The sequence below is a fragment of the Bos indicus genome, chromosome 9 (genome assembly GCF_029378745.1).
Source record: "Bos indicus isolate NIAB-ARS_2022 breed Sahiwal x Tharparkar chromosome 9, NIAB-ARS_B.indTharparkar_mat_pri_1.0, whole genome shotgun sequence".
NCBI lineage: Eukaryota > Metazoa > Chordata > Mammalia > Artiodactyla > Bovidae > Bos > Bos indicus.
In genome coordinates, this window is record NC_091768.1 from 102,880,966 (window position 1) to 103,019,509 (window position 138,544).

General features: G+C 58.1%; 2 protein-coding genes and 3 long non-coding RNA genes across 11 annotated transcripts; 4 read left to right on the forward strand and 1 right to left on the reverse strand.

The window, feature by feature from the left end:
• Positions 1-718: 718 nt before the first annotated feature.
• KIF25 (kinesin family member 25) lies at positions 719-45,385 on the forward strand. 3 transcript variants are annotated; one of them, XM_070796543.1, is made up of 15 exons: positions 719-849; positions 8,628-8,693; positions 12,985-13,101; positions 15,713-15,851; positions 16,356-16,462; positions 19,102-19,190; positions 20,825-20,861; positions 27,853-27,920; positions 33,887-33,961; positions 36,265-36,414; positions 40,974-41,150; positions 42,333-42,505; positions 43,594-43,788; positions 44,170-44,325; positions 45,138-45,385. In XM_070796543.1, the coding sequence occupies exons 1-15, from the start codon at positions 778-780 to the stop codon at positions 45,275-45,277; spliced, it is 1,761 nt and encodes a 586-aa protein (XP_070652644.1). In that variant the 5' UTR covers positions 719-777; the 3' UTR covers positions 45,278-45,385. The 3 variants fall into 3 exon arrangements, with proteins under 3 accessions (XP_070652644.1, XP_070652645.1, XP_070652646.1); XM_070796544.1 differs by having other exon boundaries at positions 16,359-16,462; XM_070796545.1 differs by lacking the exon at positions 8,628-8,693.
• A 4,942-nt stretch (positions 45,386-50,327) lies between these two features.
• FRMD1 (FERM domain containing 1) lies at positions 50,328-76,129 on the reverse strand. 5 transcript variants are annotated; one of them, XR_011568583.1, is made up of 15 exons: positions 64,177-65,253; positions 63,216-63,318; positions 62,966-63,081; positions 58,093-58,183; positions 57,551-57,630; positions 57,197-57,279; positions 56,233-56,419; positions 55,619-55,774; positions 55,309-55,374; positions 55,144-55,212; positions 54,376-54,550; positions 53,778-54,083; positions 52,538-52,620; positions 50,972-52,275; positions 50,328-50,526 (listed from the first exon to the last, which is right to left on the reverse strand). XR_011568583.1 is itself a non-coding variant. In XM_070796547.1 (14 exons), the coding sequence occupies exons 3-14, from the start codon at positions 63,032-63,034 to the stop codon at positions 52,072-52,074; spliced, it is 1,569 nt and encodes a 522-aa protein (XP_070652648.1). In that variant the 5' UTR covers positions 63,035-63,081; positions 63,216-63,318; positions 75,857-76,129; the 3' UTR covers positions 50,328-52,071. The 5 variants fall into 5 exon arrangements, 3 of the variants coding, with proteins under 3 accessions (XP_070652648.1, XP_070652647.1, XP_070652649.1); XM_070796547.1 differs by lacking the exon at positions 64,177-65,253 and adding an exon at positions 75,857-76,129 and having other exon boundaries at positions 50,328-52,275; XM_070796546.1 differs by having other exon boundaries at positions 50,328-52,275.
• Positions 63,310-64,494, forward strand: LOC139184995 (uncharacterized). The gene is made up of 2 exons (XR_011568586.1): positions 63,310-63,720; positions 64,042-64,494. It is a non-coding gene; the product is annotated as an uncharacterized lncRNA (long non-coding RNA).
• Positions 73,546-75,523, forward strand: LOC109563685 (uncharacterized). The gene is made up of 3 exons (XR_002181372.2): positions 73,546-73,931; positions 74,411-74,694; positions 75,039-75,523. It is a non-coding gene; the product is annotated as an uncharacterized lncRNA (long non-coding RNA).
• An 18-nt stretch (positions 76,130-76,147) lies between the features above and the next one.
• Positions 76,148-78,356, forward strand: LOC139184994 (uncharacterized). The gene is made up of 2 exons (XR_011568585.1): positions 76,148-76,363; positions 76,880-78,356. It is a non-coding gene; the product is annotated as an uncharacterized lncRNA (long non-coding RNA).
• The last annotated feature ends 60,188 nt before the right edge of the window (positions 78,357-138,544 follow it).

Here is a 138,544-nt window from a genome sequence, read left to right on the forward strand (position 1 = left end):
ATTAGATACTTGAAAAATCCCGCTGCTGCAGTTTCATCTTCTCCATCCCGGTCTCCTCTCAGGAAGGAGCCCTGTCTCCTGCGGCAGCCAAAGGAACCATGGACCCCCTTCCCCACCGATCAGAGCAGGGAGAGGGGCCTGTGGGTGGGGCCAGGGTCTGGCGGCCCTGGGCGGGGCCTCACCTGGGATCCCAGCTGAGCCCGGCCTCCGGAGGGCCTCCGTCTCGCAGTCACCCTCCCGGGGGCACCCAGCATGGAGGGCCCAGAGTCCAGCGGTGGCCAGCTCATCTCCGCTGTGTGTGGAGACGCCCTTCGGGCTGGGACGCCCCCAAGCCACGGGGGCAGCAGTTTGCTCAGGAGCTGCCGCAGCTGCAGTGCTCAGGACGCAGGGCTGGAGGCAGGTCACCGCGCAGAAGGTGAGGGGCAGGGGTCCTTGTCCCCACCGACCCGGCCCGGCCCAGAGCCTTCCGAGCCCTGTCCGCCGGGCCCTGGGGCCAGAAGACACATCTCCGCGCTCCATCCACGCGGCCCTGCGCCCGACGGTCACTGCGCGTCATCCTTCCGGGCAGGTGTGGGCCACAGAGCCCGGGCCCCTCCTGCCCCCGGGGCCCCTCCTGCCAGGACCCCTGCCCCCCTGGACGCCCCCCCCCCAAACTGCCCCCCCTCCCCCCGGTACCCCTACACGTCCACCCGCGCGCCCCCCTCCCACCCCACTCACTCCGCCCCGCCCCGCACCCGCATCGCCTTGGCAACCACCCACGGCCCACAGGCCAAGACGATGCCAGTGCGGAGCAGCCGTTGGGGGTGCTTCTGGGAGCTGCGGGCGAGGCAGCTGCAGCGTCAACTGCAGGTGAGGGACCCGGGACCCCAGGCCACCTGCACCCCACCGCCCCTCAACTCAAGGCACCACTTATCCCCAGCGGGTTTTGGCTGATCGCTGAGCCCCGCCCCGCCACCGAAGCTCCACCCCCGCCTGGGGCCAGCGGTGGGCATCCCCGCCTCCCCGCTCACTGCCTTCCCCATCCCCACCCCCGAAGGGTCTCAGTGTCCCCCCTCCAGGGACGTCTCTCCCTCCACGCCCCACCCCCACTTTACTGACTGTCTTCTGAGCCCTGGGCTAAATGTCAGAGATCAGGCAAGAGGAGTAGGCTGTCTCCCCGGCCCTCGGGGGACACGCAATTGAGGAAGAGGAATATTGTTGCTGTTCAGTCGCTCAGTCATGTCTGACTCTTTGCGACCCCATGGACTGCAGCACACGGGGCCTCCCTGTCCATCACCAACTCCCAGAGCTTGCTCAAACTCATGTCCGTCGAGACGGTGCTGCCATCCAACCATCTCATCCTCAGTTCAGTTCAGTTTAGTTCAGTCACTCAGTTGTGTCTGACTCTTTGCGACCCCATGAACCGCAGCACGCCAGGCGTCCCTGTCCATCACCAGCTCCCTGAGTTCACTCAGACTCACGTCCATCGAGTCAGTGATGCCATCCAGCCATCTCAGCCTCTGTCGTCCCCTCCTCCTCCTGCCCCCAATCCCCTCCCAGCATCAGAGTCTTTTCCAATGAGTCAACTCTTCGCATGAGGTGACCAAAGTACTGGAGTTTCAGCTTTAGCATCATTCCTTCCAAAGAAATCCCAGGGCTGATCTCCTTGCAGTCCAAGGGACTCTCAAGAGTCTTCTCCAACACCACAGTTCAAAAGCATCAGTTCTTCAGCACTCAGCTTTCTTTACAGTCCAACTCTCACAGCCATACATGACCACGGGAAAAACTACAGCCTTGACTAGACAGACCTTTGTTGGCAAAGTAATGTCTCTGCTTTTCAATATGCTATCTAGGTTGGTCACAACTTTTCTTCCAAGGAGTAAGCGTCTTTTAATTTCATGGCTGCAGTCACCATCTGCAGTGATTTTGGAGCCCCCAAAAAATAAAGTCTGACACTGTTTCCCCATCTATTTCCCATGAAGTGATGGGACCAGATGTCATGATCTTAGTTTTCTGAATGTTGAGCTTTAAGCCAACTTTTTCACTCTCCACTTTCACTTTCATCGAGACTTTTTAGTTCCTCTTCACTTTCTGCCATAGGAATCAGCAAACTAAAATGGACTGGAATGGGTGAATTTAACTCAGATGACCATTATATCTACTACTGCAGGCAGGAATCCCTCAGAAGAAATGGAGTAGCCATCATGGTCAACAAAAGAGTCTGAAAGGCAGTACTTTGATGCAATCTCAAAAATGACAGAATGATCTCTGTTCGTTTCCAAGGCAAACCATTCAATATCACAGTAATCCAAGTCTATGCCCCAACCAGTAACGCTGAAGAAGCTGAAGCTGAATGGTTCTAAGGACCTACAAGACCTTTTAGAACTAACACCCAAAAAAGATGTCCTTTTCATTATAGGGGACTGGAATGCAAAAGTAGGAAGTAAAGAAACACCTGGAGTAACAGGCAAATTTGGCCTTGGGATACAGAATGAAGCAGGGCAAAGACTAATAGAGTTTTGCCAAGAGAACGTACTGGTCATAGCAAACACCCTCTTCCAACAACACAAGAGAAGACTCTACACATGGACATCACCAGATGGTCAACACCGAAATCTCATCCTCAGTCACCCCCTTCTCCTCCTGCCTTCAATCTTTCCCAGCATGAGAGTATTTTCCAATGAGTCAGTTCTTCACATCAGGTGGACCAAGTATTGGAGTTTCAGCTTCAGCATTAGTCCTTCCAGTGAATACTCAGGACTGATTTCCTTTAGGATGGACTGGTTGGACCTCCTTGCAGTCCAAGGGACTCTCAAGTGTCTTCTCCAACGCCACAATTCACAAGCATCAATTCTTCCATGCTCAGCTTTCTTTATACTCCAACTCACATCCATCCATGATTACTGGAAAACAATAGCTTTGACTAGATGGACCTCTGTTGACAAAGTAACGTCTCTGCTTTTTAATATGCTGTCCCTTTTCTAAATCCAGCTTGAACATGTGGAAGTTCATGGTTCATGTACTGCTGAAGCCTGGCTTGGAGAATTTTGAGCATTACTTTGCTAGCGTGTGAGACGAGTGCAATTGTGCGGTAGTTTGAGCGTTCTTTGGCATTGCCTTTCTTTGGGATTGGAATGAAAACTGACCTTTTCCAGTCCTGTGGCCACTGCTGAGTTTTCCAAATTTGCTGGCATATTGAGTGCAGCACTTTCACAGCATCATCTTTTAGGGTTTGAAATAGCTCAACTGGAATTCCATCACCTCTACTAGCTTTGTTTGTAGTGATGCTTTCTAAGGCCGACTTGACTTCACATTCCAGGATGTCTGGTTCTAGGTGAGTGATCACACCATCATGGTTATCTGGGTCACTGAGATCTTTTTTGTAGAGCTCTTCTGTGTATTCTTGCCATCTCTTCTTAATGTCTTCTGCTTCTGTTAGGTCCATACCATTTCTGTCCTTTATTGAGCCCATCTTTGCATGAAATGTTCCCTTGGTATGTCTAATTTTCTTGAAGAGATCTCTAGTCTTTCCCATTCTATTGTTTTCCTTTATTTCTTTGCATTGTTCACTTAGGAAGGCTTTCTTATCTCTCCTTACTATTCTTTGGAACTCTGCATTCAGATGGGTATATCTTTTCTTTTCTCCCTTGCCTTTCACTTCTCTTCTTTTCTCAGCTATTTGTAAGGCCTCCTCAGACAACCATTTTGCCTTTTTGCATTTCTTTTTCTTGGGGATGGTCTTGATCACTGCCTCCTCTGCAATGTCATGAACCTCCGTCCATATTTCTTCAGGCATTCTGCCTATCAGATCTAATCCCTTGAATCTGTTTGTCACTTCCACTGTATAATCATAAGGGATTTGATTTAGGTCACACCTGAATGGCCTAGTGGTTTTCCCTACTTTCTTCAAGTCTAAATTTTGAACTCCTTACTGAGTTCATGATCTGAGCCACAGTCAGCTCTTGGTCTTATTTTTGCTGACTGTATAGGGCTTCTCCATCTTTGACTACAAAGAATATAATCAATCTGCTTTCAGTATTGGCCATCTGGTGATGTCCATGTGTAGAGTCGTCTCTTGTGTTGTTGGAAGAGGGTGTTCGTTATGACCAGTGTGTTTTCTTGGCAAAACTCTTTTCGCCTTTGCCCTGCTTCGTTTTGTCCTCCAAGGCCAAACTTGCCTGTTACTCCAGGTGTCTCTCGACTCCCTACTTTTGCATCCAGTCCCCTATAATGAAAAGGACATCTTTTTTGGATGTTAGTTCTAGAAGGTCTTGTTGGTCTTCATAGAACCGTTCAGCTTCAGCTTCTTCAGCATCAGTGGTCGGGGCATAGACTTGGATATTGAATGGTTTCCCTTGGAAACAAACAGAGATCATTCTCTCGTTTTTGAGATTACACCCAAGTACTGCATTTCGGACTCATTTTGACTGTGAGGGTTACTCCATTTCTTCTAAGGGATTCCTGCCCATAGTGGTAGATATAATGGTCATCTGAGTTAAATTCATACTCACAAAGTAAATGTCAGCTCGGAAAGGAACTGATGGGGCTCCAGGGTGTGGTCGGCCATTCTGGTCCAGCCACCGTGGGCCTCACCTGGGTCCAGAGTGTCTCCTCGGAGCAGGTGGAACCAAGTCCTGGGGAGGTGCGAGTGGGGTCAGGGGTTCAGGAATGACCTGCCCCGGGGGTGACCTTAGCGGGGCTGTGTGGTGGGCAGGGTGGGCCCCGGACTGGCAGCATGCAAGGCCGTGAAACAAGCCTCAGTAAATTGAAACGGGCAGAAATCAGATGCAGTATGTTATCATATTGCAATAGAGGGAAGCCAGGAATTAATGACAGAGAGGACTTTGATAAATTCACAAATATGTAAAAATTAAAAACACCTTCTAAATAACCAACAATTTAAAGAAGAAATCCAAAAAGAGATTAGGAAATATTTTGAGATGAATGAAAATTAAGGTTCCACACACTAAAATTTATGGGATGCAGCCAAAGCAGAGCTTAAAAGGAAATTTATTTAAGCACCTATATTTTAAAAAGAAGGTAGATCTCGTGCCAATGACCTAACCTCACCTCAGGACACACTGGATAAGGAAAATGAGACCCAACCTAGAAGAAGGATGGAAACACTAAAGATTAGAACAGAAATAAGAGGAATAGACAAAAGGAAAGCTATGGGGAGAATCATCAAAAGCAGAAGCTGGCTCCTGGAAAAGATGCACAACATTGACAAGGCTTTAGGTTGATGGAGAGAAGACTCACGTTAATAAAATCAAGAATAAAAGAGAGCTTGACTGCCAACCTTGCAGAGATAAAAAGGATTATACGAAAATACTGTGAGCAGCACTGCGGACTGATTAGATACCTGGGGGGAAATGGTCAAATGCTTTAAAGACAAAACTGCCAAAGCTGATTCAGGAAGAACTAGAAAATGTCAACAGAGCTGGAAGAAGTAAAGAGATTAATAAATGAAAAAAACCCTCACAGAGTAAAGCCCAGGCCCAGATGGCTCCAATGGCAATTTTTACCAAATGTTTACAGAGGAGCTAACTCCAGTCTTTCATAAACTTCCAGAAAATAAAAGAGGAAGGGACGCTTCCTGCTCCGTGAGGACAGGATCACGCTGACAGCACAGCCACACATAAGTACCTCAGGGAATCTACAGATCAGAGTCTCTTACGAATCTAGATTCAAACTTTAACAAACATTGGCAAACGGAACCCAGCAGTGTACATAAAGGGTAAGGGTTATACATCATCACTAAACTGCAATTGGGTTTATCCCCAAATGCAGAGTTGGTCTAGCAACAAAAATCAGTTAATGTAATAAACCACATCACTAGAATAAAGGCCAAAACCTCCACCCTTATTTCAATCAACCCAGAAATCAGCATTTGACAATATTCAGCTCCTCTTCGTGAAAAAGCACTCAGCCATCTAGGAACAGAGAGGAATCCATCAACCTGATAAAGGGCACCCGTGCAAACCCACAGCGACCATCAGGCCTTGTCCTTAATGATGAATGAGAGGAAGGTGCTCGTCGTCCCCGCTTGTGTCCAGTCTCATCCTGGCAGCGTTAGTCAGGATGATTAGATAAGATAATGGGGGGGTGGCATGTGGATCAGGAAAGAAGACTGTTTGTACATGACATGATCTCATACACAGAAAACCCTAAGGAATTCACACGTCCCCCCACCAAAAAAACACCTAAAAAACTATTAGCACTAAAAAGTGAGGTCAGCTATGGTTTTGCCAGTAGTCATTTAGGGATGTGAGAGTTGGACCATAAAGAAAGCCGAGCACTGAAGGATTGATGCTTTTGAACTGTGGTGTTGGAGAAGACTCTTGAGAGTCCCTTGGACTGCAAGGAGATCCAACCAGTCCATCCTAGAGGAAATCAGTCCTGAATATTCATTGGAAGGACTGATGCTGAAGCTGAAACTCCAGTACTTTGGCCACCTGATGTGAAGAGCTGATTCATTGGAAAAGTCCCTGATGCTGGGAAAGATTGAAGGCAGGAGGAGAAGGAGACAACAGAGGGTGAGATGGTTGGATGGCATCACCGACTCAATACACATGAGTTTAAGCAAGCTCTAGGGGATAGTGAAGGACAGGAAAGCCTGGCGTGCTGCAGACCATGGGGTCACAAAGAGTCGGACATGACTTTGCAACTGAACAAGACGAGCTCAGCAAGGTGGTGGGATACACGGTCAATACACAGAAGTCCGTGGTGTTTCTACTCCATAGCAGTGAGCGGTAACAGCAAAGATGACCAGATGTTTTGGAGGGAATTTGCCCCCTGAGGGTGGGTAAGGCTTGCCCTCTGAAACAGTGCTCGGGGCCACCAGCCACCAGGCACATCCAGGCCAGACCCCAGCAAGGTGCTGCTGCGCACTCCCTGGAGGACTGTCATCAGAAAAACAGAGGGCAGCTGGGCGGGCCAGAGGAGCCGGAGTTCACGCACGCTGCGGGTGGGGGTGTGAAATGAATGCAGCCCGGCGTTTCCTCCACCGGCTGCAGACGGGCCCTGCGTGCAGTGCCAGTCCTAGGGCACGCGCAAGCTTGAGGAGAGCGTCCTCAGCAAAGGGAGGGACTCTCAGAGCAGCCCCCTTCATCACAGCCAAAGAGGGGAGGCCGCCCCGCTGGCCCTCAGCTGGTGAATGACAGGTGTGGCCCCTCCGAACAATGGGATAGTATCAGGCAATAAAGGAACGAGATGCTGAAACATGCCGCGATGCAGTTACGCCTTAAAAATGTGTGCTGAGGGGAGGAAGCCTGTCACAGAGGACCCCACTTCGTATGACTCTATTTACAGTGTCCAGAACTGGCAGAAATGCAGGAACTGGAAGTGAGTGAGTGGTTTCCCAGCGCTGGGTGTGGCGAGTCAGGGGTGATGATGTGGGTTTCTTTTGGGGGTGGTGAACAGATTCTGAAGTTAGTTTTGGCGACTGTCGCACAGCTATGAATGTACTTAAGAGTCTCTGAATCGTCCACTCAGCTGGGCGAGTGGTGTGTGAGCTGTCGCTTAGGACAGCTGCAGTTGGGGGTGGGTGTTGACCATTGCACCTGTCGAGGTAAGAGCTGGTGGGATCTTAGGATTAAGCGAACTCTCAGGGAAATATTTGAGGCGTTGTTTTTTAAGAGGTAAAATTGACTGCGTTGGATAACAGAAATCTAGATGGCTCCAGGTTTCGGGTTTTCTCAGCAGTCACATAGAGTTCACATGTCCACAAAGTTCACATGTCCTGAACTGACCGGGTTCCTTGTGAGCTGCTCGTCAAAGCCTGGGGGAAGGAAGGCTCCCCAGCGGGAGGGCCCCGCCTGAACCCGCCTTCCCGGGAGCTGGCACTGTCCTCTCCCCCAGACCCCCAAGGAGCTGGTGCTCTCAGCATCCGTGCGTGGCTAATACTGAGACTCCTCCGCCCTGAGCTCTGCAGCTCCTTCCTGCCTGCTCACGCCTCCCTCCAGGGGTCAGGGAACCCTCGCTGCCGTGCCCCAGGCTGACTGGCCTTCCCTCTGTGCCTGCGCTTGCTAAGCTCACTCCTGCCACATGGCCTTTGCACGGGCTCCCCCCTTCACCCGCCCCCCTCCAGGGAGTGGCCTGTCCGAGCTCACATTGCCTGTTTCAGTTCTAGCGGAGCTGCTACTCTCTCCGCTCACCGGCTCCATCCACGGGTGTGTGAGTTACCCCACAAGGGTGCTGACTCCACAGCCCCTGGAAGGTCCCTGGCACACAGTCGGTTTCTAACAAGTGTATTCTGAGTAAGTGAACAAAAGGAAAGAAGCAGTGGGTTTTGATGAGCAACGTCTGTGGAGCCCCGCCTTTCCAGCTTGCGTGTGCCCACCGTGACCTGGAGAACGTACTGAAATGCAGACTTGGGTCCATTTGGGATGGGAGGGTCCCAGATTCTGGGCTTCTAGCAAGCCCCTAGCTGCTGGTCTGGGGCTCTCACCTGGGCCCCGGGGTCGCAGACAAGGGCCGGGGGTCCACCAGGGTCCCGGGTGGCCCTCCAGCCCCCGCCACCGCCTGCTCCCCTCCTTGCCGGCCAAGAGCTTGCAGCCTTGTGTGTGAGCCATCGTTCTGGGGGTGGAGGCAGCTGCTGGTGACTGTCACTGACGCTGGTCGTTTGCTTTCTGGATCCTTGGTTGTAGGCCAAAGAGGAGAGAATAGTTGAGCTGGAAACGGAGAACGCTCTTCTTCACCTGAAACTGGCGGAGGTAATACTCTTACCTGTCTCGCGGTTGGGATGGATTATGTCCGGTGTGTGGTGACTCAGCGTCCAGATTTGTTTCAGGCTCTGCAGAAGAAAGTGTTGAGATGCTCTTCTTCCCCCAGCAAGGACCCTTTAAAGTATCTTATGCTGAACCATCTGTAGGTCTGACTTTCTATTATCTCTGTGCTCATGAGTATTTAGGAAGTAATAAATTAACAAGCTGCCTGTGCTTTTAAAGCCAGCTTTATTGAGGACTTACGCAGGTACCAGACATTCACTCGGGTGAAATGTATGGGCCGGTGTTCAGTAAGCTCACGGCTACAATCCCAGCACCGCAGTCAGCTGTCGACCTCTCCCTTCCGCCCCGAAGATGAACCTGTGTGTGATTCTACCCGCGTCATCTGCCTCCCTCACCACAGCCAGAGAAAAAGGAGGCAGCGCTCAAAGCAGTGCTGCCCAACTTCTCTTGCAGATTTGTCCTTCGCTTTGACACATGGGGAATGCTGGCGGATCCTGCTTTGCTTATTCCTACGTGACTGGCTGTGGCCACCTTTGGTCAGCTGGAAAGTGGCCCCCAGAGATGTCCATTCCCTCCTAATTCTGGATGCTGTGGACGTGACCTTGACCAGGGATAAGACCTCTGCAGACGGGATTGGATTTGGGGTGGGGCCTTGTAGGACGGAGGCAGCGGTGACAGAGGACAAAGGAGGGAAATGCGGAAGACTCAAGAAGAGGGGCCTGACGACATCAGGACCAGTGGAGGGGAGGGCCCCCCGGGCCTCGCAGGGCACGCAGCTCTGCCCTGGGTCTTGGAAGGCTGGCCTCAGGACGGGAGGAAAACGTTGGCGCAGTCCAGCCTCCCAGCTTGGGGTGCGTTGTTACAGCGGCGACAGAAAACCCACCCACCCCCATTGAATCACTCCCGCTCCCTGGAGGGCCCCCGACCATCCCCGGGGGAAGCAAGCTTCAGGCTCCCGGCGCCCTGCAGATAACCCTGTTGTTTCACTGAAAAAATGTAGTCACACTAAAACTGCCTGTTAATTTAGGGCTAGTCACACTAGCTTTAAACAAAGCGCATATTAATTTATTAGCTCCCCTTCAAGTCTGTGATTTTCTGAAGCTTCTGAGCACACTTATTGTATGGCTTCTCTCGGCCTCCAGCTGGCCTGAACTGATGGAAGGTGACACCCTGAACTCATTCTGCGGCATTTCCCCGGCCTCATCGTCCTGGACTCAGGCTGCCCCGGCAGGTCACTGCCTGGAACCCCTTGTGGCCGGGGCTGCTCACACCTGAGAATAAACTCCCGGCGCGTGTTTGGGGTTTCCACATGTGTCTGCACCATCAGCCTCAGTGGTTGTTCTGCAGCCGCTCAGGCGCGTCCGACTCTTTGCAACCCCATGGACTGCAGCACGCCAGGCCTCCCTGTCTGTCACCAGCTCCCGGGGCTTGCTCAAACTCAGGTCCATCGAGTCAGTGATGCCATCCAGCCATCTCATCCTCAGTCGCCTCTTCTCCCACCTTCAGTCTTTCCCAGCATCAGGGTCTTTTCCAATGAGTCAGTTCTTCGCATCAGGTGGCCGAAGTATTGGAGCTTCAACTTCAGCATCAATCCTTGCAGTGAATATTCAGGACTGATTTCCTTTAGGATGGACTGGTTGGATCTCCTTGCAGTCCAAAGGACTCTCAAGTGTCTTCTCCAGGACCACAGCTCGTTCCACCAGTGGGGGAGCTTCGGAATGCCAACCATTTTTCCAGCTTGTCATTGAGACAATTTTTTTTGCTTGTTTTACATGTAAGATCATTAGATATAGAATGTCAGATACAGCCTGTAAAATTTCGAGCATTTATGAGTCCCTGTATTCTTGTCTGAAAATTGACAGAAAAATCTCAGTCTCTGTGGCCCACATCCCCCATTCTGTCACGGCATCCGACACCATTGGCTCAGCCCCCGGCCTCGGTGGGAGCAGACTCTGTGTCTGCGCCGGTGTGTCCAGCACTCAAGGACCTGCCACGAAACGGTGGTCTCATTTTCACCCCCTGCTGTGCAGGCCGAGACAGCTGTCGTCCCGATGGTGGGACTGCGGCCCTCCCAGGATTCACACTCACTCCCGTGTTCGTTTCGCAGTCGCCTGGACGAGCCCCGTGTCCTTTGCCCGAGGGGCCCTGTGTTCGTGTTGGTCTTCATCCAGCCTGACTCCTGGTTCTCTCCCTCTCCCTGGGGGTCGCCCTCCCTGAGAAACATCTGAAACCTCCTCCCTCTTCCCCAGCCTCTGCTCCTCCAGCCCTGCCACCTGGCCCCTCGTCCTGGCAGGGGCGCTGGCCTCTGGTGTCAGTGGGGGCCTCCTCCCCTCCGGGGTCTGACACTGTGTCGGCTGCGTCCCCTGGCGCTCCGGGCAGGGCTGCCCTTCCCGCGAGACCGGCTGCTCAGGTGCCGAGCCCCATCCCCTGGGCGGTTGGCCTCTGCCCAGAGCTCAGCGTCTGGTCCCGCCCTCGCTCGGTCCTGCCCGGCCTCCGGGGTCCATGTGCCCTCTTCCAAGCACACGCCTCGGGGCCTCTGTCCTGGTGCCCCCTGCAAATGGCATTACCTCCAGTGTCCCCTGTGCCCCTGCCCAGAGGCTGGAGTCCCACCAGCCGGGTGTGGGCCCCCAGCACACTCTCCGGACAGGACGGGCCTGTGTCCTCACCGGGATGCCCCACCGGACCCCCGGCCATCTCCTCTGCCCTCTGCCCGGCCCCAGAAGACAAGCAGCGGTTTCCGCTGATGGAATGGAGTGCGCGCCCACCTCTCATGTGGCTTCTGAGCTGTGTGTCTGTCTCCCAGGCAGGTGGTAAGGCAGGGTCGTGGGTGGTTTAACCACGCGTTCTCACTGCGTGGGGACGTGAGCTTGCTGTTCTGCGGAGAAACTTTGCAGCGTCCGCTGGCTCGTGAGGACGTAGTGCGAGAGTGCGAACACCTAGAGAAGCCCGTGGGAGTCAAACAGAACGAAGGGAAGCCCAAGCTGGCTGGCTGTGCCCAGGGCCTCCCTGCCCTCCCCGCCAGCGGCTCAGGCCGGAGCCCGTGTTTCCGTCCCATCCTGAGAGTTTGACCCATCGCTGTTCACACGGTGATGCTCTGACGTCCAGACCACGAGGGCCCGCCGTCCGCAGTCTGAGCGCCTTGTCCCCTTCCCCCCGTCCTCCCCGCAGGCACCAGCGTGAGCTTTCAGAACATGCGCCTGGGCTGCAAGTCCTCCTCGACGTCCACCACCTGTGGCTCCTCCAGGGAGTCGCCCGCAGGCCCCGCCCCCGCTGGAGATGGTGGGGGCCTCTGGGCTCCCCCGCTGGGCCCCCGGCCGTGGGCTGCTCCCCTCACCCCGGGGCCTCCTAATTGCTGCTCCCCGCTGCGCCCTCCCTGCCCCTGAAGCAGCACTGACCTGGGCCCTGCTCGCCCAGCCTGGTCCTTGCAGGCTTGTTTCGGTGGCCGGTGCCCTGCAGTCCCACCACTCATGGCAAATCCATGGGGAACAATGGAAACGGTGACAGACTTTGTTTTCTTGGGCTCCAGAATCACTGCTGGCAGTTCTGGGGAGAACTGCAAACAGAGACCACAGCCATAAAATTAAAAGACGCTTCTCCTCGAAGAAAAGCAATGACAAGCCTCAACAGCGTATTAAAAAGCAGAGACGTTACTTTGCCTACAAAGGTCTGTACAGTTGAAGCTGTGGTTTTCCCAGTCGTCATGTATGGATGTGAGAGTTGGACCATGAAGAAAGCTGAGCACTGAAGAATTGATTTCTTCGAACTGTGATGTTGGAGAAGACTCTTGAGAGTCCCTTGGACTGCAAGGAGATCCAACCAGTCCATCCTAAAGGAGATCAGTCTTGGGTGTTCATTGGAAGGACTGATGCTGAAGCTGAAGCTCTAATACTTTGGCCACCTCATGCGAAGAGCTGACTCATTTGAAAAGACTCTGATGCTGGGAAAGATTGAGGGCAGGAGGAGAAGGGGACGACAGAGGATGAGATGGTTCGATGGCATCACCGACTCAATGGACATGAGTTTGAATAAACTCTGGGAGTTAGTGATGGACAGGGAAGCCTGGCGTGCTGCAGTCCATGGGATCACAAAGAGTCGGACACGACTGAGCGACTAAACTGATGCCCTGTGGCCCCTGAGCTTGCCTGTGGCCTGGGCAGTGGCTCCTGGTGGGCAGATTGGCATCCTGCGGACAATCAGGAAGTGTTTCCGTCAGAGAAAAGGCCCCTGTGTCTGTCCCAATGCTCTAAGTTGTCTTTTCCTCTCTTCTGGGCCACAGTCCTGGAAAGTGACCGGAAGGGACCGCAGGGCAGAGACACACGCACTTCTCAGGGAGCAGATGCCCTGGCGAGGACACTCTCTCTCCGCCCTGACCCGGCTCTGCCTCGCTGCCCAGGTGAGGACTCCCTGGGGTCCGTCTTCACTCGCGGGAGGAGCGTTTGTGTTCAGTCGAGAGAGTGGTTATTTTCTGGGGAATTGTGTGAGTCGTGCGGGTCAAGATAGATGTGCTCTGCTTTCACTTTCACTTTTCACTTTCATGCACTGGAGGAGGAAATGGCAGCCCACTCCAGCGTTCTTGGCTGGAGAATCCCAGGGACGGGGAAGCCTGCTGGGCTGCCGTCTATGGGGTCACACAGAGTCGGACGCGACTGAAGCGACGCAGCAGCAGCAGCTGGGGCGGCGTTTGTGTTATGGGAGTTTAGTTGACTGACAATGTCGCGTTAGTCTCTGCTGTACAGAGAAGTGATTCACTCACATTCGCACGTTCGGGTTTCTAAATATTCTTTTCCATTGTGGATTATCACGGTGGATCTGCTCTTTTAAAATAACTTCCTTGTTTATTTTTGTCTGTGCTGGGTCTTTGTTGCTGTTCGGCCTTTTCTCCAGTTGTGGCAAGTGGGCCCTGCCCCACCAGAGACCATGGGAGCCTCTGGCCTCCCCACCAGCAGCTCAGGCCGGAGTCCGTGTTGCAGTGCTCGGGCTCCTCGTTGCAGCAGCTTCTCCTGCTGTGGACACATGCTCCAGGGCGCACCAGCCCCAGGAGCTGGGCTCAGGGGCTCAGCGGTAGCAGTTCCCAGACTCCAGAGCACAGCCTCAGCAGTTGTGGCTCACGGACATTGCTGCCCTGCGGCATGTGGGATCCTCCCCGGGCAGGCATCGAACCCTTGTCTCCTGCACTGGCAGGTGGAGTCTCCACCACTGAGCCACCAGGGAAGCCTGACGATCCACTCTCATGGAATCACAAGCAGCCTTCGTTTCAGGAAGCAAAGCCCCACAGGGTGTTACGTGTGGACTTTCCATCACAGGCGACTGCGTGGTCTTGTTTATTAAACGACAAAATGATTCCCATTTTTATAATCAGTAGTAGACGCAGTTCACCGTGGGCATTCTGCTTTCCGAAACTAAAGAGAAGGCTAAACCTCAGAGTCCGATTGAGGCCTCGTGCAGAGACAGGAAGGAAACGCGTCTTGGCCGCAAGGCGGAGTGCTGCATGCTCCTGGTTGTGGAATTTCATACGTCACAGTTGCTCTCACCCACGCTTCGCGTCAAATGTCAGAAAACTGGCTCGTACACATCTCATTAAATGGTGTTTGTACAGCAATGGCACCCCACTCCAGTCCTCTTGCCTGGAAAATCCCATGGATGGAGGAGCCTGGTAGGCTGCAGTCCATGGGGTCGCTAAGAGTCGGACACGACTGAGCGACTTCACTTTCAGTTTTCACTTTCATGCATTGGAGAAGAAATGGCAACCCACTCCAGTGTTCTTGCCTGGAGAATCCCAGGGACAGGGAAGCCTGGTGGGCTGCCGTCTATGGGGTTGCACAGAGTCGGACACGACTGAAGCAAGTTAGCAGCAGCACAGCAGATTATCCAAGAGAGCACCTCCTTTAAAGCACTGCGGCTCCTGGCAGGAGCGGGGGGCGAGGCACACAGTCCGCCGGCGATTCTCCAGGGTGGGTGCCTTTCGAGCGCTGTTCCCCTTTTGTTACAAACAGTGTGACCTGGGTAAAGATTAGAAGGAAAAAAGATCATCATTGCAGCAATAGAAGCACCATCTGTTAATAGGGTTAGTTTGCCCTGGGGTGGTTCCCCGCCCCGCCCCCAGCATGAGCTGCATTAGTTTATTTAGAATGGGTTTGTATGGAATTAATTCTTCATTCTCTTCCAACTGGGTAAAATTAATCCATCCTTTAGTGAAGTATATAACTTTATCTGCATTCCACAAAGTGAAAATAATTTAATTCAATTTAGTTTTGATGTTTTATGAAAATGTTTCCTAAACACACTGAAACGGTCCCCACTTTATAGCCAGAAAGACTTAGGAAAGGGACCAAGAACGTGTGTTTCAGCCCAGTTAGGGCTCCATGAGTTAAGCGTTTGGTATTAAAGGGCAGCACCTCCATCCTTTCACTTCATGGACCGGTCTTCGCGCCAGCATACCTCCAAGTTATTTCAGTGCTGTTCAGCTGGGCTGTCGCATTGTTCCCGGGGCTCTGGAATCCAGTGTTTGCGTGCCTGGAATTCCGCTGTGCACGTTTATAACCCAGGCGGGCATTGTTCTCACGCCTGGGGAGTAGATTAGAGCTTTGTTCCCGGGAGGGGAGCCCCCTGTCGCAGGAAGTAAACAGCAGGCGGAAAATCGTTACAGGCGAACTCTCCACTGGGCCATGGGCTGCGCTTCCTACGGAAGCTGGTGAAAGACCTGATTTTCTTAAGCACTTCAGCTGCACAAGTGTGTAAAGCCACCCAGGCTACTTTGTGAAGTGCAGACCCCAGGTCTGGGCTCAGTGCTGGGAGGGAGCCGGGGCGTGTCTGTGTGCCTGGCGAGCGTGCCTGGGTCTGGGTTGAGGACAACGGCCTGACCAGATCTGGGTCTGATCGACCGTGTGTGGTTGTGCCTTGTGCCGGGGCGGGCTGTGTCCTCACCCTGTGGAAGTCCGGTGAGTGCGCTGTGATGAGCAGCAGCCATGCCCATCATGTTAGTCGTGTGGGTCCTTGTTTTGCAGAAGCTGAAACGAGAGATGGAGGCGCTTCGGTCCTCTTCTCGGGGGCTTCTCCAGAGTTACCGGGAGGAGTATCGGGACTGTCTTTCTGAGATAGTTCAGGCCGTCCAGACGGCCCAGCTCCACTGCGAGGCTCTGCTGGGTAAGACAGACCCCGACCGAGATGCCGCGAGCAGCCCGCCTGGGGCCTGGGCATCCAGCCCCCTCAGTGCTGGGGGCCTGACAGCTCACGGGCAGGACTGAGTCCCTGCTCTCTGGGTGACCGCTTGACCTCTTGACCTTAACCTGTGGCTGAACAGGGCCCTCTGTGTAAGGGCCCCCACCATGGTGCCCAGGAACCCACCTTGTGGCCCCCTGCCCCACCATGGCACCCCAGGAACCCACATAGTGCCCCCTGCCCCACCATGGCACCCCAGGAACCCACCCTGTGCCCCCCACCCCTGTCCAGACCATGGTGTAGGCCATCAGGATGGAGATGAGCATCCATGGCCGCTGTCCTGAGACCCAGGGCCTTCCCTGAGGCTGGCACAGGCTGTATTTTGGTGCCCTGGCTGCCAAGGGCCCAGCCTGCAGCGCACTGGACCCAGGGCTGGTGGAAGGGGCCGGGCCCTCGGGAGCCGCTCCGACGGGGTGACCTTGCCTGCAGCAGCCTGTTCGGCGGAGGCGGGGCGTCTGGAGCAGTCCCTGAGGGATGTGACAGAGCGCTGGCAGCGGGAGCTGCGGGAGCGGCGGCGGCTGCAGGACGCCCTGGCGGTGGGTGACCCTCCGCCCGACCCTGACAACGGGGGCAGTGTGGGTGGGGGTCCTTGTCCCCCCGCGGGGGCCGCCGCCTCCCCGGTCCTCTGGCTGCTCTGTCGGGGACAGGGCTGGGCCCCTAGGCCAGGCTGGGCGATGCGGTGGCGGGAGGTGACCACCCAGCACCTGGGGGGCCTTCGGGCGGGCCGGCGGGCGTGGGTGGGGAAGCAGTTTGCAGAGGCGGAGACCCCCAAGCAGGACAGGAGCCCAGTAAAGCCTGAGCCGCCTCTGAGACGCTCGCGGGCACAGGGGGCAGGCCCTGCCTCCTCGCCAGCTCTTGTCCACCCAGCCAGTGTCTGTGCAGAGGTGACAGCTGGGCAAGGCCTGGGGATGTGCTCCGGCCTCCGTCCAGACCCGGACTCTTTGGGCCCTAATTTCATGTGACGATAGAAATAAGCAGGCAGGCTGATGACTTTGAAGATACCAGTTTGGAAGGAATTGATCGCAGACAGGTTGAACAGCAAAATATTTCAGCAGGTTGCACCTGGCCTGTCCCCAGAACACCGGGCACTTGTGTGGGGACCGGGTGTGGCCCCGCCAGCGCCAGCACCACCTGGCTGGGCCGAGGTCCGTTTCTAGGCAGACCAGCAGTTAGAGCCGGTGTCCCCCCACCCTCTGAGCCGCCGTTACTGTGGCTACTCGTGGGCCCTCTGGCCGACCTGCAGCCCAAGCTCGGGTGACAAGTCCCCCGGGGTCGCTGTCCCTTGGCCTCCAGGCTCCTCTGACCTGCCTCTGGCTGCCCACCTGTCCTGGGAGGTCGCTCCTGTCACTCGCAGCTGTGATAACCCCCGGATGACTGGTGGTCTCCCTTCAGCCGCCACCTCCGGGCATCCCCCACCTCGTCCAGCGGCCACCTCTCCCCAGGCCTCTTGGGTCCCAAGGGTCCGCACGGCTCCCTGAGAAGCCGCGGCTTCTTCCCCGCATCCGGATTTCTGGCCTGGGATGTTTGTGGGCATCTGGCAAGCCTGCAGCTATTTCTCCTGCTTTCTGGGACTGTCTCCAAAGGCTGAGGAGCTGAGGAGGAGGAGCTGATGGCTCCAGAGTCCCCTGGGCACCAAGGCACAAGGTGTCCGTGGAGTCCTGGTGGGGGCTGGCCATTCGTGTCCATGGCTGCCAAGGAAGCTATTGGTTTACCCAGTGGTGTAGACAGAAGCCCCCTCCGAGAAGGAGGGGGCTCCCTCTGCCTAGAGACGTGCTTCTTGTCCCCGACATGACGCTTCAGGAAGGACGCGGAAGGGCTGGGTTGATCTCAGCCGTGTCAGGAGGACGGTGGACATGCCCTGGAGAAGCGAGGGCTGGCAGGGTGAGCAGGCAGGAAGGTTTCCGGGGGATGCAGGAGCAGGGCTTCCAACAAGCTGGGAGAGGAAGGGCCCTTCAGTGTGGCCCCAAAGGCGTCAAAGGGCCTCGGGTCAGAGGCTCCAGGAAGGGCCCCCTCAGTGTGGCCCCAAAGCTGTCAGAGGGCCGCGGGTCAGAGGCTCCAGGAAGGGCCCCTTCAGTGTGGCCCCAAAGCTGTCAAAGGGCCTCGGGTCAGAGGCTCCAGGAAGGGCCCCTCAGTGTGGCCCCAAAGCTGTCAGAGGGCCGCGGGTCAGAGGCTCCAGGAAGGGCCCCTTCAGTGTGGCCCCAAAGCTGTCAGAGGGCCGCGGGTCAGAGGCTCCAGGAAGGGCCCCTTCAGTGTGGCCCCAAAGCTGTCAAAGGGCCTCGGGTCAGAGGCTCCAGGAAGGGCCCCTCAGTGTGGCCCCAAAGCTGTCAGAGGGCCTCGGGTCAGAGGCTCCAGGAAGGGCCCCTTCAGTGTGGCCCCAAAGCTGTCAGAGGGCCGAGGGTCAGAGGCTCCAGGAAGGGCCCCTTCAGTGTGGCCCCAAAGCTGTCAGAGGGCCGCGGGTCAGAGGCTCCAGGAAGGGCCCCTTCAGTGTGGCCCCAAAGGCGTCAGAGGGCCGCGGGTCAGAGGCTCCAGGAAGGGCCCCCTCAGTGTGGCCCCAAAGGCGTCAAAGGGCCGCGGGTCAGAGGCTCCAGTAAGGAGCGTGTAGTGGTGACTCAGCTCACCCAGGAGACAGGAGCTCCCTGTTGGAGGGACCCAGGCACAGCCCTGTGGAAACGTGGCCATGTCCACGGGGCTACACTCAACACGCTCCTGCTGTGAATTCCTAAGATAGCGGGTGCCTCAGCTCTGTGAGTCCCGGTGCAGGCAGCTGTGGCTCCCGGGCTGTGCTGGTGGAGGTTCAGGGCCTTATTCTTCGTCTCTGTTTCTGCATCGTCTCCTCACATCTACCCCTGGGAGGGTCTGGGTGACAAGCCGCTCAGAAGCCTTCTCGAATCCCTGAGAGATTAGCCCGGGGCGCGGTTACACGGCAGCCTCTCGATGTGCACAGCCCCATGGTAATCATCTGCCACGTGAGCAAATGTAAGAGTGAATTTTTAAAAACATCTGTGTCATTTGAGGTGACACAGACACTCCCTGCTCCGAGGGGTTTTCTCACTCGTTGAGGCTTGTGGGAAAGTCCAGCGCTCACGTCTCGGGAAAGTCCTTAGCAGACGCTCTTCGAGGAAATGGTCCCTGGGTTCCACGCGCTCCCAGGCTCACAGGAAACCTGCTGCTTCAGGAGCTGAAGGGCAACATCAGAGTCCACTGTCGGATCCGCCCTCTGCTGCCCTTCGATGACGAGGCTCAGGAGCCGGTCTCACCAGACAGGTAACCTGCTTCCTCACTCTGTGCGCGTACATGTGCACACATGTGTGTTTACGTGTGTGAACACACATGTGGTGTGTATGTTGTGTGTGTGTTGTATGCACACGTGTGTGGTGTGTGTTATGGACACACATGTGTTGTGTGTTGTCTGCATATGTGTGTTGTGTGCACACGCGTGTGTGTGTTTAGGGACAGAGCACAGAAGCGGCACCTGCCTCCTATGTTCTGGTCTCTGGATGAGGCCCTTTTCTGGATGGAGCTGACTTGCTAAGTGAGTGAGTGGCTGCCAGTCTCTCTGGAATGTGCCTGAACGCGGCCAAAACATCTGAGCAAGAAAGAGAGGGGTCGTAGGGGCCCTGCTGCCCAGGCGCTCGGGCAGCCTTTAGTGGTGCAGGCCGCTCTTGCTGGTCCCTGCCCTCTGATTGCCCCCAGAGCCCCTCAGAGATCAGGGGTGGTCACTACTCAGCTCCCGACTGAGAGAAAGTGTCCGTGGTGACGGGTGACATCAAGTTACCTGAAGTTCGTTTCCTTGAAAATCATAACCCTGACTTTCCCTTCTTTCTCCGATGAAACACATGCCCGGTGGCCGTCTCCACGGGGCGGCCCGTCGGAGCAGCTCCTGACTCTGGGCCTCCCCGGCCCGCGTCCCGCTCAGCCCACAGCGTCCTCTGCCCCGCCGGGTCGGGCCAGGCCCGCCCGAGGGCTCGCGGTGGCCGCTCACACCCGCCCCTGTGACTGCGCTCACCGAGGCCCTCCCCGTGCCCCGCCCGCACGTCCTTCTTCTGTGAAGGCCCGTCCGCTCTGCTCTCCGCACGAGCTACAGTGCAGCGCTTGGCCTTGCAGGGCCTTTAGGAAGCCCTCGGTCAGTCCTGCGCGTGAAACAAGTGGTGGAGTGTCTAGCTCTGCAGTGCGGTCCAGCAGCCAGCGGTCCCGAAACGTGGCGTCTCCGTGAACGTGCTCTGGGTGCTGTTTGCAGATGGCCCCGTCGCATTACTAATCTGCTTCTGTGCTGCCTGACGGGGTCACTTCCTGCCTCAGGTGGTCTGTGACTAAATGAATTAAAGTTAAGTAATCTGGACGCGTAGCTTCTCAGCTGCTCCGGCCACGTCTCAGGTGCGCCGCTGGACGGCTCATCATCACAGAAGTCTGTCAGACAGCACCGCCCTGGGCTGTTCAGCGTGGTGAAGCTTCCCGAGAGGCGTCGTGAACTGGGTTTCACGTTCTCCTGTCATTTGCGGTTACTCACTTCCAGCGCTGGCGCGTGTCGCCTCTCTCTGGGTTTGCAGTTGCGAACTGGGGCTCCTGCAGGCAGAGACCTCGGCAGGCCTTTCTTTGTGTCGGTCATCCCAAGCTCCCCACTCAGGCTGTCTGTGTAGGAGGCGTTTACATGTAGACGTACGTGTCCCACAGCACAGCTAGAGAATGCAAAAGTACCCAACAGAGCGGAGGTGTGTGGGGAAAATGCGCCAAGATAAGGGGAGGGGAGCGGGAGCGGAAGAAAGGACAGAGAAGTCGAGACCCAGACGCAGGACGCCAGGGACCGAGAGGGGGGAGCCGGAAGCGAGCCCGAAGTCTGGGATATGGGGGCGGCAGGAGCTCCATCGTAACGCGTGTCTTCCATGCTGTTTATCCCTCAGCTCCGTGTCCGGAGGAGTGGTCCACGCAGTCGATGACGTGAGTGAATTTTCCTTACACTTTGTATCTGGGAGCGTTCCGTCTGACGGTTCAAATATGCCACCGCTGAGTGATTTGGAGGCTGAGTGAATAGGAAGCACCTCTTCCTTTATTGATGCTTTCTTAGTTAATGTTTCTGTTTCTTGATTTCTATCAGACGTGGAATTCGTGAGGCGTTGGGTGCCTGTCCCATGTGAGCCCATAAGGCTGTTCGCCTGTAGCTCTAAGGGAGGGAAGCCACACCCCTTTCATTAATTCTCCAGCCCCCACGTCAATCCATGCACATGAGTGAGTCCTAACGTTTGCAGGAAAGAAGTGCAAGTATAAAACGAATAGACTTAAGAATGAACTTAGTCGTGTAAATTTGAAACAGACACTTCTGTTATGAACTCATAATTGTCTTTTCCCTTTAAAGCCCAATTTTCCTCATATTTGAGCTTCCCTGGTGGCTCAGCTGATAAATAATCCGCCTGCAATGCGGGAGACCTGGGTTTGATCCCTGGTTTGGGAAGATCCCCTGCAGAAGGGAAAGGCTACCCACTCCAGTATCCTGGCCTGGAGAATTCCATGGATGATGTAGGCCATGGGGTCGCAAAGAGTGGGACGTGACTGAGCGACTCTCACTTCACTTTCTTTGCTCACATTTATCCGTTGAAAAGGCCAGAAGCAGCAGTGGGTGCAGGGCGGTGGGGTTCCTTAAGGGGTCATGGGTCACAGGTCCTGACGAGCCTGGGACAGGGGAAGGGGAAGGGTCAGGGCTTCCTGCTGGAGGACTCAGAGCCTATTTAACAGAGCGCCCACGGGTGTCAGACGGAACAGTGGAGCTTAGGGGGTGAATGACACAGACCAAAATAACATGCTCTTACGAAAACCTTCAGTTCACAGCTATTACTATTTTTAGATCTCGTTGACCAGCTTGGGAGAGCGCTGGCATGTGGGTCCTTTACTCTGAGACGTGATAAAGAAAGAAGGAGACCTTCTGTGGCCCTTCCTGATGAACTTGTTTCAGGGCAAACGCATCACTGAGGAGGGAAGGTTCTTCACTGGAGATTCTAGTGAACGCATCCTGGAGGTGAAAAATATCAGTCGTGTCTGACTCTTTTGCGACCCCGTGGACTGTAGCCTGTCCATGGAACTTTCCAGGCGAGAGTACAGGAGTGGGTAGCCATTCCCTTCTCCAGGGGATCTTCCTGACCAGGGGTTGGACCCGGTCTCCTGCATTGCAGGCGGGTTCTTTACTGTCTGAGCCACAGGGAAGCCCAAAGATACTGGGTGAGGGTCCTCTGTCCTGCCCTATCCAATTTTGTGTCTGTCTGAAAGTCTCCATAAATTAAAGTTTTAAAAGATGTCCTAGCTGTATTATGACCATCACAAAATGAATTGCTACAGTTTTAGCTCCTTTATTGACCACTGTCACTGAACATGAAAGTCCAGGCCCTTTAGAGTACAGCGGCCTCTTGGAAGGCGACCAGTCCTGGGCTGCATCGACTGCCCTCAGGCTCGGTGCTCGTCTGCCAGGCCCGTTGTCTGAATCAGTCTTATTGTGATAACATATTATAAACTTGAGCAACTCTTTTTGTTTTCATTTTATTTTATTGTTTTAAAATATACTCTTTTTGCTGGCCTCACAGTCAGGCATTCGGGATCTTAGTTCCCTGAGCAGGGGTCGAACCCTGCCCCCGGGACTGACAAGGAAGTCTCAGCAACTCTTTTTAAAGTAGTTTCAGTTAATGGATCAATAGCTTAATTTTTTAAAATAAAGAAACCATGAAAATTGTTGCAGCTGATTATGAAATTCCGTATAAAATAAGCATTTTAAACTCCTTGTTTTCAGTACTTTTCCTTCTGCTGTTCGGTGCCTTGTAGGCTGCTTTCAGTACGAGTGTCGTGGGGTTGAGCAGAAGACCAGCTAATCCTCATCATTAGGAGTTTGAGTCAAGGGAGTCCTCGGGACGACCGTACGGCCCCCACCTCCGTTTCTAAGTGGTTAAGCTACTGCCTTTCCTACGTCTCCCGAGCTCTGAGGGCATCTGGTCCCTGCGGGGAGCTTCCTGTGGGGGCACATCCGCCCCCCAGCCCCGCCCCCAGTGATGGGGCTCCCTCTGTGGTTTGGTTACATCTTCATCCTCCTCGTGGTCCCCGCCCATCCTGGCAGACTCCACTGAGTCTTCACACTCGGAACTTGGAGGGTTTAGGAAAATGTTTTACCCATCAAGATGAGATAAAGTTTCTTTCCACTGGGGCCTTTCGGATTGTGCTTTAGGAAACCCGCAGAATCCAAGTCACGCTTCACCTTCACTTGACCCGTCTGTTAAAGGCCTTCCTGCCACTGAACGTGCTGAGGACGCAAGTGGTCTGCCCGTGACCCTGGCCCTCTGGGCTCCCGCGTTGTGCTTTTATTCCCAAGAGTCCGGCGCGAGTTTGCATTTGTCCTGGGCGTGTAGCGCAGCTCTGCGTTTCTTGTTTTTGGCTGAGCTGGGTGTTTTGTGGCGGCTCGTGGGTTAGTCGCCCTGCAGCAGGTGGGATCTTAGTCCCCGGACCAGGGACCGAGCCCGTGCCCCTGAATTGGAAGGCGGACTGCTCACTGCTGGATCACCAGGGAAGTCCTTTAGCGCTTGATTTTGATTTGCGATCCGATTCCACATTGCAGGGTTCTGGATTCAGCCTACAAATAAAGCCCGTCCCAGACGGAGTCGGCCTCTGTGCCGGCTCTGGGTCGCCAGGGCTGCCCATTGTGTCTCTTGCTTGGTTTGCTTGTTTGATGTGGAGGAAGAGATTCTGGCTTGGCCGGGAGAGCGTGAGATGGCCCATTTGCGTCTCAAACACAAATGCTCCAGAGAGGGTTCTCATTGTCCCTCCGATGGCCGTCAACCCCACCCCGCACCGCCTCAGGGCCTGGCACATGCCGTCCCATCCTGATGCCCACCCCCACCTGGCTCCCATACGCATCCTCAGCACACAGTGTGAGCATCACGGCCTCAGGAAGGCCCTTCCTGCTGTCCGGCCTCACGAGGACGCTCTCCCTTGCAGTCTCACCGCATCTGTATTTCTCTTCGAGGTTCTTTGTGGTATTTCAGGCAGTTCTGTGGTGAAGCCTGTCTGTGTTGCCAGACAGGCAGGCGCACGTCCCTTCTGTTCCCTGGAGGCTCCGTTCAGCTTCCGGCTCGGGCAGCTCTCCAAACATACTTGTCGTGAGGGAATAAAAAGGTGGAAGCACGTTTCTAGCTTGATTTGTTTCTGGGCAGATTGTATTCAGAGACTGAGACAGTTTTTTGCCAATAACTGACTTAACCCAGCTTCACCTTCGCATACAGGATAATGTCTCTTAAAAAGCCAATTAAGCAGTAACACACTGCAAGGGCTGGAGGCTCAGTGGTAAAGAACTTGCTTGCCAACACCGGAGACACGGGTTTCATCCCTGGCCTGGGAGCATCTCACGTGTCTCGGACCAAATAAGAAAGATTAAAAACAAAGCAACATAACAAGAACATGATGGCCTGATTGTGCATTGCTCCAGGCAAGGGGACGAAAGAAAGGAAGTGCTGGCGGAGCTGAGGCGAGCCTCGCTGGAAGCTGGCTCCGGCAGGGCAGCCTCCCCAGCTGCGTGCGGGTCCAGCTCCTACAAACCCGCCTGCCGGGCCGCCTGGTTCCGGGTCCCTGTGCTCTGCTGCCCAAGGTACCTCCCTTAACCCCACGGCTCAGTCTCGCCCGCGTTCAGGCCGAGTCCTCGAGCCGCCTGGCCTTTGAGTCTCCTCCCTCGTCTCCCCCTCTCCCTGACCGGTGGTCTGTCCAGCAGTCTCGGCCCAGGGCCTGGGCTTCTCCCACCGTCCACGTGACAGTGTGCCCTTGCCGCCCAGCGCACCGCTGTATCTTCTGCACGTCCGAGGAGTGGACGTCAGGACCTCAGGCTTGGCTGGGCAGCTCGATCCCAGGAGACGGGGGCTCTGGTGGGGCGGCAGCGTGGGGATGAAGAAGGCGGTGGTTGGGGCTGTGGGCTCTCGCTCGAGCCTCTGACCGAGCCACTGTCCCCACTCCTGGCCGGCCGGCGGTGCCCTCCACCAGGGACGCTGGATGACGCACTGCTCCTTCCCTGTAACTGATCGGCTCTCAAGCCGAGAGGCAGCTCCCAGCGTCCTGCGGAGGCCATCGGTGAAGTTCCTGCTGAGGTCGTGAGCGTGTGGAGGGAAGCGTGTCATTGGGTTTTCATGCGCTGCTGGCCTCCTGGAACCCGAACGGTCCATCTCTGTCCACCAGGAGCTGCTTCAGGTCCCGCTCGTCCAGTCTCAGGGAGGACCCTGTTGCTGCTGTGGATTTATCCCGGGCTCACGTCCAGCTGACCCCTCTCCACCCCCTCGGGGCCTGCAGGTTGGAGGGAAGCCTGTCTCTCACTTTTATAGTGAGTTTTGTGGGTCTTTGGTTTTGCTATCTGGTTGCTCTGTTTTTGAACGTGGAGATTTAAGGTGATTCAGCATCTGTGCCTGCGTATTTATTTCACTAATTCCCGAGCTTCTCTGAGTCTATCACCTGGTACGAACCAGCCTGTATTTGCTCCCAGGAAGTCGCTGCTTGGCTTCAGCTGTATTTTAGCCTCGTGGGTTTGCTGAGACTTGGCCACATGAGTGCTGGAACCGTTGGTGCGGGGGGCCCGGCACGGGCGAGGTGACAGAGGCCGTCTTTTGGGGGTCAAGGTACCCTGTGTCCCCTCCTGGGAGAGGTTGTCACTCCAGCTCTGCAGACTCATGGCCTGTCACAGGGGAAGGAGCAGCACCCCCAAACACGAGGCCGTGTGCTGCGCAGTGGGGATCCCCAATATCTGCCGTGACGTCCCAGAAAGTGTGGGCTCACTCTTCCTGCTGCAGGGGGGCCAGGGCGTGACTGAAGACCCCTGACCTTGGAGAGAAAGGTGTCCAAGGCTTAGAAACCGCCCACACAGCCCGACAGCGGCCAGGGTCGGGGGGAAGCGGCGAGGGAACCAGAGGCTTGGCTTCCCTCCTGAATGTGCCTGGAGACCCTTCTCAGCCCCAGATTTCTTTCTGTAAAACGTGGGAGCACAATTAAAATTTGCTGTTAGCTCTACGACTACAGGACTGAGTTGATGAGTAAGAATTTTACGCCCTATATGCTTTGAAAGTTTCCTAGGGAATTGCATCCAAGTGAAATAGATGATGAAGCAGCTGAATGTAAGGGAGATAGCATTACTGATGGCTGACGCTGAGCATGCTGTTCCTTCGGAGCCTTGTGATTGCACAAGGCAGGGACTGTGAAGTGAGCTCTGGGGATGAACCCTGGTGTCTGGACCCGAGAGGATGTCTAAGGCTCAAGGGCATGAGGATTTGGATACGAGGGGTTACTCTGGATGCTTCTTTGTGAGAAGGCGGGGTGTGCGGTGTCGTGAGGGGACAACGTAGGACAGGCCGGGGAGAACTCGGACGCGGCGACTGCGAAAATGAAGCCCTGCCCTAGGCGGCCTCTCGGATGCTGGTTAAATCCAGCGATCACGCCCAGGGATGGCATCCTGAGGGGTCATGGGACCTCCTGGGGAAGGGCTGGTCTTCATGGCTTTGTATGGTCCTCAGATGGTGACCTGGAGCTTTGGGGTGAGACTGTACACCTTAGCAATTCTCACACAATTCTATGTGGTTAAGCCCGAGGCATTTGTAGACTTCAGCCTGTCTTCAGACGGGGGGCGTGCCTGCACCGTACCTCCTGGGGCACCGGGATTCATTCTGGCTGGTGCTAAAGGAGCAGCCCCACAGTCGGGGAGCAGGAACATGAAGGCTTGCCGCAGGGCGGGGGCTCGGGGCCCAGGCTGCTGGGCAGACTCCAGGTCCAGTGGCCGGGGTGACAGGCAAACCATTTTGGCCTGCAAAAAAACCCAAATAGGCCACATTTTGGATGTGTATTGAGAAGGCGATGGCACCCACTCCAGCACTCTTGCCTGGACACACACACGTATATAGGTGTGACACCAGCGTTACTAAAATAAATATTAATGTGTGTGTATACTTCCCTGGCGGCTCAGTTGGTAAAGAATCCACTTGCCAAGCATAAGATTTGGGTTTGATCTTTGGGTCAGGGAAGACCCCCTGGAGAAGGGAATGGCAGCCCACTCCAGTACTCTTGCCGGGAGAATCCCATGGACGGAGGAGCCTGGCGGGCTGCAGTCCACGGGGTCACAAAGAGTCGGACCCGACTGCGTGAGTCGGCCGCCACGCACACTGATGTTAGTTGGTGATACTGGTAAGACGATGTCAGTAAGACTTGGAGCGCGCCCCCCTCTAGCGTCTCTGACTGCTGTCACGGAAACCTCAGGTGCCCCCGGGCCTCGCATCCCTGCAGCTCTGGGGCTTTCATTCTTCCCTTTTCTATGTTGTGATCGCATGATTCACGTTTTGTTTTAGAAGTGGAACCGGCTCCAGTGGCTTGTCCTTCCTTTGCTCGAGAGAAACTCAGGTTCCTTTCTTGCTCACAGATCGCCTTGGCTTCTCTCCGTACAGGATGTTGTGTAAGAAAATAGTTTAGCCAGATCAAAAGTTGATGTGTTTGAACAACAATCCACCGGTCGTAACTGAATTATAACAATATCTGAGAAAGATTCCTTTGGCCCCGGGAAGTCTGACGCCGCCTCACTTGAAAGAGCCGCCGGGGCCGGCTGCCCAGGGCCGGGGCAGAGGAGGAGTGGTGTGCGAGTCTCTCTGTAGACTTGACTCGCTTCTATCAAGAGCCTGGCAGGCTTTCCCTCTAAAAAACCAGAGTGAACCTCACCGTCCTTGGGACCATTTGGCCTGTGTCTCAGTTACTCATTCTATGGAGGAAAACTGAGCCACAGACCGTCTGCAGACAGGGCGGGCTGTGTCCCTGCAGAACCTGTTTACAGCAGCGGCCATCGGCCCGATTGGCCCAGGGGCCGCGCTCTGCCCCCTCTGCTCAGCACTATTAATGCAGCCCTTCGGGGACGACAGCCTGATTTTTTTTAACTCTTTTCTACTAGGAGACTGTCCTGGTGGAGTGCAACCGGCCTGGCCACGCTTTGATTAATAAGACATACACGTTTGAAAGGTAAGTGCTTTTCAAGAGGACAGGTAGAGCAAAGTTACACAAATGGAAACCTTGCACCAGGGTTTGGTTAACAAAAGGCACAATTCATCCTGTCATTTTGACTGGTTGCAAAGGGGCAAAGGCAGTTCAGTGGAGAAAGGTCAGTCTTTTCCACAGGTGATGCTGGGACCACTGGACGTCCACGGGCAGAAATGAGAGGGTCTTTGTGCAGATGTCACAGCTTTGGCAAAAATGAAGTAAAGTGGAAGCTGAGTGTCAAGCCTGAAACCACCAGCTTTAGAAGGTGCATAGAGGAAGACTTTGTGACCTTGGGTGAAGATGGGGTTCTCAGAAACGTGCCCAAAGCATGATCCATGAGAGAGTCAGAAGTTAAACTTTCTATTTTGTTTATGATACTGTTAAGAGGATGAGGGGATAAGCCACACACTGGAGAAAATATTTGGAAATCACATAGCTTACAAAGGACCGGATCCAGAATACACACAGAACCCTGGAAAATCAGAGAACAGACAGCCCAGTGAACAAGCCGGCAAAACACCCAAACAGACATCACTCCAAGGACGGAGGCTCAAGGTCCAGTTACGTGGGAAATGCGCTGACAGCCCAAGGCGATGGCAGGCGGAGCAGTAAACCCCTGACCACTGGACCCAGCAGCCTCTCCCGGGCATTCACCCAAGACTCACGGAAATGTTTACACTCATGTTTGCACAAACCGTGACAGTGGGTGTTGACAGCTGCTTCACTCACGACCGACAAAACCGGGGACAAGCCAGCTGTCCTCAGCCGGTGGGAGGTGGAGCCTGAGGGCCCCGGGGATGGACTGCAGCCCAAAGGGAGGACAGACCACCGTCGTGGGCAGCGGAGGCCAGACCCAGAGGTTCACTGGGACTCGTTCCTTTACAGACGTTCTGGACAAGACTGAACTCTAGTGGCTGCTGGGAGGTGATGGGGGAGAAAATGTCAGTCGCTCCATCATGTGCGACTCTTTGTGACCCCACGGACTGTAGCCGCCAGGCTCCTCTGTCCATGGGGTTCTCCAGGCAAGGATACTGAAGTGAGTTGCCATTTCCTTCTCTAGGGGATTTTCCCAACGCAGGGATTGAACCCGGGTCTCCTGCATTTCGGGCAGACGCTTTACCGCCAGGGCAGCACTTGGTGGGGGCGGGGCTAGTGTGTCTGCTGGGGCTGCTGGGGCATTTCCCAGTGAGGGCTCGCCCTCCCGGGCATGCGGCAACGCAGTGCGCTGGTCGGCGGGCACAGGGCTGCGGCCCCAGAAAGTAGACTGCACTGTTGGAGGACTTTTAAAATACCAGACATTTTTTCAGAGAGACTTTAACACACCTATCTGTCACTTGTGATAGGGGGATCCTGATTTAATCAAATAAACAAACCATTTAAAACAAATCATGCTGGAGTGACTCTATTCATATCAAAGTTGTTGCTGCTCAGTTGCTGAGTCGTGTCTGACTCTTTGTGACCCCACGGACTGCAGCCGCCAGGCTCCTCTGTCCTTCACTGTCTGCCGGAGCTTGCTCAGACTCGTGTGCACTGAGTCGGTGGTGCCGTCCAACCCTCTCATCCTCCTCCTCCTCCTGCCCTCAGTCTTTCCCAGCATCAGGGTCTTTTCCAAGGAGTCAGTTCTTCACATGAGGTGGCCAATGTATTGGCGCTTCAGCTTCAGCATCAGTCCTTCCAGTGAGTGTTCAGGACTGATTTCCTTCAGGATTAACTGGTTTGGTCTCCTAGCAGTCCAAGGGACTCTTGGGAGTCTTCTCCAGCACCACAGCTTGAAAGCATCAATTCTTCAGCATTCAGCCTTCTTTATGGTCCAACTCTCACATCTGTACGTGACGGCTGGAAAAACCATGGCTTTAACTATAGGAACCTTTATCGGCAAAGTGATGCCTCTGCTTTTTAATATGCTGTCTAGGTTGGTCACAGCTTTTCTTCCAAAGAGCGAGCATCTTTGACATCATGGCTGCAGTCACCGTCCACAGTGATTTTGGACCCAAGAGAATAAAGTCTCTCACTGTTTCCATTGTCTCTCCATCTATTTGCCATAAAGGATGGGACTGGATGCCATGATCTCAGCCTGTTGAATGTTGAGTTTTAAGCCAGCTTTCCCATTCTCCTCTTTCGCCCTCATCAGCAGGCTGTCTGTTTCCTCTTGGCTTGATTTCAGATAAATAATAATATTACCCGGGAGCAAGAGGGTCATTTCCTAATAACAAAGGAGTCCACGCTGAGAGGACTCACAGCCCTGAAAGTGACAGAGCTTCAGAATAAGAGACGAATGTGAAAGAACCTGAAGGAGAGTCAAAAAGATCTGTCACTGTAAGCAGAGATGCTAGCACATCTCTGTCACCATTGGACGGGCGAGGACACGGGGCTCAGTGCAAATGTCTGCCCTCACGACGTGGGAGGGGAGCATCTCCCCGTCTCCCTCGGGTGGGGTGAGCGGCCCTCAGGGTGGTCCCCATGCTGTCTGCTCAGGGGTGAGGGGCCCTCAGGGTGGTGGTCTCCCTGCTGTCTGGTCGGGGGTGAGGGGCCCTCAGGGTGGGCGTCCCCGTGCTGTCTGCTCAGGGCTCCTCGGGTGTTTAGACCCCGGGAGCACGCAGGCACGGTGCTGCCCTGGGGATCAGCCACCGGGAGGCGCACAGCCCCGCCCGGCTCTGACCCAGGACACTGCGAGGGCACCGACGCAGCTGCTTTTGGCTCCAGGGTCACGTCCAGTTATTTATTTGGCTGTGCTGGGCTTTAGTCAGCACGTGGGATCCGTGGTCTTCACTGAGGCACGCAGCACGTGAGAGTTAGTTCCCTGAGCCGGGATGGAACCCGCACTGGGAATGCAGGGTCTTGGCCACGGGACCAGGGAAGCCCCACTCAACTCCTTGCCTTTCAGGAAAGTGTCAGTGGACCCAGGGTCAGGAGAAAGTGGTCTCTCCAGAGTACAGAAAATAGTATTATTTTTAAAGTGACAGGAACTGACCCAAAATGCAGTGGGAAAAATCGGTCACTTTTATTGTTTGAGGATAATTTGTGCAGCAGGCAGCTGAGGCCTCCTGGCTGTGCTTGTCTGTTGTGTGTCTCTTTATGCTGTGATGTATCTGCCAACATATTTGCAGTAGTTTCTAGGTGTAGCCGCTCCAGCGTCGACTGAGCCCATTACGAGCAAGACGCTATTTGGGGCCCACAGAACGGACGAGGCTAGGCCGTCCCTTCGGCCAGCGTCCAGCTCAGGGGAGGGCGGGGCGGGCAGAGGCACAGGCCCTGGGCCTCCACAGCCAGCTGACCGGGAGGAGCCGGGAGCAGAGAAGGGTCCCCTCACCCCGGCCTGCGTTCCGCCCCCCGCTCCACCCCCGTCCTGACCTTCCGTGTCCCCAGCCCGTGTGGGCCCCAGGTTGGCTGCTGGCCGTGGGGAGAAACGGCATCTCTCTGTGCCCCTGGAGGTCAGGTCCAACGTCCTTCCTGTGACTCTGACGTGTTTCTACAAAGTCTTCCTATCTCTAGCTGTTTTTCCATGAAAGTATAGAAAGGATTTCTAATGTAAGGAATTGATTAGAAGTTTAAGGAATGCTCTATTATATTCTAAATTTGCTCTTCTCTATTTTTAGGGGCACTTTATATATTAGGGAAATCAACCTTTTGTCTGTGATTGAGTTGCCTCTATTTCCCTCACAGTCACTTGTATCTTTTTCCTTGCGCCTGATAGCGTCCAGCCACCTAAAAGGTCTTTTCCTCCCTTTATCGTAATCATAGTTGGGAGCCTCCTGGGTCACACAGGAACACGCCCACAGGCTCTGGTACTTGCACGGTCCGATTTCTTACGTGGATCGGATCTCACGACCCACTTGGGACGGGACCCAGTGAACTGGGTGAGGTGGGGACATCTCCATGGTGAGACTTCATAGCCAAGAACACAGTGCCGAATGCCTGCTCGCTCATTCACGTGGAATTACGTGTCTTTCAGGGGTGGTTCATGTTTTCTTCATAAAGGGTTTAGACATTTCTTTTCAAATTCCTGCCTAGGGTTTTTAAATTTTCGTTTTCCTATCTCGTGTACCATCTTTCTCCCGTTATACCTGGGAGCTCGTTTAGTTAGTAAGCCTGAATGCTGTTGGTTTTTGCTCACGAATTGCACCACTTGCTACTTTACTAAACCCTCTTGTTGATTTGGTAACTGTCTCATCATTCAGCTTCAGATTGCTGGGATGTCTGGCCGAATCGGCTCTGAGCAGAGCCAGCGTGTCCTTCTGCTCAGCGATCCGAGGGTCCCTGAGTTAGCTGACAGGGCTCAGTACTATGTTGAGTAGCGGAGCAGGCAGCAGGCCTGTGAGAGGCCTTTCCTCCTTCGTGAGAAGGACTCCAGTGTCTCTTTAAATAAAATGTGCATGAAGCCTAAAATGTTTCCCATTCAGAAAGACTTTGCCACCCATGAACATCTGTGAAGACATTCGGCCAGCTGCTGCTGCTGCTGCTGCTGCTGCTAAGTCGGTTCAGTCGTGTCCGACTCTGTGCGACCAGCTGCAATGACACTTAAAAACCGATGGGAAAAACAAACCGTCAGAACACTGGAGCAATGTGTATACTGCCCTCCTCTTGGATGACATTAAGGAGTTAGTGTTAGGTTTTACAAGTGTGATGGTGGTAACACTGTGATGACTTACTGAAGAGTCATCATCCCTCGGAGGTAGGCAGGGAGCGCTTATGGACGAGCTGGACCTGAGTCAGCTGCAGAGGGCTCCAGGCGGGGTTCAGATGAGGTCAGGAGGCGGGTGACTGTCGGAGCTGGCGATGCACAGACTGAACGCATTCACCGTTCTTCCTGCTTTTGCTATTTGGTGGGATTTTGGGGTGACAAGTAAGAGCTCAGATGGTCCACTGCTCTAAACGTCCTCACGCTCAGCGAGCAGCGTTTTATGAGGAAGGCCCCTGAAGTGGAAAACCAGCCCTGCTTCTAGAGATAAACTGGCTCCACTGGGCATTAGGACACAGTTTGAAAGCGAAAGAAGAGAAAGCTTTGGTTCCAGCGAAATAAAAACCCGTGTTTCAGAAAACGAAGCTTAAAAGCCAAGCACGTTTGGTTCACGCACGACCCACCATGGCTTCGTCAGCTCTGGGCGCCGGCCCTGCCTCTCCCAGCCCGCGCTGTTCCCATCGTGTTCAATGCTGTGCAGTGAACCACGGTTTCTGGAAGTCACTTCCTACTTTGGTTTATTCGTACATGTTTATAAATACATAACCGCACCGGATTGCCTTGTCATAGCCAGCATTCCAGTCCCATTTTGTGTATTAACGTTCAGCTGATCCAACCTGAGGCCTAGGAAAACATTTTTAAGAGCGTGAACGTAAAAATTAAGTTTTACATATCAAATGTTTCCACAGTATGATTTTTACATCCTTACTGTTGGACCCACTTAAGTGGAACTCATTTAGTTATGGGATAATTATATGATATCCTTTTTTTCTTGCTTGCTTTTCTTTCTGCTTTGCAAGCATTTATAACTTTGCTTATGCTTATTACGTTTTTATAACAGAGGAAGCAATTCTCATTCTTCTTTAACCTCTGTTAGCTTGAAAAGTAATAAAATTAATCTTTTATTGCTGAAAAAAAAAAGAATATTGACTGTGTTGGGATTCCTATGAGAAGTACGCAAGGATGTTTTTCTCAGGTTTCTGTATTTGGATAATAAAGCTAAGCTCAGGGCTTCCCTGATGGCTCAGCTGGTAAAGAATCCGCCTGCAATGCAGGAGACCCAGGTTCGATCCCTGGGTTGGGAAGATCCCTGGAGAAGGAAATGGCAACTGACTCCAGTATTCTTGCCTGGAGAATCCCATGGACAGAGGAGCCTGGTGGGCTATAGTCCATAGGGTCGTAAAGAGTTACGCGTGACTGACTGACTCACACTTGCTTTACTTACTTACATTTTCTTCCAATAATGCACCATGTTCCCTTTGCCTCTCAGAGTTTACGGCCCAGCGGAGTCTCAGAGAGCGGTGTTTGAGGACGTGTGCCCCCTTCTCACGTCCTTCTTGGATGGGTGAGTGCAAACGTTTCCAAGGCCGATTATCGCAGTGGGAGGTCAACGGCAGCAGATTTCACCCCTGCTACAGATGAGGGTCTGGCATTAGTGTCGGAGTATCTTGTGCGCGTGTAGACCAGACCCACGGCCTGGCACCCACGGCCCTTTCCTGGGAGGAGGTGGAGACATGATTGGAGGAGTAACTGTTAAAGGAACACGGTGCTTTAGGTCCAGATGATCATCCCGTTACGTCGCATGCAGAGCGCACACTCTCAGTCGGGTCCCACTCTGAGACCCTGTGCCCCGTGGTCCACCAGGCTCCTCTGTCCACGGGATCCTCTGTCCATGGGATCCTCCAGGCAGGAACACTGACGATCCTCCCCTCAAGTCACGTGTCTCACGTGTTGTCTTCAGACTGAGAGGGCAGCTGCCTTCTCTCCAGGATTCTTTGTGCCTTTCAGCCCTCCTGTAAAGTCTGTTAAGGAGGCTGACACCAAATCGAGGGGTTTGTCCCGGTGGGAAGGAGCGTCTCCCCGGGGACACTGCTGCTGGCTCCCAAGGCAGTGGCCATGACCTAGGGACAAAGGTCACTTTTGGCAGTGCCGAGACCCAGTAGAGCAAGACTTTCCACTTCAGGGCATTTTGAGGAATCTGGGGTTGATGTGGAAGTTGACATCTAGCATCCGGAAGAAGGCAGATCTGTGCCTGCCCAGCACCAGTGAAATGGGGACTGTAATGGCAGGGTGGGACCCAGCCACAGTGTGGCCGCCTCTGACCTCAGGGGGTGTGGGGAGACCCGTGACCCCAACAGTCAGGTCAGCGCAGAAGCCACGTGTCGCCCACTGCTCACGCCTACCTGGCCCACCCGCTGGAGCACTGGGGTTTTTCTGTCCATCTGACAAAAAGAGCTCTTCTGTTGGAAACGACAGGAGAATCTTTTTCTCTCTCTTTTTTTTTTCCTAAGTAGGCATCTTTCAAGTAAGCAGATTCCAGAAATAAAAAATGTCATCGTGGTTAACATGGTCTCTGCCTGTTGTAAATATGAAGCAGATGCGCATGTCGAGTCCTGGGCTGTGTCTCCCCTCTCTATCCCTCAGTGGTCTGGAAGGTCCCTGCAGATGCCCCTCTGTCCCAGCAAAGGCACTCCCCTCCCCACCCCCAAACACGCGCATCTCTCAGGGAAGGTGTGAGAGGTGGGATGCTGGGGGGTTTGTTACAAATGCCTGGAGTCCTCTCGGCTCTGGGAGAAGAGAAACGCAGGGTGATGGCAGAGAGGCCCTTGATGGGTTTTCGACCTCGCATTTGGTTCCCATCGTCTTTTCAATTGAGGGAACGTGGCCTCACAGAAGACGAGGGCCACTGAAGGATCTCAACATTTTCTTCCACCTGTGCTGTTAGCCCAGAAGGTCCGTGAGAAGAGGGGAAGCATCTAGAGGAATACGTGAAGTCAGTCTGTGGTGTAGCTTTACACGCGTGGCCACAGAGGTGCAGGGCCCTGGCCCGCAAGTGGCTGAAGCTGAGCCCAGACTCCCATCCACTTCCGGGGGGAGGAGACCCTAAAGGCAGGCCCCACACTCGGAGGTTCTGATCCCGCCGCTCAACTCCGCTCAGGGCCCTCCCAGGCCAATGCAGGGGACACAGGCTCAATTCCTGCTCCGGGAAGGTCCCACGAGCCTCGGAGCAACCAAGCGCAGGGCCACAAGTACTGAAGGCCACGCGCCCTGAGCCCGAGCTCTGCTGCTCGAGAAGCTGCCGCCAGGAGGAGCCGGTGCTCCGCACCCAGCAGGGAGCCCCGGCTCAGCCCCCCAGAGAAGAGCCCGAGCAGCAGTGCAGACCCGGCAGGGCCAAAAACAAGCAAAATTATTTTTAAAAATGTAACGGGGAAAATATGTTTAAGACATCAAAGGCAAACATGCAAACTTCGTGTGCATTCTCGTTAGCCTGATTTTATGAAGATGAACTTATTTCAGGTGACTCCAGACGTTGCAATGAGTGGAGTTTGGGAGGAGGGCCTGGCTCAGGAAGGACTCCTCGGGCAGGCTGTGGTCTCCTCGTGGTCTCCCGTGAGGAACTGCAGAGCTGCCTAGGAGACACAGGTGTCCCGAGATGCATGTGTGTGTGAACACGGATATGACCATCCGTGTGCACCCAGACAGCCACAGGGGCGGGTTATGCCGAAGACAGGTGTAGTTAAACGCAGGACGGGCTTTTCAGGAAGCAGGATTCACAGGGAATCACTCACACAGACACTCTTCTCAGTCCGGTCGCGCCGCCAGGCCCTCCGCGTGTCCTTCTGCCCTGAAGTCTGGCTTGCATTTCAGGTACAATGTCTGCATCATGGCTTACGGGCAGACGGGAAGCAGGAAGAGCTTCACCATGCTGGGCCCGCATTGCCAGGAGGAGCCGGCCCTGCCGTCGGAACCCCGCGGCGACACGGGCATCATCCCCAGGGCGGCTGCAGAGCTCTTCAGGTACCGGGCGGGCGGCGAGGGCCAGGGCGGGTGCGGCAGACACGGGCCTGAGACGGGAGGCCACTCCCGTCCTGCCGTAGGACCCGTCAGACGGGGCATTTCACCGCAGACGCTGCGAGTCCTACGGCACGTCCGTCAGTAATGCTGACTGTCCCAAGTAAGGCAGCGCTTCTCAAAGGGCTCCCCGGTGGCCGGCTGCTTGCGTCGGGGGCGGAGGTGGGCTCCCGTTCTGCCGCTGAGGGGTCTCGCCCACCCCGCCCGGGGAGGCAGACACGCGGGTCCTCTTCGCGGGCGACTGGAGAGGCTCCCGTCCCACTAGGCCCGGGGGTCACGGAGCCGCATCCTCCGCGCTGTCACGGGGTTGCCCCGACCGTTGCTCCGAGGAGAAACCGGGAACGCCGGCCCCAGCGGCCCAGGGGGCAGGGCTCCGGGGCTGAGACGGTGTCCGACGTCTCCTTCCGCGCGTCGTGACCTCCTGCCCCGGGAGCCCCGTGTGCGCCGCGGGCCTCGCTTCTGCGCATGCGCCCTAAGTTTGCAGGGAAGCCGTCAGTCCCGGGAGGAAGGCGTCTCCCGCAGCAGGGAGCCGCGCGGCCGGGTGCCCTCTGAGCTCCCGACCCCTGGAATTGAGGTTTTGTCTCCGTATCTCCTTGCGGCATCCTCCAGTGTCTCAAAATCAGGCGAAACGTAACTCCCACAAAAGCCGGATGTTTTGGTGCCTCTTGGAACCAGTATTGTTCCATTATTGGTGCACAGAAAAGATGCATTTGTTAATTCGCTTCTACTAACCCTTTCTGAAAATAAACCTTGGTAAAATATTTCCCAGTTTTTTGGTCGTTCTCTTTTTCCACTTGCCCCTTGTGATTTTCAGGATGAGACCATTTCCTAGCAGGTCAGACTGTCAGCATTGGGGAGCGGCAGCCGTCACAAGCGTCCTGCAGGTATCCATGGGATGCGGCCCTCAAGGGTGTTGCTCGGGCGACCGTCAGAGCACACGGGGCAGCCTGGGGACCCAGGCCAGCTCGGGGGACCCCATGCTGTTTCATCAGCCCTGGCAGGCGACGGCCAGGCCTGAGCTCCGCGGGCGGGACGTCTGTGAACAGCAGAGCCGCTCTCGAAGACACAGGGCTCACCGTTCAAGGGCGAAGGCCTCCTTCTGGGGACACAGACCACGTGAAGTGTTTCTTACTAGTTCGAGAGACCGAGGCCTCAGGGCTGCCAGGGGAGTCTCCTGGTCCCTCCCTGGGGACCCGCAGCAGGCAGCTGGCTGGAAGCCAGGCGTCGCCATGTGAGAGCCAGGCAGGACCACGTGGCTCTCCTGGGCGTCCTGGGAGAGGGACCCGGAGATGTGGGGAGTGGGTGGGAGGGCGGTGCGGACCAGAGGTCTCTGGGGAGAAGCCCCTGACTCCCCCGCCCACATTTAAAGCGGCTGCACCTGTGCTGCTGAGACAACCGTCCAGACCCGTGGAGACAGCGTGGCTGTGGCAGGCCTCAAACCATCGACCGGCAATGCCTCCCTGCCCAGCCTGCCTTCAAGGCCCAGAGACAGAGGAGGCGATCGAACGAGCTCAGGCCAGAACTGGGGCCGGGACAGCGGGAGTCAGAGACGCCCGCTCTGAGCCTCGCGCCCCCGCCACGCTCTCGAGCAGGGGCCCCAGGGGGCAGGCAAAGCCCTGACCGGCGGGGACATGGGCCGACGGCATTCCCCTGAGTTTGCCTTCACTGAATCCTAGTGCGAGCCACGTGCCTGCTCGAGGGTCCGGTCCAGGCCAAAGCTGGACTTGCAGACACAACGTCCCGCGAGTCCAGCGTGGGCAGTGTTCCCTTGACAAGTCTCGGAGCTCATCCCCAAGGGTGGCAAGCAGAGGCCTGGGGCCCAGGGCGGGATGGCGGGCCCTGGAAACGCCAGAGCGAGGCTGTTTGGACAACGCTCGGACAGTCAGCGTCTCCAGAGACAGGACACACGGCTTCGCCTGACGGTGGCCTCCCATCGACGAGCATTTAAATGACCTGCTTCTAGAGCGGGTTTCTTACGTTTTGAGTCTTGGGAATGAAATGAGTCAGAGCCTTCCAGCTCAACATTGACTCTTCTTCCGAGTGGTGGCCGTGGGCATGGCTCACTGCCCGCCCCCCTGCCCCCCGCCCAGGACTCACTGCCATCGCTTGCAAAAATAGGACTAATGGTCCAGACAAGGGAAGTTTTCTACCTCTTTGATTTCTGATCAGAAGTAGACAAACCCCGGGAAGGAACGCGTGCAGCCATGTTGGCGGGTGAGTCTGGGCCTGAGGCCAAACCCAGCACAAAACCACCACGACCTCAGGCGTCAGAGGGTGTTTATATGACCTCTTGCCCTAAAATGACTAATCCAAAACTGCGGACGGGACCAAAGGAAAGTGTCCCAGGTATTTTCAATAAAGTCCGGGGGGATTCTTTCTTTCTTCCGCGCCCTCCCCTCCCACCTCCTTCCACACCCTCCACATTAAGGTCAGCTGCCCTCGGGAAAGGCATTTGCAAGGCTCTTCTACCTGCCGGGCTTCCCTGGGGGCTCGGCTGGTAAGAAATCTGCCTGCAGTGCGGGAGACCTGGGATCGATCCCTGGGTGGGGAAGATCCCCTGGAGAAGGGAAAGGCCACCCACTCCAGTGTTCTGGCCTGGAGAATTCCATGGACTGTATAATCCACGGGGTCACAAAGAGTCGGACACGAGTGAGCGACTTTCACTTCACTTTCCTACCTGCTAGACACCGCCGAGGGCTTCCCTGGGGGCTCAGTGGTAAAGAATCTGGCTGCAATGAAGGAGACAGGTTCGATCCCAGGGTTGGGAAGATCCCCTGGAGAATGGAATGGCAACCCACTCTAGTATTCTTGCCTGGAGAATCCCATGGACAGAAGAGCCTGGCGGGCTACAGTCCATGGGGTCACAAACAGGCAGACACAGCTGAGCGACTAACATGCACAGTCACCGTTGGAGGCACAGGGAATATGAACCGTGCATGTGAGCGCATTCAGCCCTCAACAGAATGGAAGCGGTCAGGACCCAGGGGCACATGTGTGGGAACAGACGCCCGGGACACAGAGCCCGGGACACAGAGCCGGGAGGCCTGGAGGGCCGCTTGTGGACGGGGGTCGCCGCCTCTCTCCACCGCCTCTGGGCCCAGCGACCGCCCGGCAGTGCCGTGTCAGGAAGCCTATTCGTATTTTATATGAAGCGTATCATGCTCTGTTGGAGTCGTTTGCCTATAAGCACTTTGTTTCTTCGAAGCCAAGACTGAGGACTAGCTTTTAACACTGTTTGCTGAAATTTGCCACCAATTGAGTAATTCTTGTGGGACAAGTGAATCAATGCATTAAACAAATCAAATAATCAAACAGAAGAAAATTGTTTCCGTGAGCTCCCGGGTACTGTAGAGATGAGACGTCTCATTCCGGTTTGGGGCCCCTCGGAGAGATGGAGGGTTTTTCCTGACGTGTCGGGAGGGACACACAGTCTGTAGATTAGCTCCCCTTGGTTTTTCACTTTTCAGACATTCGCAAAACCTAGTGCTCAGAACTATCCAGATATGAACTCTGCCAGCGATTGCTTTCACGAGAGAGCTTAGCTCACATTCTCCTTTTTCATCTCCTTAGCTGTTCGTCTTTAGACGAGGCTAATCCTGGTTTTATCCTTAGACGTCTTGTGGATGCGGATGCAAAGCCCATCTAGCAGTGCTTATGGAAGACTCGCCCAGGCCAGGGCTCAGAGTGTCTTTACAAGAGAAACACAGTCAGAATCAGACTGGCTTTCCTGGGCCAGCGCCAGGGACACGGTCATGCCCCGAGAAGACCGCCTGGTCTTCAGTGACCACATGGTGTGGGGCGTTAGGTCCAAGGGACGGAGCCAGGACACTGGGGCTGGGAGGGAGCCGGGCTCAGCAGGCACTGCTTCCTGGGCGGGACCGTGGGTTTCGCTCCAAGTGTATCTTGTCCTTACTTTTACATGAATCTGCAGTCTGCATGCAGTACTTTAAAGCTTGAAACAAAATAAGATGAGTGGTGGTTTTCTTTAGCGGCTCGGTGGGTTTTAGAGAGGTCATGGGGAGGGCTTAGTTGAAAGGCATTGTAGGAGGGGGATTCACTCAACACCATGGGCTTAAGCTTCCTGAAATGGAACAGATTTAAAAATAAACAAGCCTGGTTGCTGGACCAGGGCTCAAAGCCTGCTTTGGGCTTCTGTGTGGGACTCGGCTTGGGCGTGGTGACTTCTGGGTCACGACTGTGGGCTCCTCAAGCGTCTTTACAGTGTATTTAGAGTTTGAGGGCAGAAAGCATTGATTTAGGTACAACTCAGATAAAATAACTGTGTTCCCAAGACAGTCATTTTCTCTGCAGTTTAAAGAGGATGTTCCCTTCTTCCTGCGTGGCCAGTGAGGCGCCGCCCAGTGCTCCTGAATCCTGAGCTTTGCAGCCCGTTTCTCAGCCTCTGGTTGCCACATGTTGGAAGTCACTCTCTGACCCCCGCCTCCCCGGGGTCATCTATGTTCCTCTGACGGTTTAGTTACCTTGTGTGTCTCACCCTCCTCCAGGCTTATTTCAGAAGATCCGTCCAGGAGCCCGGAGGTGGGCGTTTCTGTAGTGGAAATTTACAACAACGACATTTTTGACCTTCTGGCTAACGACGGCTGTCGAGCGGCATCTGGGGCGAAGCGACAGGTGCTGCCCACCCAGCAAGGAAAGACGGTGGTCTGCGGGCTGACCTACCAGTGAGTGAGCCGGTGTTGAGCTCTGTGAGTGGCAGCAGCTGCCAGGGGACCCACGGAGAGCCAGGCGGGGCGTTGGACTCGGAGCTCCTCCCGAGAGAGGGCTCACTGTTCATTTGCCCAGGGTGTGGTTCTCCACTTTCAATTTGCTTTAGAAACGATCTTTTAAAGTCATAATGAAGACAAATTAGATGGTGCTTTAAAATATCCTCTTTAAGAGATGGTGGGACAGGTGTTATCCCCAAGGCTCGGCTGAGGGACGGGCGTGGAGAAGCCCCAGGACCCTCCAGAGGCCCTCGGTTAGACACCAGTGTCCTTCAGTCCCTTGGCATATCAGAATTTTACCGAATACACCAAGGAATCAGCTTCTCCTCCAGAGCTTCGTGTTCTTAAACTCACGTTCAGGAATCAGGTTTGCTCTGGGCAGGGGTCACCTGACTGACCCCCATGAAGGAGAAGGCACGAAGGTCAAGGTCATGCTGCCCATTCTGGGGTCTCAAAGTCAGCGGAGGCAGGGTCTTCAGGCTGTGTCTTTTTTTAAAAAAGCCATTTTGTATTGGCGTGTAGCCAGTTAACAATGTTGTGATAGTCTCAAGTGGACAGAGGGCCTCGGCCATACACATGTCCGTGCTGCGAGTCATTTCTAACATTTGAAAAAGCCTAAAGGAAGTCACACCTCTGACCATAAGTTTACGCGAGCTAACCCAAACTGCCAACTTTTAACGGATGTCATGATCAGTTATGACATGATAACTGACACGATCAGTTAGATGTCATGATCAAAACGTTTTCTCCTGCAGATCAGAAGTTCTGCTTATCTCGTCAATTAGAAGAAGAAAGTAAATTAAGTTTGCATTTCATAAATTTGATGAAATTTGGTTTGATAGACAAATATTTTAAAATCTCGGAGTCCTTGAGGGCACCATAAATTCAAGTAGGCTTGATGTTGAGAAGATTGGGAAGCTCCATTTGGTTCGAAAACAGCTGATTACTTCAGGGTAAAGCAATGAGACGAGATAAGTCAACAGACCTCGTTAAGTGAAATGCTGGATTTCTTATGTGTTCTTCTGTCTCAGACGCACTGCTCTCCTGAGCCAGGTACACGTGGCTCATGTCAGAGGCGTCTGTGCAGGCAGGCCTCCCTGACCACCCCCGGCCCCTCATAACCCGCTCGTGCACCCGCAGGTCGGTCCGCAGTGCCGCGCAGTTCCTGATGCTCGTGGGCAGGGGTCTGAAGCTGCGGGCGAAGCAGCCCACCTCGGTGCATGCCGAGTCCTCGCGATCCCACCTGGTGATAACCGTGACCCTGGCCACAGCCACCTCCCGCCGCGGGCCCAGCAGGCGGCCGTCCACGCCCGGTCAGTGCCCATGCTAAAAATGCATGTAGGGCCGGAGGAGCCTGCCTGCTGCAGGCTCTGAGCCACGCCCAGAGCCCGGGGAGGGTCTGCAGGACCCGGGCTCCGGGAGCCGGGGGACCCAGGCCGAGAACGAGGGGGCCCAGGATACATACTGCGCGTCTTCCTGGGAAACGCGACATGTTCATCACGAATGACACTCTGACTGTGACCTGGGTTTAAGGAGGCACACACGCCAGCATAGAGGCACACGCTGGTATAGAGGTGTGCGTGCTGGTATAGAGGCGCGCGCCAGTATACAAAGGGTTCCAGCCGTGTAAGAAGATAACGCGCGTGTTGCCAGGTCCTCGTTGGCCAGAAGCTCTAGGGCAGGGCGCTGGCATCACCTGCGGGGCTGGTGGGAGCGCGGACCCTCTCCTGCCCCCCACCTCTCCCGCCCTCGGGGCCCCGGGGCAGGGCTGGAGCCCTGAATACACGTTTCTCCAAGTTCAGGGAGCCAGCGCCCTGTGGAGGACCATCCGTCCAGGGGGAGGGCTGCCCCCGTGCTCAGGAACGAAGGCCACGGAGAAGCCCAGGGCCCAGGGGCTAACCCCCAAAGGGCGTCCACACTCCAGACTCAGGCCAGGGAGCAGAAACCGTCCTGACCCAGCTTGTCCCGAGGCCACTTGAAGCACAGGGCATTACCAAATCTTTCTAAGAAAGCTTGTTTAGTTTCCTTGGGACCGATTAGGCATTGCTTCATGGGTGCTCAGTGGTAGAGAATCCTCCTGCCAGTGCAGGATTCCCTGGATCAGGACATGGCACCCTACTCCAGTGCTTTTGCCTGGAGAATCCCATGGACGGAGGAGCCTGGTAGGCTGCAGTCCACGGGGTCATGTGAGTTAGCGACTGAGCACGCAGAGTTAGACTTTAATTCACATTTTGACCCTTTCAGGGTCTCTGGGCCCTTTTCCTGTCCATGTTCAAGAGGAAGAGTCTCACTTCTTGTGAGGTGCAGGCCTGCGGGGCAGAGCTGGGGGGCTCCCGCCTTTGGGGAGAGACCCAGGGAGCTTGGGCACCGTCTCTCGTCTCTTCTCACACCCCTGCTGCAGCTCCACGGTCAGATCGGTCAGCGTCCGCAGAGCCCTGCCAGCCTGGACCCCGGTCACCGGCCACCGGGAGGAGGCAGAGCCCGCCTGTGCCCCTGAGGACCCGCGGGCACGGACTCGGGCGGGCAGCCCAGGACCGCCTGGGGCAGGTGCGTGCCACCCTGCAGCTCGTGGACCTGGCGGGCAGCGAGTGTGCAGGTGAGTGCGGGGAGCCTGCCCCTGGGTGGCCAGGCCTCGGGGTCCTGACCGTGAGCAGGCGGGGCTTGCAGGGGTGGCGTCCCCCCCCATGCCCTCTGAGTCTCGCCCCTCCCTCCAGGTGCCGTCTCAGCACCGAGGCCCAGAGTGTTAGTTCACATGCCGCCCCGCAGGCTCCCGACAGGGAGGGGAGCCCGGCTCCCCCAGGGCTTTCCCTGCCGGGGCCACAGGTCATCATGGGGGGACGTCCAGTGACAGGGTCTCCTCCACGCAGCCCTGCAGAGTGCAGTCTCCCCATTCTGCCTCTGTTTTGCTTTTCTGATGCCTCTTGATGTCAGCAAGGATTCATGCGAATCTTGTATGAGGGGTCTCTGTATCCCCCAGGTGTGTCTGGAGTGACGGGGCCAGCCCTGAGGGAGACTTCCTGCATAAACCGGAGCCTGGCAGCCCTCTCGGACGTCCTGGGGGCGCTGGCGGAGGGCAGAGGCCACATCCCCTACCGCAACAGCCGGCTCACCCACCTCCTGCAGGACGCACTCGGTACTTCTGCGCCACGGCTGCCCGGGGGGGCCGCTGCCCCCTGCTCTGCCCCCTTACCCTGCCCCCTGCCCCTGTCCCCTGCCCCTGGGCCTGCTCCTCCTTGCCACACTGCCCAGGGGGCTGGCTGGCTCTTGGGGTCTCTGCCTCCCTCCCTCAGGATTCGCAGCTCTTGTTAACACGGTGGCTGTCTCAAGGGTTGTGTGACTCGGTGGCTGTGGAACGTGGGCACCACCGGCCCCTCGGGCTGGGTCCCATGTTCCCCGGGTGTGGCCCCTGCAGTGCTTCTCTGAGCCGTGGGACCACGCGGCTCCACCTCTGGTCTCAGGGTCTCCTCTTGCTCCGTCCACAGGATGAGGAAGGGGCCGCTTCCAGCTCTGCTGCTGCCCCTGATCTACGCCGACCGGGGCTGGCGCTCCGCGGGGTGCGCGGGGCTGGGTGGGGGTGGGCACCCACAGCCCACGCTCGCATCTCCACGGCCGAGCTGCGGTTCCCTCCTTCCTCTGCCTCGCTGCTGTTATTCCCATCTCAGGTCTTTTTCTAAACTTCCTCCCCTACTGCTGGCCCTTCAAGCAACGCAAGAGGGGGCTTCCACTTCGGGGAGAAGCCCAGGTGCCCCTTCCCAAGGGCCTGGAGGGGGCCCAGGGCCCGCAGAGCACCAGGCGGGGCCCCAGCCTCCCTGCACCCAGGCCTCTGTCTCAGCGCTTGTGTGGAGGCCACGGGGGGCCGGGCCGACCCTCCGGAGCTGGGCTTCGGAGATGCTCTTCTCTCACTGGGGCTCTTCCCAACTGTACGTTGTCACTTCTTTCTCCAAGGAGGTGATGCAAAGTTACAGGTGATCGTGTGCGTGTCCCCAGGCCAGAAGCACGTGGCCGAGACGCTGCAGAGCCTGGGGTTTGGCGCCCGAGCGAGGCAAGTGGAGCGAGGCCATCCAGCCCCCAGAAAGCTCAGGTGAAGGAGCAGTGACGGGCTCAGGGCTTTTCTCCCTTAAATGTGCTCCTGGCTTTTCCTTATAATGTACGTGCTGTAGAAATAAACACGTTGAATGTGCTTGTGAAGTTGAGCCAAGTGTGGACAAACCATGGAGGCAGCTGGAGTCTGGGCAGGGGAGGGAGGGGGGTAAGGGGGAGGGGAGGGGCAGGGGCAGGGGAGGGGGAGGGAGGGAGGGGCGTGCAGGTGGGAAGAAACCCCTCCCCTCAAGGGCTGCCAGGCTTGGGACAGAGGGATCTGAGAGCCAGAAGGAGTCCGGCTCTGGTTCAGATCTGCACCCTTTTCTTCACGGGAGAGTGATGGGGTGAAACGCTGACGGCCGGGCAGAGACGCTGTGTCTGCTCGGGGGTGGGTTGACGTGGGCCCAGGTCAGCGCCTGGCACAGCCAGCACCTCCGGGAAGGGGGCACACGCTGGCCCAGCCCAGGGGGGCTCCTCTCCACAGTGACCCCCAGTGTCTCAGGCTGGACCCCACCAGGGTTCCCACGACGGGAGGGTGGTGGCCGCTGGAGGGGACGGCCAGGGGCTGCTTCCCGCGTGTCCCGGCTGCCAGGACATGGCTCCCTGGGGAATGGAGGGGCCCGAGTTGGGGGCGGAAGGGGGCTGCCCGGGGAAATCGCAGACACCACCAGCCCTGGGCCTGCGGTGGGTTCTGGCGTGGACGTGAGGCCCAAACAGGCTTGGAGCTATCACGGCTGATGGTGGCCCTGCTGGCCCAAATGGCTGCAGTGCGTCCTGCTTCCAGCCCGTCCCCGCTGAGCGTCGGGGAAAGCGTTTCAGTCTGAGCCTGTCTGGGCGCGGGTGTGCCTGGTGGGACCCTGATGGAAGCTACCAGCCTGAGGATGCCGGGCTTGACGGGCCGGGCCCAGGGCGAGGTCACTGACCGGCCTCCCAGCCCTCCTGCTGCTGCTCCAGGCTGTGCTTTCGCCCAGCTGGCGGCCAGCAGGCCAGGCCCACTCAGGGCAGCGGGCAGACAGACAGGGGCACCGGGACAGAGGGAGCCGGGGTGCCCTGGGGAGAAGGCGCCCCCAGTGGCGGGGCTGGGCTGGAACTGAAGGGACCAGTCTGCACTCGCGGTTTTTAATATAGACAGTCAGCTCCACAGGAGGTGGATCGGTGAGACGGGACAGTTTACACAGAAGGGCTGCGTGATGTGCTTCTGTGTGCGGCATCGGCACAAACGTGGCTACGAAAGCAGAGCGCCACGGGGGAGTTTCATGTTCACAACTCAGGCGTCGTGAGCAGTGTAGCCACGGAGACAGAATTTTCTACAACGGTGAAAACTCAGTACGGTGACAAGCACACTCGTGTCAGCTTCCCTTGATTCACGTGACGGTGGCCTTCCTGCCAAGAATGGCGTTGAAGCGGCGGGCGTGATCCTGCCTGACCCTGCAGGGCGGTGCCCCGGGCTCAGCGCCTGCATGGTCGCCGCCCAGGAGTGTCCGGTGGGGTGTGAGCAGCGGGTGTGGATGAGAGGCGGCGGGCTTGAGGAACAGGCCTTCCTGGCACTGCAGATCCTAGGACCCCAGCCCTGCCGCGGTACCAGCCTGAGACCCCTGCCCGCGGCTCTGAGACGTGCCCTGAAGGCATCAAGGCTCGGCCCTAAGCAGGTGGAAGTGACTCCAGGGAGCCTGGTTCTCACACGGCTCCTTGCCTGCTGGCCAAGGCTCAGAATCCCACTAGTGGGACCAGGCGTTGGGGGCGGATTGGAAGCCTTCCCAGGCAGGACAGCTGCCGGTCCTGCATCTGCTGTGGAGAGGGAGCTGGGGCCGCAGGCGCCCGGAAACAGGGACAGGCCACCCTGGGCCCCGTGGGGCCAAGAAGCTGCCCACAGAACACGCTCGGGGCCGGGCTGCCAAGGTGGTCTGTGCCCCCAGGGGACAGCGCGGCCCTGGGCCAGGCTCTGAGTGACCCTCCCAGTGAGCCTCCACGGGCACAGGGCACAGCGAACACCAGAGCAGGCGTGTCCACTGAACCTCCCATTAGACCCAGATGCCCCTGTCCTGCCGTCCCGGGAGGGCCTGGTGCAGGGATGGCTGAGGGAGAAGCTGCCCGCCCTCAGGATGCCGATACCTGCTTCGGGGCCTTGTCATCACTCTGGGGAACCTGCCTCCTGGACACGCTCCTCCAGTGCCAGGCCGAGCAGCCTGCCCGGCGCCCAAGTCCTGTGATGCACCCTACCCCACCCCACCTCCCCGAGCCCCCACCTCCAGCCACGCCCATGAGTTTCCTGAGGCGCCGTGGCCGTTCCCAGTGGCCGAGGTCTATGAATGGTGGGTATGTTTCTACATTTGCTCTTGGGGGAAAGTGGGGTTTGTGTTCACGGGAATCCAGCCCCATGGGGGAAGCAGGGAGCAGAAGGCACTGGGACCCATCCCTTCGAGAGCCGGGATCTTGGTAGGCCCGGGGGTCTGGGCCTGCCCCTGATCTCACGTTAGTAAACAGAGGGAGACGGCCTCCTGCGGGAAGAGAACGGGCTACGCAGACACAGAGAAAAGCTTGACACCATCAGGTCATGACGTCAAAGCTTCTAAAAAGCCTTCGAATAGCACAAATAAGCACAGCATTCCACCACTTTGTCTGACCGCACCCCCGCCCTTTCTGGTGTGTCTTTGACGAGTCCTTGACCCAGGAAAACACTGCTTTCTCCCGAGTCTCCTGATGCTGAGGTTTGGGCCGGCCCCCTTCAGCCCCCACGGGAGGGCCTGCCTTCCTGCCATTCCAGCCGGGCACCGGAGGTCAAGGTCCTCACGAGACGTGACCCAGACCCCCTGGCCAAGCCTGCGGCCAGGGGGCCCTCCTGGCGGTCACTGTGAACCCTGCGGGTATTTCCCACCAAACCGTGACCACGGGGAGGGTCATGGAATGCAAGCTAGGTGGAGACACAGCCAGCCTAATCACTTAATGGTTAGAAAAGTCCTGGTTCTGCAAATTTTTCCAAACGGTGTCACCCCGTGAACATGCCAGCAGGGCCCAAGGCCCAGCCCTGCCAGCCTGGCGGTCAGCCCGCCCTGCCCCGCCTGCCGGCTCTGGGGAGTCTACACCGCAGGAGCCCTGGGTGGGGGGATGGCTGCCCAGAGTCCCCTGAGCATAGCTGGGGGACGCCTCCCGGTTCTCCCGTGGGGCGGCACCTTGGGAAGCCGCTTCCCCCGGGGAAATGGGCAGGAATCATCAGCATGCAGGCTCCCAGGCCCCAGCAGCTGGTGGCTGGCCCGAGAGCGAGCCCTGAGCAAGCCCTAGGGTCTCTCGTGAGGATGACCAGCTAGTCTCTGCATCCATCAAAAGCGAGCTGGCAAGGCTGGGGGAGCTGTGGTCATGTCTGGCCTGTACTTCCTGAGCCATCTGCCCATGCTTCACAGTCCAGAAGGAACCTGGGGGCTTCCCTGTCTGTCCTGACAAGTGTGGAGGGAAGCATGTGAGGAAGCCCCCCGCCACAGCCCTGGGGCCCGCAGAGCCCTCGGGTGACGGTGAGTCGGTCCACCAGCAGCCCTGATGGCTCTCTGTGAAGACCACAGCCCGTCCACCACTCACAGCTGTCTTCCTGGGTCTCTCCAGTATCTGCTTTGCCTGAAAGGCCTTTGGTCTAATTTAGGCAAAATGAAAGGATGGTTTTTCTGATGTCCTCAAGAAGCCTCCTTCCTCTCCTGCTCCAGCCCTGGCCTTCTGCTGCCCCCTGGTGGGCAGAGACGGAGGGAGGCCGCTGAGGGAGGGGCCGGCGACCACAGTGAGGCCCCTCCCGGCCTCTGACCATCCCGTACTTGCCCAACCACAGATGGCCTGCTGCTGAGTGGACACTGGGCACAGTTTTCTGCCCAGTCTCCACAAGGCCCAGAGGGAGCGCAGAAATAGGAACGGAGATCTGGTGGTTTCCGGGTCAGCATTGGTGCCTCCGTCTGCGAGGACACAGGGTGCTGGGCCAGCCTCCCTCGGCCCTGGCGCTGGTCACCCTCCGCCAGGCTGGGTTGGATCAGGGTAACAGAAGGGCAGGCTGGATGCGTTGGCCCCAACAGGCCCCGCCCCTCCGCCCAGACACGCCCCCTCCCCAGGCAGCACCGCCCCCAACAGGCCCCCCCCGAGCCCCGCCCCTTTGCCCAGACACGCCCCCTCCAAGGCAGCCCCGCCCCCAGGGCCGCAGCGCCCTGTGCTGGCGGCCCCACTCCACGTGCTGGGGCGGGAGCTCTAAAGAGGGCTTTCCTCCTCTCTGCTCCGTGTCCACTCATCACGTGTGCCTGCGTTCGTGTGCACACGCGGGCACGCCTAGGGGTGTGTGTGGGTCCTGGCCCCAACCTGACACTCAGCTCTGAGCGACAGCAAAGCAGTTCATCGGGCTGGGCTCTCGCTCCCACAAGCTCCTTTAAAGGAAAAAAGATCACTGTGGACCCCGGATCAGGGCAGATGTGGCCTCGTGTTCTACCACGAGGACCGTCCTGGTGTGACCTCAGGAATTCGCAGAGAAGCGGGGCTGCGCCCCCACCTGAGGGCTCTGGGTGCCCCGCCTCACCGTCCTCGCCGCCTGCTCATGTGGCCACAGCATGGGTGTCCTTGGGAGCCCTGTTTGCAGGAGCCCAGCCGGGCGTGTGGGCACCCCTTGTTCCCAGGACTGACGGGCAGCCCCGGAGGTCCAGTCCCACCACAGCGGACCCTGGTGCTGACCACGCTGCGCACTGGGAGGGCTGCCCCCGTGTGCCACCTCCCCGGGCTGCAGCTGACCTCCTGGGTAACCCCCGCCTAGGGGAGAGGCTGCCCTGACTGGCCCAGGTCATCCTGCTGGCCAGCTCCTTGAGCAACCCCACACCACAGGTGAGGGTGGGTTTCTTGTCACACTTCTTCAAAAAAGGAAATAGGTCAATGTAAGCTCCAATGGCGAGGGCTGGCCTTCCTGCCAAGCTCCTTCTGCCACACAGAGTTGGTTCCTCACAGGGTGAAGCCCAGGAACCTTCATCAGGGCAACTGGGCACCAGTGTGGCCGCGCCTCCCTGCCCACCCAGCACGGGCCGTCCAGGTGCAGACATGGGCCAGCATCCAGCTCTTTATTTGTGCCCGGTGTGTGCACAAACAAGACTGCTTTCACAAAAAGGATCCAGAGGCCCAGTTAAGACTGGGCTGCACCCTCTGCCCCCTGGGCTCAGGTTCCATCCTGAACTGGGGGGACGGTGCCATCTCGGGCACAGCGCTTGGAACCACACAGGTCAGTGCAACCAAAGAGGGCGGAGGGCTGCAAGGGGGAAGGCCGGAGGACCTGTGGTGGGTTAAGCCACACCGCCCACACCCAGGTGCCTGTCACCTGCCTCAGGCTGGCATTGCCCGTGGAGTCCCACCCCCCAGAGTGGCCCCCCAGAGCCTCTGGAAGGGAGGCAGGGGCCCATCTGGGGTGAGGAGGCAGGTGAGACGTGCACCAGAACGTCTGGGAAGACAGAACGCCAGCACGAGGCGGGTCCCTGCCCCAGCTGGGCCCAGCCCAGCCCCTCTGCACTGGCCTTCAGGTGGACGGCTTCAAGAAGGGCCCACACACGCAGGGCCCTCCGGGTGGGATGGCGGGGGCTGTATCTCAGCCCGGGGGCGGCCGCCCTGACTCTGACGGGAGACAGCACACCTGCAGCCCGCCTTCCCAGCACCCCTCACCCGGCGGGCCCAACCCCAAGCAGGACGCTGGGCCTCACCTGCCTCTCAGACACCCACAGTGCAGCCTCCAGCGAGGGTCAAAGTCTCTCAGCGTGCTTTTCCAGAAATCCCTGTGAAACTCCACTCAGCCGTTCAGCCACCAGTGATGCCAAGCGAAGAGGTGGTGAAGCTCAGGGGGAGGTCTCGCTCCATCTCCCCCAACCTCCAGCCCGGCCTCCTGATGCGGGGAGGGGGCGGTGGCCACAAACGGCCCAGGGGTGGTGGTGACCGGGGCTGACCTGACCAGAGGCCGGGGCTGCCTGACATCTAGATGGCCTGGGGCCGGACGGACACTGGGGCTGGAGGTGGGGGGGGTTGGCTCCTTCAGAGCCTGACTTGTGACGCGAAAGGAGGACACTCAAGGCTTCCTTCTGGAACATTCCTTCCGTGCCTTCAGAGGGGACCGTGGTTGAGCCTGTCCCTCCCACTTCCCGTCACCAGATTCACAAGCTCCCGGACCAGTGTCCACGCAGCCCTGCGGTTCCAGGCCCAGTGCCTCCTGTGTACACACGGCAGACAGGGTGGGGTCCGCTGGGGGTCTGGGCCTACGTAGCTGGGCCCACACCTCCCCCAGGGGCCTCTGTCCAGCGGGCCCAGGACTGTGAGTGGCAGGCGCTGCAGACAGGGTGGGCTGGGGAGCCTGTGGCCAGTGCAGCGACCACGACAGTGACCCTGAGCTCCAGGCTCCTGGGAAGCTTGCTAAGACCCCTTCCCTGCAGGTTGGAGTCAGCACACACCCCACTGAGCAGGGACCAGACCCCCAAGCTTTGGCTTCTGCCTCCTGGAGGCGGATGGAAGGAGCTCAGACTGGCCATGGTCCCCACGGCAGGGCAGGTGAGGCCTGCTGGGCACCTCCAGGCCTGGCAGTCAGAGGTGGCCCACACCTCTGCAGGAGAAGGGGGCAGCGCCAGAGGCCGCATTCAGTGTGGCCAGGGAGGTGGGGGCCTCGGGGTGGCGGCTCGGATGGACAGAGGGACTGAGCCGGGGGGTGGGTGCAGCCCCGAGTGGATAGAGCCGCGCTACAGGGACAGAGCCCCAGGCGGGTAGAGCGGGTGGCGTGGACTGAGCCCCGTGGTGGTGAAGCAGCCCCTGGAGGCGTCTACACCACAAACTCCTCCGGGAGCTGGTCCTTCTGGAGCCGGCTGGGGGACAGGGAGTTCACGGACCCCCTCGGCCCGGAGTCCAGCGCTCGGCCGAGGGCACGGCTGCGGGGTGCTGGGCGCGGGGCGGGCTCAGGGCGCGTGTGGCCCAGGCTTCGGCTGTGCTGGTCTGCGTGTCCAGCTGCCGCCTTGGCCTCCAGGACCTGCAGGCAGAGACCACGAGGCTGTCCCGTAGCTGCCCCGTCGTGGTCCGGCTTCCTTCCACTTCCCGCCCCCTTAACTCACACATACACCCAGGAAGACCCCCATACTCCAGGCCAAGCTCTCAGTCCCCCACCTGCCTCGCCCCCAAAGCCTCACCCGCCCTCCACTGCCCACCAAGTCTCCCGTAGGCCCTCTGGGGGGCCCCTGGCCTGACTGGAGAGCAGGGAGAGAGCCAGCTGCCTGGCCCACGGCGGGACCGACCTGGTGCAGGGTGGCCTCCGCGCTTGGGGCCCTCATGCTGACCAGCGTGACCTGCACCACGGCCAGCGGCTGCTGCGGGGAGGCTGCGGGGGCAAGGGGGTGTGAGCAGGGCCTGGGGACACCCCCCTGCTCCCGGCAGAGGGGGGCCTCCCCCAGGACCCACCTCGGAGACCAGACTGGGCACGTCTGTGGCTCACACACCGCCCACCCCCAGGCCTGGGGTTGCAGAGCGGCAGTCTGTGACCTCGGACCCCTGCCTGCAGGTCACCTGCAACCCCAAAGACTATCACACGTGTTCCCCATGCCAGGGGTCAGAGCACCTTTAGGAAACGATGGTTTCTGTGGGCGACCTGGGCTCCTCCCCTCAGATGGTTCCCCAGGAGCCCCCCCACCCCCATGCCCGCCTGCCAGTTCCCGCTGCCCGTCCTTCCACACTGGCTGCTGAGGTTGTCCAAGCTCTGACATCCAGGAAGATGCCACGTTACTATTACTAACATTACTGCTCACGCTGGGTCACAGACCACACGCTCGGACAACACCTCAGGGATGGGGCCAGTCTGTCCTTTACCGGAGGACCAGACCCTCAGAAGGTGAAGTGGACAGGGCGGCTTGACGCAAACCCACTGTGTGACCCTGGGTGTGACACTGAGTGATCACTGGGTGACCCTGAATGATGCTGGGTGACCCTAGGGACCTGAGTGACTCTGGGTGGCCTTGGGTGGTGCTGTGTGCCCTGCCTAACCTTGGGTGACTCTAGGTGGACCTGGGTGGCGGGTCCCTTGCACTCATCACGTCCACTCTCCAAGGTGCTACAGACACCCAGGGACTGGCAGAGTCTGTGTAACCTTCCTGGGGTGACCCCTTCAGGGCCCCCCACTCCCAGACCTACTGGGGAAGCATCTCTGAGGACCAGGACCATGCTAAGCTGGGTGGGCTCTTGGTGGAACGCCTTCCCGCGGTGGGGTCTTTAACGAGGGGTGATGGCCGGGCCCGGCTCCCTACAAGGGACCGGCTGCAGGGGGGCAGGGGCAGCCACCTGCCGTGGTTGCAGGGAGCCCCGGTCCTCCCTGCCCCTCCCCGTCCGCCCCCTGGTGCAGGGACTCCCATGTGACCGAGTGCCCAGGAACCAGGGTCACGCACACCCTGGCCTCCAGTGGTGCCCACAGCGGTGGTTCAGCCGGGGTCTAGCCAGGTGGCAGGCTCCGTTTCCCCTGGCCCCGGGGGGACCCCGCGCGCCCACCTCTGCCGCCGCAGCCAGGGCTGCTCCGGCTGGTGCTTGGGCTGCAGGGGGGCTCCTCTGTGGGGAGCGCCGCGACCCCCTCGGGCTCGTCCACCGACATCTCCCCGGGCTCCTCGGGCCCCGCCCGCTGGGGGTGGACCTCGAAGGCCGGTGCGTGGGAGCTGCAGCAGCTGCCGGCCGAGAGGAGCGAGCAGAGACTCGGGGGACGTTGGTCTGGCCCTGCGTGGTCCCCGCTGCCGGCCGGCTCCGGGTCCTGGTTGCCGTCCCGCGCGTCGCTGACGTAGGACTCCCGGTAGCACGGCTTCTCTGTGCGGGGAGGGGCAGCGGCCGTGAGAACAGCGCGGGAAGCCCTGGGGTCCAGCCCGCCGCCAGGCCCTGCGAGCCAAGGCCTCCCCGGAGGTGTGGTGGCGGGGAGGGAGGTGCCACCCGAGAGCAGGGCCCCCGTGTCCGCCGTCACCGCCCGCAACCCAGGCGGAAGCTGTCACCCGGCCTCGTCGTCTCTGCCCCAGGGCTCTCGCGTCTCAGCCTGAGCGCACGCACAGGCGCACCGCGCATGCTCGCGCGCAGGGCCTGCGGGCGGGGCGGGGATGGCACCCACCTTCCGCCTCCTCGAGCAGCTGCAGCTGCTGGCGCGCCTGCTGCAGGCCCAGGTGCAGCTGGTGGCTGGTACGGAGCAGGCGCAGCAGGTGGCGGGAGCGCCAGGCGCAGCCCGTGTGGTACACAAGCCTCCGGGCCGCGGGCTGCCCGTGTGGCCAGAGCTCGAACCTCTTGCCCTGAGCAGAGAGGAGTCCGGGGTGTGACTTCACGAGGAAACCAGGCGGCGGCATCGCCAGGCCTGGTGCTGGGAGGCTCCCTCCCAGTCTCTGTGTCGCTCTCCGTTTTCGCCTGGAGCAGGGTGGGGGGCTGAGAGCAGCTGTAGCGTGAGGCCATTTGCTCTGGGCTGGGGGAGTCTGCACCCCTGGGCCCACGGCATGTGGGGCGCCTGAGGCCTGAGAAGGAGCCGATGGCCCGCCCGCCCCCAGTGCCCACCCTCCGCCCCCGCCGGGTGCAGGCCCAGCCGTGAGGTCTAGAAGTGGAACCCGTGGTACAGGGTTTCCATGGCCCCTTGCTGACTCCTTTATTGTCCCCACCCAGGAGGCAGAAGTTCTCCTGGTGACAAGAACCCGGCAGCTGGCCCCTCAGGAGGGCGCTTCCAGGGCGGGTGCTGTCTACAAGGCCTGACCACCCCCTGCCCCCGACGCAGACCTCAGGCTGGGCCTGCACTCGTGGGTGATGACGTGCCCGGTCAATGCCCTTTAGGACAAGCGTCTGCCAGGCTCCCCTGGGGGCAGAGGCCCACCCCTAACCTTAACCCTCGGACACGCACCAGAAAGGCCAGCTTCTCAACATGGGGCCAGGGGAAGTCGTAGAGCAGTTGCGGGGTGCGGTTCACCTCCTGCAAGACAGCAGAGTCGGCCGCGTCCACAGTCAGCCAGGGGAGGGGCAAGGCCAGCGCTTGGGGTGGGGCCGGGGGAGGGGCCCCTGCAGTCACCTGGAAGACCTGCAGCCCTCTGAGCGTCAGGCCCAGGACGACGGTGGGTCGGTCCTCCTTCTTATCCTAAAGGTACACAGATGTCAGTGAGGTCGAGGCCCGCGGACCTCCCCACAGATCCTCACTGGTGGATCGGGGAGTCTGCGGGCTGAGTTGGGGTCCCCAGGCCTCCTCCCGCTTCCCCTCTGGCCTTGGGTCATGGTCCTGGGATGGCTGTGGGGACACTGCCCCTCCTCCCTCGTCCTGGTGGGCCCCGGTGGCTCGGCCTGTCCTGGCCCTGGGGAGGCGTGCCCCCCCATCCGGCAGGGACCTTGTAGAGCCTGAAGAAGTGCACGGGGACGTCCTCCAGCCGGCAAGCCTCCCGGATGAAGCGCAGCTCGGCCTCCCGGGGGCTCAGGCCGCGCTGCTCGCGGTGCAGGGCGGGTGCGTGTCTGAGGACATAGGCGCTGCCCCTCTTGGCGATGAGCTGTGGGGAGACCGCAGCCTGGTCCAGCCTGCGCCCGCCCCTCTCCGATGAACCGCCTTGGCCCCCGGTGGACTCTGCCCCCCTGGACTCCTCCCGCTCCCCGCCCCCACCCCGCCCCCCGTGGATACCCCGCCCCCAGTGGATACCCTCACCTACGTGGACTCCACCCCCAGCCCCCCCCCGGTGGACTCCCCCCTCGCCCCTCGCCCCCGTGATCCTCCCACCCCCGCCTCCGTGGACGCTGCCCGCCCTACCCCTGTGGACTCCCTGCCCCCCAGTGGACCCCGCCCCCCATGGGCTCCGCCCCGCTGTGGACGCCCCCAACCTCCCCCGCCCCCAGTGGACTCTCCCGCCTCCGTGAACTTTCCCCGGACCCGACCCCCACCCGCTCCCCTGCCCTTCACCCCCACTCCTCCCTCCCGTGGACCCCCGCCCCCGGGAGGGAGAGAGACCCTCACCCACTGCGGGAAGTAGGCCTGCGGCTGGAAGTAGCGGCCGGCGTGCGCTAACCGGCGGTGGTTGCCCAAGTCGGCCTGCAGCCCGTAGGCGGCCAGCAGGAAGTAGGCCTCCTCGCGGTGGGCGCACTGCGAGCGCAGCACGCGCTCCTTCAGCTGGAGGTAGTACAGGTGCCGGGCCGCGCGGTCCCTGCGGGCGGGCGGGTGGGCTCAGGGGCCACTCCGGCGTCCCTCGGCCTCCTGGACCCCGACCGGTCACCCCGGGCCCTCGGGGCCTGGCGGCGGGGCAGGCACAGGTGGACGTGCGGCTCCTGAGACTCCGGGTGAGTGGGGCCCAGGGACCGGCCTGCAGATGGGTTTGCAGCCGCCCACGCCCCAGGGTGGGCCCCTTTTCTCTGCTCACTCCTCGCACCGCCGGGGGCAGGGCACCCAGGGCCAAGTCCACTTCTAACACCACTGGCGTGACTGGCCCCATGGCACAGGGCCGCCCTCCCTCCCCCCACCTGCCTGATCGCACCCTGAGACTCTTCCAGAACCTGGCACACCTGGGCAGGCTCGTGGGGGCCCAGCTCACACGCTGGGGGGTGTGACCCAGGCCCTGCTCACCCCCAGGCCTAGGCCCAGGTTCCAGGGCCCCTGTTACCCCACACAGGCTCCAGGGGGTTCTCTCAGGAACCCAGCCCAGGAGCTCAGGAGGAGCCTGCAGTGTGCCCACCCAGGGGGGCACCGGCAGGAGAGCAGCCCCCGACTTGTGCAGGAACCCTCCGACCCTGCCCCACCCCCTGGGGAAAAGCCTAAGCCCAGGGCACAAAGACCTGTGCGCTTGAAATGCGCTCGTTTGTACCCTGGTCCTCACACGCATCTGATTGGAAACGCCGGCTGCCCCCCACCCTCCCCTCCAGCCTCAGCGGCCGCGGCCTGACAGCTCATCACCTTCCAGGACTGCATGAGAACAGCGAGCTCCTACCTGATAAGCCTTCCGTTTTCCACGTAGTACTGCACCCCGAGGAAGGCCACGAAGGGGGCGCCTGGCCTGCCACGGCCCTGGGGCTGGAAGCGTGGAGCGCAGGCCGCAGTGAGGCCTTGGGGTGGGGGCTGACCGCCGGCTGGAGCGCCGGACGGAGCCACCACCCCCACCCCCGCAGACCAGCCCGAGCCCACGTGCGTCCTGCGGGCTGCTCGTGGCTTTATGTCACGTTGGTAGAAGGGAAAGCAAGTGTCCAGAACAGTCGGGGCACTCGCCTGCACCCTCAGGGCTAACTCCATGCCACAACCCAGGGGACGGGCCACTCGAGGGCCAGCAGCCCGGGAGCTGACTTACTCCACATGTCTCTCTTTTCCAGTCCTTGGAGAAGTATTTGCTGAGCTTCTGCTCCAGATCCATGAAGACGTGCTCGTTGTCTACGAAGAGAGGCGGGGCCTGGGCAGAGCGTGCTGGGAGTGTGTGAGTGTGTGCGTGCACATGAGTGCCACCGTGAGTGTGCCTGTGTGCACCAGTGTGAGAATGTGTAAACACGTGTGAGTGTGTGCATGCGAGTATGTGCATGTAAGTATAATGCAAGTGTGTGAGTGGTGCATGGGTATGAATGTAGAAGCATGTAAGCGTGAGATGGTGTGCGTGAGTGTGATCGTGTGTGCATGTGGATACTTGAGTATGTGTGTGACTATGTGTGCAAGTGTGCGTGTGACTGCCTGTGTGAGCACGTGTGTGCTCTGATGCAGTGAGGAGGAATCCCCCCATGCCCCTGGAGCACGGCACGGCGGGCACCAGGCAGAGGCCGGGGATCGTCTGCCCCGAGCGCCCGCCACCCCTGCCCTGGGAATGGGCCGGGGTCCCGGGGTCGCTGGGCGGTGCTTGCTTACTTCTGACCACGCTGAGGCCGAAAAAGTGGGCTTCCCTGATGCCGGTCTGGTCGCACACCTGCTGAAGGAGCTCACGCCCGGTGGCCTGCACCTGTGGGAGGGGCAGGAGGCCCTCAGGGCGCAGAGCAGGGCAGCCCCGGGAGGGCGGGGGTGCAAGGAGGGGCTCCACCGAGCAGAGCTGGTGCGCAGGGGCCTGGCTCAGGGGCTTCCCACCCAGCGGGGTCAGCGCTCAGGGTCCCCGGAGGCTCCCGGGCTGACAACCAGATGTCCCTGCATGCAGTGGGCCTCCTGTGAAAGATGGAGGGGGTGCCCAACCCCAGAGAGAGCCCGCCCCCTCCAGGGACGGAGGCTGGGTGCCCCCGACGCCTCCTGACCCCAGAGAGAGCCCGTCCCCTCCAGGGACAGAGGCTGGGTGCCCCCGACGCCTCCCGACCCCAGAGAGAGCCCGTCCCCTCCAGGGATGGAGGCTGGGTGCCCCCATGCTTCCTGACCCCAGAGAGAGCCCGCCCCCTCCAGGGACAGAGGCTGGGTGCCCCCGACGCCTCCCGACCCCAGAGAGAGCCCGTCTCCTCCAGGGATGGAGGCTGGGTGCCCCCGACGCCTCCCGACCCCAGAGAGAGCCTGCCCCCTCCAGGGACAGAGGCTGGGTGCCCCCGACGCCTCCCGACCCCAGAGAGAGCCCGTCTCCTCCAGGGATGGAGGCTGGGTGCCCCCACGCCTCCCCACCCTAAGCCAACGTCGCTAGGCCACTCCTGGGCACCCCTGAAAGGAGCCTCTGGTGCGGGGGGGTGGTCTGTGCCCCTCCCAGCTCCGCGCGGCCCGTCCTGGGTATGTGTCCACCCTGCACCGTCAGAACCCAAGTGGCCCTTCACCCGCGTGTGCCCAGAGGAGGGCATGCGCTCGCTCGGTCTGCTTTCCGTTGTCCAAAAATCCTTCAGTCCAAAAACGCTTTAGTCTGCCTAAAAAGCCCATTATACCAAACATCCCACAGGTTTAAATTTCCAGTGGTCTCACGAATGTCAGCGTTTTCCTGCTTTGTTGGTTGGACAGAGCTCAAGGCCTCGACTTCGGGGCACCCAGGTGCTGTCCCCGTGGCCAACATGTCTCCTGGGTGCCTCTGGGCCTCCGTCTGCGTTTCCCGGGCTGGTGGTTGGGCCCGACGGATGGAAGCTACCTTGTGGCGCTGAGTCTGTGCGTGGGAGGCTGGCTGTGGAGGCCGCAGGTCAGGGACCCGTTCACCCCAGGGCGGCCGTGGGGCTGGAGCGCAGTGGCCCTGCGTGCTGAGTGTGGGGCCTGGCCCGGGGTGTCCGAGGATGCTGCTGCAGGCTTCCTGGGGAGGCCGTGGCTCCTGGGACGTCGGGAAGCTCTGTCATCGGGGCACCCACACCGTCTTCAGAGGGGCGTCCCGCCTCTTAGTGGTCAGTTCCTGGGGGGCTGGCCTTGCCACTGTCCATCTGACTTGTTGAGGGTCGGTCCCTCAGCCTGCCAGGATGGTGATTCAGCATCTGGGTCTTCCCAGCCATTGTCTCCTGACGCTCGGTGTGAAGCCGCAGTGCAGGTAAACACGGGGTCCGCCCGTGCGCTCAGCCCGGCGTGCACGTGCCTGGAACTAAGCTGGCCCCAGGTTGCAGGCCCGGGCGGGGAGCCTGTGGGGCTCGCCACAGCCGAGCTCCGTGTCTGCATTGTCGGGCTCACCTTCCTTCTAGACATGCGTCCTCCAGGGAACCTGCCCCCGAGGGTCCCTGTGGAGCCAGGCTCACGTGGGCGGGGCCACACCTAGCACCTCCCTCCCCTCCTCCCCCAGGTCCTCCTGCTGCCCCCTCCCCACGGCCTGCAGCAGCTCTAAGGACACAGTGAACCCTTACTCCTTGGAAGGAAAGTTACGACCAACCTAGATAGCATATTCAAAAGCAGAGACGTTACTTTGCCAACAAAGGTCCGTCTAGTCAAGGCTATGGTTTTTCCAGTGGTCATGTATGGATGTAAGAGTTGGACTGTGAAGAAAGCTGAGCGCTGAAGAACTGATGCTTTTGAACTGTGGTGTTGGAGAAGACTCTTGAGAGTCTCTTGGCCTGCAAGGATGTCTAACCAGTCCATCCTAAAGATCAGTCCTGGGTGTTCATTGGAAGGACTGATGCTAAAGCTGGAACTCCAATACTTTGGCCATCTCATGTGAAGAGTTGATTCATTGGAAAAGACTCTGATACTGGCAGGGATTGGGGGCAGGAGGAGAAGGGACAACAGAGGATGAGATGGCTGGATGGTATCACTGACTCCATGGACGTGAGTCTCAGTGAACTCTGGGAGTTGGTGATGGACAGGGAGGCCTGGCGTGCTGGGATTCATGGGGTCGCAAAGAGTCGGACACGACTGAGCAACAGAACACCACCAACACCAAAAACCCTTCCCTGAGGACTCCCCTTCAGGGAGCAGCCAGCTCCCTAGACACGTCTCTGTGCCTCTAAAGTTGACTAAGACAGGCCGGGCCGGCGGGGGGAGCAGCGAGGAAAGAGAGACAGAGTCCATGGATGGGGCCCGAGCACCCGTGCCAGCTGAGCTCACGAGACAGACGCGTCCCTGTGGACAGTAGCTTCCTGCACCCCCGTCCCCCATGCCCCCTCCACCCTGCATTCCCAGGAAGGAGGTACAGAAGCAGGAGCTTCCTCCTCACGGTCAGGGATGGCCATCAGAATCAATCCCTTCATTGGCCAGGTGAGGGCTGCCCCCTCCCTCCCCAGCAGCCCACCGCAGCGGGGCCCCGCCCCGCTTCCCGCCCCGCCCTGTGGGCAGGGGCAGCCAGGCCTGCACCAGCCAGCTCGCACACAGGCTCCGGGACAGGGCTGGGCTCCCAGCTGGGCTCCCAGTTCCCCCCAACCCTGGGCCTCAGTTTCCCCATCTGGGAAGTCACACCAGTGCTGGGGAGGGCCCCTGGGCTGCGTGTCGGGAGGGCGAAGGGAGCGGGCAGAGCCCGACACAGCAGGGCTCAGGTCAGTGCGGAAGGGGCTGCCCTGGGCCGGACGGTGAAGAGAGGACGGGTCAGAGGGGCCTGCAGCTCAGACCCCCGGGAGAGCGGCCGCCCCGAGGGCCACACGGGGCGCAGAAGAACCTGAAGGCAGCATCCAGGGCGAGTGGGAGACCCCGTCCCATGACAGCCACAACAAGGTCCCGGCTGGAACCGCCCGCCCATCACTGACCCCCTAGCCGCTGAGCGCCGGAGGCCCCGGGGCGGCTCTGAGTCTGCCACGGCCACCTGCCCAGCGTGCCCCAGCTCAGACCAGTGTGCTCAGACCAGGCCCCACGCGCCCCGCACGCCAGCCGCTGCCCTGTCAGGGCGCGGTCTCCGGTCCCTCCTGTGTTCCAGGAGCCCCTTCCAGGGACGGCGGAGCGAGCAGGGTCCCACCTGCGTGCCCGGTGCTGGCCGCCCGCAGGGCTCCGAGGCCGCCTGCGGAGGGTCCCTGGGGCAGGCGGTGGGGAGGTGAGCTTGGTCCCCAGGGCTGTGCCGGTCCTCACAGACGACTCGTGACCCAGCATCGGCGCACATCACCCCTGCCACGGGGACAGACAGCGGCTTCTCGGCCTGAGACCGCGGGGCCGTCTGCTGGGAGCCCGTGGGCTGCTCGCTGCCTCAGAGCCTCCGCCCGGGGCCCGCGCCCGCTGTGCCCCCGTGCCTGCTGAGCGTTCATAAGTGGCAGTGCACATGGCTCCTGAGAGGACGGCCTGAGCCGTGAGAGCCCCAGGACACCGTCCGATGGAGCCCTGCCCCACGCCCCCGGCTCAGCACGCAGGGGCTGCCCTTCGCAGGGAAGGCGGGGGCTCCAGGGTCCGAGCCTCGTGTCCACGGGAGGCCCGCACAGTGGGCATCGCTGAGGAGGGCGAGACTATGCGGTGGCGGGGCTGGGGGGGGCTTCGTGTGAGAGCCCCTCCCTGAAGACTCGGGATGAGACTTCGGGGGAAGCCTGGCCACTAGGGACGCCGGGAGTGGACAGTGAAGGCTGGAGGGAGGAAGGACCCGGGCCCTGTGACGGCACCTGTTCTGAGAGTCAGGAAGCTCTGGGGTCTGGGGAGGACACCTGCTGTGTAAACGCGACTTCCCCCCTTCTTGGGAGGACTGACCGCGGTCTCCTCCCCCAGGCAGGACCTCACGGTCACTCACAGACAGGGCGGGAGGGGCCTGACTCTCATCGCCCAGGTCTCAGCCTGGTCCCCTGACCAGCTGTAGCGCTTATTCCAGGCCTATGACCCAGCTGCCTGCAGTCCACCCCCAGCCCCTCCAGGTCGCGGGATGAGGCTTCAGAAGGGATGGGACCCTCGGAACAAAATGAGCCCACTGGACGCTGGACACTGGGCACTGCAGGGGCACCAGGCAGGACGCTGGGCACCACAGAGGCAGACAGCAGGACGCGGGCACCGCAGGGGGAGAGGGCAGGACGCGGGCACCGCAGGGGGAGAGGGCAGGACGCGGGCACCGCAGGGGGAGAGGGCAGCTCTCAGCCCCAGGACACAGCCTGACATGGGCTCCAGGCTGTGTTCCGCCTCAGCCACAGCCAGGGGCTGCAGAGCGAGAGGGACACACGCCCCATGAAGGTGGCCGGAGCCAGAGTCCATTTCTCCAGGGTGTGGGGCGGCCAGTGGTATAGGTCAAACCCATGCTGTCCCCAGGTAGAGCCCTGCCCTGCTCCCCTCCACGCTCACCCTCATGGCCCCCCATCCCCAGGCCCTGCTCCCCTCCACGCTCACCCTCATGGCCCCCCATCCCCAGGCCCTGCTCCCCTCCACGCTCACCCCCGGCCCCTGCTGACCCCAGGCTGTGCTCCCCTCCACGCTCACCCTCACGGCCCCCCCGTCCCCAGGCCCTGCTCCCCTCCACGCTCACCCCCACAGCCAGCCGCAGCTGCTCCCGCATGGGCAGCAGCACCAAGACGTCCCGGAGCTCTGCTGTCATCCCTCTGGGTGCACGCGGTTCTCGGGACCAGCGTCCTCCGTCTGTTTCTGTGGGGAGGACTCGTCAGGGCCAGGAAGCAGTGGCAGCCGGCGTGCCCCCAGAGGGACGGGGCTGCGTGTCCCCACGCACGGGGCCCTCTTCTGCCGTATGGCTGCAGGCAGGGCGCCGCACCCAGACTCACCCAGCTGCCAGCTTCCGGGGATGAGCGCCCTGTGAGCTTCTGGCTGGGAAAACACCGGCAATGGGGCCAGGCCAAGGTCCAGGCTCCTAAGTAGCTGCAATGCCTGGAATGCAAATAAACACAGAGGCTAGCTCCACCCTGCTCCCGCTGACCCCTCTCCCCGGCGGACCACCTCCTCCTCCAGGTCGAGGACTGGGCATGGCCCCATCGTGGCCGCAAGGCCCCCGACGTGGACCGCAGACCCAGGGCCACCGCGGGGAAGCCTGGAGGAGCTGGAGGGGCATCCCGGGGGCAGGTGCCCCAGGTCTCCATGGTTCCCCGCCTGCCCTCACACCTGGAGGGAGGTGAACCCAGAGGTAGCCAGGCCAGTCCCCAGACAAGGTCTCCCCGAAGACCGCCCTGGCCTTCAGGCTGGGATCACTGTCCCATGCCGGCCGGAGGCCCTGAAGAGTGGAGCTCCTGACCTCTCAGCTGCTGGGAGCGCAGGGAACGGGCGGGCCCACAGGTGGGTTCTGCCCCCGCCGCCGGCCAGCAAGCTGAGTGTCTGACCCCGGGTGAGCCTGGGGGCCCTGAGCTGCCCCTCTGAGTGGGGCTGGGAGAGGCTTCCAGGCCACAGACAGGAGGCCCCGGAGGGTGGCTGGCCGTTCTGGGGAACTTGGTTCCCTCTGTCCTTACGTCCCGCCCCCCAGGGCTTGGAAGGCGTGGGCCGTGGGCGGGGAGATGCAAAGGCCTGGGCTCTGTCTGCCCCTCGCTGCCCACCCTGCCCCCGCCCACTGTGGGGGTCAAGGGAATCTGAACAGCCTGCTGCCCTGCCTTTTGTCTCCAGGGTCAATGCAGCCCTGCTCTCCTCCAAGATGTGTGTCCCTTTAACCTGCAACTTAAGGATGTCTCAGATGGCTGGAGAGCCGGAAAGCAGACGCTGCCCCCCGACCCTGCACATTCGCCTGGGTGCCCGACTCACCGCCCGTGATGCCCTGTGAGCCACAGATGGTCCTGCCATGTGGAAGAACAGACACGGGCATGGCCCCGTTCCATGAGTGTCCGAGCGGCGGCAGCCACGCACCCGGACACACACGCACGGGAACCCGCGGGGGTGCAGGCAGGGGCGCAGAAGCGGGGCTTCCTCCAGCGAAGGCGCCAGGAACGGACGGCAGCCCCCACCGGGCAGCTAACGAGCACAGCACAGGGGCTCTGCCCCGGGTTCTGGATCCTGGTCCGTGTCCTCTACGACGAGATGGGCTTGCCAAGAGTGTTTCAGAAATAAAGCTTCCAAAACACAGGCCCATGAAGTACAGGTTTCACAAAACGACTCAGGAAAACCATTCAGCAGTAAGTAGGAGCAAAGGGCTGGTTTGTGGACAGATGTCAAAAAATCACGCCAACCGGAGAACACGATTTACACGAGTCCGCGACACGTGCACGAGGCCACAGCAGAGGCAGAGAGCAGGTCGGTGCTGCCTGGCTGGAGGCGGCCGCAGGCGGGGACGGGCCGCGGTCAGACGCGGGGGCACGGCACTCCATTGTTCATTTGAATGTATTTTTAACATGTAAATCATACCTCAATCACGCCATTAAAATACGCTATAAAATGGTAGAAAACCACAAAAAGTCCTTCCACAGGTGCACAGAATACAATGCCATCGTCTGCCAGGAAAGCCGCTTCTAGCAGGCGTGTGTGCCTGTGTGTGCCCTGCGTGTGCGAGTGTGACAGAGTGAGCGTCTGTGTGCCCTGATGTGTGCCTGAGAGCGTGCGTGTGTGCACTGTGAGCGCAAGTGTGACTGTGTGTGCAAGCCCTGTGAGTGTGAGTGTGTGTGCAAGCCCTGTGAGTGTGACAGTGTGTGTGCCGTGCGTGAGCGTGCCTGAAGCGTGTGTGTGCGTGCCCTGTGTCTGCGAGTGTGACAGTGTGTGTGTGAGACGAGTCAGCGCCGCCTGTGGCCAGCGCCTCACCTGCCCCTCAGGGAGCCGGTTCTGATGGTCGCAACGGCTTGCTTTATGGACAAGGAACCTGAGTCCGGAGGAGGAGCTGCTGGCTGAGTGGCCGTGACAGCCCCGCCCGCCCCCACCCCCCAGCCCAGCCCAGCCACGTGCACTTTGCCCCCCCGAGGGTCACCTGCCTGACCCACCCCGTGTCCAGTGAGCAGCCGGGTCCAGCCCCTGCTGCTTCTTAAGCTGCTACTTTTATTCCCACTTTTCCTGGAGGGGCAGTTGGCCAGAGGCAATGTGGCTTGCTGACTGTATCCGTGGGGAGCCTGAGGCAGAGAGGCCCCTGCTCCAGTGCCTCTGAGACCCCCACTGCAGACCTCGCTGGACTCAGGGACGTGCGCTAGCTCTCACCGCATGTCCAGGGCGGCTCTGAATTCCAAGCGGCAGACTCAGCCTGATGGGAAGCACAGGGGTCTCACTGCCATCGGATGCGGGGCGTGCAGAGTGCTGGGGCCTCCCCGATGTATCCCTGCTGGGAACTGAGGACCCCCAGCAGCCCCGACCTGGTGATGAGACACGGGCGGGATGCCCCGAGGGTGCCCAGGACTGTCTGCATTTGCAGCTGAGGAGAAGAGGAGAGCCGGCCGGAGGGAGGGAAGGGCAGGGACAGGGCGCTCTCCCCGCTGCCCGCGCGCCCGTATGCCTCCGGACCTCAGTGAGAACCCAGTGCCCCGGCGGGGGTGAGGGCAGAGCACCTGCCGTCCACTCGCTCGGCGCACAAGCCGCCTCTTGTTCTGCTGACCTCCGGCCCAGGCGCCACCGCGGGCCCTGCGGGGAGGAACGCGCTGGAATTCCTCACGTCTCAGCATCAGCGCTACTCACTGGGGGGCCGCTCCCCACCCCTGCAGGTGGAGGCGAGCCTTGGGCTCACCCCGCCACCCTTGCAGGGCACATCACAGGGCACCTCTGGGCGCAACTCTCAGGCTGAGATCCAGGGACACCACGGTGACAGGCATGGGCCCGGGGGACCCACAGAGCCAGAGACCCCATGACAGTGTACACGCTAGGGCGAGGGCCATGTCCATCACAGCAGCAGGGATGGCCCTGGACACGCCAGGGACGGCTGCCCACGACACACCAGGGGCCGCTGCCCACGACATGCCAGGGGCTGCTGCCCAAGACACCCGATGCTCTGCCACCCCAGTAACCCGCCCGGGCCCGCAGCTCCTCCGGGTCCCACCAGCCCTGTCCGGGAGCAGCCGCGAGCGAAGGGACCTGGGCCCAGGTGGACCCACTCCTGGACCCGCCCTGACTGGGCTGGGTGACAGAGCTGGGTCGAGGGCCCGTGGTGGGGGCACGTGCCTTTTCCAGTCCACACAGCTCTCAGGAACGGGGGCCTGGAACCGAGGGCAGAGCAAACAGAGGGGCACAGGGTCGGCGGGGGCAGAGGTGACCTGAGAGGCAGCGCCCGGGTCAGAGCGTAGCTCTCCTGGCTGAGGAGGCAGGGCCCTAACAGGCGGGGCCCCTGAGGTCGGGTAGAGCTCACCCCACCAAGGGCCTGGGCCCACGTCTGGGATAGAGCCCCTGGGCGTGATCACTGCCCCCTGCTGCCCCCTCCCCACGGCCCCCCGCCCAGCCCCCCACCACTCAGCCTGGCAGTGCCGCTTCCAGAATGCGGTCCTGGGGGCCTGTCGGTCCTGGCCCCTCCCACGTCCTGGCCGCTGTCCCCTGAGCAGCACTTGCACACCCACCCCCACTTCCCGTCTCCCAGTTTCGCAGGAGCACAGCAGGCGGGGACCGGGGTAGGGGGGTGCTGACGGGGGAAACAGGGTGGAGACCCCAAGCTCCACCCCCGAGGCTGAGAAAGGGGCGCAGGGGGCGGGGTGCCAGGGGGCAGAGGGTCCCCGAGGCTCTCAGTTACTTCCCACCCATGTCAGCCCGACCCCCAAGGCTGAGAAAGGGGAGCTGGGGGTGCGGGGGCCAAGGCGGCAGGGGGCACACCGGGTGTGCTCAGGCCTGCGACCACTCCAGTCACCAGCCCCCATCACCCTCACCAGCCCCGTGAGGATGGCGGAGGACCCCTGGGATTGACCCCCGGGGCAATGCAGCCCGGGAGCAGGGAGGTGCCGAAAGGACATGAGTCAGCGGTCGTCACCGAGCGGTGGCCGGGCCCACCCGGGGCTCCAGCTGCCCTTCAGCTGGGATAGCAGATTCTTAGAATTCCCTCTGGGAGCCTCCTCTCTGCTGACCCGGCCAGGACCGTGAACCTAGGATTTAGAGCCGCGATGACCCCACCCTCCCCACCCAGAGAAAAGGCCAGCTGTGTGCAGAGGGCAGTTTGCCCAACCGCACGGAGCCGGAGCCGGGGGCGAGGGGCTTTGGGGGCAGGTCAGCCAGGCCCGTGGTCTGCGGGCGTCTGGCACACCCTCCGCTGCGGAAGCACGTGCCTTCTCCCGCGTTTAGCGAGGGTTAGCAGTAGTGTTATTGCTCAGTCGTGTCCGACTCTTTGCAACCCCACAGACTGTAGCCCGCCAGACTCCTGTCCATGGGATTCTCCAGGCAAGAATACCGGAGTGGGTTGCCATTCCCTTCTCCAGGGATCTTCCCGACCCAGGGACGGAAACCGGGTCTCTTGCATTAAAAGCAGATTCTTTACCCTCTGAGCTACAGGGAAGGTCAGCGAAGATTAGCAAAGGCTTAGAGCTTCGAGTAGCGAGTTATTTAAACAGACGGCCGTGAGGCACCTGTGTCTGCCGGCTGGGCACCTCTCTCCAGCTTGAGGCGCCGCCCAGCTCTCCAGAGTAAGCCCCTGCCCCCACTGGGGCCCCCTGCCCTCAGCATAGAGTGCCCTGGGTTTTGGCAAAAGGCTGCCAGGTGCCAGGGCCTCACGCTGGGGCCTTGTCTGGTCTCAGAGGCTGCACTGGGCACGGAGCTGGCGCTTGGCCGCTGGTTCAAAGCCAGACTGGCCGCCGGCAGCGAGAGAGTGGGGAGGGGTCCCTGGGTCCCCGAGGCCCCACAGGTCCTGGCCTAAGTGACCCGGTGGGTGTGGGGCAGAGGGGGAGGTGGGGAGGGGCGTGTCGTTTACTCTGTGCAGGGTGAACTGAAAGCAGACGGGCGTAGCATGATTTTTTGCTGGTTCTGAGCCCTCTGCACGCTGGAGGGCACTTCTCAGCAGTGCCCGGCAGGCGCGGCCCCTGCTCTCGGGTCCTGTGAGGCCGGGGGAGTCCCGCGTGGGCTGAGCAGAACCAAGGGCAGACCCGGCCACAGTGGGCCTGCTCATCTGAAAGCAGGATTCTGCCCTGAAACCGGTGCGAGGGTCTCGGCGAAGAAGGAAATTCTCGGGACACGTGGTGCCTGCTGGGGAGGAGATACGAGCCGCCCCACGCCTGGCGGGTCCTTCCTTCATTCTCTCAGGAGGCCTCTTGCGGAGCCCGCAGGGCCATCCATTGCTGGAAAACAAGACGAGCCCTTCCACCTGGGCACCCCGCCCTCCACCCAGGACAGCAGCCTTGGGGGTGGCCTGGGCGCCCCGCCCCTCCCGCGCCCCCCACCTGGGTGCCCCGCCCCTCCTGCGGCCACCCCTCCCCCCTGGCCTGGGCACCCCGTCCCTCCTGCCCTCGGCTCAGGACAGCAGCCTCAGGGCTCGCCTGGGGTCTTTCTCCCACCCCAAGTCCAGAGGGCAGCAAATGCTCAGGGCTTCACCTTCAGGCCATGCTCCCCTCACACCTCCCGGTCCACAGCCCCCTCACCTCCAGTGTGGACTTCGGGGGGGCTCCCAGATCCTCATCTCTCAGCTCCCCCCACCCCAGGACCCTCAACACCTCAGCCCTGAGTTCTTGCAGAAATGACTCTAGCCGAGAAAGGCTCCCACCTCCCACCAAAGAGAAGCGGGGTCCTTGGCCTTCGAGCCCCTCCGAGGGCCATCCCTGTCTGTTCTCTGCCCCTGAACCTCTGCGTGTGTGCCCCCAGGACTCAAGGTCAAGGCCGTCTGGTCGTTTCCCGTGTCCCTTTCTTCCGGCTGAAGAGAAGCCCTGTCAAAGGCGGTGGACCAACGCGCTGGGCGTTGCACTTATGCCCCGAGGAGTACGTCACTGTAGACCCTGACCAGGATCCTTCCGAGTTTATGGTTTCTCGACTTTTACAAGGTGCCTCGGATTTCCTGGACTGACCCACGGTTTCCACTTGCTCGAAGTCACAGCAGGACACGAGAGACACGAATCACACGGACTCAGAGCCGCTTCGCAGACCCTCCATTCGTTGACCGCACGCACTGGGAGCAGAGACCACGGAGTCATCTGGACCCGCCCTTGCGAGGAGCCTCTCGGAACGGCCACCCGGGTGGACGCTCTTCCCGCGCTTTCTGCTTCTGCCCCAGGGAAGCCGAGTTCTGGTGCGGGCGGACCCCACAGACGGGCCCCTCTGTGGGCGGGTGGCGTGAAACGAGGCTGCCGTCCCTGCGCCGTGTGCGGTGACCCCAGGGCCCCTCGTTCCGCGTGGGACCCTCGACACATCAGGTTGCCCCCCACTTGCTGGCAGGGACCTCCAGCGAGCTAGGTGACTTGTCCCCACTGGCCGGTGTGCCCGGAGGATGTGCCTGGACCCCACGGGGCAGGCCTGATTCTGTATGGAGCCCCAGGGGGGATTGGGGGGGCAGCATCCCTGGGGGAAGGTGGGGGGGTCCCCAGGATGGGGAGGGGAGGGGAGTGGCTGTTGCCTTCAAGGTTCCCAGGCTTCCTGGAGGAACCCTGCCAGGCCTTCCAAAGCCCTGAAATAGACCCTGTAACACGTCCTTCCTTCCTGCCTTCCTCTATCAGTGATGGTGCTGCCGGGGACGGGGGCCCCCGATGTGCTGAGGGCGTGTGCTGCCCCTGAGCCCTCTGCCCACACGGTGGACACCGGGGCTTCTATCCTGACATGCTCGTTCCAGAGCGAATCTGAGGGTCAGCCCAGGACACAGAGGCCCCCAGGCAGGGGAGGGCTCAGGGCCCAAGCTCCACGGAGCAGGAACCTCACCCCCACAGCGGGCTGACTCCTGGGGAAGCAGAGGTTTCCTACACTGGGGGACCCAAAGGCCTGCATGCCGCATGCTGTAGCTTCAGTCGTGTCCAGCTCTTTCTGACCCCGTGGACTGCAGCCCGCCAGGCTCCTCTGTCCGTGGGATTCTCCAGGCAGGAATCCTGGAGTGGGTTGCTATGCCCTCTCCCAAAGGGTCTCCATTACCATTTATTTTGCATCTACCACGAGGACCTGCAAGGTTATGGGAGGGGCCCCCTCCCTTGAGTCCCAGCCTGGCCCTGCCTGGCGACCTCCAGGGCTGGGCCAGCCTGTCAGTCATAGCCCTTGGAAGAACACCGTTTATTCCATGATCCAGGTCACGCACATGCGTGTGGGCTGTCAGGGAGTGTGAGGCTTCCAGCGGGCCCCCCGTGGTGGAGGGCGTGACTGCTGGCTGACCACCGGTTGGACCCAGACCGTACATGCCCCTGTCTTCGGAACGCAGCCTCTGCCCACCGTTCGCGCACCGGGGACCATGTTAGGGAGGTGGCCTTGCAGCAACTCCGCAGGGCTGAGACGGCCGGGAGGTGACCTCGACGGAGCCCTTTACGGCCTCTGTGTGGACCTGAGCTCGTGGGCTGCGGGCCGGTCCCGCCTGCTGCTGCCCACGGCGAGCGCGGCATCTGAGTCCCCCGCTTATCAAGTGAGCCTGCCGTCCGGGACTCTCCGAGCCCTCCGTGTACTGAGCCGGCCCAAGTCTCACCCAGCAAACTCCCGAGACTGCAAACCAACCAAGCAAAGCGTGGTCAGTGGTGGAGAGCGCGCTCCCCTCATCACTGTTCCCGATCTGTGGGCGTCCGCTGGGGCAGCGGGAACCTCATCAGGGCCCAGTCACAAACGTTAGCTGGCCGCCCCACGACCCCAGGGCCCAGAACCCTGCAGGGGCCGACAGGGCTCAGGACCACGCCTGGCCGCGTGGCCGCGTGGCCCCTGTGTGTCCTCCCGGCAGGCCCACATGCCCGGCGCGGGGTGCTGCTGTGACGGGATTCTCAGATGTCGCGATCAGCTGGTCTTAGCTAAAGCCGATGACCCTCCACGGCGCGGGTGGGCTGCCCCCTAGGAGGTGAAGGCTGGGAAAGACCAGGCCCCTGGAGGGAGAGGACGCCCCTCCCCAGACGGCCTCCGACTTGGGCTGCAGCGCCGGCCGCCCGCCCCGTGGGGTCCAGACCTGCCAGCCCCACGGTCACGTGGGCCAGCTCAAGGTGCGTCTGTCTGTCTGTCTGTCTCTGTCTCTCCCGTTGGTTCTCTCTCCAGAGCACCCTGCCTACGGCCCACCTGCTGCACACCTCCTGTGTGCACCTGGGACACTCCTTGCTCCCTGGTGATGCCGGGAACAGCGCGGGGCGGGGGCCCTGCCCTCCTTCCTCCTGGGTCCAGAGCCCGCCTGGTCCAGGGAGCAGACCCCTCCCTCCTTCCCTCGCAGGCTTCCTCCCGCTCTCTCCCTGCACCAGCCCGCGCTCCCCACACAGCCCTCGCTGACTCAGCTCCCGCAGCCCCGGCCTGTGCCCCCAGCTCCCCACTCAGGTCACCAGAGCGGCTGCTCCCCGACACCCCTCCCTTCTCACCGCACCCCGGACGTCTGAGAACGGATGAGGAGTCACTTCCAGGCAAACCCTCCTAACGCCCCCTGCCCCCCCGGGGCCTCTAACCCTGACCGTGTCTCCATCACCTCACCTTCCCTCTCTCCTGCCCAGCCCCTCCTCATCCAGAATTCTACCGAGACCCCCACCTCGGGGACCCCACCTCTCTCTGCACCTCCCCCAGCACCGTCCCCTTGGCCTGGGACACGCTCCCTCCGGCAGCAGCCCTTCCCACGGTCCACTGGCCTCTCCCAGCCGGTCACCCTGGCCCGACCCTGTGCCTCGCAGACACTGGGGCTCGATTGTGTCCCAGACTCTGTGTCTCCCGTGTCCCAGGGGCGGGTCTCCTGGCTAGCGCCCCACACTCCCTGCACAGGTCCGTGCCCCACTGTTTCAGTGGGCCTGGGCCCAGCTGCTTGGTGGACACGTGTGAGGCCCAAGGGGCCATGTCACTCTCTGGGGGGCGGAAAACAAGCTGTACTGTCACCAACTACCCATGGCTTCCTTCACCAGAGCGGCGTCCGCTCACCCCATTCCTGGCACAAGGCGTGCACCCCGGGAGATTCCCTCAAAGAAAGGACCGACTGGCAACATCCACTGTGCTGTTCACCTGCCCCGGACCGTTCCTGGCGGCTGGGTCTGGAGGGGGCTGCCTCCAGTGGGTCTTGGCGGAGGCCTCGGAGGACAAGGAGGAAGCAGCCGGGGGCAGGGTCCCCTGGGGCAGGGTGTGGCGCCGTGGGGGCGGGCCTGGGGGCGCGCGTCCTTGCAGAGGCTTGGCCTCCCTCCCGTGTGTGCCTCGCGGTGTCAGTTACTGTCTCGGTCCTGCTCTCCGTGTCCCGACAGCTGGGCCTGGGGGGCCAGTGCCTATGGGCACCCTGCAAACCTCTGCTCCTTCCCCCTCCTTACGTTATTGAGTGAAATAACCCCAAGAACAGCCCCCTTGGTGATGCCACCGCCCGCAAGGCCAGTCCAGAGGGGACGTGGTCGTGGCCACCGCGTGTCCATCTAAGGGCTCTTGGCGGGTGCAGCTGGGGGCTGGGGTGCTCCATGGCAGGGCAGTGAGCAGGACCACCGGCCGCTTCCGGGTCGTGCAGCGACCACAGGGTTGCGGTCCCTGCAGCGCTGGACCAGGCGCTGGGCACCCGGCTCTCCTCCCGGTCGTCCACGCGTCTGTGTTGTGACGGCCACGGTCGCCCTCCCGCTTGCTCACTGAGCTGATTCACCGAACAACCCCCCTCCCCCCCTGCCCCGGGCCGCCCAGGGCCTCCCAGCAGGAGACCAGGAGGGCGTGGACCGCAGGGCAGCGGTGCCTTGGCCCCGGGTGCAGGACAGGGGAAGGGGCGGAGCCCAGGGCGGAGGGAGGGGAGGGGGCGGAGCCTAGAGGGGAGGGACAGTGGAGGGGGCGGAGCCCGGGGGGAGGGACGGGGAGAGGGCCGAGCCCAGGGGGAAGGGGGCGGAGCCCAGGGGGGAGGAACGGAGAGGGGGGTGGCCGAGCCCAGGGTGGAGGGAAGGGGGCGGAGCCCAGGGCGGAAGGACGGGGAGGGGGCGGAGCCTAGAGGGGAGGGACAGGGGAGAGGGCGGAGCCCAGGGAGAGGGACGGGGGGCGGAGCCCAGGGGGAGGAGGCGGGGCCCAGGGGGGAGGGACGTGGGGGGGTGCATAGTCCAGTGGGGAAGGACGGGAGGGGACTGAGCCCAGGGGGAAGGGGGCGGAGCCCAGGGGGAGGGACAAGGGAGAGCCCGGACCCAAGGGTGCAGGGAAATGCGAGGCTCCCAGAGTCAGAGATGTCCCCACCTGCCACCCACCCTCTGGCCCAGGCTGCTGCTCAGGTCTAAGGATGGGGGGAGGGGAGGATCAGGTGACCTCGACCCTCTCCTGAGTGACACCGGCCCTGGGACAACAGGTGTCATCTGAGAACGTCCCAGCCCCAGGTCCTGCCTGTGAGACCAGAGACTCGACCACTCCCTCATAATCCAGCCACGTTGCACACCGGTCACAGGTCCTGTCAAGTACAAAGTGCCCAGTCGGCGTGCCAAGGACACGCCACACTTGGAGGAAGCCAGCGACTCTGGGGAGGCCAGTTCTTGTACTTTTCCAAGCCAACCACCTTCCTGAAAATACCGAGGCCTGAAACAGACGGGGCAGGAGTACAGGAGCAGGTCTGCCAGGCCCGAGCACAGGGTCAGCCCTCTGCTGGGGGAGGCGGGGGGGCGGGCCGCCAGACAGCCCCAGCCACGCCCACTACGACACACAAGCATCCCCTGGGGGTCAGGTGGCCGAAGCCTGGGGGACACAGGCCTGCCCCTTGTCCGCACGGCCGGTGCTCAGCCCACCCTTGTTGAAAGCAGAATGGCACAGAAAGGTCTGGCGGACTTAGGCTCCTAGGCAGTTACTGCTTCGAGAAGAAAGGCCCTTCTGGGAGGAGGGCAGGGTGCCATCAGCAGTCCTTGTGGGGCAGACCAGTCCTGGCTACCCTGGGGCTGGGGTCAGGTGGCAGGTGACCAGGTCCTGCCCTTGGAAGCAGCCGGCAAGCTGCCACCCGCCTCATCCTGCTGCAAAGCACAGTGAGGTCCCAGGGGCCCGTCTTGGGGGCCAAGGGTCTCCTGAAGGTTAGGCTCACCTCTCTCATCCCCTGAAGGGAATGGTGCCAGACCGATGTCCAGGAGGGTGAGCACGGATGACAGCTGCTCTCGGAGGAACCGCATAAGGCTCCGCCAGCACCTACTGCCCCCAGCCCCACTGGCACCCGGCCCAACCCAGGGCCAGGAATGGGGGCAACAGAACGCCAACCCCAAGGCCCCCGCTCTGCCTAACCACACCCAGGTCAGCGGGCAGCCGGGGCTTCTGTGTCCTGTGTCACCAGGATCCTGGGTGCGGGAAAACCCTTGGAAGTCCAGGAGGAAGGAGCCAGACCCGGCCATGGTAAGCGGGGGCGACTCGGGGAGCCTCCTCTTGTCAACAAGCAGCTGGCCCCCACAGCCAGCCCCCACCCCCAGGTGAGACCAAGCCCCCAGCATGGGTGGGGCCTTCATGTGGGTGCCCTCCACCTGGCTACCTCTGGGGGGACAGGCTGGGCACGCCCCTCCCCCTCCCGCCTGCCCCTCCCACGCCAGGATTGGGTGGGTGGGTGTGGGGTACACTTTGTCTCCAGGCACATTTTAATGGAGGTGGGGGGGGCAAGGTTCCACAGAAACGGGGGTACAGGACCATTTCAGGGCCCAGCTCCCTGCTGACAGTGTCCTAGAAAAGCCCTCTCTGTTTTCAAGGAGACCTGGCAGGTGGAAGCAGGGACTGTGGCCCACAGACCCCAGACCACCTCCTGTACCCCTGCGCTCACCTCAGCCCCCAGGCCACAGAGCCTGCCAGCCCCCCGCCGCCTCCCGGGACCTGAAGGAGAAACGGGCTCTGGACAGCCAGGGGAGCCCCGAAGCCCCCCGCTTGGCGACTTGCTGCCTGAGCCATTCTGTAGTCTTGCTCACTGCCCGCACCCAGCCCCCATGCACAACCTCCAAGACCACCCGACCTCCTGGCCTGCAGGTACCCCGCACCCCGCGTTTCCTTCTGCATGCTTCTGGGGGCAACAAGAGACAGGAAACTCTGCCTAGAACCTGGGTGCCCCTTCTGCAGGACGATCTCTGCCCTTTCAGAGTCTAGCCCTCAGGAGCAGGCTCCGAAAACCCGCATTTCAGGCCACCCCTGGATGGAGGGTGGGGGCCGGGGTACTGGGGACGGAGCAGAGGCTGGGCTGAGAGGAGACAACAGGGGAGTGGAGGTCGGGGAGCCGGGGCGGGGGCCGGGGGCTCCTCCCGAAGGACCACAGGGCAGGTGGCGCCTAGCCGCCTCTACATCAGAGCCGGACCGACGTGGTCCATACAGCAGAGCCAGACCAACCCGGCCCCTACAGCAAGCCCGGCCCGACCCCGTCTCCACAGCAGAGCCGGCCCAATCCGCCTCTACAGCAGGCCCCGGGGCGGTCCCGAGGCTTCGGCTCTGGACCCAGCTAGTCGCAGCGGAGACGACAGCCATCGGCCAGGTCCAGGCCAGGGCGCAGGAAGGGGCGCCTCTCGCTCCCTGGCACGCTCACCTGCAGGAATGGGAGTCCGGGTCCAGGCAGGGCTCACGGGTCCGGGTCGGGGTCTGGGTGGGGGTCAGGGTCCGGGTCCGGGTCCGGATCTGGGTCCGGCTCGGGGGGCCGAGGGTCAGGGCGGGAGTCCAGGTCCGGGTCCTGGCGGCAGCGTGAACTTGGCCGCCGCTGGGTTGAAGTCAGGGTGGAACCCGCGGGGGACAGCGGCGGTTGGGGGCGACCCTGGGGGAGGGGCCTGGGCTCGGGAGGGGCAGGCGCCCCGGCCCCGCCCGCCTTCTCCTCCGCAGGCCCCGCCCTCGCCGGCCCACTCCGCCCACCTTCCTGAGGTTGCCCAGTCCGCTTTGTTGCCCTTTCCCAGGGTTGCAGCTGCACGGGGTCGGAGGTCTTTGGTGCCCCTCTCCCGGGGTCACACGGGCCCAGGCCCACCGGGGGGCCCAGTGGAAAGGTCCCGCCTGACCTCGGCTGGTACTGGAGGCGCAGCGGAGACCGCGGAGGCGCGCGGAGGAGGTCCGGGAAGCCTGGCTCCCTCGGGGGGACGCTCGAGGCGGGGTGCCACCGCCCGGCGATGCGCGCGGCTCCGTGCTCTGGGCACCGCTCTGGGGCCCGCAGGAAGGTGGCGGGGGAGGGGAGGGGTCGTGATCCGGAGAGAAGCAGGTGAGGGCCCTGCGAGTGTGCACCCCGAAGCCCAGCATCACCAGGTCCCAGCCTCGCTTCTCTACACAGCTCGTGTGGGCTTCTAGTATTTCAGTTACTTACTCTCATTTTGACGGAGTCCCCCGGTTAGAGTGTAAGCTCCATCAGGTAGCGGGTATTTCTGTTTGCTGTTGAAACTCGAACACCTGGAGGAGTGGCTGGCACCCCATGGCTGTTTGTTTGTTCAGCCTCAGGGCCACAGGAAGACCGCCCACTGGGGTGAAGATTTCGGCTTCCCTGGGACTCTGCCCGTGCTCACTTCAGATCTGGGTTATGTATGTCACAGATTCATTTGCAGTGTGATTTTTGTTGTTGTTGTTGTTTGTCTAGGCTTCAACAGTATGTGAATGGAGAACTTCCAGATGTTCAAGCTGGATTTAGAAAAGGCAGAGGAACCAGAGATCAAATTGCCAATGTCCGTTGAATCACAGTAAGAAAATGCAATAAAAACATCTATTTTTGCTTCATGGACTACACTAAAGCCTTTGACTGTGTGGATCACAACAAACTGGAAAATTCTGAAAGAGATGGGAATACCAGACCACCTTACCTGCCTCCTGAGAAATCTGTGTGCAGGTCAAGAAGCAACAGTTAGAACTGGACATGAAACAACAGACTGGTTCCAAATAGGAAAAGGAGGACGTCAAGGCTGTACATTGTCACTTTGCTTATTTAACTTCTATGCAGAGTACATCATGAGAAATGCCTGACTGGATGAAGCACAAGCTGGAATCAAGATTGCTGGGAGAAATATCAATAACCTCAGATATGCAGATGACACCACCCTTATGGCAGAAAGCTAAGAGGAACTACAGAGCCTCTTGAAGAAAGTGAAAGAGGAGAGTGAAAAATCTGGCTTAAAACTCAGCATTCAGAAAACTAAGATCATGCAATCTGGTCCCATCACTTCATGGCAAATAGATGGGGAAACAATGGAAACAGTGACAGACTTATTTTGGGGGGCTCCAGAATCACTGCTGATGGTGACTGCAGCCATGAAATTCAAAAACGCTTGCTCCATGAAAGAAAAGCTATGACCAACTTAGCATATTAAAAAGCAGAGACATTACTTTGCCAACAAAGTCCATCTAGTCAAAGCTGTGGTTTTTCCAATAGTCATGTATGGAGGTGAGAGTTGGATTATAAAGAAAGCTGAGCGCCAAAGAATTGATGCTTTTGAACTGTGATGTTGGAGAAGACTCTTGAGAGTCCCTTGGACTGCAAGTGGATCCAACCAGTCCATGCTAAAGGAAATCAGTCCTGAATATTCATTGGAAGGACTGATGCTGAAGCTGAAACTTCCATACTTTGGCCACCTGATGGGAAGAACTGACTCATTCTAAAAGACCCTAATGCTGGGAAAGATTGAAGGTTGGAGGAGAAGGGGACAACAGAGGATGAGATGGTTGAATGGCATCACCAACTCAATGGACATGAGTTTGAGCAAGCTCCGGGAATTGGTGATGGACAGGGAGGCCTGGCTTGCTGCAGTCCATGGGGTCGCAAAGAGTCGGACACGACTGAGCGACTGAACTGAATTGAACTACTCCCCCACCAAGCCCCAACTCTACCATGAGAGCCTGCTGGCTGAGGACAAGCTGTTTTTTCACGATGCTGGTTTTCTGCTGCGTATTCAGTAGTGTGCTTAATTCTGCAAGGCAAGGACCAGCCTTCCCATTTTACAGAGGAGGACTCTGAGGCCAAAGCAGATCAACACTCTGGGAGGTGGCACCACTCAGCAAAGAGGAAGCAGGCTTTTCCACAGCCAGAAACCTGTTGAATAAATTGATTAGCAAATCATTATAAATTATTCCCTTACATTTATTTAACTTTAATATCTTTCAAAACAGTGTGTGTGTATGTTCACGCACACGTACTCAGTTCTTTGTGACCCCATGGACTGCAGCCCGCCAGGCTCCTCTGTCCATGGAATTTTCTAGGCAAGAATACTGCAGTGGGTTGCCATTGTCTTCTCCAGGGGATCTTCCCAACTCAGGGATCGAACCCACGTCTCCTGCATCTCCTACACTGACAGGCAGATTCTTTACCACTGAGCCACCAGGGAAGCCCCTTCAAAACAGCCTTACCTCTCATGCAATTGGCCAAAGTGAAAATTGGCAGAAAAGGTATTATGCCATGGCTAAGCATAGAGATTCTGACTTTTGGGGTCCAAACTCTGTCTTTTTCACTTTCATGCTATGTGATCTGAGGCTACTTAATCTCTCTTTGCCTAAAATGGGGGTAATAATAGAACTTAAGGAGGAGTTTGAGGGTTAATTGAGTTAATATCTGTAAAACATTCAGAAATTGCCTGGCATGTAAGGGCTCCGTGAGATTTGGTCTCTCTGCTTTTTTCTGCCTGACACAGCAACATGCAACAGTGCAGACCATCGCAGAGAGACTGCTGTGTGCGAAATGGAGAAATGCAAATCAAAACCACTATGAGATACCATTTCACACCAGTCAGAATGGCTGCAATCCAAAAGTCTACAAATAATAAATGCTGGAGAGGGTGTGGAGAAAAGGGAACCCTCTTACACTGTTGGTGGGAATGCAAACTAGTACAGCCACTATGGAGAACAGTGTGGAGATTCCTTAAAAAACTGGAAATAGAACTGCCTTATGATCCAGCAATCCCACTGCTGGGCATACACACTGAGGAAACCAGAAGGGAAAGAGACACGTGTACCCCAATGTTCATCGCAGCACTGTTTATAATAGCCAGGACATGGAAGCAACCTAGATGTCCATCAGCAGATGAATGGATAAGAAAGCTTTGGTACATATACACAATGGAGTATTACTCAGCCATTAAAAAGGATACATTTGAATCAGTTCTAATGAGGTGGATGAAACTGGAGCCTATTATACAGAGTGAAGTAAGCCAGAAGGAAAAACACCAATACAGTATACTAACGCATATATATGGAATTTAGAAAGATGGTAATGATAACCCTGTATACGAGACAGCAAAAGAGACACTGATGTATAGAACAGGCTTATGGACTCTGTGGGAGAGGGAGAGGGTGGGGAGATTTGGGAGAATGGCATTGAAACATGTGAAATGTCATGTATGAAACGAGATGCCAGTCCAGGTTTAATGCACGATGCTGGATGCTTGGGGCTGGTGCACTGGGACGACCCAGAGGGATGGTATGGGGAGGGAGGAGGGAGGAGGGTTCAGGATGGGGAACACATGAGAAATAAAGGAATAAAAAATTAAAAAAAAAATAAAATAAAAATACATACAAAAAAAAAAAAGAAAATACGAAACCCATCAGGTAAGAACACTGTGCTGTGAAATATTTTCATGTCAAGACAAAATCGCACATTTTCCATAATCCATTGCTAAAATAAAGAAGAGAGGGCTTCCCTGCCTGCTCAGTGGTAAAAAAAAATAAATAAAAAAAAATAAATAAAAGTTTCAGGCTATTTTCTAAGATCGGATGACTCCCATTAAAGTACTGTGACCTATTTGCAGCAGTGATTTATTGGATATATCTTTGGATGATTTTGAATCTGTCGGGACATATACAGCTATCATTTGCTAGTGGAAAGTATAGCTTCTCAAAATTTACTTAAAATTGCTTGTGATCCACAGCATCATAAAAACTTTCAAATCAAGTGCCATTTTATAAGATGCAATATTGAAGCCAGGAAGTAATGAAATGCACTTAAAACATTTTCTCTGCCAAAGCAAAGCATATTTCAATAAATATTTTAATATTTATTTTATATTTTTATAAATCTAGTGGCATGGAGTTTCTAATTATTGTGATTAAAATTTAAATTTGTATTATTTCATGCTTAACAAGTGTACAATTATACAAATTGATTTTGTTATAGTAATTGTTGATAAATAAGTAATATACTGATATGACAAGATTTACTTGAAAAAGAGTTTTGCCTTTTAAAATTCATAAAACAGGATGAGCTGGTCAATACCCTGAAACAGACAATAGTGTGATCTGAATCAAAATTATTAAAGTGGATTGGCCAAAGATTTAAAATAATTATGTTAAATGTATCAAAGCAGATAAAGAAGAGATATCAAAATGATATAAAACCAAGAAACCATAGGAAGGCCTGACTGGAAACCCGGCGTGGGAAAATGCAGCTGCTGTAATAACAGGTAGGTAGCATCGCTGGGGAAGGGAGAGCTGTCCCAGCTCCTGGGGTGGGGAGCGTCCTCCACCAGCCCTCCCCAGCACTAGCTGGGGTCCCGTTCCACTCAGTTCTGGCACCATCTGAGCCGCTGAACGACAGCCTGCAGATGGCGAGGGTAAGGGCGCAGTCCTAGGAGACTCCCCCGGCCCCCACGTCAGACACCAATTCCTCACCTGTGCTTCTGACCCACAGGATATACATCTGGGGCTCCAAGGACCCCTGTTCTTGGTTTCTATTAATTTGCTTGAGTAGCGCAAGGTTTCAGGAAACCGGCTAAACTGGTGTGACCAATGAACTTAGGAAACTGACGAGATTCCTGGGTTTATTAAGAAAGGCTGTAACTCGGAAAAGCCAGAGGAGATGGGCTGGGCTAGGCTGGGGGAGGGGCTTCGTGCCGCCCAGGTGCCCCACCCTCCCAGCGCCTGCGTCCAGAGGGTCACCAACCCCGACACTTCAAATCCTTCCTTTGGGGTTTAGGGAGCTTCATTACACAGGCAGGATTCCTTCAGTCCTGGGCCATTGGTGACTGAACTGGGTCTCCAGCGACTCTTACCTCCGGAACTGAAAGTTCTAACCCTCTAATCACTTGGTTGATTTCCTGGCAACCAGCCCACACCCTTAGAAGCTTTGCTAAAGTCAAGTAATTTGAACAACAAAAGACAGCTTTACAGTTTATCACTTAGGGATCTTCAAGAGCTTGAGGAGCTCTGTGCCAGGAATAGACCAAATACATATTTTTCATTATGAATCACAATATCACAGGTAGATACAGGATGAAGGAATAAAGTAGGAATCAGATGAAGACAGACCTCAGGAGTCTGCAGGAAGGAGTAAAGAAATACAAGCTGCTCAAGAAAAGTAGAGATACCAAGGGTAGAATTAGAAGTCTCAAATACAAATGCCGGGTTAGAGGAATCACAAAAAAATAGCTTTTAAAACAGGTGAACTATTCATTGCTGTTATTCAGTCGCTACATCGTGTCTGACTCTTTGCAACCCCCTGGACTGCAGCACGCCAGGCTTCCCTGTCTCTCACTGACTCCTGCTCAAATTTATGTCCATTGAGAGACGCCATCCAACCGTCTCATCCTCTGTCACCCCCTTCTCCTCCTGCCTTTAGTCTTTCCCGGCATCAGGGTCTTTTCCAATAAGTTGGCTCTTTGCATCAGGTGGCTGAAGCACTGGAGCTTCAGCTTTAGCATCAGTCCTTCCAATGAATATGAGTTGATTTCCTTTAGGATTGACTGGTTTGATCTTGCAGTCCAAGGGACTCAAGAGTCTTCTCTAGCACCACAACAGGAAAGCATCAATTCTTCGGCACTCAGCCTTCTAAACCAGAGCTTTGCAAGCAGAGGATCTCAGGGTAAAGCCAGAGCAGAGCAGGGCCAGAGCTGCTTCCAGCTCCAGGGAGATGGGAGTGGGAGGCGGGGGGCTCCCCACCTAGAGGATGGCTCAGACATCTGGGGTGGGGGTGTGGTGTCTCCTAAGGGGCTGGCAGAGCAGCAGGGAGTTCTAAGGACGTGCTGAAAAGAAAGAGGAAGGGGGTGAGCACTCAGGACAGGCAGGTCCCGGGGGTCAATTCAGCACACCACCACTCCGTCCATCCAGAGGTGCCCAGGCCTGGCCCAGATGTTACCACTTGGGCCACTCCTGGGACCTGTGGCCAGCACAGGGGGGCAGGGGAGAGGGTGGGGACAGCAGGCTGCTTCCTGCAGCTCCCGGTGCCTGGGGGGTCCCTGGGCACCACCCTGGGGGCCTCGGCCAGGGCTGGAGCCCGTGGGCCAGCCAGCGGCTCAGCACGTGAAGGCTGCCTCCAGCCCCAAAGGCACAGGTTGAGCCCCACACATGTCTGGGCTGTGTCCTCCCTGGAGGGGAGTGCCACCTGGTGACCCACAGAGGCTGCTGGAGCCAGGCCCAGTTGGCTGGAGCAGGTGGCGGGCCACAGGGGTGGTGGGGGCGACGGGCCTGCAGGTGGACCCTGCTGCCCAGCGCTCCATTGTCCTGGAGGCAGCTCCCCCGTTGCAGAGGCAGGTGAGCCAGAGTCGCAGGCCCTGCCGCTGGGTTGCAGTGACACGAGTTCCGACCCCTCTTTTCAGTGAAGGTGGTTGTTGGCCAGAAGAGGCAGGGTCCGTGTGGAGGCCGAGCGGGGTGGGGGCCGGATGAAGCATCCTCTGCAGGCCAGGGCTCCTGGGGGGGCAGCCTGCAGACACGTCTCTTTAGCTTCGAGTTTGCTTTCTGAGCCCTTCAGAAAAGCCGCAAGCCCGGCGGTGGCCAGCGCATGGACACTGCAGCCCCGGTCGCTCCCCAGCGTCTCATACGATTCCTCGGGTCTGCGGAACACTGAGAAAGGACAGCCGCTGGTCAGACTCTTCAGGGACTGAGGCCCTGGAACCTGTCTTTTCTGAGGCCCCCCGCTCAGATCCCGTCTCCGCTGAGGCTGGTGGGGGAGGCCCTGAAATGGGCGTCAGGCTGTCATCCTGGGAAGAGACCTGCAGGCACCCGTGAGAAGACAGGAGCGCCGGCCCGACAGACAGACAGATGGACAGACAGATGGCCCCAGTCTCCCCGAGGCGCAGGTGGACTCAGGTCACGTGGGAGCCCCTGGGACCGGCCTGCAAGGCTGCCTGTGCCCCGACTCCAGGCGCTGGTCCAGGAAAGCTCGCTGGCCGGGCCCTGCACGGGGGAGAAAGCCGGATGGACGGTGGCCGGGGCCTCGGTGACAGCAGGTGACCAGAGGCTAGACATGCGTTTTAGCTGACAGTTCAACTTTGCTGTTCAGTGTTTGTCAACATGGATTTTCACAAAAATGTCTTTCTTTTCAAATCCTTAGGTTCATACCAATGCATTCAAAACGGACATAGAACTCTGAAATCAAGGCAGCTTAGTAGCACTTGCCTTCAAACCTCTGAAAATCATTATTATTTTTTTGGTTCATAGGAATGTATACATTTTCCCATTTATACATATTTTTCAGCTTCATCGAGGTATTATTGACAAATAAAACTGTAAGATATTAGAGTATACAGCATGATTTTTTAAACATAAGCACTGTGAAAAGACCCCCCCCAAGAAATCTAATTAATTAACACATTCATCACCTCACGTATTTTTCTCTTTTTTGGTGAACAATAAAGTTCTGCTCTCTTAGAAAATTTCAGTTACACATAGCGTGGTTCCAACAAGTCCTCATGTTTTACATAGACCCGCAGACCTTGAAAATCGTTTTTTAACACGATCATCCACAGATACGGACATGACTTTGAGCAAACTCCGGGAGACAGTGGAGGACAGGGAAGTCTGCTGTACTGCAGTCCACGAGGTTGCAAAGAGCGGGACACAACCTAGCAACTGAACGACAACAAATCCACAGATGACACACAAAGAGAAAATCTCCCGTAAGCACCCACAACGCCCACCACTGAAGTCAACCATCGGCTTCCCTGGTGGCTCAGTGGCAAAGAAGTTCCTGCAAGGCAAGAGACCCAGCCAGCTCTTTTCGACTCGCCGCTTGGCTGCAAAAGCGGGATCACACTTAGAGCCAGCAGGTGGGTGGGTGCGGGCCCCTCCAGTGGCAGCAGACCAGCTGAGGAAGACTGACAGTGCCAGTCGCTCAGCCGTGTTCCTCTGTGACCCCGTGGACTGCAGCCCGCAGGCTCCTCTGTCCATGGGAGTCTCCAGGCAAGGATACCGGAGTGGGTGGCCATGCCCTCCTCCAGGGGATCTTCCTGACCCTGGGATCGAACCTGGGTCTCCCGCATTGCAGGCCAATTCTTTACCCACTCTGGGGAATTTTTTCAACTTTCTTCTCTCTTGGGTCCACGTCCACGTGTCCGCCTCCCTCTCCCCACAGTCCACACTTTGAGTCCCTTTCTGCGGGCCCACCTCCTGGGGGTCCACATCCCCATCCTCTCTTGTGGAATACCTGACCCAAGAGAAAGGAGAGCAGCTTTGAAAAGAAAGAGCGACCCCAGGCACCAGCACTGACATGCAAGGCTCTAGGAAACCACGCTCCTTCCAGACGGCCAGCCTCTCAGACCCTGACCCACACCCCTGCCTCCTTTCCGGCTGAACAATCAACAGCCGTGGAAGAACCTGCCTCCTGGGGGCCTCGCACCTGGGAGAAGTGCCACAGTGGGCAGACCAGCAGGTCCAGGGCTCTGTCTGGGGACTTCCTTGCGTCCCCTGTTTGAGGAGTTGGCCAGACACCTGACTGGGGATGTAAAGCCATAGTCAGGTCCACAGTACATCCAGAAGCGAGAGGAGAGGTTTAGGGTGGAGAGAAAGGCCAGGGGCCTGGCGCTGAGGAGAGAGAGACAGGGACAGACGGGCAAGCTGGGGAGGGTCCATTTGGAGCGGGGAGGGGCAGCGGGGAGAGGGGAGGGAGGGAAGGGGAGAGGGAGGAGGAGGGGAGGAGAGAGGGGAAGGGAAGGCAGGGGAGAGGGGAAGGGAGGGGAGGGGAGGGGAGGCGGGAGGGCCACCGGGCTCTGAAGGCCGGTCCTGTCCATGTCCCCGTCCCTCCTGCCTCCTTCCAGAACTTTCCAGCTTCTGAGTCCCATGTTTGGTTTGGTAAGTGTCGGTCTCACCCCCAGCCAGGATCCAGGGCATTCTGTTCACCTTTGCAACTCTATCACCCCAGACTCTCTCAGCCTGCAGTGTCTCAATAAAGTGCTCGATAAGGATGCAAAGAACAAGTCAAACGGGCGGCATTCCTGAACCAGAGCCCGGAAGCTGATGCCCTGCGCACGTCCTGCAAGCTTGTTCCCTGTGTCCCAGAATTTCTCCTTCAAACACTGGACAGGACCAGGGAGTGAGGCCCCACCCACCACAGGGCTGCGGTCCCTCCAGCCCCAGGATGGGGAATGGGGGGATGCACTGTTGGGGGTGCGAGCTTCCCTTTGAGGGTCGGACCACCCCACCTCACTCAGAGCACCAGGCCGGGACCTGCTGGGTCTCCAAACTTCACAGGAACCCGGGGCTCGGGCCTGGTAGGAGCCGGGGTTTGCTGGGCCCGCAGGTGTGAGTGGGAGCGGCGTCAATGGCCACTGCAGCCCCCAGGGGACAGAGTGGCTGGAGGGCTGCACGCACAGGTGAGCGGGGCCGGCCTTGGGGGCGGGGCCGGCCTTGGGGGCGGGGCCGGGCCTTGGGGGCGGGGCACCGGGCTCTTCCTGTGGCTCTTCGGAGCCCCGGCTCCCTGGACCACTGTCCGGTGTCCAGGAGGCCCCAGGACGGCTCGGAGATGAGTGAGGGGCCACTTTCCAAACTGATACTGAGAGGTTAAGGAGAGGGGACCTTAGAGACGCTGATGGAAACGTTTAAGCACAGTCACCCTGATCAGATCAGATCAGATCAGATCAGTCGCTCAGTGTGTCCAACTCTTTGCGACCCCATGAATCGCAGCACCCCAGGCCTCCCTGTCCATCACCAACTCCCGGAGTTCACTCAGACTCACGTCCATCGAGTCAGTGATGCCATCCAGCCATCTCATCCTCTGTCATCCCCTTCTTATCGTGCCCCCAATCCCTCCCAGCATCAGAGTCTTTTCCAATGAGTCAACTCTTCGCATGAGGTGGCCAAAGTACTGGAGTTTCAGCTTTAGCATCATTCCTTCCAAAGAAATCCCAGGGCTGATCTCCTTCAGAATGGACTGGCTGGAACTCAGAGAGTTCCAAGGGACTCTCAAGAGTCTTCTCCAACATCACAGTTCAAAAGCATCAATTCTTCGACGTTCAGCCTTCTTCACAGTCCAACTCTCACATCCATACATGACCACAGGAAAAACCATAGCCTTGACTAGACGAACCTTTGTTGGCAAAGCAATGTCTCTGCTTTTGAATATGCTATCTAGGTTGGTCATAACTTTCCTTCCAAGGAGTAAGCGTCTTTTAATTTCATGGCTGCAGTCACCATCTGCAGTGATTTTGGAGCCCAGAAAAATAAAGTCTGACACTGTTTCCACTGTTTCCCCATCTCTTTCCCATGAAGTGATAGGACCGGATGCCATGATCTTCGTTTTCTGAATATTGAACTTTAAGCCAACTTTTTCACTCTCCACTTTCACTTTCATCAAGAGGCTTTTGAGTTCCTCTTCACTTTCTGCCATAAGGGTGGTGTCATCTGCATATCTGAGGTTATTGATATTTCTCCCGGCAATCCTGATTCCAGCTTATGTTTCTTCCAGTCCAGCATTTCTCATGATGTACTCTGCATAGAAGTTAAATAAGCAGGGTGACAATATACAGCCTTGACGTACTCCTTTACCCTGAAGGAGCTTCTTAAACCCAGCGCAGCTACTGGGAAGGGGGAATTAGTGCAAGGACAAGAGAGAGGGAGCCGCGTGAACGGAGCTGACTATAGAGCCAGGCACATGCCTCCCCCACACCTGGGCACAGAGCCTTCAGTCTGCTGCTGACCTCACCCGGGGCTGCGGGAAACATGGGCTCTGCACATCTAGACCCCTCGGACAGCTCAGAACCTGCCCATCAGGGAGGGGGGCGGGGAAGGGGCAAAGTGCTGCCATGACCCAGACCCCAGGACACGGGAGGGGGCAGCTGCAGAATCCAAGCTGAGACGTGACATTCTTCACAGAGGAGTCATTATCCAGTTCAGTCGCTCAGTCGTGTCCGACTCTTTGTGACCCCATGAACTGCCGCACGCCAGTCTTCCCTGTCCATCACCAACTCCCAGAGCTTACTCAAACTCATGTCCATTGAGTTGGTGATGCCATCCAACCATCTCATCCTCTCTCATGCCCTTCTCTTCCCAACTTCAATCTTTCCCAGCATCAGAGTCTTTCCAGTGAGTCAGCTCTTCACATGAGGTGGCCAAAGTACTGGAATTTCAGCTTTACCATCAGTCCTTTCAATGAACACCCAGGACTGATTTCCTTTAGGATGGACTGGTTGGATCTCCTTGCAGTCCAAGGGACTCTCAAGAGTCTTCTCCAACACCACAGATCAAAAGCATCAGTTCTTCGGTGCTCAGCTTTCTTTATGGTCCAGCTCTCACACCCATACATGACTACTGGAAAAACCATAGCTTTGACTAGACGGACCTTTTTTGGCAAACTAATGTCTCTGCTTTTTAATATGCTGTCTAGGTTGGTCATAGCTTTTCTTCCAAGGAGTAAGGGATCAAATTGCCAACATTATCCACCAATAATTTTAGCACATCTCAAATGTGTGAAATAGCTTCTGTTTCAAACTCAAATATGTGTTCTCATGGGATAACCAGTGATGGAGAAAGAAACCTCTAGACTTTCAGGGGACAAGAGCTGGGACACTTGTTCTCCCTGCTGGGCCAAGAGCACTGGTGGCAGGGTGTCCCCCGTGTACTGGGCTGCAGAGCAGCTGTCTGTTGGCTGCAGGGCCCCGGGTACTCCCCTATCCAGAGGTCGCTCTGTGTCTACCCTGGGTTCCTTCCTGCCACCAGCGTGGGTGGCCCCAGGGGTCGCCTCTTCCCTCTGCACAGCCTGGCCTAGGCACCCTTCTCCCTGGCTCTTGGTGATCTGCTTTGGGCCCCGGCTCGTCTGTCCTGTGAACACTGTGTCCACTTCCGGCCTCAGGCTGACCATCTGGTCCCGGAAGGCCCACTGCTGCTGGGCTTACAGATGGGGCAGGGAGGCACAGGCGGTGGGGGCCGTGGGCTGCCTCGTTCATTGTGCGCCCACGCCCCAGAGCACACGGCCCTCGAGAGGTGGAGGCACCTGAGTCTGTAGCTCACACGAGCCCCCGGTCTCGTCGTCCCTCAGCGTCCATCATTCTCTGTCACACGCATGGCCCTTTCCTGTATGTGGGAGGCTGTGGTGCAGCTCTGCAGGGAGGGCTGGGGGTCCAGCGTGGGGCTGGGAGTTTTGCTCGATGAGCCCATCAAGCCCGAGCTGGTGTGAGCTCAGACGTGGGTCTGCTTGGGGTTGGTTTCTCTGTGGTGCCCAGCAGGGATGGTGGAGAACACAGAGGTGGGCTGAAATGACTTTTTTCTGTACGTTCTGGCTGCCAAGTGGTTACCAAACATTTTCCTAAGAAGCACAAGAGCTGTCAGCTCCGTGGCAGGCTCCTGTCTAATTCCTAATCTGAACAGGATGTGAGGTTCCTGCTTCGGAAATGGGAAGTGAGAAAACATTCCCACGGTGTGGCCTCTGTGGGGCACTCGCAGTGCCTCCCATCTGAGATGAAATAGCGCAGCTCGTCCAGTCTCCACAAACCCTAAACCCTGAATTAATTAAATTTCTTGGATTAAATAGAACTGCCAAGCAGTGTCTTAGAAGTTACTGAATAATGATGTGAGTGCTTTGAAGATTAAGTGAAGATATCAAAGGAAGTGAACCTAACCCCTCCCGCCCAGAACGTAAACAGATGTGACGCGATGCAGAGCTGGGCTGTGCTGTGAGTCTGGGGAGAGCTCTGGAGTGGACTTCAAGCCCCTCCCTGATGAAAAGCAAAGTGTCCCTCACCTAAACGGCACAGGTAAGCGAATCCTATATTTGATTTGGAGATGCATTCTGCAAGTTGTCTTCTTTTGGGAAAGTATCTTCCGAAGTGTTGGATCAGATTGGGAACATCGTGATTCTCAGATTCACACACCTGTGAAAATTATAAATTGCTTCAGGATTAAATTTAGCCAAAGTGGAGAGTCCCTTTCTGCCACTTCCAGGAGTGCGGGACCCTCGGTAAGCTTCTTAGTTCCTTTATGCCTGTTTCCTCACCTGTAGAGGAGACTCTTGAGAGTCCCTTGGACAGCAAGATCAACCCAGTGAGTCCTAAAGGAAATCAACCCTGATAGTCATTGGAGGGACTGATGCTGAAGCTGAAACTCCAATACTGTGGTCATCTGATGCAAAGAACTGACTCATTGGAAAAGACCCTGATGCTGGGAAAGATTGAAGGCGGGAGGAGAAGGGGATGACAGAGGATGAGATGGTTGGACGGCATCACCGACTCAATGGACATGAGTTTGAGCAAGCTCCGGGAGTTGGTGAAGGACGGGGAAGCCTGGCGTGCTGAGGTCCACGGGGTCTCAGAGGACAGGACTTAGTGACTGAACAGTCTCATCTATAGAATGGAGATAACCCCAGGACCAGCCCCTTCATCATGTTAGCGATTCCAAGGAAGTTCTTACAAACGGCCGCCACTGTGGCCAGAATCATCATTGTCATACCTTCCCCCCACCCTCCACCAGAACTCAATCTCAGGGTAAAGGAGGTGCTTGCTGGGAATTTTGTAAATTGTGCCATTTGGATCCTATTTCTAAGGGTACTTAAAATGCCTCAGTAGGTTACAAAAGGCCACCATATAACGAGAAACTGCTGAGGCTAAAGACGCGCGTGCTTAGATTTTACGCAGGACACACGTCCGTGTGGCTTGTGGCATTTCCCCGTGTGACAAGATTATCCGGCCATCGGTTTCCTCATGGATTCTTCGTGTTCGGTTGGTCCTTTGGCCTGGCGTTTGGGCTGAGTCGTAGGGCGGTGCAGTGTCTCTCTGAGCTCTGAGCCGGGCCCCCTCCCCGTCCCACAAGTCCTGACTCGTGCACCTGTCACCTTGGTGCCAGGCTTCCGAGGACAAAAGGCCCAGAGTGGAAGGTTCTCTGGGCAGAACCTACTTTCCTTTTGTCGTCTTTCTGCTTGTTTCCAGCAGGTGGCAGTCCAAGCCTGCAAATAGCATTGTGCTGGGGCCTCTGGGGGTGCGGGGTTCTCTCTACCGGTCCAGGACCCACGAAGTCCTGCAGTTGCTGCGGTCCCTCCCAGGTCGGTCCATGGGGGACTTGCCTTCAGCAGGACAGCACTGTTCCTTGCGCTTTCTGGGTTTAGTTATACGGGAAAATCTACAGTGGTAGACGGGCTTCCCAGGTGGCTCTAGTGGTAAAGGACCCGCCTGCCAATGTTGGAGACAAGAGACACAGGTTCCGTCCCCGGGTTGGGAAGATCCCCTGGAGGAGGGCATAGCAACCCACTCCAGTGTTCTTGCCTGGAGAGTCCCCATGCACAGAGGAGCCTGGCGGGCTGCAGTCCCTGGGGTCACAAAGAGTCAGACACGACTGAAGGGACTTAGCAAGCATGATAGAGAGTCTGTAGCGTCTCTGGTTTTTCAAAGATCTGCATCTCGACAAGCTGCAAGCTGCAGTGAGTGCTCCAGGCTCTGAAACACCTCCGCACACTCCACTCCTTCACTTGAGGCTCAGCGCCGCGGGCTCACGGGTGAACTTTTAACAAAAAAAACACGAAATAAAAGAAAGAGAAGGGAAAATGCATGAGGATGCTGGGAGTGGGAGGAGGTCTCTGCCCACTTGAGCAGACAGCCTGGAGGGCAGAGGAGAAACAGAAGTCCCCCTGGGCTGAGGCCCCGCAGTAAGGGAGGGCCGCCGCCTGATTTTCTCAGGTCTGCCGTTTCCCACCACGGTAGTTGAGGATGAAGAGGGACCTACCTTGCCCTGTCGACTGGGAAAGACTGGGGAACTCCAAAGGCAGGGGCAGGACTGGGGGGATGGGGAAGGTGGGAGGCGAGGAAGGGAGCCCTGGAAAGAGCTGGGTCTGGAAAGACTGAGGAAGTTTCTAAAGTGTAAAGAGGAAGAGGGACATTCCATGGAGGACGCCATGGCTACCTGCACAGGGGTGGGCATGGAGCCTCCTGGGCCCCCTCAGAGAGACCACGAGGAAGGGGGATGTGGATGAGGTGGCAGGCAGTCCGCAGCCATATGGCGACCATAGATTTTTGCTGCATTTTCTGTCTGATGTCCTAGCCAGGTGCAGGGCGAGTCCTTTGACTGATGACACATTCATCACAGCCCTGTATCCTGGAGGCTTCGTCACCTGGTAAGTGTCCACGTCCTGGGTCTGTCTGGACTGCATGAATTCAAGGAAAAAGTTCCCCAAGCATCCTGAGCTTTACCTCCAATGTCTCCAGTCTAAACTTTATGACATCACTTCTAGCCTCATTTCTCAGCTTCGCAGGGTGGTTCTTGGGGGGAAATATTATACCACTGGATAAGTCTGGCTTGAGTGACTGAAACCATCTTGAACGAGTAGCAAAAAGTCCTCCCTTCAGTGTGGCCACTGGCGGGCGAGTGTCCACGAAAGCTTGCTTTCCGAATCTCCCTCTCGGCCCTGCGGCCCCAGCAGGTCTGGGGTCAGCCTGCAGATGATTCACAGGACACAGGTTTTGCTCCAGGGCGATCACTACTAAGTGAAAGAGTCCCTTCCGGAAACATGGCCTGGGCGTTATGCGAATGCTCCTCCCTGCACGGCTTCTCCGGGCTCCTCCCGGGTGTCCCGGACAGCTCGGGGTGTACCTGCCGAGCGCCCCTCCCAGTTCTCCCAACCCCGGAGACTGCTGCCTGCGCCTCTCCGCCTCTCCGTCAGGAGCTCACCTCTCCCCTGGTCTTGCTGACTCACCTGTACCAGTCACAGCGTGGGCGCCGCTCCCAGCTTCCCCGGGGGGCTGGGGCCCCTCCTGCGCTCCGCCCCTGCGTCCCCTTGGCGCCCTCCAGCTCGGCACCGGGGTCCCTGCGCACTCACTCCCTGGCGCGCCTCTGCTCACGGCTTGGCCCCCACCCCGGGCACGGGGCTGCCTCTCCCTCTCAGCCCTTGACAGGTAAGGCAGGGAAGCGCAGAGGTGCCTGGCAGCATTGCCCGCTGTGGTTATCAGGAGTAAGAGCTGGCAGGAAAGCTCCAGGAGAGAGGTCTCTTTCAGAGGCGAGGACGGGGGGATTCAGAAAAACGTGTGTCTGAGGCTATGGGAGCCTGGGTGAACTGAGACGAGCATTGGCTTTTTATCAGTAGGGGGTCCTCCATGCACGAAGGCAAGCAAGTGCAGTCGTCCAGTGGTGTCCAAATCCTCGTGACCCCAGGGCTGCAGCCCGCCAGGCTCCTCTGTCCATGGAATGTTCTAGGCAAGAACACTGGACTGGGTTGCCATTTTCTCCTCCAGGAAGCCCTCCAGGCATCCTCCAACGTAGTTAAAACTTTACAAAGCTCATCGCTGTAATGTCAGTTCTGTGGATGGACCAACATCCCCCAGCCCAACCCCGCACGAAATAAATCTGCAAACTCCTGAGACACCGCTGGCTGAAGGTGCCCCTGCCTTATGTTACATGTGGGAGCGCGGCGGCCACTGCCCCGCCTGAGGAGCAGCCCCATGGCTGCAGACGGAGGGAGGCGCTGGTCACAGAGCAGAGACCACTCCGCCCAGCCCCCAGGAACCGAGCCCCCAGGAGACCCTCCAGCCGGCCAGAGCAGCCCCGCCTTCTGCAGCCAAAACCTCTGCTCCTCACAGTGAGAGCAGGGCTTGCCCCCTGCCTTGGTGCTAAGCAGGGACTGCAGACGCAACCCCAGGCCTTTAGAACGGGACGCCAAGGCACAGGTAAACCGGCTTTGCCGTGGGACAGTCAGCTGCCCAGAGACGCGAAGCCGTCCAGTAACCAAGCTGTCTATTGTGTCTGATGAACCCAACAGCTTTGCACAAAGGCGGCTAACCCTCCGGCACAGCCGCAGCCTCTGCTCAGGAAGCGGTGTGGGTGTGAAGACCCCCGGGCTTCCTCTGGCCCACAGCGAGGCCTGGCCCACGGGAGCGTCCTGTGCCCCGCAGCCGTCATACGCCTTCTCCCCGTGAATTCACAAGGCCTGAGAATCTGGGATGAGCCAGGCAGGGCCAGGTAAGCCCCTGCTGGTGGGGGCCCTTGCAGGCAATGCTGGCTGAAAACCCAGCGCCTTCTGCTTCAACAGCGTCTTTCAACTGGAAACGTCCGCCTCAGAAGAGAAGCCTCATCTCGGTAACCAGGAGCTTCAAGCGCTATCAGGGAGGGGCGGGCGCACCCTCGGGCCTCGCTCGGCCTGTCTCCCAGGGGCCCGGCTTTCTGAGGGCCCTGCCCTCGCCCTGTCCCCCCGCCCAGCTTTCTGAGGCCCTGGCTGAGGACCCTCATGTGATAGAAAGACCCCGAGCTTTGCAGAGACAGACTGATGGCCGAGCTTACACCCCAGGGCGGTGGTCAGCCAGGCATCTCAGCTCCTATCTTAGCCTGTTTCTGCGCAGAGGGAACGATGTGTCTCCTCTCAGGGGCCAAGTGTCTGTCCAGTGGAGGAAGGTCCTGTCCCAAGGCAGCCAGGGGGAGGATCCGCCAAGCCCCAGTCCCAGCCTGGCCCGAAGCCCCCGGAGAGGAGTGTGAGGGGGAGCGCCAGCCTGGTCCCCCACTTGCTCGGTCCTGGCCCCCTCAGCCCCACGCTTCTCTCATCCTGACCCCCTGGGGCCCCACCTCCCTGGACAGGCCTATCAGTGACCCTTTGCCTGGAGTCAGCTCCGAGTTTCTTTTTGGGCTGAGACGACAGTGGTGTGAGGTCGGTTTCTGAAAAGTGGCTTCAGGGTGAGACTTGTTCCTTCCCCATTGTGAACACTGACAGCTGGAGTGAGCGGGGAGGGATGACCCGGTCACGGTGGTGAGCCGTTCTTGTTTGCAGCGCCTCTGAGTCCTGTCCTCTCAGGTCTTCCTGGGACTTCACGTCGGGCCTTCCCTCAGTGTGACTAAAGTGTGAGTGAGCTGGCACTTTGTCTTCCAGGCACTGCTGAGCCCCAGACCGTGGTATACCACAGACACACACACACACATACACACACACACACACAGACACGAATAGAGACACACACACAGAAACCTACTTATACACAGACACACACACACACACATATAGAGAGAGACACACACCCAGAAACTTACATATCCACACTCATACACACAGACACACATACACACACACAGACACACACACACACATGTACACACAGACATACTTATGAACACACACATACGTGCATGCACACTTGCACACGCACACACACACCCTTATGTATACAGACGTATATACAAATGGCTTCCGGGTGGCGCTAGTGGTGAAGATCCCGCCTGCCGATGCAGGAGACGTAAGAGACGCAGGTTCGATCCCTGGGTCCGGACGATCCCCTGGAGGAGGGCATGAGACCCCCTCCAGTATTCCTGCCTGGAGAATCCCGTGGCCAGCGGGGCCTGGCGGGCTACAGTCCGTGGGGTCACAAGGAGTCAGGCATGACTGAGCGACTAACAATAGTACACACACACACACATGCACAGACATGCACATTCCCCACCCCCGCCCCCACACACACGTGTGTGTTGCTCTTAATCACAACTCTGCCTCTTTCTCTGAGGACACGCTCCCTTCCCTCGGGGGGAGGTCGGCCCTGTCCCATGAAAAGCACTGACTTTGCAGGTGGAGGTGGCGGTTTGTGCTGTATCTCCATGGTGTTTCCACCGTTAGAGATTTTCTTTTAACACCTTAAGTCCATCAATCAAGACAAAAACTTTGAACGCCTGTGGGAAGTATGTTAATTGCTCTCTCTAAAAGCTCCCTTCAGATGAGAATAAAAGAAAGCGACTGAGTTACTGAACACAGCAGGCGGGCTTGTTCCTTTTCTCTCCTGCTCTTTTGCATGCAGGAGATACCAAATATCCCCAGTAATTCTCCTTGGCTGCTGTCCCACAGTCTCAGGAGCAAACCAGCAGGCATCACGATGCAGCTCACACAGCTTGACTGAAAGGCTAGGCTTGCTGGCGGTGCAGCAGCTCCAGCTGGGAGATACGGGACACACACACTCGGCCCGCCACAAGCCACCGGGGCGAATCCTGCAGTGATGCTGAGTCTCTGGCAGCCGCAGACCCAGCGAGGCCGCCCCGGGCTCCACCTGCTTTGTTTTAACACTTTTCTAAGTAGAATATACTTAACATTTCCAAGCGTGATTCACTGAGGCACACGGCATCAGAGACATTATTGAGGCGTCACCGGCTCACCATGCAGGCCAGACTCTGGCCGCAGAGGACGCTGGCCTCGAGTCCGTCCAGCGTCCACTCAGCGTCAGGTGCTGGTCCATTCAGGGCGCTTTAAAGTGAGTGTCCTGGGCGGCACCCGTGACAGCGCTGACCACCGTCCCCCGGAGCCCAGCACCCCCCACCCCGCCACCCCCTGGGGGCCGAGGAGGAGGGCAGGTGTGCAGGGCTCGGGCTGTGGCCCAGGACCCGGAGCAGACTGTGCAAGAGCAGCAGGCGCGTGAGGCTCAGCCCCGGGAGAGCTGGCCGCTGCTGGGCACCGTCAAGGACCCCGGGGGCGGGGTGTTTGCAGCCAGAAGACGTTTTGGGTAAATTACTTACAGAGATCTCAGAAGAAAAGGCCCCGCATCTCCACGTTTCTCCTGATTTGTAAAATTCCTTTCCTCCTTCCAAAAACATTCACTTTGTTTCTCTATTTTTATAACTGTGCTAAGTTGCTTCAGTCATGTCCAACTCTTTGCGACCCCATGGACTGCAGCCTGCCAGGCTCCTCTGTCCGTGGGATTCTCCAGGCAAGAACACTGGAGTGGGCTGTCATGCCCTCCTCCAGGGGATCCTCCCGACACAGGGATCAAACCGTGTCTCTCACGCCTCCTGCATCTGGCCGGTGGGCTCTGTGCCATCAGCGCCACATGGGAATCCAACTTTATGACTGGCTTCCCCCAATTTTACAAGATTTAGACTAGGCGAAGCCCCTCAGCCTCCAGGGGGACATGGGACAAGGGGGTGTCTCCGGGTTCCTCTCTGAGGCCCTGAAATACCCCTGGGGCATCTCCTGTGCTCAGACCCAGGGAGGACAGTGAGAGAGGCCACCCCCCACCCCCAACAGGAGCGGGTCCTACACCGACATCCTGGGCAGGCGGTGGTGCCGGGTCCATCCGCTCAGCGGCCACTGAGGTTTGGCGGGGGGAGGGATGTCCGCACAGCCTGTGATGCGGTCCACGGGTCGCAGCTAACCCGTGGGGATGTGGAGGACGCCCCGCTGCTGCCACTCCTCAGGGGACAGAGGACACCACCCTAGTCCTCGTGATCTTGCCCACTCTCATTTCAGAATTTGACGTGATGATGCTGTCGTACCCTGTGCTTTGTTTCCTAGAACAACATCCTCTGTGTTGTGACAGATCGTTTTTCCCTACTGTAGCTCACATTTGTTTAAAAAGAAAAGCAGGAGAAAACCCCTCCCAGCACCTTGTGCGAGGCTTCCAGCTGGGGGGTCGAGCACCTGAGTCTGCTGTATTTCCACAGGCTGGTGAGTGTCTGTGTCGTCCAACAGAGAGAATTAACTCCAGCCTATATCCTGGGGCTTGTTTTTCCAACACACAGAGAGAAAAGGCTTGATTCTTTTCTCAGTTCAGAGAGAGGGTGTGTTTTTGTGGCGTCTCTATTTCAGAACTCCCAGCTCAGATGCAGAACGTTTATGCATGAGGTTGCTTTCTTTCTGCGTCTCTGCTTTCCAGAAGAATCGAGAGTGAGACCTTGGCGGTCAGAGGTAACATGGGTATGCCTCAGCTCGGGCCAGCAGTGGCCTGGGGGCTCCTTTTCATCTTGCAGGTATAATCCAAGTCCACCCGCGTTTGTTGACGCGAGGTCTGGAACTGGACCCCAGTAGAGGGCAGAAGCAGACTCGAGCCCATCTCCCACGGCTGGGGCCCACGGAGGTGGGTGGGAAGTCTGCGCGAGGACCCGGCTCACGGCAGAGTCTCAGGTGTTGGGGTCAGGAGGGCCTGGGGGGCGGGGTGGCGGGGTGGTGGGGCGTGGTGGGAAAGGGCCTCTTCTTTTGCTCAGAGCACGGAACTCCGATGCTGCTCCTGGCTCCGTGGGCCCTGGGATGCTCACGGAGCGTTCCCAGTGTCAGGGCCAGACCCCGGCAGAGGCGGGTGTCTTGTCTACAGGAGCAGAGCCTTGGAACAGCTCTGGGTCAGTGGGGGAGACTGGGGAGCTGGGGAGCGAGGTCAGGGGCAGTGGGGACTGTGGGGGAGCGGGGCTTCTCGCTTCCAACATTGAGAGACGGTAGAAACGCAATCGTTTTTGTAACAGTGTCGTGGAAACCCAGCTGTGCGGGGAATTTTCCAGTCACTTTTCCATCACTCCCGGGTAAAGATTAGAGAATCGATGCAGACAGCGGATGCTGCAGAAGGGGGTGGGTGCCACCCTCTTCCTACGGAGGACTTTGGGTGATGTGCAGCTTTTGAGAGCCCAGAAGATGACCTCACGTGACTGGATGACGGTTTTGGGCAGGTGGCTCCGTGACCATGAGCCTGAAATCCTAAGTGCAGCTTTGGGGTCGGGAGCCCCTCATGCTCCCGAGGTTCCAGGTTCCAGGTGTCCTGATTCGGGGTTCGGTCACAGAGCACCCCATCTCCTCCTTCCTCGTTTGCACGAAAACCAGGGATTGAGTTGGGCCTTTCCTTAGACCTTCAAGGATGGTGAGAAACAGCAAATTTATTTCTTCCTACTTTGAGCATTACTTTCTGGATTATTTGGTTACATTTGGGTTTTTAACTAAACAATTCTAAAGTAGGTTTTGTTAGTCTTATTCTTAGGAAAATAAACGATTAAAATTAAACTGCAAATCATCTGATTCATAAAATCGACCAATTTTAATAAAAGTATTTATCTTTTTAAAACAAGGCATTTGAATTATGTCTGTTCAGCCACATCAGTACAACTTTTCTTTCTATATATTTCCTTTGCTGATTATCATGACTCAACAGGATATTATGACCTGGGTCCCAGTACCGGGAAAGCAACTGTGGTGTTGATGAACAGCAGTGACAGCTGTGGGCAGCGCCCAAGTGTTACAGCATCGTTCCAAGCGCCGGCTCACACTTCCGCAACAACGCTGGCTGGGTGCTGATGTTAGGCCTGCTTTACAGACGTGAAGCCTGGGGTCCAGAGGAGGTGAGTCGTGAACCCCCTGTGTCCACTCCCGCCCACTACCTTGAATATGAGGAATCCAACGCCCCCTGCCCCTGGGGCCGTGTCCGTCTTCTCAGTGTTGGGCTTCGGGGTCTGGTGAGTGTCTAACACACTGAAGGCACCCAGAACATCAGCTGAAGGAGCAGCGACTTAGCTGCAGGACGGACGGATCAGCTGGCATGAACCATCCAGGTTCTGCAGCCTGGAATGATATCTGTGAAAATATGGCCTGGAGAAAATGGATAGAAGAGTGTGTTTCCACAGCTGAGGCTGCGATTAAGGCCCTTTTCTGCGGGTGCTGACTAGAGCCTGGAGAAAACGGATCGAAGAGTGTGTTTCCACAGCTGAGGCTGCGATTCCACAGCTGAGGCTGCGATTAAGGCCCTTCTCTGTGGTGCTGACTAGAGCGTGGCATCTCGAGGCTTTGGCCTTGTTTCTTGGACCTGAGGGAGGGCAACTCTGTCTTCGCCTTGCTCTCCCTGTCATGGCTGCATCGCCTCATCGCCTGACAGCTCAAAAGGTTCTGGGTCCATAGGGGCCCGTATTTGGGTTGATGTAAAAGTTTTGATTTCTGGGGCTTTGCGTCTCCAGTAAACGTTCGAGTCAGTTTGTCAGTTTCTGTAAAGTTACCTGCTGGGGTTTTGGTTGGGATGATGAAGCTGGGAAGAACCGACAACTGGACCCTACAGAATCCCCTTATCCGTGGACATGTATTTAGATATTGTTTGATTTCATCATCAGAGCCTTGTTTTCCTCACGAGTGTCTCATACGTACCTTGTCAACAGGGCACCAACACATTCTCTTTTCGGGATGCTAATGTGAGCGGCAATGTGTTTTTATTTTCAAATTCCACTTGCTCATTACTGGAAGCATTGACTTTCTACCCGGTATTTTTCCACTTTTAACCTACCGTCCTAGTTGCTAACAAGGCCATCACACGGTGACGCCTAATTAAAAAGTGGATTTTGAACGATGCAAGGTTTGGCTAATGATTCCCCGTGAGTACGGAAGACGGTTTGGAAAGACTTTAATTCCCCGAAGCCGCAGGGCCACATATCGCGTGACTTCACTTCTATTTCATGGGGGATATTTTCTCTCTGTCATCATGGGACTCAGCCCTCTTGCCACCCCGGCCAGAAGGGCGCGGCCTTGACCTCATCTTGCCTCTGGCGGGACCTCACTTTGACGTGGCCTCCTCCTCCCTGGGTGGAGGGGGTGCTCCTCCCTGACACGTCAGTTTTGGAAGGAAAACCTTGAAGAATGATTCTTAGCACTCACCACGTGGTATTTGAAGGATGCAGTAGTCACGCTCTCAGGGGTTTTGCTTGGTCAGAGGACGGTCAGCTTCTTATATGCATCTCCAGGATGGTGGAAGGTTCTAGATGTGCTGTGGTGGTTTCTAGAAGGAGAAAACGTAGGTGCGAAGAAATACCTGAGGTCCTGAATAACAGTGATTCGAGCTCCGTTAGCATTGTTAAATCATGTGGTGCTGTGATTATGAGGTCCGAGTATGTTCTTTCTGCCCTCAAAACTCAGCCAATGACCGGCTGCCTCCTCCCGACCTGAGTGGGGGGAACAGCGGGACGTTTCCACCCCTCGCTTTCCTGGGGAGCGGCTATGCCGGGGTCCCCCCCGTCCGGGTTTTCTCCCGGTTTTGTGAGGGGATGGGGAGGAAGGCGGCGTGAGGAGGGTCACCTCAGGTGGGCGTTTCTGCCCGTCCTCCCCCAAGGGCACCTCTGTCATATGGAAGGACGCCCTCACGCGAACTGGGTGAGTGGGGCTTCCTCCAGGCTGCACCGTCACCTGTTGGAGGAAAGCGACGAGAAGGCAGGGAGGGCGGTGGGAGGTCAGGTACCCCGAGGGCGTGACCACACTCACACACCACCCCGCATCCCTCACCCAAGGTGACCACACTCACACACCACCCTGCGTCCCTCACCCAACACGACCACACACACAACACCATGCCTCTCACCCAGCGTGTCCACACTCACACACCACCCCGCGCCTCTCATCCAACACGACCACACTCACACACAACATGCCTCTCACCCAGCATGACCACATTCACACACAAAACCATGCCTCTCACCCAACGTGACCACACTCACGCACAACCCACGCCTCTCACCCAAGAAGCTGATCCCAGCAGGTCCAGGAGGTCCTGCAGCCTCACTGGCCCCTTTGCTGCATCTTCCAGGTTGATAAAGTTGCACTCAGAAGGCACCTGTCTCACCAAGGAGAGGCTCTGCAGCCTGATGCCGCACCACGTCCCTTTGGCAGCTTCCTGCATCACAGGAGTGGCCAGGAGGCACCGAGACATGTTAGTTGTGAAACAGAAGGAATTGGCTTCTGTAACTATGACCTTTCTGAAACGGCTAGGACAGGACTCTAGAATCGATGGAAACTCCTCACGTGAGAACTGGTCTTTGGGGTGTAATTCTCTCTGCAGAAAGACAGGGCACTGGAGTGAGCAGGCCGAGGTCTGGCGACCCCATGACCGTTGTGTAGGGGAGCGAGCAGGCAGAGGTCTGGCGACCCCATGACTGTTGTGTAGGGGAGCGTGAGGGCTTTCCTGGCTCACACCTCAGTTGCCACCACTGGCTCAAGGTGGTGTTTTTGTCTTTCAACAAAATGGGTGAGGGATTAGTGAGGTACTGGGGGTAGCACGCTGGGGCGTCGCTCTGGAAGCTTAACAAAGTGCTGGCGTGGCTGCGGGTGGGGTTTGCCTGCCTCTTCAGGCTACTTGGCTCCTTCCATCTTTCAAAACTTCCTACTAATGTTAAACTACCATGCAGCAGTTTGCCTCTGCATCAACAGAGTCAGGGTCTCGGATATCATTTATAAATAAAAGACTGATGTTCATCTCAGAAGACACAAAGGCTAGAGGCCATTTCTGAGCACCTCAAGTGTGAGCGTTACTGCACGTTACAGGGCACATCTGGGGCTAGGAGAATGATTTCTTCGGGGTAGCTGTGAGGCTGATGGTGCTGGTGTTTCCTCCTGGGGGTCGGGGAAGGGGGAAGCTCATCTATGGAAGGCTTTCTTCGTGTCCCCCGGGGTCTCTGAGTGCATCCGGCCTGTGTCTAGGGACCATGCGACAGCGTTCATGGCCATACATCTCATTTCAGCTTGATGTGACTGAAAGTTGACTCAGTTCTTGGTCAGAAGTGTTTTGTTGACATTGGTTGAAATTCATTTGGTTTGTGTGTCTATCCCCCCAGCGTGGGTGCATTTATATGGTAGAGTAAACATGCACTGAGTAAATGCAGTGATACATGTCTGTACACAACACGGATGAGACATAAGACAGTCTTGGGACAGACAAGGTCACCTGGAAACAGTTATGTCCAGAGCTGTAGCTCCAGGGAGTTCCCAGGAATAAGAGGGATGGTCCATGCAGTCAGACTGGGCGGCGTCTCCTGAGGGGCCACGTGGGGAGGGTCCATGCAGTCAGACTGGGCGGCGTCTCCTGAGGGGCCACGTGGGGAGGGTCCATGCAGTCAGACTGGGCGGCGTCTCCTGAGGGGCCACGTGGGGAGGTGGCCCCGCCTTGAGTCTTACTGGACTTTTTGGCCGCAGCGCACAGCATGTTGGGTCTTAGTTCCTTGACCAAGAATGAAACCCCTGTCCCCTGAGTGGAAGGCGGTCTTCCCCACTGGACCACCGGGGAAAGCCCTAACCTGGCGTCTTAATTCCTTGGGGGCAAGAAGTGACTCCTTGGGAGTGGGGCGGTGAGACCCTCTTCACGACGTTGTTGACGAGGGTCTCTATTCCAAGGTCCACTGCTTTCCTTATTTACAGAAGACGTAGGGTGGAGCTTGGCGTGCCTGAGGGCAGAACCAGAGACTCCCCTGAGAACAGCCTGGGCCCCAGTGACCACGGCTCTAAATGGATGCTCCAAGGCCTCGGGAAGAGGGTCTCTGAGGGGATGGTGGGAGGGCGCACTGCTGCTTGGCCAGAGGCTCGGTGGGCGGGAGCAGGGCCCTCCCCACGTCTCCAGGGATGAGCCACCTGCAGAGAGACTCCTGAGGGTCAGCAGGGTCCATCCTGGGACTTTAACTGGACACTCCACCTGCCTGGAAAGCGAGGCCTTCCTCTTTTTTATTTATTTTTAATTGAAGGATAACGGCTTGACAATATTGGTTTAATTTCTGCCATATATCAAGATGAATCAGCCATAGGTGCACCTGTGTCCCCTCCCTCCCTCCCACCTCCCGCCCAGTGAGGGCGTCTTTGAAGAGCGTTGTTCGAATAAGAAGAGTTGGAACATTTCCTGTCTGTCCTTGTGTGCAGAGAGGTAGGGGCGTGGGGTCCCCAGGAGGGGAGGTTGGCATCCTGCCCCCTCACCATCTCCCCTGGATGCCCTGCGCTGCCTCCCAGGGGAGCACAGACACTGGGGGGACCCCAGGCTCAACTCTGAGGACACTGCACTGGAGGCAGCCCTGGGCGGGGTGGGGGTGCTGGGGGCTGGAGGGATGAGCTGAGGTCAGATGCCCATTGAAAGTTTACTCAGCTCGAACTAAACCATCCAAGACCCGAGATGAAGCTGCATCCGTACCTGGAAGGGGCAGGAGAAGCAGGGAGCCTGCCCAGACGCGGTCCCGGGGCAGGGAGGTGTGCGTGGGGGCCACAAGGGGAAAGGACGTCCACTCGGGCCACATCCCGCCTCGTCCAGGCCCAGCCGGCCAGCACCAGAGCCGGCCGAGGCCACGGCCGGTCACGCCCCTCTTCTCCCGGGTCCCCAGGGTGAGGACACGGCCGGGGGTGGGGCGTGCGCGGAGCAGTGTCAACCCCTCCCTGGTCACAGACGTGCGCTGGACCTGCCTCACGGGCCTGTGGATCCCGGGGAAGGTCACAGTGCCCGCTCCCCCCGGACCCGTCACATGTGGTTCTCAAATAGGCACGGCTATCTTATTGATAGGTTTAGATAATTTATTTGAAGACCTGCAGGACATTTGGTCCGGTCCAATACGTGAACCGTGAACTTCCAGATGCTCAAGCTGTTTTAGAAAAGGCAGAGGAACCAGAGATCAAATTGCCAACATCCGCTGGATCATGGAAAAGGCAAGAGGGTTCCAGAAAAACATCTATTTCTGCTTTATTGACTATGCCAAAGCCTTGGACTGTGTGGATCGCAATAAACTGTGGAAAATTCTGAAAGAGATGGGAATACCAGACCACCTGACCTGCCTCTTGAGAAACCTATATGCAGGTTAGGAAGCAACAGTTAGAACTGGACATGGAACAACAGACTGGTTCCAAATAGGAAAAGGAGGACGTCAAGGCTGTACATTGTCACCCTGCTTATTTAACTTATATGCAGAGTACATCATGAGAAACACTGGGCTGGAAGAAGCACAAGCTAGAATCAAGATTGTCAGGAGAAATATTAATAACCTCAGATATGCAGATGACACCACCCTTATGGCAGAAAGTGAAGAAGAACTAAAAAGCCTCTTGATGAAAGTGAAAGAGGAGAGTGAAAATGTTGGCTTAAAGCTCAACATTCACAAAAGGAAGATCATGGCATCTGGTCCCATCACTTCATGGGAAATAGATGGGGAAACAGTGGAAACAGTGTCAGACTTTATTTTTGGGGGCTCCAAAATCACTGCAGATGGTGACTGCAGCCATGAAATTAAAAGACGCTTACTCCTTGGAAGGAAAGTTATAACCAACCTAGATAGCATATTCAAAAGCAGAGACATTACTTTGCCAACAAAGGTCCGTCTAGTCAAGGCTATGGTTTTTCCTGTGGTCATGTATGGATGTGAGAGTTGGACTGTGAAGAAAGCTGAGTGCCGAAGAATTGATGCTTTTGAACTGTGGTGTTGGAGAAGACTCTTGTGAGTCCCTTGGACTGCAAGGAGATCCAACCAGTCCATCCTAAAGGAGACCGGTCCTGGGTGTTCACTGGAAGGACTGATGCTGAAGTTGAAACTCCAATACTTTGGCCACCTCATGTGAAGAGTTGACTCATTGGAAAGGACTCTGATGCTGAGAGGGATTGGGGGCAGGAGGAGAAGGGGACGACAGAGGATGAGATGGCTGGATGGCATCACCGACTCAATGAACATGAGTTTGGGTAAACTCCGGGAGTTGGTGATGGACAGGGAGGCCTGGCGTGCTGCGGTTCATGGGGTCGCAAAGAGTCGGACACGACTGAGCGACTGAACTGAACTGAACTGAAAGTGCCCACTCAGACACTTGGTCCCCGTGAAAAGGTCTTTAAAATTTCAGCAGTTTTTTGTATGTCCGTCACACCCCCATGAAATGCTGTAAAATGAAATAAATGAATTTTCATGGCCTCCTGGCATATTCCATTCACTGTTTTCACCACAAAGAGAACGTTTTCCCAAACTGCACTTTACTTTTAAAACTATGTCCACCTTATTTGAAAAAATAAGGCCCATGTATCAAAAAAGGGCCAATTATGGAAGATCTCCCCAAAGAGAATCAAGAAAATTCTCCTGTTGCTACCTAGATGGCCGACTCCTGTGAGAAAGTGTCAGATGCACAGGTTTTCGAAATCCCGCCAAGTTTCCCTCGGTTGCCGAGCGGGACGGGCAGCAGCAGGTAGGCTGGGCGGGGAGGCTGCGGCCAGGCCAGTGATGGCCCGGGGGGCGGGCACCCTGGTTCTGCGACGCGGGGCAAATTCCCAAGCTCCTCACTCCGTCTCCCTGGGCTCCTCCTGAAGGTGTGGGTGTTACCCGAGGGCAGGGTGCTGGGAGTCCAATGGTTACGTGGTGCGCGTGAGGCCCCGGCACCCAGATGGCTCTCGGTCAGTGTCAAGCGTGACCGGGGCGGCTGCCCTGGGCTCAGCACACGCCCCTTAAGAGGCCGCACAGGCCTCCACCCACAGCGTGCACCTCGGGGGTGTTCTAGACGCCCAGCCCCCGTCAGCTTCAGGACCTTTCCACCCCCGCCCCCGCCGGCTGTCACCCTCCCCTCCCGGCCCTGTCTTGGGAACCACAAACCTTCCCTCTCTGTGGATCTGCCAGTTCTGCAGATTTCACACAAATGGAATCCTGCTCTCTGTGCTCTTTTGTGACTAATAACATGTTTTTGAGCTCATTTGGTGCCAGTAAAGATCAAATGAGATAAAGTCTGTGTACATAAATTCATGCTCTATTATTAAATTTTGATCATTTGGCCTGGGTTTTGTCCTGCCCCTGATGGCGGCCGTTTATGATAAATATGTCCTTTCATCTGTCCCCATAACAGTAATTAGTCAAAAATAAATCAACAGCTAAAAGTCTGCTAAAAATTGTCTGGTGGCCCCTCAAACTTGCAATCGATTTTGTCTCATTTTGGTTCAGTTCCAGCTGAAGTAGCAGGGACAGGGACGCCCGCAGGACACGGTCCGAGGCTGGTATGGATGTGGGCGCTGACCCTGGTGGGCGGCCTCGGGTGCCTGGGGTGGCCCTGAGCCCAGAGCGGAGGCGTTTTGGAAGCTGCGTCACTCGCAGGGCCTCTGTGGGCACTAGCGGGGAGCGGGGGCCACTGAGGACGTGGGCATGCCGGGCCGGGGTGGCAATAGAGGCTCGGGAGACACTCTGTGTGCTAGACCCCCGCTCCCCTCACCTCCTGTGACTTCCGCTGGGCTGTCGTTCGGAGGGAAGGGGCAACAGGGCGGAACCAGGGACACGTCGCCGGCAGAGCCCAAGTCCTTTGGAGACAGGAGGAGGGGGAGGCCCAGGGCTAATTCTAAGTCCTGTGGGGCAGATGGGGGACTTGTGTCTGTTCCCAAGGTGAAAACTGCAGAAAAGAGACAGGGAGGCCGGGAGATGCCGGTCGCCAGTGCAGGCACCCTGGGGGGCCAGCTGCCGGAACAGCCAGGTGAAGATGCCCGGAAAGCCGCTGGGTATACGGCCTGGGCTCAGGACTGGGCTGGAAACACTGCAGTTCTGCAGACAAAGGCCTCCCACGAGCCCCGCTCTGCGCGGGACACGCAAGACGGGACCAGCAGGCCTTGCTCCGTGGGTCACACGGATGGAGGTGCAGACAACGCTTCGATCTCGGGCAAGATGCCCGGTGCTGTATGGGCATCATCTGTGTGATCCTCACAGAGCTGCACGAGGTTAGAGCCGTGCAACCGACGAGGGGACAGACAACTGCCCAGACCACACAGCTCATGAGGGGAGGAAGCGGAGGGGACTGTGGACGTCTGACCCCCGAAAGTGGCCAGCAGTGCGTGGTCAGCACTGACAAATGCTAGAGAAGGGGAGAAGCTGTACTGAAGCTTCCTGAATGTGGCAGAGGGGCTGCGGCCCCACAGCCCCTGGGGGAGCTGGGCCAGGAAGCTGTGAGCAGAGGCTCTCACCCGCCTGCGGGCACAAGTGCCCTAGAGCGTCTCTGCCCGTGGCAGCCTGGAATCCGCGCCTGCATCGCTGGCGTGGCCTGTGGCCCCCGGCAAAGTCTTCGTCGGGATCTGGGTTATTGTTTTTGTTCACATCCTGGGCGCGGCTGGACCTGAGAGGCCGACAGGAGAGAGAGAGCAGGGAACAATGGGCGGGGCGGCCAGGGAGAGACCGGGTCAGATGCAAAGCGGCTGTGTGCTCACTAGACACAGGGAACACGGCGGCCGCCCAGCTGGAAATGGCGTCGGTGCCTCAGGGGGACCTCGGCACAGACACCGGAGGCTCAGGCCACCAGAGCCGGCTGACCGCCAGGGAGTCAGAGGTGGAGTCTGAATGGGAGAAACAGCCTCGTCAGTCAGACGGCCTGACACACGGGGTCTCCTCCCCGTCTCCCGAGAGAGCAGAGACCCCAGGCCTTCTCTGACCCTTGCCAGCCCCCAGGCCCCCGCCCGAGGGACCCCACGTTCCTGCTCAGGCCAGCTTCTCAGACAGGGCTCAGAGCTCCGGGCCGCTGGCCTCGGCACTCAGTGGCCCTCGGCCTTCTCCGGGCTGCGGGCCAAACGTGACAGACGCACCTCGCTGAGCATTTTGCCTTCGTGTCTCCTGCTGAATCATCTCACGTGCCAGGGCTTCCCCTCTTAACCCTCCTGGCTGTCGGATGCCTTCTCTGAGGAGCAAACAGGGTCTGCGACAAGCGGTGCAAAGTCAGAGGCGAGAGCCAGTCCGGAAACGGCCACGTGGACGTGCAGCCTGGCTGGTGACGCCAGGGTCAGACGGCCAGATGACAGGTGACACCCTCCCACGAAGGAGTCCTGGCCCTCACAGGACCCTCAGGAGGGCTTCACAGGTGTCCTAGCCCGCGGCCGGCTCCGCCGCCGAGAGAGGGCCGCCCCAGCATAAGACGGGGAGCGCCCTGAACCCGGACTCACACTACTAATCAGCTGTCACTTTAGTGGTCTTTCCCAGCAGATTGTTTTTCTTTAAAATACTTTATTATTGGCCCAGATGTACCAAAGGTGTCTATTTTCAATGGAAAACATACTTTGCTGGGCTGACATTCTCTGGGCTTTTGGACTCGTTCCTGCCCTGAGCCGGGGGAGGGGGCCCTGGCAGAGGGCAGACGTGAGCTGGAAGGTGTGTCCTTGGGCCGCAGCCTGGCTCCTCCTGGAAAGGGGCCAACAGCTCCCGTCCTCTGTGTGGCCCCAACTGCCGCTTCCTCACGCCCAGACCGCTTGCCGCGTTCAACCGTCCCCAGTGGAAGCATCGCCACACTCTTTCGGTATTACCCCGGACAATCTTGACCCTCAGAAAGGTTGCTCCATCCGGGTCACATCTGATTCTGTCCCAAGCGCCGTTCTGAGCCCAGACCCGGGTGACTTTCAGCGTCTGTGGCTCGGGCGTGAAGCCCGAGCGACCCGGGGGACTTTTAGCGTCTGTGACTCGGGCGTGAAGCCCAAGCGACCCGGGCGACGTTCAGCGTCTGTGGCTCGGGCGTGAAGCCCAAGCGACCCGGGCGACGTTCAGCGTCTGTGGCTCCGGCGTGAAGCCCGAGCGACCCGGGCGACGTTCAGCGTCTGTGACTCAGGCGTGAAGCCCGAGCGACCCGGGCGACGTTCAGCGTCTGTGACTCAGGCGTGAAGCCCGAGCGACCCGGGCGACGTTCAGCGTCTGTGGCTCCGGCGTGAAGCCCGAGCGTCACAGGGACGGCCGCCCAGCTGCATTGCGGCTTTTGGAGGACATACGTTCCAGGGTCATCGCCATTTCTCCACCACAGACACATTCAAATGAAGCCGCGTCCTCGGCCTCTGCGGTGGACCGTGCCGGACGGGGCTGCCCTGAGACCAGGCCACCACCCGGAGAAGCGCTCGCCTGAACAAGCCCGGGGTCCAGGGGACTTGCTCTCAAAGACCACCCACCTGTTGGGCATCTGTGGGGAAAGAGCCCCCAGAATTAGCACGAGGGGTCCCACACTCACCCCACGACAAACCCCTGCTAAGATGTGAGTTCGGCCCCAGTTCCCACGATCCTCAGAGACATGTAAGGAAGCCCTGCTTCCCTGGGGGCCACAGACCTCAGGGCACCCTCTCACCCCAAGCGTCACCCTGGCCTCACACCCGCTACCGTGATGGAGGGGCCTGGGGAGGGGTCTGAGGGGCCTGGGGAGGGGTCTGAGGGTCTGGGGAGCCTGGGGAGGGGTTGGGAGGGGTCTGAGGGTCTGAGGAGGGGTCTGAGGGGTCTGTGAGCAGATGTTTGTGTTTGGGCTGGGAGAGGCGGGGAGGCCGCGCTCTGCAGGGAATCCTGGGCTGCTCTTCCCAGGCTTCTTTGTGCTCAGTCACCTTCAGGACTGTCGAGGCCGGGGCAGGGTTCTGCTGGGCGCCCGTCCACACGCGCTCAGGTGGATGCAGACGTCCGGGCGTTTCCTCCGAGCAGGGCCGTGTCCAGGAATCACGGCACACGTGCTCCACACAAGCGCGGAGCTCAGCCTTCAGGAGACCATGAAGTCAGGGCGGCGGTGTGCTTAAGATGCAGACAAAGAAGAAAAGAGCAGGCCCGCCCCGGATCCCTCCCCAGGCCCCTCTCCAGGTTCCTCCCCCTCCCCAGGCCTCTCCCCAGGCCTCTCAGACCCCTCCCCAGGCTCCTCCCCAGGCCCCACCCCAGATTCCTCCCCAGGCCCCTCCCCAGACTCCTCAGACCCTCAGACCCTCAGACCCCTCCCCTGGCTCCTCAGACCACTCCCCAGGCCCCCAGACCCCTCCCCAGGCCCCTCAGACCCCTCCCCAGACCCCTCCATCACAGTAGCGGGTGTGAGGCCAGGGTGACGCTTGGGGTGAGAGGGTGCCCTGAGGTCTGTGGCCCCCAGGGAAGCAGGGCTTCCTTACGTGTCTCTGAGGATCGTGGGAACCGGGGCTGGACTCACATCTTAGCAGGGGTTTGTCGTGGGGTGAGTGTGGGACCTCTCGTGCTAATTCTGGGGGCTCCTTCCCCACAGATGCCCAGCGAGTGGGTGACCTTTGAGAGCGAATCTCCTGGACCCCCGGGGTCCAGTCCAGTCAGACGCGCAGAAGCGGAGCCTGGGCAGCCCGGCGATGCCATGCAGGGGCTCCGTGCCCAGCGGCTGGACTCTGACCGCGCGTCTCCCCACCCTCAGCCTGGCTCCCTGCTGCACTTCTGGGGCCAGGCAGCCCTGGATGCTGCACCCAGATGGCCGATCCCGGGCACGGTGTCTCAGGCCACAACACGCCTCGTCCGCCAGGAGCAACGCGGTACCCAGGGGCGGGGACGGGCCTGGGTGGGACTGATGGCCTCAGAGTTGGACTCGAGGGCGGACACAGGCGGGACCTGCTCAGATCACGGCCTCTGCCCCAGGAGGCGGGTGTGTGGTCGGGCACTTATGAGACGGAGGGAATCAGGGAAGCCGGCGCAAGCGTGTGTCCTGTGGGGTCGGGAAGGAGGGGCCCAGAGGCCGGCCTGGCCCCCGACTGCAGTGAAGCAGCTTCTCAGGCGAATTCACCGCAAGCATGCGCCAAAGCGCCATTGCAAACTTGCTGATAAAGCTTCTTTTCAAATAATTGAAGATGTTTTGGGGAGAGATTTTGTGGTGTGTGTGTGTCTGGATACTCTGAAGTAACAGTAAGGAAAGGATTTCCGGCAGCGGTCACCAGGGTGGCCGCGGGGATGAACCTCCCGGAACCTGCCGCTCCCTGGCTCTCTCCCATCCCGTGCTCCCACGACCGCCTTTTCTTCTTATTCCTGAACACTTAAGTCACGTAACCTTTCACCCTCTCTGAGCAGGGTCCTGGTCTCAGCCTGGTGCCTGCCGCCCCGGCTGTTCCATTCCTAGCCAAGTTCGGGGGTCATTTGAGATTGGGGTGTCCCTCCAGCCCTGACAGGCCTCTGTCTTTGGGGAAACCCGCCCAAACATATCCCCAGAGGAGGAACTCGGCCCTCCCTGGCAGGGGCTTCACCCGGGCAGGAAACAAACCCCACAAAGGGGGTTTGCTTCAGCTTCCCGTAGAGGCGTGATGGACTCCTGGTTTCATCTCTCTCTGCTGAAGTGACGGATGGTCACCAGGCAGCCTGTGCCCAGACTCATGGATAAAACGTGACTCTTCACAGGGCGCTGTGAGGAGCCCCGCCCCCGGGTCTGCAAGCGAGGACTCAGCCCCCTGGGCACGCGTGTCTGATTTTAACGCTAATGCTCAGTGACACCAAGCAGCTCCCCAATTAGCCGCACCACAGGCCTTGGTCGGAGGTGGCAGGATCCTGCGGAGCCAATTAGCGGGCAATCGGGCCCTGGTCTCCGGGGGGCCGCTGAGCCCCTCCCGGTGTGACTGCCCTCCTCCTGCCTATTGGGGATGTGCGAGTCCACCCCGTGATGAATTTCGTTTCCAGAGGTCGGTCATGTGCTTTCCATTTAGGACCAAATAGGATTTCCCAGTGAGACTGAAAAAGGGTCATTTTCGTCTTGTCCACAGTACAAGCAGGGAAATCGGTGATGGGTTGTTTCATGGAGCAGTGTGTGTGTGTGTGTGTGTGTGTGGTCTTTTTTTTTGGCAAGAAAACTGCTCCCTTTTCTGTGAATTCCTTACTATTTCACGCTTTATTCTTCGATTGAAATCCTTGGAAGAAATCTCTTGTGTTTTGTCCAGCTTCCTGTAAAGATCTATGCATCACGACCTTTTCTGCACAAGAAGATGGGAACCATGTAAAAGTGGGTTATCTATTATGTGGTGTTGTTTACTCTCTAAGTCATGTCCAGCTCTTTGCGACTCCATGACTGTAGCCTGCCCGTCTACAGGGAGGCCGGCTGACTCGTGTCTGACTCTGTGGACGGCAGCCCTCCAGGCTCCTCTGTCTGTGGGATTCTCCAGGCAAGAACACTGGAGTGGGTTGCCATGCTCTTCTCCAGGGGATCTTCCTGGACCAGGGATTGAACCTGAGTCTCCTGCTTTGGCAGGCAAGTATTTTTACCATTGAGCCACCTAGGAAGCCCCATATATGTATTTTTAAGAATTAAGTTTCTAAAGTAGCCTGCAAAAGTAATAGTATTGTTGACAACATTATTGATCTCTTTGAAGTATCTGTTTTCAAGGCTTGTGCTCTATTAGACTTACAAGCTTTGCAACTAATTGTCTCAACAGCTCTCGCTCTGCCCTGTGCCAGGAGTGCCGCCTGCCCGCTGGGCAGCCGAAGGGGCCCCGAGCATGCCCCCCATTCACACCCAACAGAGCATGCCCCCCATTCACACCCCAACAGCAGCCAGCCCTGAGCATGCCCCCCATTCACACCCAACAGCAGCCAGCCCTGAGCATGCCCCCCATTCACACCCAACAGCAGCCAGCCCTGAGCATGCCCCCCATTCACACCCAACAGCAGCCAGCCCTGAGCATGCCCCCCATTCACACCCCAACAGCAGCCAGCCCTGAGCATGCCCCCCATTCACACCCAACAGCAGCCAGCCCTGAGCATGCCCCCCATTCACACCCAACAGCAGCCAGCCCTGAGCATGCCCCCCATTCACACCCAACAGCAGCCAGCCCTGAGCATGCCCCCCATTCACACCCAACAGCAGCCAGCCCTGAGCATGCCCCCCATTCACACCCAACAGCAGCCAGCCCTGAGCATGCCCCCCATTCACACCCTGAGCATGCCCCCCATTCACACCCAACAGCAGCCAGCCCCGAGCATGCCCCCCATTCACACCCAACAGCAGCCAGCCCTGAGCATGCCCCCCATTCACACCCAACAGCAGCCAGCCCTGAGCATGCCCCCCATTTACACCCCAACAGCAGCCAGGGGGGCCCCGGTGGCCCTGGGAGCTCCGAGGAGCCAGCCTGGCCAGGTGCTGGGTCGGGAATGCATTTGGCTGGTCTGCAGAATGGGGAGGTTGGTGGGTTAGGTTAGGTTAGGGTCGGGGGCTGGTGGGCTTGGTGTGGGGGAAGGGCTGGGAGGGGAGGTCTCTCTGGGTGGAGGGAAAGCTGTAAACATGGGAAATGCCCTGAAGAGCCGTCAGGAGACACAAGCTCCTGGAATTTAGGGCCCTTTGCTGCCTCCAGCCTCACCGTGCCGCTGCGGGCAGAAGGGCACAGGAGGAGCGAGACCACTCAGCAAGTGCCAAGTCAGAGTCGACTGGACAGGAGCACAGAGCAGACGCCCGAGGTCGCAGACGCCCGAGGTCACAGCCGCCTCATTTTAATTAAGGATGTGATAACGTGGAGGATGAGGGTCTCAGAAATAGCATTACTTTCAACAGGGCGGGGGGCTTTGCTGTCTCCACTGGAGACGGGGAGGGGGTCCGGCCAGCTGTTGGACACATGGGGCAGGGACCGGAGCCTGGACCTCGAAGTCCTCTGGGTTAGGGGCCCAGGGTGGAGTTGGAACCCCGTCCACAGACGCAGGTGGTCCCCACGGACCTGTGGATGTGTGTAGACGATTGGGGGGTGGTTGTGGCGTGGGGGGCTGGCAGCTCCAAGGTTCAGGGAAGCAGGGCTCTCCCCGGACTTCCCCGTGGGGCTGAGCTCGTGGGCAGTGTCGCTGTCCCGCCTGGGGGCCTCGCTCAGTCTGCCTCCCCCGCCCCTCCTCTGGGCTTGGCCCCTGCCTGTGGCTCCGCAGTGTCTGCTGTTGTGTTTCCTGGCGGCGGGGTCGGCTTGCTTGGTGCCTGGCCACCCGCTTCCACGGCTTCATCTGTCCTGGTATTCCGTGCCCAGCGTGCTGTGAGCAGGGGTGGCTGCTCAGTAAACGTGAGTTTGAGAGAGTCATTTCCTAGGCAGGTTGATAAGGAGTCTAGGGGTCCCCAAGGAGAGAGGGGTCTGGAATTCTCAAGGAGGAAGAAAGGACAAACTTTTTTTCCTTCTCTACATTCCTTAGGATTATATAACAATAATGTATCCCACCTGAGGACAGTCTCTGGATTAAGGACAGTCTCTGGATTAAACCTTCTGTTATCTTAAAATGTAAATTATGCAACTAGGTCTGGTGAGGTTTTTACAACCTCCAGACATTCTTTGGATTCACTGGAGAGTATATAACTTCATTGCTAACACTAGCAAGTGGGTACTCTTTCTGCCCTCTTCTGATGCCTGTGTCAGAAGCTTTCTCTACTCCTTTATACTTTAATAAAACTTTATTACACAAAAGCTCTGAGCGACCAAGCCTCGTCTCTGGCCCCAGATTGCATTCTTCTCCTCCAGGGGCCAAGAATCCCGGTGTCTTCGCATGATTCAACAACAACCTTTCAAGTTCAGGGGCACGGGAGGAGGGTGGGTGTGGACTCGGAGGCCCGGGGTTGGAGCCACGACTGAGGCTGGTGATGGCACCGGCCATTAAGAGGTGGGGCTGTGGGGGTGGGGAGACGGGGCCAGGCTCCTGGCAGTCTGGGAGGTCATGTCATAAAAGGCTTCACTGGGGAGGTGGCATTTGACATGGGCTTCCCTGGTGGCTCAGCTGGTAAAGAATCTGCCTGTAGTGTGGGAGACCTGGGTTTGATCCCTGGATTTGGAACATCCCCTGGAGAAGGGAATGGCTACCCGCTCCAGGATTCTGGCCGGGACACTTCCATGGACATTAGCGTCCATGGGGTCGCAAAGAGTCAGGCATGACTGAGCGACTTCCACTTTGAGGCACTCCACATTTTTTCAGCAGTAGGTGCCCAGTGAATGCCAGGAAGAAAGCGACTGACGTGTGTTGAGTGGACTTGACTGGCACTGTGTTCAGCGCCTTTCCTTGCCTGCTCCATGAGACAGTGCTACGATCATAACAGCCTTATGGGGGGCGGCACACAGCTCAGAGGGCGGTGTCAGCTCCAAGCCCCCTGCTTGCCACGCTGGAACTGTCCCCGAGCCACACCCGCCTGGGCCCAGGCTCCCGGAGGTTGAACCCTGCGGCAGGATGAGGGCGAACGCGGACGTGTTAGAGACGTTTGTTTAAGGCGCTGCTTTAAACCCTGTGATGTCGTGGGAACGCCGCTCTGTGTAGGCTTCTGTGCCTGAACTCGCCCGTGGCCCCAGGGTGGACCCCACGGCTCAAGGAGCCTGCCCGTGGCCCCGAGGTGGACCCCACGGCTCAAGGAGCAGGCACGGAGACAAATCAGGACCCAGAGACTTCGAGGAAACACTCTGAGGCTGAAACCCTGGGGTCTGTGGACAGAGTGAGCGGTGTGGCTCCTTGCCCTGTGTAGGGGTCCCAGAGGTCTCTCCCACAGAAGCCAAAGCTGAAGGAGGGGTGGGAGTCAGGGATGCCGGGATGAACGGAATCAGGCGTCCATCTAAGGACCTGATTCGTGCTGGAGACGCCCCTGGAGAGGCTGTGAGATCCCAGCCCTGACTGTCCTGGAGACAAGGCAGGTGTGTCCCTGAGCTTCGGGCACCCGAGGGTGTGTGCTGGGCGCCCAGCAGCGGATGGCTGAGTTTCGTGCCCAGCACAGCCCCAGAGCCACCCTCCCCGGCGTGGGAACCAGCCTTCAGAAGTCTGCTGGCTGCTGCGCCTCATCCCTGGAGAGAAAGCTGCCTCTCGGCTTTATGTTTGAGGGTGAGACACACACGCGTCTCCTTTCCCACTTGAAGTGCCCCCTCCTCCTCCCCAGGCGAGGTGAAGCTTTGGAGCAGCCTGGATCTCAAGGGTGAGCACTGAGGCTTGGTCAGCCTTTGGCCCCTTGCCCCGCAACATCGTCCCCTGGCCTCTCAGCATCGCCCCCAGACTCTCAGCAGTGCCCTGGGCCCTCAGCATCATTCCCGGCCCCCAGCAATGCGCCCAACCCTGCAGCGTTACTTCCCGGCCCACCAGCACCATCCCCCCGCCCCCAGCCTTGCCCTGGGCCCCCAGCATCATTCCCAGGTCTCCACCAGTGCCCCCGACCCTGCAGCATTGCCCCAGCCCTCCAGCATTGCCCTGGCCCCCAGCCTCACCCCCGGCGCCCAGCATTGGGGTGGGTGGCTCCACAGCACCTTCCTCACCCCAGGGTGGGCCGCGCCGTCCTGGGAGGACTTGGTGGAGCTGCAGGGATGACTCCCCCCAGCCCCTGATTCTCTCTCTTCACAACGTGGAGCTGTGTTTAGTTTCCTGGAGGTTCTCCGTCCTGCTCTCGGTGCTTCAGCGGAGCCTCCCACAGCAGGAGGGTGCCCCTCGCTGGATTCAGCCTGAGCAGGCCGCAGCGTAATTACAGTTTTCTCGTCCCCACTGGATCCCGCTAAGGAGGAGGTGTGTTCACAGACGGTCGCCTCCAGGAAATTTGTTTTTAAGCCCGTAAGCCTGTAAACATCACATTCCGTCTAAACTGCCTGTGATCCCAGGACATCTTTAATTATAGCATGAAGGAACAGCCAACACCCTCACATCATTCTTTTCCCTTAACAAGATCAAACTTAATTTTTTCAAGCTAAGCCAGAAAAACAGATTAGTACTTGAAATGTGGACACGGAAAAGAGCCGGGCCTCTGGTCGCAGTGCCGCAGCGCCTGGAGGTACCGTCTGCCCTGTCCCAGGGCCCCGGGGTGGGGGCACCATCTCCTGACCTCTCTCGTCCCCAGAGAAGGGAGCCTGGATGGCAAGCTGACAGTGCACTCAGCTCCCTGAGGACGTGGATGTCATTTTAAAAAGCTAGGTCTCCTACACATTTGATTACTCAAAGCTCAATTTATTGCCATGGGAAAATGTTATTGAACAGTAAATCTCAGATGATAGAACCCAGGGTTTGATCGCTGGGTTGGGAAGATCCCCTGGAGAAGGGAAATGTTACCCACTCCAGGATTCTGGCCTGGAGAATTCCATGGACTGTAGAGTCCATGGGATCGCAGAGTCAGACACGACTGAGTGACTTTCACGTGGGGACAGGGTCGGTGAGCAGGGAACAGAGATGATCCCAGATTACAGACGTCCTGGGAGCTTCATCCAGTCAGAGGAGGGGAGCCTCTGGAGGTTCACGGCTGAGGACGCCACACCAGCAGCCAGGGCTGGGGGAACGCGCTGGGCAGGAGGTAGCCGAGGGAGCATGGGAGGGGGCGACTGGGAGGGACTGAGGCAGCCCCAGGGATGGTGGGGGGCTGGCGGCCTCAGAGGGGCGCAGCTGGTCTCCTTCCATGGGGGAGAACCAGGGGCACCCCCAGCAGAGCTGACTCGGAGGTCATGGGTCAAGACCTCCCATTGCTGGGATGGCCCTTGGGTGCAGGCGTCCAGATGAGACAGGACCAGGGAGTCGGTGGTGAGACATATCGCTGCCTGAATTTCTGCTGGGCTCCCGGTGCCTGCCCGCCCAAGCGCCTTGCTGATCGTCTGCGTGTCTGTCTGTGGCACCCACCGGACTGGGACCCCTGCACAGGTTCACACGGCCTCTCCCTCGCTCCCATTCCTGGGCGTCTCTGCCCCCGCCAGGCCTGACCCCAGGGGTGCCTTCAGTCTCAGCTCCTGCCCAGTCAGATCTCCCGGCTGACGCTCGTGGTTCCCTGTCCTTCCCTTTGCTGTCACAAGAGCCTGTTTAGCAAATCACTGACGAAACAGCTGCGGGTTGTAGGTTTCACACCCATCTCCGCCACAGAACGTGAGCCCGCAGGTCAGAGCCGTGTCCAGCCCCCAGGCCAGCACTGCTGAGACCTCAGACACGAGACTTGTGCCGCGGACCTTCTGGATTCTGAGCTGCCTGCGTCCCAGGACCACGTCTCTGCCTCCAGGGGACTTACCGCCTTGCAGAGATGGGGAGCCCAGTCCAGACATGCAGCGAGTGTCCGCCCAGACCCGAATCTGTCCGTGTAATCCGTGATTGTGGTCAGTGAGTGTCCGCCCAGACCCGGATCTGTCCGTGTAAGACATGCAGCGAGTGTCCGCCCAGACCCGGATCTGTCCGTGTAACCCGTGATTGTGCTCACTGCTTTCCCTGCTCTGCCATGAAGGACATAAAAGCTCAGTGATGTGATAGGAACAGTGTCAAAAAAGGCACTTTTACTGATGGTTTTGTTTAAAAAATGTGACTCGGGGCGTCTCTTCATGTGCCTTGGCCACCTGCGTGTCTTCTTTGGAAAAACGTCTATTTAGGTCTTCTGCCCATTTTTTGATGTTTTTTTTTTTTTTTAAATTGAGCGTCATGAGCTGTTTGTATATTTTGGAGATTAATCCCTTGTCAGCTGCTTTATTTGCAAATATTTTCTCCCATTCTGAGGGTTGTCTTTTCTACGTGTACACATAGCTAATTCGCTTTGTTGTACAACACTGTAAAGCAACTATACCCCGATTTTAAAAAGTGTGATTTATTTTCTTAAACTCTTCAACTCTAGTTTGACACAGCTGCCATTCTCGACGCTCCTGCACGGCGCCCGCCTTCCGGGGACTCACGGATGAACAACCACCCCCCGTTTACTTAACATGCGGATTCAGCTTTTCAAAGCTTTTCTTTCCACCTTGACAGGACGCGTTACATGTAGAATTTCAGCTCAAAGGCTCATTCTGCCCAGGAGACCCAGAGGGCTTTGGCTTCCTCGGGAGTTGGGACAGGCGAGGTCCCCAGGTGCCAAGGAAAACACCCCCGAGTTTACCCAGCACGGAGAGTCAAAGCCCGGCTGTCACTCCCTCAGAAATCGTCCCAAATCAAAGAGACTGGAGCCAAGAGATCAACTTACAGTTCTACAATTAGGGTGTTAGGAAAAAAAGCCCGTTGTATCGTAACACAAAGAACAATAGGGCACACGCTGTTCCCGCAGAAAGCTTCCGCTTCCTCCGATCAGCTCCAGTCCACTGCTGAGTCGGTGTAACCTGTCCCCTCCCGGCCTGGTCATCGTCCACGTGCCCGTGGTCCCCATCTCCACTTTGGGGGGGAAACTGCACGTCTGGGGAGGAGGGTCCCTGTAACCCAGACACAAGCACAGTCATGCAAATCACCATGAATTTCCTCCCGGTTCAATACCTGAGGTAAGTGTGATTTTCTTGTACCTCCTGCGTAAACCCTTTATAACACAGGCCCTGATGAGCAGCTGCCTTTTAAGACGGCAGCTTCAAGCAGACAGCACTGCTTCTGGGCACACACTGCTGATTCTCCTCAAGGAGCTTCTGGGCACAACAAAACGGCGCTTGTTAAGACATGAGCGAGCGTCCACACCGGCTCAGCAGGAGAAGTCTGCTCAGTTCTCGGTGCCAGTTCAGGCTTCATCCCGGGCCACTGGCAGGGTGAGTGGCTGGAACCACACGAGCAAAGACAATTGGTTCCTCTCCTTTCCCGGGAGAGCAGCTCACAGCTCGAGGCTGGGGCTCAGGGTTCCAGCATCTCTCACTGTGGTCGCTGGGGAAGGCGAACACCGAGCCCAGAAATGGCAGGTTTTACTAACAGCATCTGGGGGACTTGTTTGTTTTCCAAACGCCTGTTTTATCTCCCTCAGCGCCTCCCCCAGTCTACATGCTTTCAAGTGTCAGAACTGTTGAGAAACAAGTGAGCTGATATAACTGAATATTCTAGAAACTGTCTTCTGTAGAGAGGGGTTAAATAGCGTTTTCTCCCTTGACCTGAGGGTCAGGCCAAGAATTTTTCATCTTTGGAAGAAAAGTCAATTTCACAGGCATGTTAATTTGACTAAAATTCAGAAAAGCAGAACTTTTGAAATGCTGAGAACAAATCAAAACTTTCGATCCTGTGGTTAATAATATTCTGACTCACTCTGAATTTACCATCAGTTTTGAATAACTTGGCACACCAATGAGTGCAATTTTTGTATGGGAATTATGCTGAACTTTTACCAGCAGAGAATCATTTATTATTTGAGGGACTGAATCATAAAAACACTGCCATTTTTTGTAAAGTCTTTGGGCTGAATTAGACTTTAAACCCCGAACCTCAAAGATGAATTTGTATTACGAACACTGGAAGGATCTGAGTGGTGTTAAAACGAAATTGGAAATATTTTTCTTCCAAAGCTAATAATGGATTTCAATCCCGCAAGCTTCTTATCTACAACACTGTTTTTTCTGTAAGACGTGACCGCAGTCTATACACCATGCCTTCATCCTCGGGCTCATGAGTCACTAAGTTTGCACCCTAAGTTTTTAGTCTTGGCTACTAATGCTTAAAATTCAGCTTGGACTCTGTGTGTATGTAACACTGCTCGGTTCAATAATTTCTTATGCGCTGGAAACCCAAAGTAATAGAGGGAAAGGAAGCCAGAAAACGCTCTTGAAATTTTGACACCTACCCTCCGGTTTTCGGGTTAAAAGCTCCGCTGTATCAGGAGACACCTCACTCCTTCCCTGCTCCCAGACGCCCAGCCCCGCTCCTGGGAGGCCTGTCCACCTCCTCCCCCGGAATCTGCGTGTCAGGGGCGACAGGGCCTGGAAACTGCCCCAGGGACCCGGCGCCGGCCCGTGGTCCCCACTGAGAGTGAAGAGCAGGGCACAGGGACGTGGGTGGCCCCTTGGGTGAAGCAGAGAGCCCCTGCGGCGGGGGTGCGGCCGGGGACCTGTGAGGGGCGCTCCTCCCTTCAGGCCTGCAGGGAAGACGTGCCGCCCGCGGGACCCACGGGAGGGACACCGGGAGGTCACTCGTCTCACTGCTGCCTGGTGTGGGGTGAGGGTGGGGTCAGACCGTGGCGCCCAGATTGCAGATGTCAACGCAAGCCCCTCCGCCGGGGCCTGCTCCGTTTCACCGCTCGCCCAGAAAAGGGGCGTTTCAGCGCTGCTGGCGCAGGGTCGGCTACTGCAGACGGGGTGCGCGGGCGCCCTGGAGGGGAAGGGGTCGCTGAGGGGCGGGGTCACTAGAAGCCGGCTGCGCGGTGGGGAGGCGCACGTTCGGGTGTCTCTGCCGGCGGCGGGGAGCGGGTCACCGATCAGGAAGTGACTGCTCGGGCGCCCGCTGTGTGAGCTGCTGGCCGCAGGGGTGCGGTTTGTTTGACGCTCGGTCCGGCGTTCTGCGTGTGTGTCCGTTCCGGCACTGGGGTCCTGAATGCGCCTGAGGGGGCGACGCGCATCCTCACCTCTAGCACCTAAGCCCTCCTCCATTGGCAGCCTTGAACTTGGGGTGCCTGCCCAGCAGCGGGGTGGCCTGGGCGGTCTGGCGGAGAGGCGGGTCGGGGCCCTGGCATCCGGGGCGCTGGGGGCCGGGATTCCCAGTTCCCGGGTGTGGGGGCCCAGGCTGGGGTCTGTCCCTGGCGCCGAAGGAAGGAGCAGTCGGAGGAGGCCTGGGAGAGGGCCCGGAGCAGCGCCTGGGGCAGGGCCTCGGCCAGGCTGGTTCCGTGAGTCCTCCCGCCCCCCGCCACGAGGCGTCGGTCCTCCAGCTGGTGGCCAGTGAGGGCTGGCGAGGGGGTTCCGCCAGAGGACCGTCTGTGGAGCCTCAGGGGTAAACTGTCTGTCACTGGGGACGCTTGCTGAAGCCTGAGTAGCCTCCACGGGGGCTGCGTATTTCTGAGACGGTCCTGGAGAAACGGCAGAGGCTTTAGGGGAGGTGCATGGTCAGCCCCTCGAGAGGGCTGCTCTTCTCCTCCCTGGGGGCCCCTGCCCCCCAGGCCCGCCTCGCCACGTCCTCCTCACCTGACCACCTCCCCTCTCAACCATCTGTGCCCACGCCCTGCCCCAGGCCCTGCTAGGATTCTGCCCCCACCACAGGTTACCGCAGGGGCGGGGCCGCCCTCTGCCGGTTTCCCTGGTAACCAAGGAGCCAACCTGGGATTGGTGCCCCCATCACTGGGAACACCTCCCCCACGCCCTGCCTGCTGCCCGCCGCACGGGGTGGGTGGGTGCCGCTCCAGGACCCTCTTCCGACGTGCGTGCTGCCCCCCATCCACTGCACCGTGCTGTCTCCATGGCGGAGGCCGGGTTCTTGAAGCTGAGCGAGCCCAGGGCCTGCAGGGGCGCAGCCCAACGGAGACAAAGGCGACCAACCAACAAAAACCCACAGCCAGGGGACCCGAAGGCCAGCTTTAAATTTCTCTGGTTCCAAGTTGATTCAACAAGGTCATCCAAAATATTTTCCCTCAGGAATGGTGGCCTTACGGTAAAATTTCACAGACATGCTTTGAACACATCTCAGGCCGAGCTCCCCTCGTCCACCCACGGAGGAGCCACCCTGACGGTGCTGGCTGACTTCTTCCCTGCGGCCCACACTGATGGTAGGCCGGCCTCCCGCCGGGAATCGTTCTCCCAGACCCGTCCAGGTCTTCCCGCCGCAGAACCGCAGACCCGCCCGTGCGCTGGGAGCGGGTGGCGTCCGAGGAGAGGCTGCTGCGGTGACCTTGGTCTGGGAAGGCTGAGGACGAGGGCCGGGAGCTGAGGCCACGGAGCCTGCAAGGACCCCCTTAGCGGTGACTGGGGACGAAGACTCTGCTCTGCTCCCCGCGGTTCTTCTATTTAAAGTGCACCGAGCCGGGGTGGGTAGCGGCCCTCCTTCCCCAGGGTCCGGCTGACCGGCTGCTGGACTCCCCGCCCCCGAGGGCAGTTCGCAGACACTTCTGGGGAAGTGCGGAGGCCGCGATGTCCTGTTCGGGGACCCCCAGGGGCACCTCCGCTGTGGCTCCTCCAGATCAGTGCCTCATAAAGACACCACCGAAAACTGTCACTGAAACAGCAGACTCACCAGAAACAAGCATAAAATAAACGGAAAGAGCAAGATAGAGAGCGGAAAAAAGGGGAAAGCCCTGCACTTACAGCTGACTGCCGGCAGCCCTGACCCTGCCCGACTGACCCTCCACCCAGTGAAACACTGAGCCACGCGCAGAAAGCAGGGACACTAATAAAGGATAAACCCTGCAGAATGCCCCACTCGCCTCCCCACCCGCAAGTTCGGATGCAAAGAGACGCCTGGGTAGATATTTAACCTGAACTCAGGCCGGAGCTGCCGCTGGACCCTGAACCGCTGCATCTCCAAGAGAAAGCCCGTTCCCTGCTGCTGAGAGCCAGGCCCCTGTGCCCCTCGGCTGGGAGGGAGATGCCTGCCCCAGACCCCACCTAGGCGCCCGCCTGCTCCCTGACTCAGGGTCTGCATCGCCTCCTCCCTTTGAGGCGCCCGCCTGCTCCCTGACTCAGGGCCCGCATCGCTTCCTTTGCGTGTTTGCGGACGGCCCGTTCCCACCACAGATATCCACAGCCTCTTTCTGGCAATCGTCTTTCTGTCTCTGCCGAGGTTGTTTTGGGCAAAAGCTCTTGTTCCTTGCTGCTGTGTTTCTGATTTTGGAGGAAACATTTATTCTAAAGGAATAGGCTATATTTTTTTAGGTGGAAAGGTTGACCTGCCACATCACTTTGCACACACGGCCCTCCAGCCACCCAGCGTAGACCCTCTCGCCCCTTTACCACCTGGCTGAGCCCCTGGAGAGGGCAGCGTCCAGCTCAGAGCCCAGAGCACCTGGTCTCCGGCCCTGAGGGCTCCTGGTGTGGGTTTCTGCTACATCAGAACCACGCCGGGCCCGGAGAACCATGCCAGCCTGCTGATGCATCTGGGGTGGCTTCTCAGGGGGGGAAGGCTCGTCCTGTTCACCCATGCATCCCGCACCCAGGAGGCGGGGGATCACAGGCCCTTTCTTGCCGCCAGCGACCCGGCTTGTCTGGAGCCAGCTGCCTGCCCACAGGGTAGAGTGTTCTACGGAACTGGGTCTGGCGGTGTGGTCCTTTCAGAAATGGAGATCGCAGCTCATGGACAGAAAGTGGTTTTCACCTCGTGGAACACCCAGGCCAGCTTGGAGCAGAAGCAGGCCTGCCCCACTGGCTCAGACAGCTGTCTCCAGGGCGAGTGAGCTCGGGACACGCAGAGCCGCGGGGCTGGGTGCAAACGCTGGCCCTGCAGGGGCCACTTTGCTCAGAAAGCTGCAGCCCAGAGGCCAGGCCGTCAGCCTCAGTGGCTGCAGACCCCAGGGCAGAGTGGCTTTGCCTGGGGTTGAAGGCCAGGCTTGGGGGTTTGCAGTCATCAAAAATAAGCCCAGATTGGAGGGTTCTGACAACATGCAGTGGCGGGGAGCTGTGCTTTATTAGCCGTCCATGGGTCCAGTCTGCTTGCTACACATGGCTCTTCTATTTAAAGTGCACTGTGCGTTTGAGAGGCGGGAGAAACGCGCTCACTGCACACGAGCGCCAGCCACGGCCTCGAGTGGCCCGTGAGCGCTGGTTTTCCTACAGGCAGGGCACAGGGGGCCAAACAGGCCGAGAGCCCGGGAAGCTGAGAGAGCCCAGGACCCTGAACGTCTGCTCCGGGCACGCGGAATCCTGGGGGCACTTTCCGTGGCGCCCCCAGAAGCCAACCCCACCCCAGCAGTCCGGTCACACGTCTGTGGTCACGCGTGGGCCTCGGGAGGGCAGGCGCAGACATATGAGGGCCAAGAACAAGCCGGGTTCACGGAGGAGAAGAGAGAGGCTCGGAGAGCCCCCAGCCCACCGCTGGGCCTCCCCAGAGCCTGTGTCCTTTCATGGTAGAAACAGTTCCCTGTGGGAGCCGCTCCCTCCCCTGGAGACAGCAAGTCTCCCACCCCTGCCCTCTGTCTGCTGGGCTGGCAGCCTCTGCTGCAGGCTGGAGTAGACACCACACTGCATCTGTGCAGGTGGGGGCTTACGCAACAGTGTCAGGATTCCTGAGCAGGGTGTTGGGGGTAGGGGTCCTGGGGAGCGTCCCGGGATGGGAGTATGGAGAGTCCATATAGTTAGGTCTGCTGATAGACGTTAAGATTTTAAAATTCACTCACAGGGAAAAAAAATGTCACCCGAGAGGCCAAATGGTCTATTGAGTTTGGAAGATTTCCTGGGAAAGTTATTTGTCTGTGGGACACGGTGCTGGTCTGAGATGCCAAGCTCCAGCTACATATAGCAAGCAGTGTCAGCTTTCTTTAAAAAGTTTTTTAAAGTGTCAGTTTTCTATTTCACTTACTAAGGCAGCAGAATGAGTGGAACAAGAATAACTTTTAGTAGATGACCACTCTCTCCAGAGGTAAGGACTCAGTTCTCCGGGCCCTGTCCTCCCCGGCCCTGGGGGCGCTCAGGGTCTCATCTGCTGAGTGGAGGCTTTCCCGCATTGGGTCCGGCGAGCGCTGGGTTCCTGACGCGCTCGGAGCTCGTTTTCATCCTCCGTTGTGGCTCTCAGAGGAAAGCGGAGCGCCTGTCCCCGTGGCACTGGGGTTAAGCGGCTCCCTGGCAGCAGTCTTCTTGGCAAGATCGGGAGATTAATTCTGAGCCCAGGTCTATCAGTGACCCACATCATCACCGGCTTACTGCCCGCCCACGGGACTTCGATTTCAAACAGAAGTCTCAGCACATTTGATAAACCGAGGATGAGCTGCTGCTGCTACTGCTGCTGAGTCGCTTAAGTCGTGTCCCCATAGATGGCAGCCCATCAGGCTCCCCCGTCTCTGGGATTCTCCAGGCAAGAACACTGGAGTGGGTTGCCATTGCCTTCTCCAGGTGAGCTGGGACGGTTATTGTAGTAACCACTGGGAAGGGGATCACTGCCCCGGCTGGCACCCAGGGCACCCCAGCATCTGAGAATGCAAGTCGGGCTTAGCCTCTGAGCATGCTCAGAGCCTCCATTCGGAGCTGAGTGATGCCACCGGCGGCCGGGACCTGCCCTCCGGGTCGGCGTGCAGTTAGCGCTCCCGCTGCCACGTAAATGAAAATCACAACTGCACGTCCTTGAGCATCTTGTGTTAAAAAGGCAAACTTTGAAAAAACGTGCTGTTTGGGAAATAAATCAACGAAGCAAGCAGAAATTTATGTGTAGGACGTAGGTCATGAATCTCTAAGTAACAATTTATGGGCAGAACTTCAAATAGCTTTTTGTTATAAGTAAACCTTGCATGGTCTAGGATTTGGGTGTAGAAAGAATCATTACCTTTTTTTTTTTTAAAGGAACACACAAAGCTACTTAGAAGTCGGCCAGCCCGGAACTAAGTGCACCCTTGAGACTGGCTGCGACCTCTGGTCTGGGGGCTGCCTCTCCGCCTGGGGCCTGACGCTTGAGGTTCCAGGGCCACGACCTGCTGCCTGGGGTCTGTCGTGAGGACCCCAGACTTGCTGTCATTCTCTCCCGATCAGTGGCTGAGGAACCCTGTGCCTCCCTTCAAAACTATTGATTTCAAAACAGGTTCTTCGATAAGAGGCAGCTTTGCCTGAGGCTTGGCGGTGACTTTCAGAGGAATGTTTACTGACTACTCGGAGAAGGATTTTAAATAATCGCTCTCCTGAGGCAAGCTGTGCATCAAAGAAAAGAAGGCACAGGCATTGCTTTGTAGAATGAAGCTGGCTCATTGCCACTCCAGACCTCAATCTACCAGTCTGATTATTTATTGGATGAGTGCAGATGTCTGGACAGTATTCACTCTTTTATTAATGCATCTGGTCCATAGCTGGAGAAAGAAATGGCACCCCACTCCAGTACTCTCACCTGGAGGATTCCATGGACGGAATCCTGGTAAGAGGAGGACTCTGGAGGAGCCTGGTAGGCTATAGTCCGTGGGGTCGCAAAGAGTTGGACATGACTGAGCGACTTCGCTTTCTTCCTGGTCCATAAGCGTCACCTGAGAATCTGCACAGGCCAGGCGTGCGCAGCGCAGGGCAGGCTGGCTCAGGAGAGTCTGCACAGGCCAGGCGTGTGCCGCGCAGGGCAGGCGGGCTCAGGAGAGGGGAGGCGCCCACCAGGCTTCTCATTCTCCGAAAGCTGATGCTGAGGGCGGGAGCGGGGTCCCTACCGTCTGGGTCCTGTAGCGGGGGTCTCCCTTCACAGGGGCTGTCCCTTCACGAACTCGGCTTCCCTCCCTGGAGGGGTGTGTGCCGTGCTCCCCGGCAACCCAGCTCGACTGTGTGTTGAGCCGGTGAGGCACCGTGTGCTCGCGGCTGGAAAATCAGTGCAGGAGTTGAGTGGCCCACAGGTGCAAAGATGTATCTGCAAACAGGTGTGTTTTTGTGGACCAAAGAGGAATCCAAAAGGAGAAGTCTCACGTTATCTGGTGGACGGGTTAGGGAGCTGGCTCCCATGACCACCGCGAGGCACTGGTGTAGAGACGGTGACGATGAAGCCAGCGCTTCTAACCCGAGTCCCACTGATCACGCCAGCGCTTTAGCCCGAGTCCCACTCATCACGCTCACCCTCGAGGGGAGAAGCGGCATTCCCCATCCCACAAAGACACCGCCCCCCAGAGGGGCACCGGCCCGGGCCAGCAGGCGGGACCCTGGGAGGCAGGACCTGCCATCCCCACCTGAAATTCTGCGATGTGTGCTGTGAGGTTAGGACCGTCCTCAGGAAGAGGACCGCGCATGGCAGAGATGAGGGGCCCGTGGGCTCACGGTCCTGGAGGCTGAGGCAAAATGGAGTTGGCTGCCTTGAAACCTCATTTCATGGAGTTTAGCTTCATTTAACAAACACTCCTGAGTTCCCTTTGGCCCCCAGCTGGGGGAGGCAGTCACCAGCCGGCGGGCAGTGTGATAAGACTGCAAACTCAGACAAGATCAGGAGAGTCCCCTTGGGCCCTTTGACTCCACTTTAGAGGAAACTCACATCTAGAAGCAAATACCTCTAGGATTCATGGGCAGAACATGTGACGCAGCAGTCCTTTCACGCTCAGAGAGGAAGGGGCGGTGAAGAGTCCATCTGCCTGCCCGGGGCAAGGGGTGGTGAGGATGAAAGGCAGGGGGCTCTCCCCATCCACACCCTGAATCCCACTGGCTTCAGAACCAGAGGCAGAACCCCCCTGCTTCAGGCATGGCAGTCTTCACCCCACCTGGATCTGGCTTCATGGGACCAGCCTCCTGCTGACCTCTGAACTCTGACCCCAGCTCCTGCCAGGACACAGGATTCCACTGAGGAGGTCCTGAACTGAGCAGCTGGAAAAGCCATCCTTCTAGAGAAAGCATCCACAGGAGCAGAGCCCACCCTTAGGAGGAGAAACGTGCCGCTTTCTGCTTCCGGACACGGGATCGCACCAGACCATCACGGAGGGCCTCAGCTGCTGCGGTGAATACTTTTCAACATCGGCCCTCAGACTGGCAGTGTCGTTTGAGAAGTTTGCCAAAAAATCTTTACTTTTTCTGACATTTTCTTCTCCTCTTATTTCCTTAAAACTGGTGGTTGTTGTTGCTCGGTTGCTCAGTCGTGTCTGATTCTTTGTGACCCTTGGACTGCAGCACCGCGGGCCTCCCTGTCCATCACCAGCTCCCGGAGCTCCTCCACTCGTGTCCATCAAGTCGGTGATGCCGTCGAACCGTCTCCTCCTCTTGCCCCTTCTCCTGCTCTCAATCCAGTATACCGATAGCTCTGTTTTAACATTTTTGGATTAAAAAGTCAAAGTTCTGTGGGAAGAAGTTCTTGCTACACTTATTAAGTGAAAAGCTTACTTAAAGCAGTTTCATTATCCAGCGCTTCATCTGTAAATGTAGACGCTTCACTCTTTGAGAATCAGCTGCACGGGAATGCCAGGGGTGCGTCGGCTCTGGACTGTAGACTACAGACTGCCCCCGCCCCCCTTTCCTCTCCTTGTCTTCATTTAACTGTACTTTCTAAACTTTCTACAGTGATTTCAACTGTTTCAACTGTTTTGTAATAAAAAAATTAAAGCAAAAAACGCTTACTCTAAATTGAAAGAAAATAAATGACAATTGAAATATACATCAAAGTCTGCCTTTGAATAAGAGACACTTTTTAAAATCATGTATTTCTGTCAGTATTTCTATTGATCATCTTAACATTTTATATTTATAACCACTTAAATTTTCAATCTCAAGCCAAATTTACCTGAGATAAAACTCCAAGTCACCGTAATCCCTTTGGAGCAAAGCATGACCTGAGCTCCGTGAACTGTCTTCCCATTCACTGTCACTGCCTTTTATCAATCACTTTTTCACAGACGGTCCTCAATACGATTGGAAACGCTGCCAAGGGTGTACTCTGATGACACAAGGAGCTGCTTCCCAGACGCTCAGTGCGTCTGAGTCCCGGGGCACCTGGTTAAAAGGCAGGTCTGGGGCGGCTGCTGGACCGTATGATCTGAAGACAAGTTGGCATCTGAACATGAATGCTGCTTCCCCGAGTTCTCGTAGTGAAAAGCCTGAAATTATGAAAAGGAAGCCAGTGACACCTCACTGCCGTTGCCTGACTCAGTCCTTTAGAGGCTGTCCCAGCTAGTGATCGTTACAGTTTTGAGGTTTGAAATTTGAAAGAACTGGGTTTGCTCAGAAGCTCGACACTCACCTGCGGAGAGGCCTGGGCAGCCGTCAAGCTCCCTGAGTCTGGCTTTGATGAGAGCTACTCTTGTGTACGCCGGGGTGTCATCCAGAGCTGGCTCCCGGGTCAGCGTCTCCAGGCACGCGGTTGCACACTTGACCTTGGGTGGTGTGTGACGCTGCGGGAGTCCCGCTGGGGACAGAGAGGCCGGCCCTTCCCTTGCTCCCTCGCTCACACCTCAGTGACACCCGAGTCACTCTCAGGAGGCTGCGGGGGCCGCGTGTGGCCTTTGCAGAAGTGGGTGACGAAAACTACAGCTGCTTTTCTGCCAGGAACAAATGCCTACACGGCTGCAGACCCAGAGACGAAAACAGGGACAGACGCAACCTGGGGCAAGTACACTGTCTGCAGTTTCATACGATCATTTCCTTACAGTGTACTCGCTCCCAGCCTGCTCTTTCAGCCCTGACGCGCTATTATTTATGGGTTTGTATTTTATGAGGAACTCGGAGCTCTCTGTGGGGGTGAGGATGTCCACAGAGGGGCTGCTGAAAGGAAAGCTTGGCCTTTTCTCTTCCTGGAGCCCAGGAGGATCAGATGGGCCGAGCCGATGTAGCTGAGGGCGTCTCAGGTGGCACAGTGGTGAAGGATGCACCTGCCGGTGCAGGAGATGCAAGAGATATGGGTTCAATCCTGGATCGGGAGGATCCCCTGAAGGAGGAACTGGCAACCCACTCCAGTATGCTTACCGGAGAATCCCACGGACAGAGGAGCCTGGCAGTCTGCAGTCCATGGGGCTGCAAAGAGTCGGACACGACGACCTTCACTTATGCTGCACTTCAATCACAGAGCACCTCCGGGAAGAGGGAGAGGAGCCGAAGAACGGATAAGCTGCGACCTTTCGAAAAGCTACTTGCTCTCAAGACAGGAAGGAGTTTCAGACAAGAGGTTAGCTTATTATAATATGAAAAGGAAAGGCTGAATTTAAATAAACTATCCTACAATTGCAAGTCTTTTCTGGAGCTCCCAAACTTCCCAATTTAAAAAATAATCTGACTTTCCTTTTAAATCCTCCTTCTTCAAAGAACCCACTCAGAGGAAGCATTGCATTCCCGCCGCACTGGGCCGGGGGCTTAGGGTAGATTCAAGACAGGGGTTGAGCAGCTGTCTGGGGCCTTGTACAGGCCGGGCACAATGTCCGGCTGAACAAACTGCAGATGAAAAGACTAATTGGTCCCCAAATGGAGGCCTGTGGATCTCGACTTTTAAAATATTTATTTAACACAAACACTGGCCGGGCCATGAAAAGCCTGCCCCTCACTCCTCTCGACCCTCCGTGACCCCTTCCTAGGGGCATGGTGCTTTCTCCCTTGGGGACGATTAAAGCTGAAAGGGCTTTTTCATTTATTCTCCAGCAGTCCCTAAGTGCTCACAGATGTTTTAAAAATTAACCAGGACCCCGGCCAGCAGCGTACGGCCGCCAAGCTCCTCTGCCTCTGGGGTCCTTGCACAGTCGGAGCGGCTGGAATCACCGCGTCGGGCAGGCCTTTCTTCCAAGCCCCCTTCTGAGACTCACTCACAAACACCTCACAGCCCTTCATGGCGTGTCCTGTGCCTCTGCAAACACAAGCTTATTATGTTTTACCGAGGGCCTTCTTACGAGAAATAAAGCATAAAGCGCGGTCAGTATTGTGAGAGGCCCGAGTCCCCTGGCTTGGACGTGAACCGTAGTTTGGGGCGCAAGGCTGCCTGTCCTTAGAGTCTGGTTGAGGCACGGTGCTACCCTGAGGGATTGTGGTAGCTGTAAACCAAAATAATCCCCGCCGTCGTGAAAACGAAAGCCCAATACATAGCCTCTGAGTTTGCGCCTCCCATCCCAAGCTCGTTTCTGCTCAGCACCAGGCCCTCAGCGTCCTCCCTTCTGCCTTTTCCCTTTAGGAGCAGTGCAGTCTCCTTTAGGGGCAGAACCTGCAGGTCTGAACCTGCTCACGCGACCTGGGACCAAAGAGCACGCGTGCGCTGAGTCGTGCTTTGTGAACTGTGGCATGATTTAAAAACACAGCTTTTTTTCGAATAACAAAATGAACCTTAAAACCCATTTCCCCTCGTATGCTCATCACTTTAGCAACTGTTTGTCTCTCTCCCTGTTCCCGGCGAAGGTTTCTCCTCAGATGTGGTCACGGTTAACTGTAAACCACCATCGGTCTCACTTTTGCTGTCCAGGTGTCTGTGTGTTTCTTAGAGATCCTTAGATTTGCAAAGACTCCAGCCAGTTGATGGACATACTTCCTTGCCTGTTTATCCAGTGCTGGATATTAAGTTATACTATAGAGAAGCCAAAATCACTTTGATAAGAAAAGACACAGGGTTCTTTAAAACTGCCAAAGTGAGGAAACGAGAATTTATTATTTTGAAAACTGCTTCTTTATTTGGCTGCCCTGGGTCTTAGGTGCCCTTTGGGATCTAGCTCTGTTACCAGGGATTGAACCTGGGCCCCCGGCACTGGAAGCGCAGAGTCCTAGCCCCTGCACCACCAGGGAAGTTCTGAGAATTTTAAATAAAAAGCATGTCCTTCAACATTCTCGAGTCCAATCATCCAGACTGTGGGTCAGTGTGGTTACGGTTTTCCTGAAGCTCCGTCAGGGATGGGGACCTCTGACATGTGATGACCCCACCCTTTGCCCCCTCTCTCTCTCCCACGCCCCGTGTGTTACATAAACATTTCCTGTTGGGAAGCTGGGGGACCACATGTCCACGGCGCAGAAAGCGCACGGACTCAAAGAGCCTGGAAGATAGCACTCAAGTAAAGAGGGCCCTGGTGTCGATGCCCCCGGGTCCCTCTGTAGGGACTAGCGCAGCGTCCAGAAGGCACAGCGCTTGGCTGTGTGCAGAAGAGAGCAGACCGCGGGGACCCACCAACGTGGAAGAGCTGGCAGTTCAACCGGCACCATCATTTCTGCTGCAGAGAGAAAACCGTCCAACAGCCCAGATCAGTGATAGAGCTAGAGTGTGCTTCCCCATCAGGACGCTCTCTGTCCCGAGACACCCCGCCCCAAGCGTCCTCGGGAAATGTGCTTCCCCATCAGGACGCTCTCTGTCCCGAGACACCCCGCCCCAAGCGTCCTCGGGAAATGTGCTTCCCCATCAGGACGCTCTCTGTCCCGAGCACACCCTGCCCCAAGAATCCTCGGAAAATGTGCTTCCCTGTCAGGACCTTCTCTGTCCCGAGCACACCCTGCCCCAAGCGTCCTCAGGAAATGTGCTTCCCTGTCAGGACCTTCTCTGTCCCGAGCACACCCCACCCCAAGCGTCCTCGGAAAATGTAGATGCCTCTAGACTGAGAGCAGACCAGCCACCGTAAAGCCCAGCGAGAAGCCGAGAGAGGCTTCCTGTGGGCCAGCGGCCTGGTCCCTGCTGGGGGCGGGGAGCGGGGACAGTCCCTGATGCAGAGACAGTGCCGGAACACGGGATGGGATCTGTAAGCCCGAGTCACCCTACAAAGGCACTCTTCTAAAGGCTGAAACTGTCCTCTGCTCCCTTTCAGAAGCTGGAAAGCCCCTTTCCTTGCAAGTTCAGCCAATTACTGTCGACAGCTCTACTTGGCCATTCTGGAGAATTTTCACAGTCGTCTCAGCTTAAAAGCCACAGAAACCAGCTAGTTCATCTCTCTTCCGCCCGGGGGCAGCTGGTAAGAGATCAAACCACAAAGCACCCAAGCACTTAGGCTGGAAGAGGCCCCTTCTCACAGAGCAGGCTAACTGCTCAGCTGCTGGAGCAGAGCCAGGATGCAGCCCGGGAACGCGCTAGGCACAGGGCCTTCTTTCTGCTTTCTTTTTAGCGCCAAAATTTCACATTTTATTAGATATATTTTTTAAGAGGACAGAGATGTGTGAAACCCTCCCTACACACAGAGCTTAACTTCTCCTAATTTATCTTAAAGCCGTGCATGAGATGTAAGTGGCGTTACACGCCAAATGGAACGTGGCGATGAGCACTTTTGTGCTGAAATTCCGTGAAAGCTGTGACCCATTAAACAGCATCCGATCAGTCTCCACTCTAGGCTCTTCTGTCACATCAGCAAGTCTGAGCAGAGGCTTAAGAGAAGGAAGCTATTTCTGCTAAATCCCTTATTTATAAAACAGCAGTTAGACGCTGCTGCAATCGTGTCTTTTTTCTTCGGGGACTTGAGTGGAACTAATAAGCAGGCTGCACGCAATTTGCGCGACACTTTCTGCGTTTGTTCCCATTTCCACCCAGACTCCCGAACCTCCTCCCCTCGCTTTGCGTGAGCTGCTGTTGGCCGGTGGATGGGCTGGCGCTGGGGGCCTGCAAGGGCCTTGGGGTCCCCGTCTCCGGTTTCTGGAATAGGGAAGTCCCACTGCTGCTTCTCCTAGCGGCCCGGTCCAGGTTGATTTTCATCATTTAAGTTGCTTTTCTGCTCCAGAAAAATACCAACAGAAGCTTTCTTTTTGATGCTCTGAGTAGGGGCAGGGGACTGTGGGCAGGGGTCCCAACAGGCTGCTCCTCTAGGCTGGCCGTGTCCCCAGGCCTCGATCCTGACTGGTGGGGGCTCCTCAGGGTAGCCGAGTCCCCAGGGCTAGGTCCTGGCTGGTGGGGGCTCCTCTAGGCTGGCCGTGTCCCCAGGCTTCGATCCTGGCTGGTGGGGGCTCCTCTAGGCTGGCCGTGTCTCCAGGCCTTGATCCTGGCTGGTGGGGGCTCCTCTAGGCTGGCCGTGTCCCCAGGCCTTGATCCTGGCTGGTGGGGGCTCCTCTAGGCTGGCTGTGTCCCCAGGCCTTGATCCTGGCTGGTGGGGGCTCCTCTAGGCTGGCCGTGTCTCCAGGCCTCGGTCCTGGCTGGTGGGGGCTCCTCGGGGTAGCCGAGTCCCCAGGCCTGGGTCCTGGCTGGTGGGGGCCCTTCTAGGCTGGCCGTGTCTCCAGGCCTGGGTCCTGGCTGGTGGGGGCTCCTCTATGCTGGCCGTGTCCCCAGGCCTCGGTCCTGGCTGGTGGGAGTCCTCTAGGCTGGCTGTGTCCCCAGGCCTTGATCCTGGCTGGTGGGGGCTCCTCTAGGCTGGCCGTGTCTCCAGGCCTCGGTCCTGGCTGGTGGGGGCTCCTCGGGGTAGCCGAGTCCCCAGGCCTGGGTCCTGGCTGGTGGGGGCCCTTCTAGGCTGGCCGTGTCTCCAGGCCTGGGTCCTGGCTGGTGGGGGCTCCTCTATGCTGGCCGTGTCCCCAGGCCTCGGTCCTGGCTGGTGGGAGTCCTCTAGGCTGGCCATGTCCCCAGGCCTTGGTCCTGGCTGGTGGGCACTCCTCTATTCTGGCCGTGTCCCCAGGCCTGGGTCCTGGCTGGTGAGGGGCAGGTGCCGTGGGGTTCCGTTTCCCCTCCTCTGGGTTTCCTTCAACATGGATGTGCTCTTGGGACTTCGCTTTCACTCCAGCTGTCTCTCTGTGAATCCAGAGGGAGAAGACAAAGTTTTGGGGCCCCCGGGACGTGCCCCCTCCCAGGCCACTGGCTATGCTGGCCGAGCCCCCTGGCCCCGGCACTGGGAGGAACCCCCTTGGGCAGAGCCAGCACTCATGGGGGCCGGCCCATTCCAGCACGGAGCCCCCGAGACCCTCCCTCTCCCGCGGGTGCCGGTCCGGGGTGCCCTTGAGAGCCCCGGTCCAGGAGCAGGTGCTGCCTCCACCTCGCGCCCCAGCTCTGGGTGCTGGTGCCTTACGGGGCAGACGCAGTTCTCAGCCCAGCAAGGGGGCTCCTGCCGCCTCCTCCCTGGAGTCCTCGTGGGGGTGGGCGGACGGCCGCCCTGGCCCGGGCTCCATTGTGGATGGTTCTCCTCCTGGGAACGGTTTAATCTTTAACGTGTGAGACAGTGCACCCCGAACCCTGTGTGATCGACTGTTTAATGTAGAAGTCCTGACCTCCGCGCGCGCCTCCGCGAGCAGGCGGCGGAACGCTGAGCCCCGGGGCCTGGGCAGAGGCCTGAGGCCTTCCAGATGGACACGTCACAGTGTCCTGCTTGAGAGGCTTCCAGCTGCTGAGCCCCAGACCTGCTCCGGCTGGGTTGTACCAGCGCTGACATTCAGGAGAGGGTCCATCTCAGTGACCCTGACGGCCCCGGCGACGATAGCAGAGGAGTGGTGAGACGGGACAGTGCGGTGGTCTGCAGTCCAGGCTGACAGCCTGAGGAGGGCAGCGGCTGGCTGGGTGATGAAGCCTGCTTTTCTGAGCAGTGTGGTCAGGCTGCTTCCGCTCCTCCCAGTGAGGAAGCCCTGCGCCCCCAAGCTGGCCCATGTCCTGTCATGGACGCACTCGGAGCCGGGGCTGTGGGGCTGGGCTCCGCGGCGGCCGGCTGGGCGGAACCTCGCCTGTTGGTGCAGAGATGGAACTGGGAGATGAGGATGCCGTCGGCCGAATGGCCACAGTCGGGAGTGGGCCCGTCTCCTGCTTGGTGTCACAGCCCCCACGCCCAAGGGCATCCCTGGGCAGGACAGAGAGGTGGGGCCTCCTGTCGGCCAAGCCCCCCGGCCCCAAGCAGGAGGACACGAGGCGGGGGGAGCAGCAGGCAGGGCCCTGTCCTCCCCTCCCAGACTCACCCGCGTCGGGCACTGCCAGGGCCATCTCACAGCAGCGGAAACTGAGGCTGAGAGACAGAGTCTTCTCCGGGGACACCAGGGGTGTGGGACCAGGAGGGGCACCCATGTGGCTGGCAGCTCCCCGTCCCCCCAGCCCAGGGGGCGGCAGCGTCGTCCCTGCAGGCCGCTTCCTGCCCACGGCAGCTCCTGCATCTCCCCAGCCCAGGGGGCGGCAGCCTCGTCCCCGCAGGCCGCTTGCTACCTACAGCAGCTGCCCCGTCCCCCCAGCCCAGGGGGTGGCAGCGTCGTCCCTGCAGGCTGCTTCCTGCCCACGGCAGCTCCTGCATCTCCCCAGCCCAGGGGGCGGCAGCGTCGTCCCTGCAGGCCGCTTGCTACCTACAGCAGCTGCCCCGTCCCCCCAGTCCATGGGGCGGCAGCGTCGTCTCTGCAGGCTGCTTCCTGCCCACGGCAGCTCCCCCGTCCCCCCAGTCCATGGTGGCAGCGTCGTCCCCGCAGGCTGCTTTCTGCCCACGGCAGCTCCTCCGTCCCCCAACCAGGTGGGGAGGCAGCATGTCCCTGCAGGCCACTTTCTGCCCACGGCATTCGGGCTCACCTCCTCTGGAAGAGGCCCCGCGGTTCCAGAGCGGCCCTCCCTTCCTGACGGAGGCCCAGGACTGTGGCAGCCCGTAGGCTGGGGACCCGCCTGGCCTGGGCCGGACGCCTGGGTCGGGGTTCCGAGGGCAGTCGTGGGGCCTCCAAGGTCAAGCGGCTTGCCCCACTGATCCCGTCCTGGGGCCCCTACGTCCTAAACTCCATCCTGGGGTGCCCAGTCCCCTCTTGCTCTCTGTGACTGTGATCAGACCCTAGAAGTGACCCCAGGGAGGAGCACTGGGCATGCTCCTTCATCTCCCAGAGCCGCCGGGGGCGGGGCTGGGTAAGGGGACGTGACGGAACGTGAGGGGTTGTGGTCAAGGACACTGGCCATCCTGTGTCCACATGGCAGAGATTTAGAGGCTTGTCAAAGCCCTCGTCTGCCATGATATCATGGAACCCCGATTTTGAAGGTTATGCCATTGGGGTTCATCTATATCTGATGGATTACAAGAAAATAAATTTAGTGGTAACCTGAGTTTCTGAAGAAATTCAATTATTCACTCCAGATTTTCTCTATTTTTGAGTACCAGAACTATCACCAGAGCTTTGTCTCATGTGATGTCTTATAAAAGCTTAAAAAATGACCATTAACTTTGCTTTCAGAGCGGGAGGAAGACCCAGGTTGGCAGTACCTGGAGGCTTGTAAAGAGAAGACGTTTACAGAACAGAGGCGTGGTGTGGCCCCCCTGCTCAGCACGGTGTGAGCCGGGGAGCCTCCACTCCTCGCGTTCAAGCCTTGTCTTCTCGGGCCTCCTCTCTGTCCCGCAGAGTCCTCCACCCGGCACCTGCCCACCTTTCAGTGGCTTCCATCTTACTGGTTTACGCGTCTAGTATCTCATAGAATTGCACTCATCTCACACGCTAGTAAAGTAATGCTCAAAATTCTCCAAGCCAGGCTTCAGCAATATGTGAACCGTGAACTTCCTGATGTTCAAGCTGGTTTTAGAAAAGGCAGAGGAACCAGAGATCAAATTGCCAACATCCGCTGGATCACAGAAAAAGCAAGAGAGTTCCAGAAAAACATCTATTTCTGCTTTATGGATTATGCCAAAGCCTTTGACTGTGTGGATCACAATAAACTGTGGAAAATTCTGAAAGAGATGGGAATACCAGGCCACCTGACCTGCCTCTTGAGAAACCTGTATGCAGGTCAGGAAGCAACAGTTAGAACTGGACATGGAATAACACACTGGTTCCAAATAGGAAAAGGAGTACGTCAAGGCTGTATATTGTCACCCTGCTTATTTAACTTCTATGCAGAGTACATCATGAGAAACGCTGAGCTGGAAGAAGCACAAGCTGGAATCAAGATTGCCAGGAGAAATATCAATAACCTCAGATATGCAGATGACATCACCCTTATGGCAGAAAGTGAAGAGGAACTAAAAAGCCTCTTGATGAAGGTAAAAGAGGAAAGTGAAAAAGTTGGCTTAAAGCTCAACATTCAGAAAACGAAGATCACGGCATCCGGTCCCATCACTTCATGGGAAATAGATGGGGAAACAGTGGAAACAGTGTCAGACTTTATTTTTTGGGCTCCAAAATCACTACAGATGGTGACTGCAGCCATGAAATTAAAAGACGCTTACTCCTTGGAAGGAAAGTTATGACCAACCTAGATAGCATATTCAAAAGCAGAAACATTACTTTGCCAACAAAGGTTCATCTAGTCAAGGCTATGGTTTTTCCTGTGGTCATGTATGGATGTGAGAGTTGGACTGTGAAGAAGGCTGAGCGCCGAAGAATTGATGCCTTTGAACTGTGGTGTTGGAGAAGACTCTTGAGAGTCCCTTGGACTGTGCAAGGAGATCCAACCAGTCCATTCTGAAGGAGATCAGCCCTGGGATTTCTTTGGAAGGAATGATGCTAAAGCTGAAACTCCAGTACTTTGGCCACCTCATGAGAAGAGTTGACTCATTGGAAAAGACTCTGATGCTGGGAGGGATTGGGGGCAGGAGGAGAAGGGGATGACAGAGGATGAGATGGCTGGATGGCATCACTGACTCGATGGACGTGAGTCTGGGTGAACTCTGGGAGTTGGTGATGGACAGGGAGGCCTGGCGTGCTGCGATTCATGGGGTCGCAAAGCGTCGGACACAACTGAGCGACTGAACTGAACTGAACTGATCTCATAGAAAGTGAAAGTGAAGTCACTCAGTCGTGCCCAACTCTTTGCGACCCCATGGACAGTAGCCTGCACCAAGCTCCTCCGTCCATGGGATTTTCCAGGCAGGAGTACTGGAGTGGGTTGCCATTTCGTTCTCCAGGGAATCTTCCCCACCCAGGAATCGAATCCAGGTCTCCCGCATTGTAGACAGATGCTTTACTGTCTGAGCCACCAGGGAAGTCCTAGTATCTCATACCTTTGGCTAAAATGTTTGCTGATTTTC

Bases quoted from the DNA above. Each gene is read 5' to 3' on its own strand.
- KIF25 (XM_070796543.1), top strand. From the start codon at position 778: ATGCCAGTGCGGAGCAGCCGTTGGGGGTGCTTCTGGGAGCTGCGGGCG. The intron at 13,102-15,712 runs GTGAGGACTCCC...CTTGTTTTGCAG, and splicing joins GGCTCTGCCTCGCTGCCCAG to AAGCTGAAACGAGAGATGGA. The intron at 36,415-40,973 runs GTACCGGGCGGG...ACCCTCCTCCAG, and splicing joins GCGGCTGCAGAGCTCTTCAG to GCTTATTTCAGAAGATCCGT.
- FRMD1 (XM_070796546.1), bottom strand. From the start codon at position 64,215: ATGGCAGGACCATCTGTGGCTCACAGGGCATCACGGGCG. The intron at 63,319-64,176 runs GTGAGTCGGGCA...TTTGCATTCCAG, and splicing joins CTCACAGGGCATCACGGGCG to GCATTGCAGCTACTTAGGAG. The intron at 52,621-53,777 runs GTGGGCGCGCGG...TTGCCCCCGCAG, and splicing joins CCCTGGCTGCGGCGGCAGAG to CCTCCCCGCAGCAGCCGCTG.